The 144,179-nt window shown below is 30.5% G+C and overlaps 7 protein-coding genes and 1 pseudogene across 9 annotated transcripts; 4 read left to right on the top strand and 4 right to left on the bottom strand.

Moving 5' to 3' along the window:
• Positions 1 to 20,761: 20,761 nt before the first annotated feature.
• On the bottom strand, positions 20,762 to 36,694 carry LOC126836191 (protein decapentaplegic-like). 2 transcript variants are annotated; one of them, XM_050569385.1, is made up of 3 exons: positions 35,986 to 36,694; positions 30,603 to 30,914; positions 20,762 to 22,439 (listed from the first exon to the last, which is right to left on the bottom strand). In XM_050569385.1, the coding sequence occupies exons 2-3, from the start codon at positions 30,898 to 30,900 to the stop codon at positions 21,577 to 21,579; spliced, it is 1,161 nt and encodes a 386-aa protein (XP_050425342.1). In that variant the 5' UTR covers positions 30,901 to 30,914; positions 35,986 to 36,694; the 3' UTR covers positions 20,762 to 21,576. The 2 variants fall into 2 exon arrangements, with proteins under 2 accessions (XP_050425342.1, XP_050425341.1); XM_050569384.1 differs by having other exon boundaries at positions 36,036 to 36,694.
• Positions 36,695 to 77,756: 41,062 nt separating this feature from the next.
• Positions 77,757 to 83,597, bottom strand: LOC126836189 (serine/threonine-protein phosphatase 2A 65 kDa regulatory subunit A alpha isoform). Its single transcript, XM_050569381.1, has 11 exons — positions 83,251 to 83,597; positions 82,154 to 82,345; positions 81,862 to 82,081; positions 81,555 to 81,715; positions 81,109 to 81,264; positions 80,722 to 81,044; positions 80,504 to 80,621; positions 79,283 to 79,448; positions 79,005 to 79,159; positions 78,793 to 78,935; positions 77,757 to 78,174 (listed from the first exon to the last, which is right to left on the bottom strand). Exons 1-11 carry the CDS (start codon positions 83,350 to 83,352, stop codon positions 78,063 to 78,065), a joined length of 1,848 nt encoding a protein of 615 aa, XP_050425338.1. The 5' UTR covers positions 83,353 to 83,597; the 3' UTR covers positions 77,757 to 78,062.
• Positions 83,598 to 85,643: 2,046 nt separating this feature from the next.
• Positions 85,644 to 99,851, bottom strand: LOC126836190 (cytochrome P450 4C1-like). The gene is made up of 11 exons (XM_050569382.1): positions 99,444 to 99,851; positions 91,111 to 91,217; positions 90,775 to 90,865; positions 90,491 to 90,679; positions 89,742 to 89,811; positions 89,554 to 89,680; positions 89,380 to 89,446; positions 88,751 to 88,932; positions 87,282 to 87,450; positions 86,007 to 86,186; positions 85,644 to 85,931 (listed from the first exon to the last, which is right to left on the bottom strand). The coding sequence occupies exons 1-11, from the start codon at positions 99,637 to 99,639 to the stop codon at positions 85,771 to 85,773; spliced, it is 1,539 nt and encodes a 512-aa protein (XP_050425339.1). The 5' UTR covers positions 99,640 to 99,851; the 3' UTR covers positions 85,644 to 85,770.
• Positions 99,852 to 104,927: 5,076 nt separating this feature from the next.
• LOC126836186 (rab3 GTPase-activating protein non-catalytic subunit) lies at positions 104,928 to 114,331 on the top strand. The gene is made up of 24 exons (XM_050569377.1): positions 104,928 to 105,246; positions 105,315 to 105,404; positions 105,487 to 105,565; positions 105,640 to 105,769; positions 105,842 to 106,046; positions 107,365 to 107,692; positions 107,766 to 107,840; positions 107,902 to 108,030; positions 108,102 to 108,281; positions 108,671 to 108,811; positions 109,104 to 109,342; positions 109,400 to 109,548; positions 109,800 to 110,004; positions 110,609 to 110,809; positions 110,881 to 111,006; positions 111,123 to 111,317; positions 111,379 to 111,765; positions 111,852 to 112,033; positions 112,101 to 112,334; positions 112,413 to 112,556; positions 113,441 to 113,593; positions 113,670 to 113,825; positions 113,897 to 114,053; positions 114,116 to 114,331. Coding segments are annotated over exons 1-24 (3,972 nt in total). The 5' UTR covers positions 104,928 to 105,161; the 3' UTR covers positions 114,118 to 114,331.
• A 3,692-nt stretch (positions 114,332 to 118,023) lies between these two features.
• Positions 118,024 to 130,287, top strand: LOC126835857 (mutS protein homolog 5-like). Its single transcript, XM_050568703.1, has 18 exons — positions 118,024 to 118,119; positions 118,696 to 118,767; positions 118,837 to 118,916; positions 119,962 to 120,116; positions 120,748 to 121,283; positions 122,187 to 122,258; positions 123,348 to 123,419; positions 123,499 to 123,628; positions 123,873 to 124,072; positions 124,179 to 124,240; positions 124,495 to 124,511; positions 124,680 to 124,821; positions 126,596 to 126,818; positions 129,234 to 129,383; positions 129,454 to 129,684; positions 129,766 to 129,921; positions 129,999 to 130,072; positions 130,188 to 130,287. The coding sequence occupies exons 1-18, from the start codon at positions 118,024 to 118,026 to the stop codon at positions 130,285 to 130,287; spliced, it is 2,568 nt and encodes an 855-aa protein (XP_050424660.1).
• A 488-nt stretch (positions 130,288 to 130,775) lies between these two features.
• LOC126835620 (tax1-binding protein 3 homolog) lies at positions 130,776 to 132,562 on the bottom strand. Its single transcript, XM_050568316.1, has 4 exons — positions 132,312 to 132,562; positions 131,467 to 131,595; positions 131,295 to 131,372; positions 130,776 to 131,192 (listed from the first exon to the last, which is right to left on the bottom strand). The coding sequence occupies exons 1-4, from the start codon at positions 132,366 to 132,368 to the stop codon at positions 131,082 to 131,084; spliced, it is 375 nt and encodes a 124-aa protein (XP_050424273.1). The 5' UTR covers positions 132,369 to 132,562; the 3' UTR covers positions 130,776 to 131,081.
• A 1,072-nt stretch (positions 132,563 to 133,634) lies between these two features.
• On the top strand, positions 133,635 to 134,428 carry LOC126835856 (uncharacterized; annotated as a pseudogene).
• A 3,765-nt stretch (positions 134,429 to 138,193) lies between these two features.
• Positions 138,194 to 143,613, top strand: LOC126835364 (E3 ubiquitin-protein ligase Topors). 2 transcript variants are annotated; one of them, XM_050567889.1, is made up of 10 exons: positions 138,194 to 138,389; positions 138,553 to 138,675; positions 139,007 to 139,276; positions 139,338 to 139,456; positions 139,526 to 139,564; positions 139,773 to 139,924; positions 140,057 to 140,156; positions 140,665 to 140,995; positions 141,054 to 141,331; positions 142,922 to 143,613. In XM_050567889.1, the coding sequence occupies exons 3-10, from the start codon at positions 139,028 to 139,030 to the stop codon at positions 143,301 to 143,303; spliced, it is 1,650 nt and encodes a 549-aa protein (XP_050423846.1). In that variant the 5' UTR covers positions 138,194 to 138,389; positions 138,553 to 138,675; positions 139,007 to 139,027; the 3' UTR covers positions 143,304 to 143,613. The 2 variants fall into 2 exon arrangements, with proteins under 2 accessions (XP_050423846.1, XP_050423847.1); XM_050567890.1 differs by having other exon boundaries at positions 138,194 to 138,481.
• Positions 143,614 to 144,179: the final 566 nt, after the last annotated feature.

Here is a 144,179-nt window from a genome sequence, read left to right as displayed (position 1 = left end):
ATTTTGTGATGAAATCCCAATTTATTCAATTTTATGGAAGCTAATAAAAAATCCACTAATTAATCGATACTTTTCTATTTTTTTTTACTTTTGTACTTAAATAATTATTTATACTACAAAGTTCGATTCGAGTCAGTAATTTTTAGATTTTTTGACAGAAATAAGTTGAATAATTAATGATATATTGAACTATTGAAGTCTCTCCACATATTGATGTCATTATTAGTTTAAATTGATTTTGGCCAGGTAGAAACAAATAACATTAATATATGTATAATCAATAGCGAGTAATGTTAATAAAATGTGGATGGTCGTTGCGTAGTCAATATTTATATATATATATATATATAAAATTATTTTGGAACAAAATGAAAAAAGTTATTCATAATTTAATAAACCGACGTATTAGAAGTCGAGTAAAATTACGAACAGCAATGTTTTGAGAACTAATTAATGAATTGAAAATATTAAGTAAGCTGAAAATTAAACTAATCTAATTTGTATTTTTAATCTATAATTCTCATTCTTTAGAAAATAAATTTAATCATGTAATATTAGTGCGTACAAATATATTTGTACCTATAAAACCGTCGCTTATACCCTTAGAAGGATATAAATATGAAACTTAAATATCCGCAGTAAAAAAAAACCGTCTGCTGTTGTTTTTTTTAACCGATTCAATTCCCTAACTCTACAATATAAGTACAATATATAAATCATAAAACTATTTTACCAGACTGAAAATCGCGTTATTGTTGTTTTATGCAGACAGAGAGACGTTATAATAATGTAATATTGTCTTTCCGAATGAATAAATAAAACGAGGCAGTCCCCATTATGGTGTATGATAAAATAAAATAAAATGTGTCGCATTTATACATAATATTTTACAATTTTACTTGAACAGTTTCTCTGGACAACTGATTGTTGGCATCAATTTCCTTGGCCGGCGATTTTAATGGACAATAGAATGTTAGCAAGCAAGTATAAACATTTATTATATTGTATTTTACATTAACCATTTTCTCCGTTTAGTTATGACAAGTCAATGAACGATTAAGGAAAGAAAAAATAATAATACGTCTCGTTGAATAGCGCCCAAATGGCTGGCTGGTTCTTTTAGTAATGTTGTTTTAATGCTCGGCTGGGCTCCAACTAGTCTCGTCAATATGAAAAACCGGTAGGTAGTTAATTTCGAAATTAAACATTTATCAATTGTCTATATACCTACCCATACCCCGTCGTTACATACTACTAGTCACATTAATATGAATATAATATATTATTTTGTTGTTCATTGCTGACATATTTGTGTAATTTATAATATTATGTTATTTATTTTAAAGAATTTGGAATACTAATATATACTATTCATAATTTGTTTGCTTGGGTAATCTGTAACGGTATCTTTCAAAGGTTTTTGTGAATTGGTCTCAGTATAGCAGCCAGCAGCTATTAATATACAGTTTGAATTACATCTGTAATTCCGTTTAAAATTCCTCCTTTTTGTATTTACTTACAACAAATAATAGTTAATAAAAACGATTACCAAACAGTTATTAAGTGTATAGTTATTATAGATAATCTAGTAAATTGTTTGATAAAAAAAAAGTTTTACTTGGATAATTTTAATTTTAGTACATCATCAAAAAATCAGCTGTAAAATGAAACTTTGAAAGCCCTATATATAATATAATAATAAATATATTATAGTTATTACCTACATATTATTTTATAACAATTGGTCGCTCTTTTAAAGAGGCCTATTAAATCCCCTTCAAAGGGTCTATTAGACTGTGAGCAACCAAATAAGGGTTAGTAAAAATATAGATAGTGACAGTTTTAACATGCTTAAATGAGTGTAATAAAATGACAATCTAGTATCATACTTCACAGTTGCGGACGTTTTATTTTTTAACAAAAAATATTATGTTTATATTAATTAAAATGCTGTCTTATATTTAAAATTTATCAATTACTACAAACTAATTAAAATAAAAATGAATAACTATAATATTTATTTCAGCACCGCTCCTATATTATTTGTTAATTACGCTGTGAACGAAAAAACGTACATATTATAATGAATTATAAAATACAATCAAGTTTATCGATTTCACATGTAGGAATTCTGAAATCCAGAACCCGTCGCTTTTTAGTAATACTCATTAGTCATCAGTATGATAATATATTATGCTGAGTATCACGATTCGAATGGATTGTTTTATAATCATTGGCAATTTTCGGCTCTAGTTTAACTAGGAGTTATGTATATACTATGACGTATCCAATTACAGAATTGTATGAATCTTATTTTATTAGTTATACCACAGAATAAATGAAATCAGAATGGAATCCCAATGTAAAATAAACTTTTAACAAACCAATATTATTTTCTAATAATTAAAATGATTTGACAATTATAAAATATATCGTTAAATGGGCGCATGCCTCATTTTTCTATGAATAACTTAGGGTTAACATTCCCTAAACATATGTTCACGTTTTAGCATACAAACATGATATTGCCACGAATAAAAATGTGAAGACCTAAACTATACCTAAGAGGTTTCATATTTTCATTTTTATTTTTTATTCAAGACTCAGTAAAAAAAACGACTTTCTAAGTATAAATATTGACTTAATTTAAAATTTTTTTTTTAATTTCTTCGAGAAGTTATAGGATAAAGTTTTTGTCTATCAAAGAGCTAAGAAACTATTTTCGAGAGAAGAGCTATTGTTTTTGACATTTTTATATTTTTACTTTGGCACACAGCTAGAAAAATCGACAGGGTTACCAAAAAACCTAACGAAAATGTATCCTTATATATCCTTTTATAACCTTATATCCTTATATCCTTATACATCCTTATATCCTTATATAACGATGAGGATGAGGATGAAATCAAGGGCAAAACGAGACATGAAAATGTCTCTCGTGGTTGCGGACTCGTACGCAAGCCGTTATCTCAAGCTCCATCTCCAACTTTATCTTAATCTTCAACTCCATCTTATATAAAACTTCTCAATAAGGCATAAGCAACTGTCAAAAACCATTACTTTAGTTTTGAAGAAATAAAAAAAATATACCTACATGATTAAGTATCCAAATTTCATATATTTGAAATGAAGTATACAAATTTTTTTTTTTTTTTGAAGGGGTTGCCTTAAACCAAATAACAAGTAGTCGATTTCGTATCTAATATACGAGTAACAACATATCAATTATACATTGAGATACAAATTCTAATTTTAATAATTTGTATTAGTTTTACATAGAAAATCAAAATACTGAACATTGTAATATTGTCTCGAAATTAAAATATAATAATAATTAGTTACATTATAGTATTATTATTTATAATATTATATCTTGACATTAAATATTATCATCCCGTATACACTGTCTATACCGCCACCGTCTCTTACTTTGTGTTTGTGTCTTAGTGTGCCCCCCATGAATGGTTAGTAGAAAAAAATCGAATGATAGTTTTGTCCGTCTTCGACTATACATATAAGAAATACGAGTATAGTTATAATTATGAGAAGACATTAAAAAGGCTATATATGTATATATTTTTTGAAATTCAATTTCCTAAAAAAATGTCATTAGCGGTCGACAGAAGTAATAATAATGAAAATCCATCTGTGGCTGAGGTTCGAACGATTTGCTCGTTGACGATTGTAATTTGTACCTATATGTATGTTTAGGAGTATAGTGCTGTAATATAGTGGTTAATATATGAGACGGTACGAATGCGATAATTTTCGACATCCGGCCGTACGGAAGAAGCGTATAACTATAATAATAATAATATATTATTATTATTATTATCATCATTGTTATATACGACTAGGAAAGCGGCGCAAGCCAGAAGTGCCGGTGGCAGCAACAGTAATTCAGTGGGACGATTACAAAAGAAGGCTGTCCAATTAGTGTCTGTACATATTGCTGTTGCCGCGTTCCGGATAAGAGGATGCGACGACTGCCGATAATATCACCGTGGTCGAGGGTCGACAGTTTCAGCTGCGGCATTCCTTAAACATTAATATCTCCCCAGACTTGACGTTTCAATATTATACTAATTACCGTTGAGCTAATAATAATAATAATAATTATATTGGTAATATATAAGGGGAAAAAAAGAAAAAATATGGTAACATCAAATCGGTACGCGCCGAGTTGTAGAGAGAGAAAGAGAGATACCAATAACGCGATGATGTCATCCGCCCACGAGACACACTTTCGACAATAACGGACAGACGGCTAGGCGCTTCGAATTTTGTTACAGATTAAAAATGTTAAACTCTAATAAAAACTAATATTATAACTGTACCACAGAGCTGGCGTGTAACCAAATACTTATGTTATTAGTAAAGCTTAGCGCCACGTTACTAAAAGTAACGCCACTTTTTGTTTGTAAAGAACATTTTATTAAAAAAAATAAATTGTATTAAAATAACATTTTAGTAAGTTAACAATTTTCTGAGAAATTCTTAAATAATTTATAGTTTGATCATAATTTCAAAAGAAACATCAGAAGCAATAATATACATTTTCAGTAAGTTGTAGTTTGTAATGGTCACAAAAATATAAATGCTACACGGAAAACATTGAATCACAAATAATAATATGTTTTTAGTATTGTGAGTCCGCATAACGAGTCCGTGATTCCTTGTTTGTCTTACCGCAGCAGTGGTAAACATTGTGATATCAGCTGTATTCGTTAAGAATAAACCGTCGATCGATGTAGCCCGACTAGGCGTTCCATAAACTAGTTTTTCCGTCACTACGATCGTATGTATGTATTGGTACACGTTGATAAATAATTTGTGAACAAATTATTCGAATAATTATGTTTGAAAACTATTCGAATAACTAATAAGTTGGGAAAATGTTATTCAAATAAATGATAAAAAAGTCTTTCCAAAAAAAATTTTGTTTCCAGGGCATTGAACCCGAATGGAATCTAACCCATATATAACTAAAATTAACCCATGTAAACTCCAAAATCGGATACTGCTATAACCGCAACACAATGTTTCATTCAAATTTCTCCTTTGAAATCCTTAGCACGGCCACAGTCAATACGCCTTAACGTAATAATTTTTTACTCATGGCGTTAGTTAGCGAATATAGGAGCAATATCATTTTTAATTTATAGACTAATTTACACTTAACTTTTGTCTTTTACAACTTTATATTGTGGTTTAAGAATGCCGATATATTTTAAACTTAGGTATATATTTATACAATAGAGGAAGCCCATTTTGGCGCTGGGTCTTTTGGCTTACACAACTTTTAAGCCAAGTGCCAACCATGACTTAATGTGTGCCTATATAAATATTGTAGTGAACATTTTGTTAAACAATTTTTAAGCATACATTTGTCATATTTGTTTTGTAAGTATATCATGACGTACTACGAACATTGGTTATTACATTACATTTTATTTTACCCTCTGGCTGTTCTCGCGGACACTGGTGTTTACATTACACGTCGTATCTTTAATTGTAAAACGATGAGGTGCAATCTCTTTCCATTGATTAAATAACGAGTCTGCTAACAAGCAAAAAATTATAACTAGGAATTTGTAAACACTATACCTACTACATAGATCTTTAGAACTATATAGGTTTCGAAATTGCATTTGATAATCTGCTCTAGCTGACCTTTGTTAATGCATATAACTGCATAGATTTACTCATACAGTTTTAGTCTAATGTAATAGAAAATATATTAACTCCGTATTATATGTGTGTATAATACAAATTATTATGTTTTTATAAATATTTATTAAATTTATATAATTCCTTAACGTTCAATAGCATAGGCCGAGATTTGGGAGGGGGGCTGCCCACTCTTCAAAATTATTAAAAGCCCCCCCCCCCAATTATTTGATCACTCATCAAAGTAATTTGTTTTAATGTATTTACTTAAAAAATAGTATTAAAATATTGTATTAAAATTATTATGATTTTTATTTATACATTTGTAATATTAATTAATATTAGATATTAAGAATTTGGGGGTGTAAAGCCCTTGTGGGTCATGTTAGGTAGAAAAATGCTAGCCCCCCAAAAAATTAATCAAATATCCGCCTATGTTCAACTATAGGAACTATAGTCAAGTAAATTTGGTTGATATCTGATTAATTGTTAATAGTTTTTAAAATTGATTTAAGAGGCGATGTGACTATTCTATATATTTTTTAATCGAGTTTAATCTTAAAAAGAGTTGCTCTTGCATAATAATTGCCTTAACGTATACTTAATCTAAAAATGCACATAGAACCAACGTACAAAAATTAAGTTCATTGAAGAGGTTAAGGTCATAATGACGTACGAATGAAAACGCGTACAATTCGATTGTTTATTTTAGGAAATCTATATAGATAGCTAAAATATGTATAAGCCCATTAAGGAAGGTTATAATATTATAATATTAAAAAAACAATAATCGCTAAATGCTCGTATGTGTAATTAATTGAATTTATATCCAAGCGTAAGTACCATTAACCTTATTAATAATTTAAAAAATATCACTCTGGTCGTTTTTACTACGAGGTTTTTATTTAAATATATTTGTTTCATTATACGCTCATATACGCAAATGTAGTCTAATGAATGTAAACACAATTGGCTTATTTTTTTTTTTTTGCGAGGTTGTACCCAGTATTGTCTTATCCGCTTAGGATTATATTTCAAAAGTCTTTATAATATGAAGGAGTTTTGCCTGGCCACCATATTATAAGTTTTATAATACCAGTCTATAAATCCGGTAACGTATTGAATATTATGTTTAATAATAGACCAATTTCTATTATATAAACCTAATTGTCAAATTATTCGAATTCATTGTGTTACGCCATATTTAACTTTCCCCATGCTAAAGCACTCGTCTACTACTACATCATTACATTCAACGACTTTTTCTCATATTGTGTTCGTTGATTATTTTTGAAATATTTTTGGTTAGCCAGTCTGATTTTTTTGCGTAAGTTAATATGAAGTCAAATTATTACGCCTGGCTAACTAAGTAAAATGCATGTTGCGATTCGAATTTATACCTATATTTTTAGTGTTCCTTTTTATGCAGTTGACTACGTGAGCAATAATCTTACTAGGGTGATGCAGTTGACTAATGAAGATTCCGCATTTTCGTTTTAGCGTTTTTTTTTATTATAGTTATTTCTACGTATAGTATCTTCATTTTTTTAACTGTACGTATCTCAATCCTACGATCTATTCTATTAACCGCTAAAACGATTTTTTTATTTACTTAAACTTTAGGCCAGAAACCGTAACTGAAAGGTACTTTATAAGGTCGACAATTTTAAAAGTTCATCCCTTCCAAAACCTTAAATATAGTATTTCCTATACTTGCTACCGATATACAGTAAAAATCTGAGATATTATCATTAACCCTTTCCTCCAGAATGGATAGAAGCGTACTTTCTTTAATTTCGCTTTTGAATGTGTGATTTTTGGACTCAAAATTTGAAAATTAGACTAAAATTAAACCTATAGTACTATATGAATGCGTTAAAACTTTCGTGGATTGATATATCAACTGAGTGAGTTTCGGATATATCCACGTCAATGTTTTGTGCCAACGTTTCGGACTCTTTGCAGAGTCCATCTTCAGGGCAATAGTGGTCTCGACTGTTCAAATGCCGTGACCATACGTATGGTCATTATCAGAGCGCTATCAAATTTTGAAACTTAAATGGTAATGTATATATTATAATAAACTTTTCAAAAAATGAACAATTTACTGAACACTGACTGGTTGATAATCAGTTTTGTATAATTATTACTTTTAAAGTTATTAAAGTTTAACATGTAGGAAGGGAGGTAAAGGGCGGTTGGTTAATACATGCAAATTTATATAATAATTCACTTTACAGTTCCTCCAGTAAGATGATGTTGTGGGTTCAAACAAAAAAATAGAACAAAATAAAAACATATCATTGTAATTGATTTTGGCCCCTCCATAATTTATAAGTGTATAATATATTATGCATCGCATAATTCGACTATATTAGGGGATTTAAGCCGTAGGTAGATTCGGATCGTTTTTGGTTTATTAAGCGGAACTGTAATAATAGAGCTTAGTGTGTTGATTTTTCACGGTATAGAATCCTTATAAATCGATTCACGAAGTGCCACGTCGAGTTCTAACAATGTAAGTCGAGATTGAGATTCAGTTTCTTAAGGGTGGGTATCATATGCGGTATATTTTTTACATAAAGGGTTCGTGTGTTCCCATAGTTTACTGGTGGCATAACGCGTGAAACCAATGCAATGTCTATATTGTCAAGAAACAATACACCGGAATACAAACTAAATCAAAGTCAGCGGTAAATGATTACGGATAGACAACTGAGGGGGAAAATGACTCGATTCGCTCGCTGGACGCAAGTCCAGGTAAGCAGCCGAACCCTTAAGAAATCCACATAAACAACTTCGGTGAAACGCGACACGTTTGAACGCTACAAAAAAAAATGTTTAAAAGGCTCGGTATGGATTCTTATATTTTGCGTTTTTACTCCTTGTTTTATTCGTTGTTTTCGATATTATATTATTGTTTTATTATTTTATTATTGATTATTTTATTATCATTGCATCTCCGAAATTTGGTCTACACAATATGTACCGATATAGATAGGTACGATCTTTAGGACTTTTTTTAGGATACAATATAATTTAAATTGTTGTTCGAATAAACCCTGAAATTATGAAAAAGATTAACAAAATATTCTAGAAGAGTAATAATATAAATAATTACTTCTAGTAAAGTTTATTATTGGTATGTTCACATTTTTACTGATTAATAGCTAATGTTACGTGATTGTTAACAGGGTAAATGTGTATCGTCCAGACAAATTAGAAAAAATAGCGGAAAAAATCCTGGAAAGCTGAATTTTGCCAGTGAAAAAGGACCAATTTCCCCCTCCCAAAAATGTCAGTCTATCAAAGTAGTGAATCTACATCGTGGCCAAGTCTGCTATTTCATTAGTTCATAATCTCACTTCACTCCTACTTTCATGAGCAACACTGATCTCTTATTTGTATTGCTTAACACTTGGCCAGTTTCTGAATGAAGCATAAAACATCATTATCAAATGTACTCACTTAGGAGTTACGTGGGTGATAGCCGTGATAGGAAAGAGATAACTCAGAAGAAAAGAAAAAATGTTCAGATCTCTTCCCAAAAATCAGCCAATCAATGTAGTGGTATCTACATTGCAGCCAAGTCTGTTTTATGTCTCATTCAGAAAGGTCATGTTTTATTCAGAAACTGGCCAAGTGTTAAGCAATACAAATAAAAGATCAGTGTTGTCATGAAAGTAGGAGTAAAGTGAGGTTATGAACTAAAGAAATAGCAGGCTTGGCTACAATGTAGATGTCACTACTTTGTAGGCTGACATTTATGGGAGCGGTCTGGAACTTGGTCTTTTTTCACTATTAGGTTTTTGTTGGAGATAAATACTACCCGGAATAAGAAGTACGATAATGACTAATGCATTATATAGTATTGTAGTATAATACAGTATTATAAGGTATTAAATATTAATGGGATACATGATACATGTGTCTATATTGTATTAAAAATTGAATTTAAGAGTATTAACTTTTATACATCTCGATAGCAGAGGAAATAAAACGTGTTTTTGGTGTACTTAGTACTAGAAATGTATACAGAATAATTTATCCGGGGATATTTTTTCCAGAAACTTTTTTCGATTACCATATCAAACATGCAGCATAATAGATCATAGATGCCTAAGTACTATAGTTACTATGCCTAAGTGTACTGTGTAAACTACATTGATATTGTGTTGTTCAATGTTCATGTGAAGAAATAAATCCTTTTTGTTTTCAAACTGACGAACGATATTAAATCAAGAACTAAAACTGAAGCAGTTGTATTTGTAGGGTCGAGTTCTTCTGCATCGCTTTGCCATCGTACAAACGGATTGTTGTTTTTTTTTTCAGCTAGAGAACACAAATATTAAAACAATATTATGATGGTGAACTGACGAGGGCGCAAACCGTTCCTCGGGGACCTCTTCAGCACACAACGCATAATACAATCCATTCACATGTATAATATAATAATAAACGCGATGAAGACATAAAAACTACACGGGATTAATTGCCCGTAATAAATTGTGTCAACGCGTCATCCCCCTTCGCCCAGTCGCCTTGGATTTTATTTGCTGTGCTCGCAGTTTTGCAGAGCAGTTACACATGGAAGTGAGTGTGGTGAAGTCCGAGGAGGGGACGTAGGCGCAAGGAATCTGGGCAATCACATTAAGAGCTCTCTCGCTTAAAATTCAAAATTGTCTTTATTCGATTTACGCGGACCGTAAATATTGTTACGATGATAAATCGCCCAAACGATCATAATACAGCGAAAACGTTTGTCGAGGGGACGGATGGTGTATATGGACCATCGTGGACGTGTCGGCGCACTGCCGGGTCGGCGTAAACGACGTTGTAAAAATTATCAAACGACCGGCACACACAGTGCGATGGGTATTAGGCCGTGTACGACTGGAAACGCGGCGGAGAGAAAGAAATCCGGATAAAAGCATTTTACCATAATGAAATATTATTACAACACAAACCCACTACAGTTATATTGTTTATTACATACACAGCAACGCGTACAATCCGCTACGTAAGAGTAATAAGCACATTTTGGACGAGAGATGAAAAATAACGATTTACATCCGCCGTTCGATTGATACGGTTTCTTTAAATTATTATTATTATTTTTTTTTTATTGTTACACAAAAATAATAACTACCGCACCTCACGCTCAAAACCACCCCCGTTAGTGTTATTTTTATTATCATAACCTTATAACACAACCTATAAATATATATTTATATAATACCTTATATATTGATGGTAAATGGCCGGGGTGCACAACATTTTTGACGACTATGTGATTTCTCTCAACGCGCCCTGTCATTAGGTTTTTTTTTTTTTAAAACCCGCCGCCGGCAGCAGGGTGTGCCGCACCTGTACGCCCGCCTGCTTCAGGTCGAGCATTGTGTGCGTCGGAGATTATGAGGATATATACTATAAGAAATCAAAAAGAATATAATAATAATAACAATAATGAAATGAAAGAGAATATCATATATATGAGAGTAATGCAGTGCATGCTCGTTTACACGAATCTAGTCAAAGGGACCCGAGGGTTAAATATACAGGGCAGTAACAAAAAAAACCAAATCATTGAATGGGAGTGAGTATATAATTTGTACGTGTGTGTGTATGTGTGTGATCGAAAGATATTGGTCTTCCCGGATATCTCTCATACGTGTGCGACGTACAATCGTTGTTATATTGTACATTATGTATATGTTTAAGGGCTATTGGAATGGGGTGGAAACTACGTTTGGAACTCGGGAACCACGCTCGAAGGGTCGCGGAAAATAAAGGGGGTTACGATATGTATAAAATAACCTTCTAATGACGGTTTCGATGTTAGTGAGTGCCATCCCCATTCGACACATACATATATACAGACACAATATAGGATAACTAGATTAAAAACGATGCGCGCTTTGTCCAAATGTTTTCGAGTGCGGTTGATTAATGTGTATAGATGTTCACACAAATCCTCATAGAACGACAAAATATAATGTAATAGTATTGTGTATACACAATTTCAAGTAGAGGGTGACACGTGTTAACTTTCATTTTTGAGTCAGTATCTAAACGACTTAACCGAGAGGCGATTGCCGTCAAAAAGCTTTGAAGTTTCATTAGTTATTATTCCGTTGCTGTCGTGTGTTCATATATTTTTTAAAACATTTTGCTATTTTGATATATTTAATGTATTATAATAATATTTTTTTTTACCCAATTTTAATTTGTTTTTCATATTAAAATAGTTAATTTAATATAGAACATATTAATTTGGCTAACAAGTCATACGACTGCTGACCGATTATTGGAAAATAAACCAAATTAAACAAAAACTTCAAATAACGTTGTGTTTAATATTATTTTCTATATTGTTATATGATACAGACAGCTTTATTAAATGTACGTAGCAGTAAACTAATCTATAGTTTTATAAAATTAAATTTGTATTACATTCGCGAACAGTAATCTGTTCTTTATGGTCCACCGTTTAATACAAAATGTCCATAACACACCGGTACCGTCACCCCTATATGAACACATTGTATTTGTATTGTATATTATTCATAGTAGATAATATAAAACATTAGAGTAGTTAAGTAGTAGAGCTACGGTAATGTTTACATTAACATTATCGTTTGGGTTGTGTCTGGAAGGTTCGTGGAAAAATGTCTGAGGTTATTCCCTAACTCGTCAACGTCTGCACAATAGAACCATTACACGGGTTAGATTACACGCATCAATTTTTTTAATTTTATTTGATGTTTCGACGAATCTTTTTGTGTTGCCTTTCTACTCCTTATTAGTGAGTTCTGGTTAAACGAAAAAACCTTCAAGAAATTTAGTGTTATAAATGATTTTCCTCAAAAACATGTACATTCGATGTCGATACCACGAAACCATCAGCCATAGTCTACTACACAAATCTTATGTTAATCTTTCCTATTATTATACTATAACATGCAACCAAGCTTCGTTCCAATTCTATATCACTACTTATTCTATCTAATATATTTTAATTTAAATATGTTTTACCTGCTATACATCATAAATTGTATAGAAGTTATAATGATTAATAGCCGGTTAAAAAAATGACTTTTTGTTGTTGACGTGAACAATGATAATAATTTGCATAGCTAATAGTATTTTCCGATTTCATCCCCTAAATAAATCCCCCCCGCTAAGACTTAGCTTGATTTTCCTCGCTCGAACCCGTATAATTAACACATTTCGAGAATATTCTAAAAATCCATTTTGAAAATTAATGTCAATATTAGATTATTCACAATTACTTTATTAATGTAGAAGGAAGGATAGATGCTAGTGTACAATTATTTTTACAATAAATTTAAAAATGAATTTAAAAACCTTAAGTCTATAATTATTGATTTATGTTTTAATGTTTAATGTGTTTTAATTAATATTATTTAATATTAATTTTATTGTCAGACGTCAGTTAACAATAATTTAATTATTGTTGGACCATTTTTCACTATAACTGTTAGACCCACCGTCGTTTAATAGTGATTCTTGGCTGTGTTTTATAAGACCTATCTTATAAAACTTATACTATCAATAACACAGTTACTCGGAGTAAACAATTTTCTGCGTATTTACCACATTGTTATTAAGATACTATGATGTAGTGTAAAATGTTTGTAGTTTTTTTTTTAATTTTTACCTCGAATTCCTTTCATTCATGAGGAACGTTGCACACTTCATGACCTAAATTGTAGGAAACGAGTGTATAAAGGGTGGTATAGACGTACCTGTTGCATCGGTCGAGGGTGTGTTTGCACGCGCGTATCCACGAGTAAAAAGGGTGCAAAAGTGGCGGCGGTCATAACAAACGGCCATCCCTTACATAAAAGTATAATAATAATAAAGTGAGTGCTCCTGGTTTCGTATATATATATATATATAACAATATAATATTGGTCGAGACAATCGTTGTAGGACTTATCTATTTTCGTATTTTTTTTTTAATCTCCTTTTTTATTTTTCTAATTTACTTTTAAAAAGGACATACCGCCGCGTTCCCACGGCACCTGCACCTCTTTGTTCATCGCTGACACAATGGAATCATTAATATCGAACAAATTCATACGTATACACACGATTTGTGTGTGTGTGTGTGTATGTGTAAGAAAGAGAGACAGAGAAGTAATATTATCCTGTGTAATAATAACAATAATAAAATAACGTGAGCGAGTGCGCGCAAACACATACGTATATATGTATACTATGTGCGATAGATGTGATCCGATTATTATTGGTATTATTATTATATTATATTTGAGTGTGTGTGTACGGTGGTGGACACACTGTGAATGGCGTTTTAATTATTGATACATGAATAATAGAAATAATAATGAAAAATAAATGGGAGCTCACCGCACCGTGGCCAGACGAAATGAGACGAAAAAAAAGAAGAGGAAACGCGTACGTGAAAATAAGTAGTGACCGGGAATATTGCACGCCCCGGGCTTACTTGCACACCACCGGCTCGATGAAAAGTGCCGACAAATGAAATCGTCTCTATTTATCATAATATTGTTGTTGTTATTATTATTATCATCATTATTATTATTATTGTATTATCCCGTATGCACTGTGTTCTTCTTGTGTGATCGGATTAGCCACGGCCGGGCGCGGGTTGTTGGACAATCGGAAAAATAAAAATTGAAATTCCACACTCGACCCCATTGATGGCTATCCAACATGTTACAACATAGTCGCGAGTACACGTCATTGTCAACATCATCATCATCATCCTCATCATCATGATAATAATTTGACCGATGACGTTGACGTATACAAAAGTGAAGCACGGTTGCTAGGTAGGTATACGACGGCTTTTACGTTTAATCCTGTACAACTTGTTCCATTAGAATGAGCTCATATTATGTTAAGGTTGTTAACGATAAATTACCATCATGAAAATAATGATAGAAAAAATACGTCGGTCGTTCGTTGTATATACCCAAAACATTACAAGTACAAGGTGATCAATAAGGATAAGACACTCATTTTCTTATATACATATTTTAACTGTTAATAGAAACTTTCATAGGTTAATTATATAGTTCTAGCGAATGATACGTAGAGTAAATATAATTATTATGAAAAAATATAGTAAAATTTTAAAACATCACCGCTTCCTAAATTTCTACCACAGTTATTACTAGTTATCATTTAAGACTTTTAAACCTTGAAATGTGAGCTAATATTGCAATTCTTCTCTTCCGAAACTACAGTTGTTTATTGTATTAAATTAGAAAATCCACAAATTATTTAAAAAAAAAAAATAACTAAAATAAGTTTAACTTATAGCGTGGTAGCGCTACCAAGTTCCGCAAGTTGGCCGCGCCTCTTGTAGAAGCATGAGTGACCATACGGACGCGTGACCAGAAAAGTGGCGCCGCCATGGTGGCCCCGTGTGAAAGAAACCTTAGGGGATTGCATGTGGTCTATTTCTTTGTCGTTTAAGACCAAAAAGCTAGACAAAATTTCGAATATTTAGGATGGCCCGATTTCAATTCTGTAAAGACATATGAGTTCTTTGGCCACTTTACTAGGTTATATGGTAAATAGATTTGTGATTTTTTATGTAAAACTTGGGTTTAATATTGAAAAAAATACAAATTAAATTTATTTAATAACAAGAAACTAACATGTTTAAATGAAAATAAGCTTCCAAGATTACATAGTAAAGTAGCCAACGAACTCGAATCTCTTTACAGACTTGAAATTTGACTATTCTATGTATTCGAAATTTTGTCTGGCTTTTTGGTCTAAAATAAACCAAAATGGCTTTTACTCATAGAAAAAATGATTTAAATTAGAAAAAAGAAGTTTTAATAAATATAGACCCTGTCAATTAATTTCCCGGTTTATTTTTATCAGCTTCAAGGTATTATTTTTAATTTATATCATTTTTTCTATAATATGTTAAAACCCATTTTTTTACACAAAAAGAAAAAAAAAATCAAAATTCGTTTCTTACATAACCCAGTAAAGTTTTCAAATAATTTGTTCATCTTTACTGAACTGAAATAGGACCATCCTAAGTAGTCGAAATTTTGTCTGGCTTTTTAGTCTAAAACGCCAAAAAAACAGACCGCATACAATCTCCTTAAGAGGTTGTCAGCTGCTACTCCAGCCATATTTTTCGATTCATAAGACTTCGGCAAAACTTCCTCGGCCCGCAATTAGCGATCAGCGCTACTATAGTCGGTCCGTGGTCGTAGGTGATCTGCTTTGATCAACAGTTCATATTGCCATTCGACATTCATTCTAATTAGTTGATCAACTTCACTGTATACTTAGAAGAGGTAATATTTTTTTTAGCCAAAATTGCTTCCTAAAGATGTTTTGTGCTCAATATTAAAAGAAAATGAAATTTGAGGAAGAAATAAAGGAGGCGGAGTGGTTTGACCACACGGCACACCATACTTCATAAATAGATGTAAGATGATAGAGCCATAAACGTCGGTACGTGTCGGTTGCACTGACGTGAAGTAATTACCGTCCATTTTATATTTATGAACGTGATCTGTTAGCAGGTCGAGTCTAAGAAAATATTATGTACGCTTTTTTCGTAGTTATAATGCAACGTGTGTAAACAAGATGAGATATCAATCCTTTTCCCTTTTTATATACTAATTAAATATATAAATTAAGTCAATTACATTGTTATGAATCTCATTTTGTTTTAGTGATTAATTTACTTTTATTGTACAATAATACTGTTCCGACCCGGCGTTTCCCGGGGTAAAATAATTATAAATAAGATAAGAAAAGTCAGTACTCTAGGCTTTAAAGCTTTAGCATACTCCGTCTCAGTTTTTTTACATTACACATTATATTGATTATGTCCCCCTCTTACTCAAGGGTCCCAGTCCCGGTCCCAGTCTCAGTCCCAGATCCAGTTCCAATCGTGAAAAGCGTCCCCAGAATCGTGGTACATAGAATCGGCCTGTTCCTTTAATCATCACCTACCATTCGCTCGAGTACCGTGGTTACCATGGTTACTAACCAAGTGTTTATTTTGGGTTAGCAACGGAAAAAATTTCGTATTTGAAGTACAAAGTTCGTGTTTGAGGCCATTCTTAGGGGTAGAATTTTCGAAAAGTACTATGCCAGTTAGGTTCGCGGGAGTGTACTCGACAACTTCCCAAAGTTTCATGGCGATCGGATGAACGGTGTACTAATGCATAAAGGACAGACAAACAGACAGACATTCATTTATACATATATATAGATAATATTTGAATAATACTATTTCTAAACATTATAGCCCCAAAATCAGACCTATTGACATATATAAAAATAAAATAATAAATTATTTGTGATGATTCATCTTTTTTACATCTCTATTGCCTCCCTAATATTAAGTTCTTTGGAACTATTTACAGTTTTAAGTAATTTTATTGATTTTGTGCTCTGATTGGGGTCCATTAAAATATGTTCTACGTTCGGAGATTTATGAAATGTTAAGAACTAAGAATAATTTGTTAATTCCATTCCAAAATGTTTTATAATAATTTGTAAAAACATGTGGTGAAGATGAGTCATCACTTCCGGTATGGCGTAGTAGATGAGCGCTGCTGTATAAGTAATAGGTATAGAGACGGAGGCTGTTTGCCCGCAATAATTGTTCTTACAATTAGTGTCGTGAGCGCTGATGATGACAACATCACTACCGAAATACACGTATAATTTTTTGGGGTGTGTTTAAATATTTTATTATCTTATTACTTGTTATATATGTATAAACACAAGTGTTACTCAGGTTTTGTCTACACCGAAATTGTCAGAAAATTAAACTTGGGATGTACTTATATTGATTAAGAATGTAATAAATAACCCTTCGCAAAAACTGTTTGCTACCATTAATTTATGATTAACATAGATAAGTTTTCAATGCAAGCGATCATATTAATTTCTGAATAATTTCTAGATATAGCTACTAGTACTAAATCTCAAGCTTATTATTTTTTCACCTCGCCAGTTTTCATTCGGTCGAATGGATTAAATAATGAATATTGCGACTTCCATCGATAAGAGAAAAATTAATTAATTGTAAGCTGGAACTCAATTATACGGTTTACCGTGCCCACCCAATTAGGTATTGTGTAATATGACTAATTACAAAATAATAGAATTGTTCTTAAACGTTAGTATTAAAAATAAAACTGAATATAATCTAGTAATAATCGATGCATGCAAAGTTAAATGCCACACGGAGGTTAATAATGCAAAACCTGTTATACCAGTAGTTACAGTATACGTGTATAATCACATGCATAGCTATTTTGTACCTTATAAATATTATGACGTCTCTGTTTGACTGTAGACTTTTCGTGATGCGTTAAAATACAAATAAAAAAATAACATATGTTAAACGAATTTGTCTGACAAGTATTCCTCGTTAATTTTTCAGACATAATATAATAATATTATCATTATCCAATAGTTATATTACATTATGATGACTCATTTGATTTTTTTTTATGATAGCTGTTCACCGGAGCCCTAAACGACAATATTGTAGGCTAAGTTCAAAAAACCCGCGTCGTTATAGTCATCGCATTTGATTATTCACGTATATAGTTCCGATATTTCCTATTCTTAGTGCGGTAATGTCATATTGAACATACTCTTATTTCTCTAGTGAAATTAATCTCTCATCCCAGAGTCTTAGCTTTGGCAATTTTTCACTGACGAATTCATTCTTAATAAAGATAACATTTATGAGCCATCGTGAAGTAGAGACTGTTAGTAATTCTCGTGAGTCCAACACTCACTGTTCTAGACAATACAGACCATACCATATAATATTGGCTATTGTGTGGTATGTTAACATAAGGGAAGCTTCAGACTCTCTAAAAAAATTTAGACTATTTGCACATAATATGCTATGGAGAACGATGTTGTTTTGACTTTTAGATAAACCATTTATTTAATGGACTACATATATATGGTAGGATGACACAAGTAGCTTATGTGTCAATTTTTCCGACGTTAGGGAAAATACAATTTCACCTTTTAATTAATACTAAAATTCTAAAATTGCTTTGTTATTTCCATATATATATTCCTTATGAATCTTGAACCTACGTGACAACAAATCGGGGGTTCAAACTGATAATTTTTAGTAATTGTTAATTTGAAAATTTGTTCAGATAATCTCTTATAAAAATCTCTGTCAAAAAATAACTATTTATTCTTCGGAAACTTCTGAATTTTCAAATATGTCTGATGTCCCACAATAAGTCAAATTCTAATGCAACAAAGTACAAACAAATATCAAAAAAGTCGTCTGTCTGTGATATAATAACATAATGTATTATAATTAGTATTTTAGTATAAATTGTAAAACTACTAATAATGGATGTATCCATTATTTTTCAGTATTGTTTTTAAGACATACCTACATTATTTTTGTGTTGTACATAAAATTGTTCGCACGTTTTCGACATTTATCTATCAGTTGTTTTATGTAATTGAACACAGGTAGTATGCGATTAAGGTAATTATTATTTAACTAATTCGTTCACTCTAGTCTTATAAAACTGCCGGTCAGGACGTGCCGTAGACTTCGAACGACTTAATTTCATTCAGTACTGTTGAAATATAAAAAAATAATTGATAAACGGCGATAATTCATATTTTCGTTAAAAAAATGTTAAAAACAACGTGTAATTCATGTAGAATTCATAACCATTAAGAGATAATATTTACATTTTAGGATAAGACTTCCAAAACAAATAGTATAAATAATAATTATAGTAGGCATAGGTTAACAGGTATAAATCACAACAAATATGATATCCGCTATATCATATATTACATTACGTAGGCATTAGGCAAGTATACCTTTGCTACAACAACATTATTCATTAGCGAGTAAAGTAAAAACATATTAGCCACTAAATAAAAGTACTGCTCGTGATTGTCTTCAAATAACATCAAAATTTACACAGCGTGCTATAATAATATTTATTATAACCAGTCGTATACCAATTCCCAGAGTTCAGCACAAAAGTCCAAATGTCTAATATATTTTTTAATTTTTTTTTAATATTTTATAATTATTTTGTTAGCCAAAAGTTCTTGCCTACAAAATATTCTTTGGGTGTAATAAAAAACCTTAAAATATAATAATAATAAAGTTTTGAAAAGTTTATAATTTCGTGTCGTCGGGGTAATAATGAGTTAAATTATCAGATATAAGGCAAACTTCTTTTCAGGAACTTCATCGACTAATTCCAATTGTAATTTTTTTTTTTTAGACGGCTTTCCGTCTATTCTAATTTGATCTAATTTAAACAATATACAATTTAAATAAGAGAAAATAATAATGTGAAATAAACCGAAGAATATTGTTTTGATCTTTTTCAATTTGATCACTGACCGATATTGTATGTTATTCATACAATTGAAGCATATTGCCGGGGACGACTAATAGAGGCGTAAAAACATTTTAATGTAAAACTTTTGGATCGTTTAAACGATAACACAAGTAGTGTCAGTAGTCACAATTATTTAGCAATTATCCTATACAAATAGACTATCGATTTTTTGACAGAACGATTTTACTGTATTTATTATCCCATGACATAGATGATTGATATAGATTAAAGATGAATAAATAAATTTTATTATAAAATCATGGAAAGCCAAGTGGAAGTACAGAAATGGTATTCGGTTGTTTTATTTTTACCGATTCACAGGCGACGTATTCATGTTAAAAAGTTGCGGATGTACATATCTTGATACCTAACGTGTTTTTCTTTTGAAATTTAATCCAGTGCGCAATAGATATTTGATTTTTAACGCAAACCGATAAGAAAAAACTTATAAGGACTTTGCATGTACCTAGTATAAAACGATTCGAGATGCCATTAACGTAGTCCATATTCTTGCACAGTAAAACCAAAAAAATATTATCAAAAGAAATAATAAAATAGCTAGAACGGAATTTAGTATAATAAACATTTAGTATAATTTAACACAATTTTATTATTATTTACAAAAATATATGTACAATATATATAATAATATAAATATAATAAGTGTTCTACACAGAAAAAAATAGTAGTAGGATACATTTTTTTGAAGTATGCATAGACATCATTTTGAAATCTCTCTTTTATTATCAATAATTTGATTTTCTATTTTTACTCAAAGCTCGTGGAATAAAAACACGGGTCTAACTCTACACGAATAATAATATTATGGTAACATATATCAAGGCAAGTCAAAAATTTAATAAAAATAAATAAACAAACAAAATTCAAGTATAATATAACAAAACTGTATAAGGTATTTTGGTCGGTTTTTGATTAATAAAAAAGAGGAGGGATTTATGAATATTATTATCATTATTATAAATATAAAAGACTAGTTTATGACCATGATTTACAAAACAATATAATAATGTTCACTGGTCGGTGTACAAAAAGCTAAAATAATATACAGGTATAACACAAAAAGAGGAGTATTTTATGATTAATTTAATTGGAGGACACAGTTTATATGTGGGGGCGAGGGGAGGAAAGGGGAGGGAGGTGACTTAAAAGAGGAATCCGAGTTTCTTCACTTAACATAAAGATCATTGAGTCCACGCCCGTTTCAGCGGTTTCGAGAGCATTCGATTTTATTTGTCAAATGTATATAATAATAATTATAATAATGATCACAATAAATCATTTTTGTAAAAACCTTCGAATGAAAATGAACAAAAAAAATATATATAAAGAAACCCCATCTCGTATCAAGAGGCGTATAAAAATAATAGTAAAAAAAAAATTAATAATAATATAATATCTTTGGGCGACGCTGTGTGTGTGTGTGTTTGTGTGTTTGGTGTACGACGGTGGTGACAGCCGCGGCGGCGGACTACCTGCACCCGCAACCCAGTACTTGCATGTCCTGATAGTTCTTGAGCACTACCTTGTTATCCTCGTCCAGGTATAACATGGATATGGACGCCAACTGGGTGGGCACGCAACACGCTTTGGGCACTGCGGTCGGGTTCATCGAGTTGACCAGCGTTTGCACGATGGCGTGGTTGGTGGTGTTAAGGTGTTCGGCGACCGGGAACGGGCAGTCGCCTTGACAATAGTATGCGTCGTAACCGGGCGGCGCGACGATCCAGTCATCCCAGCCGACGTCCGTGAAGTCCACGTACAGCGGATGCCTCTGGCATATATTGCGGCCTGCGCCGCCGTCTTTTCGCCGCTTGTTGCCGCTCCGCTGCTGCTGAGACGCCGACCGCTTCCGCCGAGGCGGTCCCACCGGCCTGCTATTTTTGCCGTCGTCCGAGTACACCAGCAGGGCAGGCCTGTTTCCTGCCCGCAGCTCGAACGTGCCGGGTATGGGCGCTCGGCCGCCGCCGCCCGTCAGCGTCTCCACCAACAGGCCGTGGTTGACGTCCGCCCATCGGGCCTTGTCGTGTTGATGTTGCTGCGACCACCTTTCAAGGGCGGGCGTTACGTCCAGCGTAACGGCTTGGTCACCGTTCTCCTCGAGGTCTACGTACTGCGAGTCCAAAAGCCGCAGCACAGGTTTGGATACGCCCCGAACGCCAGGCTGGACGATGTCGTGGACGAGCACTTGCACGCGGGTCGGATGGCCTTGCGGCCGGCGGGTTAGTGGCATTAGCCTCAGTTCAGCCGCTGTCAGCCATTCCCCTTCCGGTAACGGGTCTACAGCAAACTGCAAACGATATTTTCGGCACTTAGGATTTTTTGGTTCCGATTCTGGAATAAAAAAAATAAACCATTATTAAAACAATCGGATTGCAGAAAATGAGCTAGCAATTAGCAATTAGTAGCATGACGGAGGAAGTCGTAGTACGACTTAATATATTGTAACGAGGGAATGGTTAAATCAGACAGACGACACATGAATACCATGGGAAATCAATCAAAGAAACTGTTACGTTAAATTAAGTTTTTAGGCAAGGATTCAAAACGTAACCAGATTGAAATTACGAACGAAACACGATTTTTATTTTGTTCCTCTGTAATTTTGGTAAGTTTTCAGTCCTTGTCTTGAGGTGGTAGATTAGCGGGCGAGCTACGAGGCCTCAGACTCTTGAGTAGCCTTTGAGTATAAGGGTCGAAGTGGCCGACTAAAAATTGCCGTGAGTAACGGTAGCCGCCGGCCATCGAGATAGAGGTAGAAGATAAGTACACCGTGACGGTTAAAAAGTAATTGGGTATTTTTGTTTTTGTAATGAAAACACATTTCATAGCACAAAATTCGATTACGAAACGATTTGGCACGACGCACACTGAAAGGTGAATGAAACCGGCTCAAGTTCACGTCGGTTATCTTGGGCAAAAAGTAAATGCAGAAAGAGCGCAGCGCCGTTTTAAAATTAATTACAATTATAAACGCAAATATTGATTTCGAAGTTCATTCGCCGCTCGAGCAATAGTAATAATATCATAATTACAACTATTGAGCGATACACGCTTAAACTCTGTCCTGCTGTTGATTAGCAGATAAAATATTAAATCAAACGCAGAATACTGGTACAACTATAAAAAAAAAGCGTATTAAAATTTTTGGTGCACATAATATCAGATAAGTAGTCAACATAATAAATGTATAGTATCAATACATTGTAAATGTACTTTTTATTAAAAGATACACAATATGCTGTATATCCCCAAATGACTATACCTGTGAATGATGACAATTTTTAATTATTAAATAATTTAAAAAAACTGTGAAAATGTGGTTATTTTTAACCATTCCTTGCAACAAGCCTTTCAATCTTGCAAAGCTCTATTATATACAAAGTGAATCAATTATTTTGTTCTTTACCAATTTAATTGATTACATCGGTTAAATAAAAATTACATAAATAACTAAAACATAGTCGTTCTGAGACATACTGTATACAATACACGCGCCGTGTATGTATTGTATCTTTTAAGCATTGGCCTTGATCTTACAACGGAAAACAAGTTTAAAATTAAATCGGAATAATTTGTTTACCTAAATTTAAAAGTATGTTTGTGATTAACTTATTGTCTTCGATTATGGTATTTTAATTTATGAAAACAGCCTAACCCCTGTACAAAAATAACGCTTACATAGTATTTATTAAAATATTATTATTAATATTATCATCTAAAAAATAAGTTAGGTATCTCTTAATCAAAACATTAACAAAAACGAAACAGTATCATTTTTCCCCATTATTTTGTTTGTTATATTAATATTTTATGGAGTACATATTAGTTCATAATACCTGTGTGCGTTTATCTCTTTTAAAAACGACTATTTTTATTTAATCGTTATTTGTAAGTCGATTGGACCTCAATGCATTAAGTCAATATAACATAAGAGTTATTTTATAAGGAGATGAAAGCACATATTATTAGGCCAAACAATTTAGAATGTCCTTTCAATTACTCAAAAACCAGAATAGCCAAATTCATGAGAAAAAAAAATACTTAAGAAATAATGATTTATAAAAGAAAAATATCGTAGGTGTGTCATGTTCTTATCATATAACATACGAATAAAAGTAATAAAGAAAGTTGTCAATTTATTACACAAATATATACACACACACACACAGTGTTTATAAACGATATAAATTATTATTAACTGATTAATTATTATTTAACATAACTCATAAATAAATAAACAAATATTTATCTATTTAAAATTGTTTATTTAAAGTATTAATTTTATTTACAATAGATCTCTAAGATGTTTATTTTTTTCATTAACTATGTAAATTTGTAATGTAGACAAAACAGTGCAATGCACGATGAACAATGGGTGACTTGCTTGGTAACACGTTACACGAATGATAAAAATTAGAAACATCAGTCAGAAGATTGAAGATCAGCAAGAACATGCACCGTTGTAAAATTTCTTATAAATAAATTATGGTTTTAAATTAATATAGACAATATTGTGTTACTTAACTTGCATAACCTAACTATACATGCGATATAGAAATTCTATGAGTTCAAACCTTAAAAATAAAATGAACTTTCGATCACCTCATGATAACTCCGTCAATTGAGCATAACATAATACATAGATAAAGGGTTCGACCAATAGTCTATAATATTGTATTTACTATTAGGGTGAAATATTCGAATTATTAGTAGCACGCAAGCATTTCTAAGTATCATTAGTTAATACGTTTAAGACAAATCCTATACCTACTATAAAATTACTCTCTCTCTTTCTTTCAATCTTTCTATATTACAATTATAAACCATATGCACAAAGAAAAGATACAACTTTACCGACCTGTAAACACTGTAACCCGAAACGACAAGAACAATGGCTGTTTACGACCCAAAACTAACGGCCTTAAAATATTTACTCGCTTTTATCCGTTGGTCGTCGTCATATTTTTCTTAATGTTGACATTTCCGATAAATTGCAATGGGAAACCGAATACAGTCACTACCTAGCAAAAACATCTACCAGTTTACTTAGACTAAATGAAATTAAGTTTATAATTCGAATGACATGGGGTAGACATATTAGTATGTTAATTTTAGCAAAATTTGTGCGACATTTCAGTCAAGAGACGAATCATTTCTGGACATACACGAACAGTGCAGTGCTAGAACTGTATACTCTGACAACTATACTGTCCCTTCCCTTCATTACTCCTTAGCACAGCCTTGAGCACAAATCATGAAAATCTGCACGGTAAGCAAGCGTTAATTATTTAATTTATATTTATAAAAACACCCATCTACTTTAATAATTGTCATCATTTTTATTAGGTTTAATTAATAATTTCACCCACACGTGTACAACATTTAATTAATCGAACGCCAATGATACAAACTAATAACATTGATAATGTATAGGAAATATTATTATCAACAAATCTAGGTTATTGAGAAATACTTAATTGCATGCGGTCTGTTTTTCTACGTTATAGACCAAAAACCCAGACAAAATTTCGACTACTTAGTAATGGTCCGATTTTAATTTTGTAAAGATATAAGAGTTCTTTGAAAATTTTACTAGGTTATGTAAGAAACAGATTTTTTATTTTTGTATATAACAAAATTGGGTTTAAATATTGAAAAAATTGCAAATTAAATTTATTCAACTATAAGAAACTGAATTTTTTTAAATTTGTTTCCTACACAATACAGTAAAGTAGCAAAAGAACTCAAATCTTCTTACAGAATTGAAATCGGACCATCTTATGTAGTCGAAATTTTGTCTGGCTTTTTGGTCTAGAATAAACCAAAATAGCTTTTACTCATAGAAAAAACTATTTGAATTAAACTTGTTGCCTTAAAACTTATTTAAATTAATTGTAAATTAATTGACATGATCGAAATTGATTAAAATCTCCTATTTCTTAAATATTGCCTACACAAAACTCCTTAAACACAGGCCGCATGCAATCTCCTTAAAGAAATTATTTGAAAGAAAACTAAGCGCCGCATTAGTGTGTTATAAAACATTCAAATTAATTTGAAGAACTCTCAACACTGTTTTAAGGCTTTATTCTCAATTTCTAGAACGTTGCGTCGACAAACAGCAGGTAAACATTTAAGCAAAAAAAAAATGCCGAAGAGCCGTTAGTGACTTGTGTACTCTAGAGTACAATAGAGATTAGTTAAGATTTTTTTATACTTCGAACCAACAAAAGAAAGACGTCAGCCGAACCGCAGACTAATTATTATATATTATTTCAAGGATCAATTTTTTTATTTTTTACTCATTTACACAAGACGACGACTAGTAAAAAGGAAATTGTACTGTCATACGCGGCTAAAGTGATAAACTCGCTCTTTGTCTAATATGAATAACGATGCGGTTGTTTGCTGCAAGAGTCTTGTTTAGTATTTTCTTATTGGTCTATTATTAAGCGTCACACTTATCACGACAATGGTAAATTATAAAAATTATACATTGGAGGTTTTTTAGTACTTTTTAAAAAATGCGGTTTTTAACGCACTTACGTTTATACAGGTTTCTTTTAACCATAGACTGCATGTTTTTCTTTTGAAAAAAAAAATACAACATATAGTATTAAACGAGGATTCTAGTAAAAATAGTATAAAAAAAATGAATATATTTTTCGTAGTAAATTTTTTTTTAATTGTTTGGCTTATTCTAGGCTATTTAGGACCATTGCCGCTTCCACGACATATTTCCACGTCTATCTATGAAAGGCAGCTCTTCTCCATTTAACACCCCAAGATTTTTAGATCTCTTTAACTTGATCCTTCCACCGTTGTTTAGGCCTTCCCCTTGGTCGTATTTTATTTGGTTGACTCTCTGCCTTCCATACGTGCCCGACCGGCGGCCCATCTTGATCTCTGGCTCTTGGCTATGCCCACTACAATGGGATCGTTAAATAAAGTATTCAGTTATCTGTTTGTTCTTTTTTCGTAGATGCTTTCTTCATTTTTCTTTGGTCCAAATATTCTTCGAAAAGTTTTTCTCACGAATATCATTAGTTTGTAATCGTTAGACTTGGTGGATGCCCATGATTTAAATAGTTGGATCAATGAAAAATTGCATTTGTTAATCCAGCTGTGATTCTTCTATGTAAATCTTTGTGACTAGTGACTATCGAGTTTATATCTACCGACAGCCTCTAAGTATTTAAAGTTAAGGATGCTTTTAAATGACCGGCGTTAATCTTTATCGCATTTTGCGGATGTTCAAACGTCGATACAACAATCATACATTTGGATTTGTTATCATTAATGATAAGACCAATCTTTCGCTGCACCAATTAGGTTTCGGTTGTTCTTTTGAGACTATCTTCTGTCACTGCTATCTACACCTATATCATATGCATAGAAATTTCTAAATACAAACAGAAAGAACTTAAAAGAAACTGAACGTAATAGAAGCAGGTTTACTTATAAATTGCTTCATAATGTGCATTCAAACAACATAAACAAGAATTGGTCAAGCTGTATTTTGTCTTAGTAGAAAAAAATAGGAAGTGTTCTCGAACACAAGGTTCTCGATATTTGTAAATGAAATCCTATAAAGTGTCCCGATTAATGCGGTCCCCGTGACCGAGAGAGTGTATTGTAAATGTTACTGAGTGTATCTTTGCATTCTTGGCATTGTAAAATATTTTATAGCAAGATCATTTGGGTGAAATTAGAACGTACGCGGCAATAAAGTTATTTTTTCGAAAGTTTTTTTTTTTTCACTAATTTATAAGAAGTCACTTTACGGTGTCGTGATGTTTTATAGAAAAAAAAAATCATAATAATAAAGACAAATAGTATACAAACGTTCGTGCTTCGTTAATTTAACTAGAAACCGGTTGGGACGCTCTTCGATTTAGCGATCATTAGATCTATACGACGGTTACAAATAATATAATCGCTTATCTGATACAAACGAATACAACATGAAGGTAATAGAAAAGTTCTTTTCTTTAGTCAATAAAATCTAATGTATAATTTATTATCTACTAAAAAAACCACAGTAAATAAAAAATAATTACTGTATTTGGTACAAAAATAACTAGCAACTTGGGTCAAAATAGGTGAAAATTGTAATTTTTGGTAAATGAGCTTAAGTTTTTTAAATCCTTACGGGTTTTTTTTTTACAAAATTTCTCAAAATTGTTTACGGTTTGTCCAATAAGCTCTATTGTTTTACATAGCATGAAAGGTGTTTTAATTTAAATTTTGAGTAGTCTTGACTTCTAAAGTCAAAACTTGATATTGGCCATTGATATCACGTGTCAACTTGATCAATGATCTATTATTACTTGAAACATTCGTACATTAAACTTATGATATTTATTGAGTCTCGGAAACTACCTCTGCACCATATCTTTGCACTATAGACATACTTTTTTAATAGCAGGTATACTAATTAAATATCCAAACTCAGAATGGGTATTTTAAGAAACAACAGAGTCAATAACATAATTAATAGTCAATAATTATTAGTCGCACGCCGAAATGTACAAGGTACACCATTTGGTCAATTGGTTTAGTCATATCATAAGTGTTATAGTATAATATACTACAAAACTGCTGTAAGGCCATGACTGCGGGTGGCTATATTATAAAAACCCGTTAAGTCGTTAAAAAAACAAATTTCACCGTTATTAAACGTTAAATGAGGATAAGCGAACGTGACAATTGTCATATCCCACAAAAGTTGTTCAGTATTTTTTTTATTTTCATAATAAAACGTTGAATCAAGAGATGTATACGATAAAAATCTATATAGTTTAACGGCTGTCGGATGCGGTCAAAAGCAATTCATGCCAAGGGCTCCACTAGGCTGAGCATATTGAGATTCTTAAATTTGAATTTAAATAGCACTAACTACCCTAATGTAATATATAAAATCCATAGTTCTGTATAATAACATAATGTTTTTATGTAATAATGTTTTTTCATTACATCCATTACATTGGCTTTCGCGTGTCTCGTGCATATTTTGTGTTTCCATCACACGTATCACGTGGTTACTTGGTACTTAAAATTTTCCTTGCATGTTAATGAAAAATCGATGATGATTACAGTTGGCGCAGTCTTTTCGCATCGTTTTGAAAATTAACCCCATTCCAAATCACCTATTATATTACCTATGTTTTTTGTTTCTCACAAAACCATAATGTTAATGTTTTGTTAGTACTACCTTAATTTTTTTTCTCTTTTATTATTTTTATTACACAATCCATACAATTTTTATGTACAATTACAGTACTACCTTATAAACATTTTTTTTTATTGTTAAAAACCGTTTTATATCATATAGGAACATGTTTTAAACAGCTGTATTAAACATATCGACCACATGTTTAATAGTGATAATTATCGCAAACAAATATCTGTAAAATGTTTGGAGTGGCACTGTAGGCTGGAGCATTGAGAGAACATGCGTCCCATTTCTAAAGTTTAGAAATGTAAACTTTTGGTACATTTTTATAATAAAAGCCGTTTCAGGAAATTGTTGACCAGATCTGCCCCACCAAAGAAAAATATTAACGTTAATATCCAGCGCCATTAATAATAACAATTTATAAACTAAGTCAATTGATTTCTAGTATACATAAAGTCAGACGCACGCTGACGTGCACAATAAAATATAAATTCATCGCTTTATATTAATTGTCAACTATACATTTTTGACGCTGGTCGCAATCAAGTAATATTATGTTTTGCACCGATCTATCTGTAATATAGCATACGTCATAACCGGGTTTTTTGGCTTTAACTCAATATTACTTTTTATTTTATTTATTAAGTTTTAACGTCAAATCCTAGTAGCAAATTGTAAACACGTTTGTGCGTTAAGAATTTTTTTTTCTTTTACCCATAACGACCATAATAATGTATGGATTTCATTTGCGAATGGATCGATTGTATAAAAAAAGCATCGTAAAGATCGAAGTTCTGTCAGGAAAAAAAACATGATTTTAAAAATTATTACCGCCAGTTGATAATGGACAGTAATAACAATTTTACAAATAAATAAATTTTTTATTGTAATTATTTGTATTTTTGCATTGCTAACTAGTAATTACAACATATCTGATGGCAAAGATAACTACTCAGTTATCACATCGAAACTAAAGCCATTATATATTGTACAGACGGCAAAAAAATGTATGTTCAATCGCTTGTTATGTGTCTGGCCTACCTTAAGTGTAGACTTCTTGTGAATTAATACAAGAATGTGATAACTAGTTATTGATGTATTTTCCGAGAATACTACTCAGTTGTGGTGTTGCTAACGGCATCGTCGTTAAATCTAAAATATTTTTTAGGCAAACGTGTTCGTCGGCTTTTAAACGATGTCGAGGGAGAAAGGTCTTGTAACAGTTTTTTAATAGGCAAGTCGCGATTATAGTAGGACACGCGTTTGTTTTTTTCGCGTCGGTTAAGACTTAATAAAAAAAAAATTAAGACACTCACCTCGGTGAAGATACGTCCTGGCGGTGTTCGCCGACTTGACGTGACGTCCAGGCAAAGGTAATCCGGTGGTGTCGAACTCGTTGGACGCCTGCATGTTGTACAGCTCCAACATGGCGGCCGGTATCTCCACCTTAGACTTATCCACCACAGGTCGGCGCTTCATGCCCAGCGCGGCCAGCAAATGTCTCTCCGCTTTGTCAACGTCTTTGAACGCTGCTCGAGCGCCCGACGGTCTCGGCGTATCGCCGCACACTATGCCTGATATTACAGCCACCATCAACAAAACACCGCTTATCATTGTCGATCAAGCACCTAAACGGGACACACAAAAAACAACGGATGATGTAAACATTTTTGCGGACAACCAGGCAATCGCCACACAAATGTGGTCAGTACGTATCGCCTCTAAATAATTATTATATTATTGATCTAACGACAGGGCGCGTTAGGGTTGAAGCATTACAAAAGCAAGTGTCCCATTCTGATTTGGTGTAGTCTAGTCAAAAAGTTACCAAACGTGTAGACGAGTTAACTTGTTGTTGTGGACCAGATATTGTAAAAACTATCATGAGCGTTCTCGCGAATTTTGCTTAAAAATTAAGAATACCTATGTATGATAAAATGATACGCTAAATTAAACTTCTGGTGAGAGCGACCATTACACAGAGTAAGGAAAAAAAATCATAGGTGACTAACAAATATGTATCCGCTATCTCACGCGACCAAAAATCAATAATCATTAACCGATGGTTACTACAATAATTATAATTATTTTAATTAATAGAACCCTGATGTGTAAGCTAACCAATACAATTGTTGATAGTCTAAAACCATTTATTCTTGGCAACCAACATAAACTAATAAATATGGTTTTAACCAATAGATATCGATAACAGATATTAATATTATTCATTTAAGTCTAAAGCAAAAATACCAGTAGGCATAAAAAACGTTTTCCCGAGTAGATATAATAAATTTTAATCATTTACACTGAAAATTAAATACATTTAGGTAATTTAATCGAGTAATCGCGGTACAGCACGAGAAAGTACAATAACAGGTTACAAGATGTTGCTAAATCTTGTACAAATGCCCATATTGCAGTGTCGCCGCTTATCACCCATTAAATAGTTCGTTTCATAATAGAGGTAAATAATTTTTATGCGTATAGGATTTAACTCGAACCTTTGCGTGATATAATATTATAACAAATGTTGTATTCCCTGTAGGTACATTCAATTATGTTATGGCATGCTTAATATAGAAATAAACAAACGGCACGTTATAGGTACTAACAATTATTTGTACTTTATTTCTCATCGAACGTTCAGGGTACAAAATATAAACAGTCAAAGAATTTCCGAAGGTAATCGAATTAAAAAAAAAAAAAGCTACACAGATAAATCACATTGAGAAAGGTTACGTTTATCATCATTTACTAACTGTAACAATATTGTTCTATGATTACATACGAACCGTTAGGATGGACTAGAATAATAATTTAATGTAGTAAAACAATGTTTTATGATAGAGCACAAAAAACCAAAAACAAAACAACAATACCTGATGGGTGTTTTTCGTTTCGATCCAGAAAAAGACTGACACTTAACCTACACTATTAATTTTATGTAAGTCTAAAAAAACCTAATTAAGTATTTAAGTTTAAAAAAAAATCCGGCTTCTTTATAGCTCGATTGTCTATGTAGTAAAGTAGCATACATACAGAGTTTTGTTGTGTTAAAGCCCGACAGCAATTTATCTATAACATTAAAATTTAAAACCTAATCGCGTTTCGCACATCGCATGGAAGAGGAAAATCGTTTACTCCATATTAAGCAATTCTTTTGGTTAAGTTGTTTTTTTAATTCGGTGAACGCGTCCCGGGATCCGTTAACGGGATAGAACTGGCTAGAGGGTATATATGTATATAAGTATATAACACAACACTGTCATGAGTATAGACTATAGAGGTATAGGGTTTTTTTGAACGAATTCGTTATGTTACTCGACCGCACACGTGCCCGATGCCGGTGAAAATGAAACCTGCTCCGTTACCGTAGACGGATTATGTACATATAATATACTTATGCACTTATTATATTATTTTATTAGAGTAAATGATTTACAAACATTTGCACGATTGAAGAGACGATTTAAAAAAAAAAATATGACAGCACGTGACCGCCATCGCGATTTTATATATACGCTTCATTGATGATAATTTTTATTTTGTGTTATTCATCTTACACTGTACACATTTGCAAGTACAGGTATAATAAAGAAAAACGCTCCTGATTAGTATTCTATACAAAACTACATAATAATAATCCCGTCCCTTTTTTCTTTCGAACATTTTTTCTGATTTATTCCACACACAAGAGCGCGTATAATATGTGTAATTATATATTATTGTTATTTATATAATTCATACAATAATAATAGTATCAATACCATACATTAAGACGCATGTTCATAATGTATAATATTTACATTCATTAGAATCGGTGGTTTCAGGAAAACGCAACGCTCAAATTACTCAAAGACGGTCATTTTTTAACCCTGGAATTAGAGTAAAATATTTAATTGAATCTCCAACGTAGGTTTCTTAGAAATCTTTAGCCCCCACCATCAGAGCCAGAGAGAATTCAGTACAATCGTCACTGACGAATAATCTAATTAACTAATGGCCGAATGTTATTAAATAGGTAAATTTACAGCGCAATAATATCTCCTACTAAAAATATTGATCGGTACTCAACCGCAGACCAATCATTGTGATTAAATATTTTTGTTCTGCGCTTCTAACCATTAATACAGTTTTCGATAAGGATAAGAATTGTTACGATATTTAATTTAAAAGTTTATTAACTTAACTGGTATCTTGTGTTTTTTTTTCGAGTAAATACATAGAACTGTTATAAAGTCAAAGATAAATACGGAGTTTGGCGTTAAACTGAAAACATATCAAACCAATATCGAAATATATATTTTAATTTTCTAATTGTAATAGTAATATTTATAACATTTTTTACCCAAACTTCATCTTTTTATAGCTAGTCCAAGTACTTTTGATAATAATATACCGAAACCCCAAAGGTCTAAAAACGTTAATTGTTCCACCACACGGGAAACAGGACAAAATAAAATTAAGTAGAAAAACAATTTTATCTAGAAAGTTCTACAGCACAATTATTTTTTAAACTTCTTAAAAAACGCGTTTGGCCGTTTGACGATATAAATGGCGCTTTAAACATAAAATCACTGTTATTGTAAACGTTTAAAACGTCCGTTTTATCTGATATGCCAACCTTGTTTTGTGCAGTGCCACCACGTGGCCGGCTACTTTATGGACCGCCTAAACTTTATTATTTACCTGAAGCATACAAGAGTATAAGACCAGGGTAAATTCGAAAGACGCTACTCGTTGCGAGACTAAATAATTCACAACAGTTATATTTTTTATATTTTATTTTTATTATTTTTTTAACTTTATTGCCGCTTACAACTGTGGTCCCGATTTAGACAAAAGTAATACAATTCAAAGTTCAATTTAATCTTTTTTTTTGGTTTCATCTTATAATAAATATATTTTAATAATAATAAATTAATAAACCGGTTTATAACGCTATAATTGTACCTATGCATAAATAATTATTATACAACAGATCAAAACTATGTTTTTTGATTCACAATGATTGCACTATATCATTTACTTAACATGCTTCTATCCATAAATCGCCTGAAACTCAAATTTTGACCACCTAACTTTTGAGGGGGAGGGGGTTGAAAGCATATTGTTTTATTTTTCCTTTTTCGGCGTCATTATAGGATTTAAGAGTTAAAAATTAGACTGGATGTAAATCTAATCTCTAATTATAACATTAAAAATCAAAAGACAAAAATGTTTTTTTCATTATTAAAAAACCCTAAAACTATTAAAACACTAATATATATATATATATATATATATATATATAATAATATAATCGTTTTATATATTTGTTTTTTTTTTTCATTTAATATAATATAACAAATACCTAATGATTTTTTTCTATCTATAAATGTCTTTAAACCGTATGTTTTCAACAAAAAAATATGTGCGTGTGCCGTCGGTCGTTAGATTTATCGCGAACGGGCGTGGGAGAAAGAAACGCGTTGATAGCGCGATTGCCGGCGTTATACCGCTGGATCTCATTTAATATACTTTCAAGGTGGACGGATGACCTTTCGGACGTGACAATGGGTGGTACGACCATAGGAATCGCACGCACATAGGTTAACACATACGGTGTAGTTTAGTTGTGTTATTTTACCGCTTAGGCAAAGAGAAAGGTCGCGCACGTTGGCCGTACCCATAGTCATCAACAAACGGGTTCACATAAACGGCTTTTCGGGGAGAACAGTAACAATTGATATCATCAGATTCGGCCAGCATCAATATACCGACATTATACAACACATAATATATTATTTTGTTTATTCATATAATATATGCGGATAACCCTCGTCACCGTTTACAGTGGCCCAATACGGATTGATAATGTTTAAAGTAATACACGAGTTTTAATAATTATTATTGTAAAAAAATATTCGGCCACCTCTGTAAACGCGACCGATTCCTACACGACCAAAGGATGATACCTATACTTTAAAGCCAATCGTGTGCGGTTGGCGACATGACAATACTAACAACGACAACAACAACAGGTTTATGTGAATGTTTATCGTGAGACGCGCGCGCGCACGTGAAACTTTTGGGGTCCAAGTTCAGCGCTGTCGGTCGGCGGCCGTTGCGGCCACATTATCGGTATACACGCCTTGTGCCGCTAGCCGTTTACAAGGTGTTTGGTTGTAAAACGGACCGGTGGGAAAATATATAAAATACAAAGAAGAAAAAATAACGAGCCGGCGCATACGCACGCACGCACACGTATATATTATAATAGTTCAATGTAATTCAATGCGTCGAAAGAACGATAAAATATTTGTATTATATATATATATATATATATATGTAAATAATATTATATTATTTTGAAGTAACTAAAATCGCTCGGTTTTCTTCTATATTATATTATATACATGAGAGATAGAGAGATAACGGCGCAATTATTTTACTTATTAGTATTTAAATAATATAACTATATTGTGTTGTTTTCTCGATTAACGAGCGGCGGCGGCGGCGAAAACCTACCTACATCGAACATATAATACCTATCTACATCAAATTATATCGATAATATAATATTACTTTTTAGATGTAGGTTTATTTCCATATGCGTTGATAACGAGTAAACCTCCCGGCGGCGGGCCCCTCCAGACACCGCGGAGCCAGGCGATTAATACGTTTAAAAAAAAAATGAATAAATAAAAAAAAACCAACTTAGGGCACGCGGTCGTCACGCCGATTTTGATAAAACTGCTTGGACGTACCTGTGAGACGGTCTTTGTCGGTTTTCATGCCGACAAATCTGGCGCCGGCGTATATTGTTTAGTTGTGGTGTCGACGAAAAAAATAATCATAAGTATAGGCGGCGGATCGCTGAGTCGTGCCGTTGTCGTCAAGTCGGTTTTTTGTACGTCAGTCGACACCACGGCAACGTGTATTGTGTATGCGTTTTTGCGAGCAGTTGTGATCGGCGCACGAAATACGGACTTGCCGGTAATAGACGCATACGCCGGTAATCCGGCGTGTTGAGCCGACGGGCAACTGATAACGACCACGGCCGGTTGGAACGCGGCGTGCACTCGGGTCTGTTTAAAAAACATACATGTCCGTCAACGATATACCGATGCGATGAAAACAAATTAAACCGTTATGATAGTACATATTATTCGTATTTATATTTTTTTAGTAACTTTTTTTATTTTTCTATAGTACAGTTATTCAGTTAAAAAAAATAATAATTTATACATTTATTTTAATATAATATCCAAAAACCCGTCTAGCTCTCGTTGCGCGAAAGAATCGATAAAAAAATATAATAATAATAATAATAATGATAATTATAAATAAGAATAATCGTAATCCGTCGAAACGTGTTCGTTTGGCGTAAACGCGTAGAGCGTGCGGTTCGAGAGTGGCCCGTGAACTGATGACGAACACTGGTGTAGTTGCCGGGCCGGCTGGTCGTCGGGTTGGTAAACGCTCCCACCAGGCCACACCACGTACACGGGCGGGTGGGTGGCAACCGGCGGCGGGGATAGCGTGACCACCTATGTGGAACCCCCCACCTTGCACCCCCTAAAAAAACTGCACCGCCGACTTGGGGACGGCCGCGGTTTTGAGGGATTCCTCGCCACTCGACGCGCACACACAACAATACATGTATTATAAAGGCGCCGCCGAGTCATTGTTGTTGTTGGTTTTTTTTTCTTCTTCAATATTATGTATTTCTCGTGGGTAATGGCCATTTTAAGTTCTTTGACTTGGCATTCTTTATTTTTTTTTTCATTGTTTATTTTATGTACATATAAAATAAACATAGTGTAATCAAAGGGTTCTCGACGTCCACAAATATCTGAATCTTATGTCCGGTCGTAGTTTCCTAACCTAACCTAACCGAGGAAAAACGCCATTAACCGGCGTAATTTGTTGAATTAAGAGAAATCTAACACTCTACTCGCAGGGTTGTTGCTCGTCCAAATTACTGGAAGGGTTTCATTCTCTTTCTAAACCTCCCAAATACAGCCTCGTCTTTTCCGCAGAAAACCTCCCCCATACAATTCCCCTGTCTCCTGAATATATCATTAAAATCATAAATGCATTTTGGCAAAGTATAGTAAATCTGTAAACGGGTGACGGTATATGCGAATTTCATGCTTTTTAAAAGAAGACTTGGACACTTGTCTTCTGACTCATCAAGAAGACGTGCTCGGTAATCACGACGTTTATTTTTTGTTAGAAACATAATTTTTCGGTTATCACTAAAAGTACTCACTCTTCAAATACAATAAGTGTGACGGACGTTTTATGGCACGTTCGTAAGAATGTGCCAAGGTATAACAAAAGGTTTTAACAAATGTTTTTTTTCATATATTACAACAACAGTACTCAGTAACAAGCGTTTACTTTTGAACTCGAATTTTAAAATTTAAACCAGACGACGAAGTAGCTTTTATCAAGCTGGTAAAAATTTTAATGAAATGGTGGTGTAATATGATAATTTTTTTCATCTTGTCGTAGGCAGTAGGTCCCTTAAAATGTCTGAATCGGGTTATGTATTTCGAGTATAGTAAATAACACACATTATGGTGAAACGAAGCGATGATTCAAAATAAAGGCGGTATGGGCGAGTATAGACAACAAATGAAACAAATATTGGCTCTCTCCCTTCGAATAAAGTATTTAATAAAACTTATCTCATGTCTCCCCAACTTCATTGGCTAATCTGCCTCTGACGCTGTATTTCTAAGTATTGTACTGTTTTATTTTAGTAGATTTATTTTGGGATCAAATTGTATTCTGGCAATTTCTATTTGTTATAGTGTTCTTACAACTCGTTGCCATACAGATTACATTGTCGAAAATAATTTGTTTTAGGGTGGTCGGTACCATAACCAGCACAACTAATTTGGGGACTAGTTATTCTTGTGACAACGGCTCTGTATATTTTATTTTATATATTTTTACATTAAACAAATAGTAGTATCTCAAATATAATTTGACACTTTAATATTTGCTTTAATACATAAGTGTGGTCAATAATATAAGACGTTGAAGATACTAAATAAAAAGTGAAAACTGAAATGTACAAGTTCTGACTTCTGGCGGTGTTATAATATTGTCAACCGGTTGCGCGTCGATATCATGTTCAAAAATCATCACCACTTATTATAACAGCGAATTTGTAAAACAAACACTTGGTATTTTATGACTATAAATTATTATGTAAAAATTAAATTAATAAATTATATTTTTTTTTTAACGAAATAACGGTGTAACTACAATTTTTTTTGTTTAGTATCAAATAAATAAATATGTTTTAAAAGAAAATCGTTTTCCCTACATTACAGGAAGTAAGTAAAACTGTACTATTGGATAATATTATAAGTGTAAGCGTGTTCAAAGTACACACATTAGTGTCAATAGGTTAAAATCAACTTGTTTACTACTTTTATCTTTATTTTAGGTGTACTGAAAACTGAAAAACAAGTTTGAGAGAGGAGAAAAATTGCACGTTTCGAAAATGTTAAGTCCAACCATATAGAAATGTTATTATATAGATTACGCTTAGGCTGTCATATTGACGTAATGCTTCGGGAGACGGATGACAGAAATATTATTGTCAAAGTGTACAAACGACGCCAATAAATTAAATACAGGTTGTAGTTGCCTACTCTAGACACGAGGTCTCGAGTCTCGTACTACGTCCGCCGCGCCGCACACAGATAATAATTGTATTATGTTTGCATTCAATATTGGATATTAATTAGTGTTATAATGATGTATAATTAATTACGCAATATATGTTTTGTTCGATCGTCGGCGTCGTGTCATCCGAACGGTTGTGGACGACCACCGATGTCAGTGCCGTGGCGGCGGTGGCGGCAGACACGCGGACGCCTCCACCGAACACCACAAGAGACCGGTCTCCATTTGATTGGCAGCGGGGGTGTGGTTTCATGGCAACTGGTCCGTGTGTTTGTGCGCCTCGGCAGAGCACCGACGAAGATACCGAACGCGGCAGCGCCAGTATAATATGTACATCATTGTCATCATTATAATAATATTATTATATGTTATATACTTTATTAATGGCAGGTACTATATATTCCCGTCTCCGTCCGTTTTTTATTCGCCGAAATATTTAACACGGCAAATATTTCTAATTTAGATATATATATATATATATATATATATATATACATATATATATTTTTTACAAATTGTATTTAACATGATTATTGATAAGTCTTTTATACGGCCAGGGATAGGCAAAATACTCAAAATCGGCTATTTGAAATAATAAATAAAAACTACCTTAAAAAAGTATTTAAACATGAAATTTACAATACTACACCGGTCGTCGACCCCATTAGCTCTAAGAATGTTGTCTAAAAACTTTTTTAACAACTATATAAATCTCATAGAGGAACATAAAAATCCGTATTCTATACAAAAAAATACTAAAACGCTAATTCACTTTCCGCAATGTATCTACCAAACCGTTTTTGTAAAATAATTTGTTGTTATAAAAGTTATAACCTTTTTAAAATAAAAGGTTTTTGAAATTTTATCGTAAATATTCATATTTTTACTTTTTTTTAGTTCTTCTAATAAATATAAGTAATTTTTTTTAAAAATATATCAAATATATGAAGCATTTTAACTCCCATAAATAAATTAATAATCTTTCTGTAAACAAAAAATTTTAGTCCGTCTAATAGGTAACTTTTAAATTGTAAATCTAGAAAATGTTAATATTTATCTTTAAATTTGTTGGCATATTTAAAATTCATCGTAGTTAAACATTTGTAAAATTTTGCCTATTCTTTGCCTATAATAAAAAGCCCTTTTCTCTTGTTCCTCTTAACATTATTTTAGTTACCGATTAAGATGTATATTATTACTGCCTTCTATAATAGTTAAATATAAACGTACGTATATGAAATTATAAAAGTTATACGAGTAAACAAGTTTTTTTAAAATATTTTTCTTCTTCAGTTAATTGTAAAATAGGTATGAGTACATTTTAAGTCGACCAAAATCAGTGAAACGCGCCGAGGATATTATTTCAACGTGTTTATGCAACAAAATATAATTTATTACCGGCCATAGACAGCGTTTACGGGAAAGGATGTTGTTCATATATATTATTCTTAACGTTTATAGCAAAATTAATGATACAAACCGATTTTATAGAAATTTAATGATCTTTGAATAGTCTGAACATCTAAATGGTAAACTTTTTATTGCTTATACGACTATGTTTTTATAGGTTATAAATTTTGTATTAGTCTCAGTTCAAAAGTGACATATAGTTAAATTTCGGCGATAATAAAACGCGTCCGCCGTCCATTGTGAAATAAAAGTTGATGGCCCCTTGTCGTAATGTTTTATAAATAAAATTACAATTATTATTCTATCGAAACAAACAATCGTTTATTGAGTATTCCTCTCGACTATGATTTTTTTAATATAAAACAACTTTCTCAGCCGTTCACTGAACATTAAACAATATCATTGATTATAAACAGAATAATACAATATAAAAATACAATACAAAAGGTAATATAATCAGACAATATCTGGTTTGAACTTTTAAATTTTAATAACACTTATTTACAGAAATCGTGTATAAATTTAGATATAGACTATAAACCAGCCACTAGAAAACACTCCTTATTCTATTTAGCACCTAGTAATCGTAATTTTGTTATACATAGCCCCGTCAGAAGGATTTTGAGTTTTTGTAATGAATTCTTATCAGATTTCGATTTCTTTTTTGATAATAGACTTAAGCTCAAAAGGTTGTTAAATGTTTTTAACAAATTTTAGTGTATTTATTGTCTATTATTATTTCTATATTTTTATTCTATTACTCATGTATTATTATGTTTACTATTATATTTATTTATATGTTATGATATTATCTGTACTCTCTGCCCTCACGGGCGTTAAAAATCTATTAAATACAAATAAATTAATTAATTACATTGACATTGGCATGTTGATCAATTTTACAAATTCCACACTCATACATTGGCGCAACTATAGAGGTGGATTTGAAAGAACTTTAAGTACTCACTTAAATGAACAGAAATGGAAAACAAAAATTTGAGTAAAGCATGAATTCAGAACCACAGCACATCAAAAAATAAGGACGAAGTGGGTGGATTTAAAACAATGATCAAGATCATAAAATAAGTCTTATAAATCATACCGAAAATCAATTTGTTTAAATCTTTTACAGAAGAAATTAATTTCTTTAAACAAGAGTCTCGCTGTTGTGTTTTGTAACATAAACATGTTAGATCCCTAATTATAACCTCCAGCAACGTTATCCTAGTGGCGTACATGTATACGAATTGTATGCATGTTATACATAGCTTAATAAATAGGACACATAATATCGTGTATACTATGCGTACAGTTATATTATTATTATAGCTGAAAATAATAGAAACTAACGGCTGTTATTGGCCTAGGTCCTAAAATATTGTACTTCTCGAGACAAGCATGATAAAAACAATGATTTTAAGCTCATTGCAGAAATTCAAATGGTCGGTCGCTGCTAAGATACCAATAATGAAAAAAATCTCGTCAAACATCGTTTAAACTAAAATATGATAATTTTTACAAAAACCTAACTGATGCATGATAATATAGGTCATATGATATGCATATTTACATATATACTATATTATGTACTATTATAGTATACTGCTCTTAAAAAAACATTTTTTATAAATGTACTTTTTCACTAAAAGAGCTATTCCTCAGAAAAATGAACCGCCTGAGACATGCTTTTGTGCAAAATAGCGAAACAACAGAAATTGCGTTGTAAGATTTAAAGGAAAAAAAATTAAATACAAATTTATTTTTCATTTGTGCCTAAATAATTTACGACTAAGAACATATTTAGCTTTTTATCAAACCTTAATTTTTATCCTAAAATTGCCTATACTTTACTCCTCAATAAATAGGTGGTGTCGCATTAGCTTAATTTATTTGGACTATTACAAATAGTTTAATATTATATTGTAACGTTTATTTGTCAAAAAAACAAATCTTGTTCTATTTCTACCTGTACCTTTCACTTGTGTGGGTTGTATATTTTTCAAAATTACTTCTACAGTCTTGAGATATAAAATAAGCTAATAAGTTTATCGGTTGTCTACTTGTACTATTATTTAGCGAGTAAAGTACGTTATGTATGCTATCATTATTATTGTTATCATCGTATGGCTTTATATTTATAGGATGTGGGCTCAAAGGCCCAAGTTAAGTCATCTCAGTGAAGAATGGAAGTTTCTCTCTCTTTAGACATTCGCCTGGCCACTGCCCAGTGAGAGAGGGACTGCTCTGGATTGAGTGTCGAACTGGTGATAGTGAGCGTAAACGCACTATCGCCACTCATCTTCCTCATTGTGTATGTATAATATGTTTAATTTTATTACCTATAGTATTTTATACTTAAATTATGAGTAAGTGCCTAATGATTCTGGGGGTAATATGCCCTATTTTCAAAAAAGAAAATATGAAAAGGTATAATATGGTAATGTCTAGGAATGCAACAGTGAAAAGGAATCTCCCGTAGGATATTCCGTCGAACAGATTAAGGTACTTTGGAGCTAACGTTAACGAAACGAACAATATACATCATTTAATTAAGCTAAAACTGAATGCTGCCTACAAAGTTCTTTTACAATGAATGAAATATTATCCTTAAAAATTGCTAGCCAAACATAAAAAAAAACATCTATGTACACTATATCATATGTACACACCTATGATATATATTAATGTATGCGTGTGAGGCATGGTCTAGCACACAGAGAAAAGAACAAAGACAATAGGTTTAAAAGAAAAATGTATTGGGCGGAGTATAATACAGACTTAAAAAGATCCTAAATAAGACTAATGACGGCCTGCAAGTCAAGTTTCCAAAATTTCGTAGTCAGTAAAAAGATAGAGTTGGCAAATTGTGTCTGGCGAGCAGATGACTTTCTTATAAAAAAGGTAATGGAAAACAAAATAACTAGAAAAAGAACAAGAGCTAAATCTCATTAAAGATACTCAAAGAAAGTCAATGCATCTCTAGTTATTAGGCAGCACTTGCTGCCGAAATAGCTCACAAAACCGTGGAGGTATCGCCAGCTCTGCCACAGCTTGCTGTTCTAGCCAACTTAGTTTCTACGGTACTATAGACAGTGCCGTTCTTTTGTCATTAAAAAACTCACCAAGCAAGTAAATGAGCTTTATTAAAGCCGTCAAAACTGTTTCAAGGGAGCAGTCGCCTCCGTACTACTTCTATGAATCTCAATGACACGGAGCCGTCTAACCCAAAAGGTTTGTACTTGTACTACGCTTAGTTTCGAGAATAGACTTAGGAGTACACAGTTCCCTGCAATTATCGGGGTTACTACCAAATAATAACGACGGTGATAGACTGCGTGTCTCCAGGAAGCCACCTTTTCGTCACAGATTAGGTAACGAAACACCTGTTTCTGATTTCTGACCTGTCTTGCTACACACGTCGCCTACTATGCGATCGTTGCTTCATAACCGATTATGACTTCAGTGCAGCCAACAACATCACCATAAACACATACGGCTTTCTTCAATTCAAATTAAATCTGGGACTAGGACGTAGTTTCTCATGGAGATTCATCATAGCCAACGTTACCATACCTATCATAGGCTCGGATTTTGTGGCATAATACCACCACTACCAGAATACCATACAAAGTGCCTCGTCACCGGCCTCTCCGTGAGTGGTAAGCTATCCAAAGTAAACCAGTGCAGGGTCAAGTCCAACACTAAGTCTTCTTAATAGTCCTTTATCTTCAACGAGTACTCAGACGTCACACGCCTAGCTGGCTTACCCAGAAACTAGACTCTTTAGACTAGACACTCGCCCAACACTAGAACACGTGAGCTTGTTACGGGAGTTCCCACTATCGAAATTGATGCGAAGACTACGCTGGTTTTTGAAAATGATAAACTACAACCACCGGTTTCTACCACCTATCTTTAACGTTCACCAAAGGATCTCAATGTACTCCATAGCTGGAAAAAACTTTCGATAACTGCAAAGACAGTGTCGTATCTACCACACTTGTGGTTCACCCTTGTTCCACGACAGCTAGTAAATGACAGATGGCAACCACTTAAATTTTTCTCGAAAAAAAAAATTGAGTTCGAAGCAATATTTGTGGTCTGCATGATCACTAAAAATTGTTCGTCATTTACAAGTTCATAAAAACTTCAAACACATTCTTACGGTACATCTGTGTACTATTTTTAGGGGCCACAAACCACTCACTTATCCTTTCATCCAGTGTCGTGACAAACTGCCTCCAACTAAACAATTAATTTATTTTCTAGTTCACTATGGATATCCAACACGTTTGTGGTGACTAAAATATAGTTGCCGACATCATGTTGAGCATAGAGGTGTTATCACTAATGTTTGATTATCAGGCTCTCACCGCATGAAAAAACAACGACGACAAACTCAAAAGCTTCCTCGATAACGACTCAGCATTATCCTTCAATATTTGCCAGTCCCCGGACTAACAGTCTCTATTTAATGCGACACGTCAGCACATCCCCGGCCATTTTTTGAGGTACCATGTCGTGCATTTTAGTAGTGCACAACTTCAGCCACCCTGGTGTGCGTGTAACAACCCTCCTCGTGTCAGAGCGTTTTGTATGACTTGGGATAAAAAAGGATTGCAGCACATGGACACGCCTAGCCTCTTTTCCACTAGATGATTTCGAGCATTACCCGAAAGAGCACGAAAAACAAGCCGAAAGAACACACATTTGATTTTCGTATAAACAAAAGAACATGAAAATATAGCTTAAAAACACATATAGAATACAATGGACCATGTATATAATCATATATTTTACTTATCAAACTATTTGCTTTTAGGATTTCCGTGTTCAATTATTTGTTATGATACAACGTATTATACAGATATCATGTTTGTTATCTTCGTAATTCGGTACTTACCAGATTTTTTAACCAAGTATAAACAAAATTGAATTGATGAATAAGTGAAAATGGTTTTTAAAATTATTCTATCGAATAACGAAAATTTGCTGATGTCCAAGGAATGTGCTCTTCTAGACCATAACAATATTCAAATAATGTGTGCTCTTATAGTTTACGGAATTTCAGGTCTTCGGACTATATAAACCGAATGCATAGCTCCAACTTAAAACATAGAACACTCATCAAGCCGTCTATCTTGGGTTCAGTTCGATAAATCGCTTAACACAGTGAACGTTTATACTTGATTGTAAATAACACAAATATTATTTGTTTATTTGTAATTAAATACTTTATATTAAGTTAAAGAGTTTTTTCTTCTACGTAATTCCTGCATAATATCCATATAACACTATATTATATACATATACGCGTTCTACATGTATACAACCAATTCGTCGATTCGCTAATTCAGCGGCTTCAAATTTTTATTGTACGTAGCACCGCATGCGATATTTTTTCACATCTCTGGGTTCCAGCCATAAATTATTGCTGTTATATTTGGTGTGCTTCTCACACTTAACAGCGTATGCGTAAATAAACGCGGTTTTTTTTTGGTAATTCTTAAATATTATTATCTGGGTTTTCATCAAATGTGCGTACGTGTTAAAAATCAAAATCAAAATTCAATTGTAAACTCATTAGTCAATAAGAAATCTCAATACATACGCGCGGGACCACCAACGATCTGCACATATTTGAAATCGTTTTGAGATGTCGTTAACCGAGTTCGTTAAAAAAAAAAAGTATAATATAATATTAATCACTAAAATGTTTCATAAACTATCAAAAATATTGTTACAGATAAATAAACTACTTGTGGCATACGTTAATTGGTAGCGGACTGACATCACTCTTGTGATTTTTTTGAAAACGCATTATATAAAAACAATTATTACTCTTTAAGTGCATCAAGAGACGAGAACACGATCAAACGTTTTTAAACATATCGCAGATTTGGATATGGAAATGTATATTCAATTTCATAGTTCTAATGACCAGACGCAAAATAAATCCTATAAGACGATTTCGAAGTATGACGTATGAAACAATTTTTTTACGGGTAATTTCACATTGAATTTTGCGATGAAAAGGCGAAGTTCCTGTGATCAGCTTTTTTTGGTAATGTTATAAATTGTAAAATGTTATGTAACACAATAGGGAATTAAAAAAAACCGTAATTTAAATTCTTTGCGTTTTCATACTTGCCAAATTTCAAATAGATTTAGTATTGCCTGTTAACTTTTATAACTAGAGAAACAGTTAAGATTGTTTAACACTAAGCTAATAGTGTAAAAGTAAAAGCATACGGGATGCATTCACAACACATTGTCGGGTATGAAAACGTGTTTTTTTATTTCAGGTTTAAGGGTTCTCGGAGTAATGGCCAAAAAAAGACTACATCATATTTATTTAGTTTTGCAATTTAGATAATTATCGTTTCTATTGAAAAACTTGTTTTTATTACTTCCATAGATCTGTATAATATTTCATCTTTATTATTTTTTAACAAACTAGCAACGAGGTGTTCTCTTAACATATTTTAATTCCCTATATTTGTGAGAGTTTGCGGGCACTTTTGTTTTTAACTATTGAACGTAATCGTTTTGTTGTAGATTCAATCACACAGGAAAAAGTACATGTATTATTGTTATTAATATTATTATGATGAATCAACGGTTCATTGATCTTGCATAAATCGACTATACATTTTTTCGTTTCTGATTGTTTTTGTGGGATTAACAAATAAACGAAGACGGACTATAAACGGTCAACATCAGCTATATATACTACCGCAGCTATCACTATTATTGCAAAATGTTAAACGTTAGCGGTTAGACACACAAACAGTTTATACGAATGTGTGGGTATGCACCGTAACTAATACCTATAGCCGACTGAGGGTTATGCTGTACGATATTGTACGCTAATCGTAATAAGTATTATTATTAATATTAATATAATTACAATTTATTGTTATTATTTTTTTTTTTTTTGCATTCTCTTGCGTTTTGATCAGCGTCATAGCCGTATCGCCTTACAGTATATATTAATTATTATTATTGCGGAAACCGTCACAGGTATTGTTTTTATTTTGGATGGCCAGATCAGCAGACAGCGTGATGTTATTTGGTAAGTATACACTCTACACTCTACACACACACACACACACACAAATACATACATATAAAAAATAAACGAACGTCACACACGCGGGAATGAATTTTTATTTTGTTTGCTTGCAATTTTAAAATGTTTTATATTACACTAAATAATTGAAAAGGTCTCTAGTTAAGACATCAGTGTTTAGTTATGACCATGATTACATATTTTACCGATTGCGATTCTACTTTTGATGGTCTAGTTAAACAAATAGCTGTTCTATATGTGCTCTATAATGCACTTGTATATTTATATCACATAATATACAACAGATTAAATAGCTTTATTTTAAAAAAATATATAGAAAAAGTTGTCCGTTAACACATCTTACAATAATTCAGACCTCCGTACAGTATGTACTGTAGTAGTACTAACGACTATGTAGGTAAACGAATCAAAATTTAAATAATAAAAGAGGTGTTTTCGTGGCAACCGTTATGGTAATAGACCGGTATAATATTAAGACAAAATGAAAAAGAAAGTCAACATTTCGATCCTCATCAAACGTTATTATGTGAATGAACTATAAAGCGCGGAGTTATAAAATACAAGTGATAATTTTTATCACTTGTATTGTATGAACGAATTTTTCGTACATACAATGTTTAAAAATTATAATATTTTATAGTTATGATAATGCGCTCACTCTATTTCTAATTGGAAACTTATCAGAGTCGTTAAAAACTTTATTTTTTTACAATATAACGTAAACGTCATGCTTTAAAAGCTTTCAAGATCTAGAAAATCACAATATGCGACTGGAATTGGAGAACACTGGGACAACCACACACGTCATAGCGAAAAACCACCAAACAATAAATTATTTCAATAATGTCATTGGCCGAGACTTTATAAAATGACAAATATTATTTTCTTTTGACCAATTATTTGCTATAGCAATTATTTAATTATTTGTAATAGCAGGTCAAATATTTACTAACATAATAATTTTCAATTTATACATTTTGATAGTAAGTATTTTATCAGTTTTATAAATATTGTCGTTTTTATTGATCAAAATATGTTCATTATTAATTGTACACAACAATAATTTCTTTTTCATAATAATACAGCTGATATAACTGATGATTTTATCAAATAAATGGAATTTTTTTATTTAATGGATTATGGCTTTTTATTGCGTTCCTGTCAAAAATATCGTGAATTGTGAAAGATTATAATCGCTAACCCCTGGACTGCAATCTGCATTCATCTGGTTATGTCATTGTTCAAAATTCGAATTACATATTACTTATAAATCATAATAAAAGTGTAAGCACCTTACCTTATAAGTACGAGTGATCCATCACGTGAGTGATAAAACGTATTATTTTGTTAATAATTACAATTTTGTAGCTTTTCTTTTAAAAACTTTTTTATTTATGTTTTTGTTAAATATTATTTAAAAAAGAACAAATATTTACCTTGTTTAGTATTTTACACAGCGCTATCCACTTTTAGATTACCTACATAGAACAAAAGAGGAAAAACAATTTTTCTTGTAGTTACTTAATTACGAAAAATTATAATATTAGATACTGGATCCGGTTCATTCCTATGACACATCAAGAAAATATTACAGCTATCAGCTGATATATATCACATTGTCTGCATTATAATGTTGTTATCAAAACCGTAAACAACAGCAGTAAACAACTGCATTACACAATATTATGATCATAATTCATACATGTACAAACCGAGGTTTAATTATCAGTATGTTATTTATCAATCTGGCTCATATATTCTATAATAATAAAAAAGTTAATTTTTTTTCGATCATTATAGCACATAAATAATCTAATTATAACAGTTTTCTATTTTTAAACATTGAATAATAAAAATGGACACAATTTATAGTTTATGTAGTTTACATGTAGTTTGAATGTTGCCAGACTACATGCAAGAGAGGTAACAGATTAAAAACAAGGTTAAAGACATATTTATTATACGTTAGAGCGAATATTAAAATAATAAGGAATTCTAGCGTTAAATGTATTTAATACTTCTTAAGTTTTAATTTTCGTGGGTCGAATATTTAATGTACACAAACAATAAATAAAAATATTATGATATTCAATTTTATCAATAGCACAACAACTGCACAACAGAAATATCGTAGCGCACGATTAAGATTATACAAGGTAAATTTTAAAATATATTATAAATATAAATACAAAATAAATATCGAATAAATACTATTATTCGATATGTGGTTAATAAAATAAAAACAGTTATTGTATTAACGCTCTCTAACATTTATAAATATACTTGATAATTAGTTCATAATTACCACAGAAAGCACTATTGGGTATTAATTAGTCTTTGTTAACACATTACATACGTCTGTTAAATTATATTTACTCAGAAACATCACGTCATTAAACTTACAAACCTATTAACCCTGTACACGTAACTCGTCTAATACGCAGCAATTATACCTATTCTCAACAACCAATAATCGATTATGAACACAAATTGCTATTGTTGCATAAACTATTATCATCAATCGCATTGATCATTATTATCTTGTCTATTAAATGCTGTATCGTGTCGTTTATCAAATATAATTCCAAGTCGGTAATTGTAAACGAGTGGGTGTTCACTATTCAATATTCTAGACAAATCGACAAATCAACCACGATTCAAACCAATTTAAACAAACAACCCTCTATGTTGTGTGCGCTGTCACCACGACGTTAAATTCAACAAACTTAATATTTATATTTATATTATTATTATTATTTTCATATATTAGTTTGTGCTAAAAAGAATTATCATAAATGAAAATAAAGCATAAGGTCAAGTGCGGTGTAACAAACGTCAGTCATATTTGTGGGAAAGGCGAATCTTCTAGTGCAGTCTGAGTTGGCCGGCTGGTCCATGTCATGCTCTACCGTCTACGTACGCCTACTCAACAGGAGTAAGTATAGATATTAGTATACGCGGTTGTATCTATAAGTATTAATGAACACTCGACACTCGTACATAATATTATAAAGCACACAATCATGCGGTTATAATAACGACGGGGGATAAGTATTGCTGCGGTAACCGAACAAAAATAACTTATGTATTACTCATGTCGAGCACCAAGCAGTCTGCTCCGGTACGTGTGTTTTGACCGAAGGTCTCTCTCTCTCTCTCTCTCTCTCCCTCTCTTTTCCATTTTATCTCACTCACCGTCTCCGTCACTCACTAACAAATACAAACACTTAATATAGTACAAATGAATAGACTGTATTATATTATGCACGTTGCATATTATCTTATAGCATTATGAGAATAATAATATTGTATTTCATACGTAATAGTATGCAGCTGGTTCTGTGACGTCACATAGGCTAGTGCATAGTGTTAGAGATAAAAGTTCAGTTTTTAGATTTTTTTTTTTATTGGGTTCCTAGTCTAGGGACGTTTGTGAAAACAATTACACCGCGTTTTGACACCGTCATAACAGTTGGCAATGTATACAGTATTTACTTACTTAGCAACGTTGCTAAAAAAAATACGTTTATGGCAATAAAATATTATTATAATATACATATATACAAAAATATGGACTATGTGTGAGATATACCGAAATCATTGCTCGGTCACTATTAGTCGGGACTCAGAATATATAGGTTTCTAGATTTTGATTGTACAAACTACAGAGGTATGAACGGGTCGGGCTGCACAATAACTACAGTAGCTACCCTCTACAGTGGCCTAACTTAGATAAAATGACCGGGGGCAGACTTAATACTTATTATTAAAATATATATTCTTATAGTGGCTAACAAGTAAGGAGACTTCATATCTGCAACATAATACATGCACATAAAACGCACTATAATGCGGGTGACACACAGGGGAAATTTGTTACGTTAGTTAAAAACGCGTGTATTTAAATGGAGCAACACATACTGGTGTTTCCGAAACGTTATCTCAAATTTATTTTGTAAACATATTTCATTAAATAAAACATGTTTTGTTTGGCGTAAAATTATTTCATCATTACTCTTGCTCTTGCTCTCCATACATTTATAATTAGTTACTCAGCTGCAAATAAGCAAACCCGTTAAAAACTGTAATAATAGTAAAACTTTTTAACATAACATGATATTCATAAGAAGAATAAGCCAATTATGATTTGATAAATAATGATTAAATTGACTAATTATTATTGTTTTATTGCGAAACAATAAAGTAAGAACATTTTTTCGGAATAATATAGAAAGGTTAACGATACAACAAATGTATAGGCTAATACATTATTTTAGTAACGATATTATGATTATTGTTACAAAACGATTGAATTAAAAATGTTATTTTGCGGGACAAAATAGAAACTATGTGACGATATACGTTATTTTTTATTGTATTAAAACTATTAAAAGGCCTCGACTACTGAGGTTGACCAATAGGTTTTTACATTTTGGTTATATTGTATTGTTTACAATAAAATAGAATGAACTTTAAAAAAAACGTTATATCTGTACCCAAAGATGTGCACCATTCGAATAAAACGTTATCTAAATAATCATCTACCTACATAACACATTATTCAAGTAAAAGTTATTCGAATAATTTAAAAATCATTAATCAAATAATTTTTAATTTGAATCATTTTCAAAGTGATTATTCGAATAAATTATGGGAAAATAAATAATTTTCCCACAATTTTTTCGAATAAGAATTTCAACAACTCTGTCTGTACCTCAGAACAAAACAAACGTTAAGTCCTTATGTGGAATTACACTTTTATAACCCTCGTAAAAATATATAATAAGACAATTTTCTAAGGAATTTCGGCCGCTTAACGTTTAATAAATAATAACGCTAAATTTTAATAAATTTCTGCATGTTGTTCCTATCCAAAACTCAACAAATAAACGTTTCGGAACGGTATAACCAGTAACTTATTCAATCACAGTTATTATTTATTAGTAATACAATACAAATTATTTAATATATTATATTTTCATTTATTAGTCGCTCATTCTATTCAGTAAGAGTCTTGGGATTTTTTGGGGTGGAAATTCTGTTAACGAAAAATGTGAAACATTTTTGAAGGTTCAACGTTTACTTTGATTTCTTTAAAATAAAAATCGTATTTGCCCTTTTTTGCTTATTTCAGATTTCATCTGTTTATAACTAATTGTATGATAATAAATGGGTAGCAAATAAAAAAAAAAATCAACTCGATTCATTTACAATAAAAATTTCTATTCTCGAGGAGTAGGTGACCGTGCAAGCGAGTTTTTGGTTTTTTTTTTTATTATTACTGTTTTGTTTTAAGAAGCAGGCACTAGTTAAAAAACAAAATGAAATGTACAGAATCGCAATAGAGTTCCGGGAACAAACGACTCGACGACACACGTTGTTCATTCCCAGAACGTCTGGTGCCATCCCGCTCGGCTTACAAAAAACCACTGTAAGAACAATGATTTTTGTCTTGCTTACGCATTGTACGCCCACAATTGCATTGATAGTCGACCACTCGTTCAACAGCTGAGGCACGACGCGGCTGCACTGCTGAAAATTCTGCTAACCATATTAATAGCAAGCAGATTATATATATACAGAATAAAATTGAAAATTCGATATACCATATACCGAGTTATTGCAACATTCCTTTCTAATTAAAATTTAATTTTTATTCATAAAAAAAAGTACAAAATAATTAATGATTATCAATTTTAGACCCTAAGAGATTGTCTGTCACTCAGCCATTAAGTCGTAATAGTGATAAGAAGATAAATGTTTTAGCATACATAATAGTAACGCAATAGTCCTTACTTTTCTGTCTTACTATTATATTGTATCATAAAAATGTTAAAACCAATATCGTATATTATGCAGTCAGTGGTCTATGATACAATATCTTATATCCTACATTCTGCGAAGGTCAACATTCAGAAAAGTGATTGATGAATTTTTTAGCTTCAATAGCTTCTCAGATTTATTTTTAATTATACTGTAGAAAATTTCTGTAAAAAACGTTTTTAGCTACAATCTAACCATAATAATTAAGAATAAAATTAACTGGATTTTAACTTCCGTCCTCCTCAGATGCGATCGAACTTAGGCCTTTTAAGTTTACTCACGGTCAAAAAAAGCCATACGATAATAGGTACTAATAATAATACTAATTTTATACTGTTATAATGTTATTGATTATTATTTAGATCATTGTTATTACATACACAATATCATGTATACTTCTTTAAACTTTACATTGTATTAAAACATCTAATTTGAGTTTAAAACTATCATTTGTCATATCAAAATGCGCATGGATCAATTGTTTATTCTAATCAAGGTCATGGCATAATGGTTCGTTTTAGGATTTAAAGGTTTTTTATGGCTCCTTCATCATTTAAATTTATTTTCGAAATTTTCTTTTTGTAGTTATATTATTTTACGAGGGTATGCAAAGAGACAAAGGTATTAAGTAGAAAATTAGTTTTTATGTATTATAAATGAAATTATTAATTACTCGTTGTATAATTGTCTTCAGAACTACGTTTATGCTAACTATATTCTCGGTGAGATTTAGTTCTATGAAAACTTACATAATCTATTTTTAAATAATTTTAGTTCAGCTCTGTTAGAACTAATTAAATATCGTGCAAATTAAGAATTAAACCGAACGCCATGTTGTAGTTTCGATAACGTATCTTTTCTTGAAGTATCGACAAACCTATATTATAATAGTTTTACAGTTTATAACTTACAAGAGTCAACACGAGCTAAGTGCTTATACCTGGCCGTATGCAACAAACTTGAAACTATGTTCGTAAAAACTATATTTTTATAATTACACTTAATAAAAGTATTCAGTACACGTCGTACAGCTCTAATTATGTGTGTTCGGGGTACCTACCTACATATATATATATATATATATAGTTTGTATTTCATTTGCCATCATTTATATTTGTCAACCGAGAAAGAGAGGTCAAGCTGGTCATTAATGACGTATAACCCTACCGTATACGAAGTAAATTATTGATGCCGCATAATCAACAGGAACTGGTTTTGTGCATTTTTACAACTGAAGTATGTGTACATTATATTATATATGAGGTATTAGGTATATGTATATGTGTTAGTATGTATATATGTGTACAATAATACTACGTATACATGATCAGGGTGTCCCAAAAATAACACCTTTAGAACGCGTTCATATGAGTTGTCACTGCACACATCTCTCCTTACCATGTAACATATATTATTTACTAATTTCATGCCGTGTAATTTTTACACAATCCTTTTCCGCTAAAATTTCACTATAGAAAACTCTGTGCGCACGCTCTGGGCCCCAACCATTGTTCGGCTCGCGTATAACAGTAGACAAAAAACTTTAGGTCATCTCCGTCTCATGCGTGCGTTTGACGAGCCCGGGTCTTTCGGTAAGAGCAATGTGGGAAGCCCCGCTGGGAAGTGGCCGAATTTTATTTAAGGCGAAAACATAAACAACACACCCCCCGAGTGTGTATACATACCGGTAATTAAAACCGGATTACCGTTCTCTATTTGCAGCGGCTACCGCCGTTCCCCTTCATTGAACTTACATTTCAATTTCAATTTGTTTTTTTCCCACTCGGTGTTAACGTTGTTTTTGTTTCCATGCAAAGATAAACTATACGCACACTGTCCCGTTACATTTTTGTCAATGATAATATAAACTTCGCAACCGTTACCGAACACCTCTTATACACGAGATTAAACTCTACACGTATGTCGAATCTAATGCTCGCAAATAACTAACATTCAAACGGGTTTAGATTTTTATTAATTAATATTATATTCACATACAGTTGTGGTGGCGCTCGACCGTGTTATCATTTGGCATTTACTCTTAAAAATAATACAATACATAATTCAGTACATTGGGTGCCTAAAGAAGAATCTATGTCGATTTTGTCTAAAATAACTTACACCCGAACGCTATTGTTGAAAATTAAAACTTTAACGGTAGTTACTTGGTAGTACAGACCATTATTACACAGAATGATTAAATAAACATGTGGAAATCACACAAATTACAATTATGTGCACATAATATATTTTCTATGGCCATTTCTTCTAAAATCGTAATCTTATGAATATTAATTTCCGATGTAGTAGAATATACAATGTATATTCAAAGATGAATGACATAATTTATATTTTCCACCGAGAAAGAGAGGTCAAATTATTGTTGATTCTATGTTATCGTCTGACCTGTTTTTGTTTTTCCCGAAAATTGAATGGTTCATCCAAACCAACCAAACTTAGTTGCTCAACTGCTATCAAAATGTACAATTATAATTCTTAACTATAAAACCAGAACATCGTATACAGTGTTTATCATTAAAATAAATAATGAAACTAAAACTTAGTAATAGAATAAAATTATGGTTTCTATACATCAATATAGATTGTTTTTGTTATGAACTAGTAAAATCCATAGAATGTGCATTCAGGTTACTATATTAATGTATTACTTGTAAAAAGAAGTATCAGAACAAATTATGTAGTATTGTTATAGTTAACAGGGAGCAGAATGTACCAGTGTCACGTCGTGTCATCAATGTTATTAGTTCAATACTTTATATTATATATGTTGAAATCGAAGTTTTTTACAACAAACACACACATTATAATATTCTTGACCTGAAATTATTTTGTTTGCCTGAAATTATGTTTAAACAACAACACAATTATTTGGCCATGGCTAAAACGTTAACTATATAAAGCCAATCAAACGCAGAAACACATGTGTACACACATACTTGAATACGATGAAAACAGATAAAATATGACCTAACATTAAGATGCATTATTATTGAAATATTGTTATAGTTTATAAAGCTTGATTTTTTTTTAATCACCACTACTCACTTGTTAAGGTTTTGCCGCCTGGTCGAATAATTTGATTGTATTAAAACTATTTTCACTTATGGCCTACTTTTAAACAATTAACGAGTGCACTATAATGATTATGACGTAAAACCGGGATAACTTATCAATTACATTCTTTTGATTTATTAATTCGTGTTGTACAACTAATCATAAGAAATAGCGTAGAATAATTTACATTTCATCAATAGAAAATACCATATTGAATTATTATTTCCTCTCGGAGCTATCGCTATAATCATTGATATGGTCAGTTATAGAACTTAAGGACATCTGGATTTAGTGGCATGAAACACACATTATGTAATATGTACATTCTTGGTGATAAATAATATGTTATATTATTATGACAATAGTGAGAGTAAATATGTCTAATCTGAATTTGAAAATAGTAGGATCTATGGAATTATACCAGCAAATATTTGTACACAAATTTTAAGATCAGGATAAATTGAGATTAGCGAAGACTGTGTGATGATTTTGATTTATAATCCACAGTGGAAGCGATTTACAAAAATGTGACTAATACATAATATTAAACCATAGTAGTATTATTAACTATCAATTCTACAACAAAATAAACAGAATGACCTAAATTAAAATGTGAAATAACTATATCGTCATAGCTTCCACAAATTCCTAGTCTAATAACTCTTGCTAGAAGTTCATCTATAGCTGTACACCTTCACTATAATACCACCTGTATTATAATAAATAATATATATTTGATAACTGCAACTAATAGCTATGTTATTGTTATAATAAATATTGTGTATTATCAATAATTGTTCTAACGAAATTAACGAACTAATGAATTTAACTCACCCAAAAAACGACTAATAATTTAATAAACCAATTAAAAAAAAAAAACTTCTTTGTGTGTTTTATATAGTGTTGTTGTTTATATAATGTATGTTTTTATAGTGCCAAATTTGTTTAAAGTTCTTGTAATATTTTAACTAGTTAAGAAGTAATTGTAATTCAGTCGATTTGTTTCAATTATATTATACCGACATAACTTATGCCTCAAAAGTCAAACGCCGTTAAAAAACATCCTATATTAATACAAAATATAGCATTCCATTTACAAGTATTATTTACGTAAAATGGCATCTATGAGATGATGACCGATTTCATTAAAAAAAATTTGAAACCTCTCTCTGAAGAGAGAGTGGACATACTTTTCGCAAAGTATGACCTTTAAATCTTCCAGTTTCCTTAGTTTCTCAGTTTTCTTGATACACATGGTCCAAAACGAATTTACCCATCGCATAAGGGGTTTTGAAGGGGAATAGTCCGCGACGCCCAATATTAATACTTAGTCGACATTTACGCAGTGTGTTCACTGTTAACAACCGACTCACCAGTTTGTTTGTCCATATCATAGTCAATGAATATGTCGATTAGTCATAAACGTGGTCTTTCAATGACCACAAATCCATGATGACTACTAATTACTAAAATGGCATTTCGCGAAAAGTAAAATAGCGTCACCACCAACTTTTTACCAACTCTACAAGCTAAACACTATACAGGACAAACCCTATCTATTACTCCATACTCTAGATTTATGTCCTATTTAAATATATATATATATATATCCAAAATCGTAAAAATCATTACCATTTTAAGCATTATACATTAAAATAATAAATTATGTAAGTATTCTAAAACGTAAAAATAAATTACACATTTCAATAAGTGGGCATTCTACTAATAAATAATAGATGTTTTACTGTCATTATAGTGTATTATATTATTTCACTTTTTTCATCAAACATAAGAAGTTGTAGAACAAATTAGGACTTATCTGTGTACACTTTAGTTTTAAAAAAAATGTTTACCGTGCAGCTAACAGACACATTAAAACAATTCAATAAGCCAATTTTATTTGGACATTAGTAAATTAAAACATATTCGACAGAAGAAGAAAAACAACAAACAGGCTTTAAGCTTATAACGCCGAGCTGTTTATGTATCCTATGCACAAAACCTAAATTCATACATTTAATTCACCTAGCAAAATACAAATAAAGTACTAATTTTGTTTTCCACTTCACTCTAATGATTCTTTTGTATTAATTAAAAAACTTTTGTCTTATTATTTACCAATACGTACAAGATATATAATAACAGTTAATACTATATACATTTTGAAAAGTACACTTTAAATTATAATCATACCATAATTTATTTAAAGAAAACGTTACGGTTACATTGTGTTTCAAATGTCTATGTTCTAAAAACAATTGCGGTCGTCTTAGAAACTCTCAGTGAAAAACGGAAGTAAGTACTTGTGTTATTTTTGGGCTATTATTGACTATGATCTAGTATAGACACGAGACACTTTCGTTTCGATTGTGTCGCATATAGTGGAATATTTTAGAAATTGCACGTACGGATTGCTATAGGCGACCTTAACCCTCAGGGGGAAAAAATTGAATTTTCTTGAATGCCACAGTGAAAGTACTTTTTATGAGAACGCCAACTACCACCTTTGAGCCATGTTAATGTTTTATAACGCGTCTATTTGGGTTAAATGAAAGCAAAGTGATTGAACCCCGGTTTATTCGTGAGATAATAAGGACCTGTCAATACGTTTCTTTGATCTATACACATTATAGTTGTTCTCTTATAATAAGTATAATAACCTACCGAGAGCTACAGTCATTGTGCCGAAACATGAAAAAAAATACAATCAAGTATTGTTCTAACGGTTGTATTGTCTTTGTTGATATGTTTTATCTTGTGTTTTATTATCTTTAAGTGGAGTCCGTGGAGTTGACTGTAAGTATTCCGATGGGAAAAATAAATATAAGATAATTGAATATAATTTATAAATAATAGATTTTTTTCTCTGTCAAATAACTGAAATGGTGTAGTGTTGTTACTTTTGTGTGGCCTCAGTGGCGCCCACGCAATATGAAATGAGGGTGGTAAGTTAAATTAAAAATAGTCACCAGAGTAGAAGCTGTACTCGCTTATGGGTGTCACTGTTTCGATTACAAAGAATTGTTTAGAACTATAATTGTGATTTATTTTTAGGTATTATACTTATAGGGATTACACTTTTTTTTTTTATACCGTTTACAAACTTTTCCTTGTACTAATAACACACAATTCACAAATTTCCCGAGTGTATTTATCTATGACTTAAAATAAATATTAATTAAAATGAAGACATAAAAAGTTGTATATATATATATACTTTGTTTTGTACATTACTATTGCGTAATACAAAAAAACCTAGTGATACTTCCATCAGGAAACATACAAGCTATATTGTGTATGTTAATTAGTAAGTTAAATACAAATCAATTACTAACTTTGTATTTACATTAAAACTATGTTAAAATTATTTGTTTTACAATTATTCATTCAAATATGTATTCTATAAATAATAAAGTAGCAAAAAAAGAAAAATTGTTTACCTTTTTTCGAGAAATATGTCAATGATATTTTATTGATTTTTGACAGTATATCGGTAGTTATTTCTAAACTATATAGAATACTTAAAAGTTAAAACAAATTTGAAATTATTTTGAACAAATTTTACTTAATTAAATAAATGTAAAAAAACATCATTGTAAAAGCAATACCATAGTATAGCTATTAAGCTAAAAAATGTTAAATATAATAAACAATTACCGTGTTTGTTATGGTATTGTCAGTATTAGTACTACAGCAAAAATACCACACAAAAACACAATTGACGATTTATCTAAATAATTAGTGTATTAATAATACCCGTATCATTCTTTTGACCGGAAGATATTATGCTGCTTTGAAGACCTAGTTTGGAGGTTTCTGAGGAGGATGGTAGTTTATTTCTTTAGGCAATAATTACTTGTTCAGTGAATCGCCGCGACAAGGTGTCAACCCGATCAGCGACAGTAAACGCTAATGCATTTATTTAGTCGTATTTGTGTATTATAAATGTAAAAATATAAAAAATGATTATCAATCGCTCGAGTGTCGCGCTAGATTTATTGCATTATATTTTCCTTACGGGGGTTCAGCGATTAGCGACACTATAGGGATGAAACGCCCATATAAGTCTGTTTACCCAACATAACGTGATTAGCTTGTACTTCCTCGATAATTCGACTTGGCTCAGATTCAAGATCTGTTAAGTTAGAGGCAGCTTACGGAACACCTGTCCCGCGCCGCCGTGAGTATTATATGCGTGTGCGACTCCTCTCGTTGTAAAATACCAGAGGTCATCGCGCTATCTTCTTGTTTGTGTGTATGTGGAATATCCACATTCTTTGGCGAACCATTTAAACAATTTCAATTCGTACAAACAATTTTTACCCCTTCTAGACCACAGTTGTTTTTTCAGTTATACTTAATAATAATACATTTTTATTTTTATTTTGGAGCATTATCAAAGTTTCCGGCAAGTTATAGAGTTATGACCAATGTCGAATCTAGAATATATAGCGTCCAGAATCAAAAACACTACTTATCCGTTACAACTCGCTCTTAAAAATACAAAAGTCTTACCCTAACTTGGAATTCATCGTTGGCTCTCAAATATTTTTGTATATTTTAAATTAAAATAATGCTTCTCTTTTTTTTTTATAGATTTTCAAGTTTCAACAATCATTTAAAATTTAAAAAAAATAGCTTGAAATAAAAAAGTTTTATTATGATTTATGTTCTTCTTTTATTTTACAAACAACAATTTTGTAAAAAAAAATATTAATGAGATCGTTTTATAAATGATTAGTACCAAAAGTGATAAAATGGCTTCAGAAAAAATTGTAAGTTTTTCTATAGAAATGACTGTGGACTGTGGTAGTCTGATTAAAAAAATAACAATCAATATGAATCCTCATTACTGTATTAAGAAATATACACAATAGTTTAGGCTCTAATTTAAGATTTTATGAAAAAATTCTTATACTTTACTTCTTAATAAATAGTTGGGTAAAGCTAAGCTTATAAAAAAAATCATAATTAAATTAAAATTTGTATTATACTGGATGTCTTGGATTTACTCATAAATATTATTATTAATATTATTTAATAAAAATTAAACTTAGTTCCATTAACGTACGCATGTTACAACACATAACAATATGATATAGCAGAAGTATTTACCTTGGATATTTCGGCTGGTTAACTTTTGGGTTGTTAATTGTTATGTTTTATGGTAGAACGACAGCAGTGTCTTGTCCTGTTGCCACGAGAAATCCTTTATAGTACATGACCGCCCTGCCTGATAATAACACGATGTACAACTGTTGTTGTAATTGTGTCGCATTAATCGTTAAATTTGGGTGTCTAGTAAAGTATCATACAAATGATTATTATTTCCTTAGTGAATAATGACAATAATAATGTTAGTAATACTGTTTAAAAAATTTTTTTTCATTAAAAATTCTATAATTTAAGTAATAAATTAGTAAACTTCGTCCTTATCAGTCAGGTTGGCAGAAAATGTCCCAATTGTTTGCTCACTTAACGATCCGGCTTTAAGTTGATAAACCCAACATATAGGTGACGATTATGTCAGAGGCACGACAGCGGCAGTAGACGGTTCGGCGACAATTCTTGCACTGTTCGGCGTTACATACCGTTGGTTTAACTGGATAAATAATGAAAACTGTTTTATAGTATACCCAATAGGACAAAAAATAAAACAAATAATGTTTACTGTAACGGGTATTTACTGTTTTGTCTATTTTGGTTTTTAAAATAATTAATCCAACAGCCAACTGAAATTATATATAGGTACCTACAGAATATCTGGCGCGAAAATATAATTACTCACCAGTGATCCGCAATATTATATTAAGTAAGGAGAACACGGGTTTATAATCAGTCTTGGAGGTATTTTAATAAGCTTTTAAACGTCGTTGGTCAGAACTGTGCGTCATAAAAATGTACGTAGTTATGAGTAATTTAAAAAAAAGTATACCTTGTGTGTTATTGAAATGAAAAATTAAGAATACCTTTGCGAGTTGCGACTAACCAAACAATTTTTTTCTTTTTACCAGACCTTTTTTTGACCGAGATTTACCCATTTTTCGTTGTGGAGGCGAAAAAAAATAGAATTAATCATAACGATGAATCTGGGCTACGGTGGACGCGCGACCATTTACATATTATAGACACACACAAACCTTTAGTTTTTGACACAATGCTTGTCTTAATTATTTAAAAAAAAAAACATTTTTACTTTTCTACAACTCCCGTTACCGTACACACGCGACTAGTCCAGGAATACGTTGTGTAGTGAAATAATTATAAACCTGTTCGGAACACGCGGCTTCAGCAACACATATAAATACTGAATTGTCTTAAATATTTATGAACTAAAATACCTCAACACCTAATGAACGCCTTTTTATATTTTGTATAATATATAGCAATGTGAATGTGTTGCATAATGTTCACAACACGTAGATTATTAGTTAACGCAAACAGATAAGGTACTAGAGTGTGTACATTGACTAACTATTTAATCCTGTGCTCGTGTATAGGGTCCAATTTAATGCAATTTGGCCGCGGCTCTAAACTTCCATAGTTCCTTCTAAGGCCCTAGATATCGTATACCTGGACATCTTGTAGAGGCACAATTTTATCTCTTAAAATTTGGTTTTTAGATCCACGGTAATTATAGCCGAGTCAGTGTACTCAAAACTACAACATCGTATTTTTATGATGGTGATAGGTTATATTTCTGCAATTATTATTTAGCTCCCCTCGAAGATTAATTAATAGGCAACATAATACACATTTAAGTAACGTTGTTCAAATAGTATTTAATGTTAATACAGAAACTTATAACATAACTATTCCGTTTACATTCATATTCATAACAACTCTCACTGTCTCTGCCTCATCTCTTCTTATACCATATGCTCAATAATAAATAAATCTCCTCTTATAACATGACCGAACCATACCAACCTATTCTCTCTCATTTACTCCATAAATGATGCAGCTCCTAGACTCCCCCTAAAGTTCTTTATCTAGCCACCCTAGTCACTCAACTTATCCATCTTAGCATTCTCTTCTTCGCTACACTCATCCTCTGTTCAGTAGTATTATAGTATTATACAATGATTAATTTAATATATCATGTAATCATACTTTTTCTAATTATCTTTATTTATATTTTATTACATTTATATGTACAATTCTGTACCTAATCAATTTAATTTACCATTAACCTTTTAATGTTGAATACTTATAGAATTATACTAAAAACATGGCAGTAGTTTAAAACAGAGGAAACCTGCTGGGGGGGGGGGGGTGCTGTGGGGCCGCGCTGATACCCACTCCCTGGATCATTTCTAATACTTGCATATAGAGTCGCTGGCCAGATCTATTATAAACATTGTTTTTTAAATTAAGTTATCTAAAATTTAAGAAATTAAAGTAAGTACAAAATAAATCCTTAGATGTGAAAGTTTGTATAAACTGTTTTTATATCCACTATCCAGAGCATTAATTAACTAAATACAGACTACAGTAATAGACTCTTAAGATTACAATATAATATAATAACGCTATAAACTATAATATAGACAACTCGAAGTTCTATAACTCACTAGCTATCTCTATAAAATATAGAATATTACAACTTCACAGACGATTTCATCTTTATAATGACTGCCATAAAGAACATTTCGAGTTGGATTTATTACGCTTTTGGCTATTATAAATCTTGCTTGAAGATTATTGTATGAGTAATAGTAAGAAATAAATTAATACTAATATTATTATGAACATCAAATGGGAAATGCAGAAGATATTTCTTCGTTTCAAAAAAACATTTGTCTTAGTGTATACAACCAAAGTACGTACTTTTAATATTTTAAATTGTTTAATGGATCCCTACATCCTTACAATTTCAATAATATACAATTGTTTTAATATTTGCTCTTGAAAGTTTTGTTGTTTAAACAAATTAAATTATCGTTCTGGCTTCTGTATACAATGCGTTTTATTAAAAAAAAAAACTAAATTGTATTACACACAATCAACCGTGTGTGTGTTAAGAGTACTCTAACATCACTCGGTTATATTCAAATTGAAAGATTGCTAAACAAGTGTTTTAATCCGCTAGATTGAGTAGTAGTGCAAAGTGCAATCAGTGTGATAATCTATACTATGTGTAATGTTTGCGCTTAACCCTAAAAGCAAGGCAGGACATGATATTCGGCATCATAAATACTTTTTTATTTACGTGACTTTTTCTAAATTAAAACGTATTTTAACAAAGCTTAAAAAGAATTAATTAAAGTGGCCAACCTTCGGTTTTTTTTTAACCAGAGTCAAATAAATAAATGTCTTACATGCAATAAAAGCAATTTTCAAGTAAGCGCTACAATGATATTGTAATGCTATAAATGCTATTTTGGGTTAATGCTACACTAGTAATTACTTAGGTAACTGGTTTTATTTTGCATTGGGTTAAACCGTTTATGAGACTTCATATCTACAAATCGCACTGCAACGTTAGTCAGTGATCACATTCAGATTAAATCAATGCAGATTTGACATTGATTGGTACTTTGGTTTATACTGTGATTTCCAAAATACTTCGGGTACAATATTTGAGATAATTTAATATTGGTGATTTCTCGATGTACCTCCGAATGAAAATGGCGTAGTTCCTTTAATAATAAAATCTTCCGTACACGACTGGACCTAGGAGGGCTACGTACACCTTCTTCCCCCTCCTTCTATTATATAATATATTATATTATCCCCTCTGTATAACCAAACAAAAAAGGCTCGGATTTGTGCTACTACAATTTGTGGTTTTAGGGCTTGAACGAGCTAAACTTAGAACGATTTTAAAGAATTTAAAACCCTTTCAAACCATCTTATTAGCGCGCCATCAGGTATTAGGTGCTCACTGCAACACATGGTATAGCTGTTGTACACTTCAAAATAATATCGTAGTTCAACCATTTATCTGTGTGAATATAAAATATATAATAACTAACATACCTAATTTGTTATTTTAGAGGTAAGCAAAAAACCGGTGTTGTATACCATAACGGACATTCCAACGGGCGAAATATTCAGCACCAGGCAGAATTATTGACTTGTTTTGTATATTACGAGGTCCTACACGGACTGGAGAGGGGTGATTATTGCGGGATAATTGAAAAACCTTGTCCTGAGCCGACATTTTTATAGCTTGAACACAACGGTGTTATCTGTTCGCGGCTATCGTGGAATTAATGATGTTTTTTCGGACAAGACTCGTATTATAAAAAAATTAAAAAGCATAGAGTAGACAAATTAGTGGACACATTCGGTTATTTATGTATGCTCGTGTATTTTAAGTACCATTGAGTATTAGTTTGAGCTCAAACATTTTTATGATAACGCACTTCGAGTGAATCCGACCCAAATTTGAACGACAGAAACCGAAAAAAAAAATATGATTCTAAAAACCTTGTCGAACATGAAAGACGCGAGTATATTTTTTAATAAAATTTTCCTAATTGAGTTAATTTTCTTAATAACATTAACACCCGATTTGATTTGAGGTAAGTCGTTTTAAGGATACAACAAACATTTTAATGAAACTCATACAATTTACACAATAATCAGCAACGTTGAAATTGCAGTACCTCGTGCAGCATTATTATTTGTGCTCAATCTTTTAGTTTCAAACGTTGAGTGCCGGGTGAAAAATTTCTAAGCAATTAAATACATGCATCTTTGTAAAAATTGCGTAATTATTGATGTAAACAAATTTGAGTTTCTTAACACCCTACTCGAAACAAGTTTTATGCTCTGAAAAATGTTGTATGACATTTTTTTGTATACATGTAAAACATTATACTTGAAAATTCTTGTGTTCGAAATGATTAGACTTATCTACTTTTCAAATGAAAATATTTCACTGTGAATAATAATAAAATGTGTACTAATTTAGTGTTACGGCATTGGGTATAGTGTTTTTAATGTATACTTACAAGGTTGGAGATTTTATAGGCAAGTGGACACTGGAAATAACTAGTTTTTTTAAAGTAATAAATTGCGTTCCGTAATTAGCGTTACAAAGGGAAAAAATCAGTTTCGACTATGGTTGGTTGTGACTTGGACCAGTGACACAGCGTTATGACTAAACTAATGGTACCCAATGTGAACTTTTTTTTGTTTTTTGTAATCCTCTCGTCTAAAGGTAATATTTAGTCTACTGTCGCTAATAACACTCCGACCAGTCTGGAACCATGGGAAATCTACCTGCTGTGTATTCACATATAATTATTTTATGAGTTTACAACGATTTCTTTAAGTATACACAATAAAAAAATAATAATGTTAAAAACAATAAAAACCTTGCCGTTGTATAGTTTCCGTAGATAAGACGGTGTCATTTTGTCTACCCCTTCGGCTAAAGAATGTCTACATACTTTTACCACTTTACCTTTTTCTGTGATATTCTTAAATTCCATTTTCCATTATTATTTCAGTTTTATAAGGTTATGACCGATTAACAGTTGTTCACATATTATGAAAATATATTTTATAACATTATAGTATCATCTCATGGAATAGAAAAATCATAATTTATTTGTGTAAGCCAGTTAATAAATAAATAATTTATTACACTGTACAAAAGTTTGTACAAAGTTCTTTCTATATGTTTGTCTCATAAAACCATCCATACTTTTAAGTTCTACTTAAGAAAACAATTTTACACGATTTTTTTTTTATTAGCATACATTACATAATAGCAATGCTACAGGCATTTCCTTTACTAATCACGATGATGATCGTGATTCGAGTCTATTTACCATTTAAAGTAAACAATTTGGTCTATGCACAGACTCCTCTGGTGTCATGGTCCCACCGACCAACCACGAGTCTCACTTACCAGGGCTGTATTTAGGATCTATAGACTCCTAGGTTGTGCCTGTGTTTTTAAATTCATTTTTTTTCGAACACATATGCTGCAGCGTGAGTAGCCTACTTGTAAAAACGTAAAATATAAATGATGGCGAGTATTAATGGCCTACGAGTAGAGCATTTAGTTAAGACTATATTTTTAGTTATATCGTCTTATTAAAATAATAGCACCACCTTCTGCGCTCTCTGGTTTTAAAAAGAGCCATTATTGGTCGCCGATTATAAGTACTTATGCTATACTATAATATGGTAATACAACTCATTATAGTTTCGAGGATGTCCGAAAGAGATCATGTGCAGACATTAAGATTGCATTCCGAAATGGTCGGAAATCTGTGTTCAACATAGGTCTGTGTGTGTGTGTGTGATGCATTCAAGTCGATATCATTGTGTTATGATTTATATAGGCGGGTAGTAGCGGCGCTTTATACATCGGAAAAGTATTCTTCGGAACCCAACGGCTATTAATCCTTTGTCGGGGATGCGCTGGCGCCACGTCAATGGTTCCCTTCGCCCTCTCGCCCCTCCCACCCGCGTCCCCTCTCCGCCGACCGATATAAACCCCGGGACCGTACAGTTACACGCACGCTGCGAAGGGATATTCGCATTCCACGTGGGCGACATACCAAAAACTTCATTCATAAAACATCCCTTTCAGACGACCGTTGGCGCCACGTCTTGCAGCTTCGATTTTTGTATAACACTGTCCGTTTTCTCTCTCTCTCTCCTTTTACACACTCGCACAAATACACACACAGGCGCGCGCGCTTTTGCTTTTATACAAATATGCTCAAAGGCCGTGACGTTGTTATTCTGTTTTCTCGGTGTGTAATGTTATTTTTTCTTCTTACCGTTTGGTTTTTAGATGATATTTTAGGTGCTCTATTCAGACCGGTTGATCGTACAGATATAATATATCATATCATACAGTCAATAAAAGACCGGGAGATTTCCATGAAATTTCATTTAAAAATACATCTTCGGCGGACAGCGTTCTTCGAATAACGACGAATCACCCGTACATTCTTTATAAGTGTACTGTGTACAAAACAATAATATCGTGATCAAGTACATATAGCGACGTTTGATGAATAAAGATGATTAAATTATTGCTAGATTATAAGTATCGAGTTGAATGCGTTCATTGAAGGTATACAAGTTATTTAAACAATATTCGATTTACCATGTCTGTTGTAACTGTTTAGCTAATGTTTAAAAAAAAATCAATAAATAATTGAATAGGGATTGCCCATTGGACCAATTTGATTTAAATAAAAACTATATTTTGTGAAATTCTTAATAATCTGTTTTATATAAACACAACTACACTAGGATTAAAAATATTAGGAACATAAACATTTTTCATAGTTTAATTTTAATTATATTAATATAAGCATTAGATAACCTTTATCCTTAGGTTCTTCCGAATATCCTTAAGCCTAATTCGATAATTTTTTTTATCACGTGGTCCATCAGTTTATGAATAACTTTCTTCAATTTTCACGCTTTCATGACTTTGTGTTAGTCTCATTGGAAAGCTGATACGTTTAGCTGGAAATAATACATTGGGGTAAAATGGTCCTCTCTTAATTTTTTCACCGTGGTCCGTGGTTGTGAAAAATAGATCCCTCCTAAACAAAAACTATCTATAACTATCTTAAATTTTTAGAGGGCCCACTTTGCCCCACCCTCTTTACATGTATAATATAATAATTTTTGATAGCTCGGTATCGTTTTATTTAGCATCCGTTACTTACAATTAATAAAAGAGCCTTTTTTTTATTTAGGGAGGTATATATTTCTACAAAACTATCGGTAAATTAAAAAATACTTCGAATCACCCTTTCTCTGTTAGCATATTTTTAAGGCGTTCTGCGTCTAGGCTATAATTTACAGACGAAAAGCGTAAAAAAAAACATGTTCTTTATCTGTTGTAAAATAATAAAATATTGTAGGCTACAAAGTAATATTTTCCTGTTTATGGTCAGATGTGTATTATTTGTGCTGTCTTCCACGGGATTCATCATAAAAACCGCGGTACGGCCATAACGATACCGGGAAAAATAATAACAGTTTGCCCATACTTGGGCAATGCCACCTACAGGATAACGCGAGCAATACGAGAGTATCTTGTGTTCTAGTCACATACGCGGCTGCTAACCGACCATTATTACGTATCAAAAAACAGTATTCACGACTAGTTTGTCCGACTGAAATTATTATCCATGTGGTTTGTGATCTTCGGCCGAGATAAAGACGTCAAACTGGTAACGCAACGCTTCGCCAGCCATTTTAACAAGCTTGACATGACTTAGCGTGAATAACTTAGCGGTTTGTCTGCACTCCAGAGTCTCCAGATCATCGGGACGCGTGCGAGAAAGATCGATGCAAATGACAATTAAAGATGTTTTATTTTTTTTTATCAAAACACAAGAATGTAACCAACTGCTGAATACTTTGATGAAGCGAGTAGATGAACTGTGTGTTTACCCCGCATAATAAAATAATTTCCGTCTCATGATGGAAAGCGTTGAGCTACATGATAATAAAATATTATTTGTCTGTAGCAGAACGTGAAATTTGGCACAATGATAGGTATATTGGTAGGTATAGTGTAAATAAAGGAAAAATGTTAAAGTTGCGATTATCTCAAATTTAGTGCCGCTTTAGGGAGGACAGTTCTAATAAATCTTATTTTATCGGTCATCGAATACAAAATAATTTAATAATCGTAATAATATCATTTGACTCTAACCAGCGTTATTTTTCATCGGTAAGATATAAATAAATCTAGCGCCATTATCGTGGCACGAGCTAGGTATAAAAAAAGTAGCGAGTATCGCGATGCTAAAGGCAGTAATAAAGAAATGATATGCCCAACAAAAACCTAATCGTGAAAAAAAGGACAAGTTTCATACCCAAAAAAATTAGCATATCAAAGTAGTGATATCTACTTTGTTGCCAAGTCTGCTATTTCTTTAGTCCATAGCCTCGCTTCACTCCTACTTTAATGAGCTACGCAAATTTTGTTTTTTATTGCTTAACCCTTGGCTAGTTTCTAAATGAGGCATACAACAGACTTGGCCACAATGTAGATATCACTACTTTGTTAGGCTGATATTTTTGGGTATGGAAGTTGGCCCTTTTTTCACGGTTAGGTTTTGTTGGGTTTATATTTACGTACGAGGAAATTTAAATTTAAGCTTTTTGGACATTTTTACAAATTTGTTAAAAAAACATTTTTATTATATATAAATTAAATTAGTACATATTTTATTAACTTTTTAAATTGAGAATAATGTAGTAAAAATGTTGACTGGTCGATAACCAGTTTCGGATAATTATTTTTGAAGTTATTGAAGTTTTAAGTTTAGAGCAGGAGGAAAGGTGGAGTGTAGTACTATTTTTATCTGCGCGCTTTTCCCAACTGCACTTCCCTTCCCATCCTAACTTTTAAACTCTCAAAAATAGTTGTCTAAAACTAGTTATCAACCAGTCAAAATGTTTAGTACATTATTCTAAATTCAAAAAGTTAATGAAATATATACGTTACCATTTAAGTTTGAAAAGTTGCTATCAAAAAAACTATGTGGGGAGGGGGATAAAATTAAAAAAATTGCGAAAAATTCAAATCGCCTTGTATAAAAACAATATAAAAAAAATTGAATTTCTTATTAAACCCTATTAGATATTGAATGGCCCATGATAAAAAAAAATCACCCTGTATTGTTATTTATTTCAATGACCGTATTTCGATTAGCCGTTACTAATTTATTGTAAAATTATTTTTCTTTTTTCCATTTCTTCTTCTATAAAAAATAATATGTACATAAAATCCAATTAAACATATTATCTATATTTAATATTTATTAAGATAGAATCGTTATTCCTTTAAAGACTTCTTGCGTGTTTACATATATTCAGGATCAACAACGGCGTTCACCACCATAGGACACCATACGGCTATTAAAACCATATACTTAGATCTATATGTATATTGTATAGGTATTTTATTCTACCGTTGGCGATTCTCGGCGTCTGCTCGTGCTCAGTCTGTGTATTTTACCAGTCATTCAAGTCTATTGTGTGGTCTGAATACGAGATCTCTAAAATAATGTATAGCACGCGACAGCCACTCGCTGTTGATTGTCGTTAACTGTTAAGGAAACTTGCTTAAGCGCCATAATGGAATGCCGAATAGTCTAGCACGTGGAATAACAATTTTTCATTCATGCACTGTACATCAGGGAAATAACATAGTATTTTATTCTTTAAAATTCCATATTCGTTGTTCAGCCTTTTTACATACAATTTTATATATTTTATTCGCGATACCTCTCTGAAGTTTTTATCTCAACACGCTTCTTATAATTTATACTAACAATCCTCCGTACCCATTAGCATAACTATAGCTTTATTATTAGCTCAACTTGGCTTACAGCCCTTCCGAAAACTTGGTAAGACAATAAATTTATTATATTCTACCCATAGGTACGTTGCGTTTAATTTTGTTTGAAAATGATATCAAGGATTTTTTTTCCGAAACTCTTCTGATTTTCATAACATCCCTTGGAGCCTAGAGGCCATAGTGACGTGATATACATTGTAAACCCCTGTGACAAAGTATAATAAAAGTATTTATTATACTTAAGTATTTATTATACTAATAATTGTGTTTGCTTATAATTGTGTACCCCTAAACCTTAGTTTCGATAACTAGCCTAACCCTAACCTATACTTTATTTTTAATTATTTTTTATTGTTTTGTGCTAAATTTTTAATATAGTTTCCCGTTATATATTTTTATTTAGAAAGTTTTAGTTTTGCATTGTAATACGTCAATTTTTCTCGACAGTGCTCAAGTGTTAATATTAAATACAATCGAAAACAGTTTTGAATATCACTTTTTAATTACCCTCAGGTGTCCGCTGTTAACGATTTCACTGCAGAATGTACTTTTAGTAAAACTCTTGCATTTTTATTGCAACAACGATAATAGCTTTGTTGCAAAACGTGTGTGGGGTTACATTTTTAATGAGCTGGTCCCCCTAATAATACTTTTGGTCTATGGTCTCAAATCAATTCGTAAGAATGTGATTTGATTATAGGTTTTAAACAATTAAGAGTTAAAATTGACTGATGTTAACAGAAATTTGTACTGTTCAGTAGTTGGCTTGAAACTGAGTCGATACTTGAAATGGATTTCCAGAATTTTCTCATGTTTCCGGGAAAACTTAGTGATTTTCGTTAGTAACTGAGTATAGACAGAACATTTAAGTACAGACTCGTAAGCTTCGGCGATGGTTTAATGGCAGCGTCGCATGACTCATAATTGAATAATCCAAAACTGTCGGACCATTCTATTCGTTTGATCTGCACCTGGGTTGTCTGTGACATCGCTGATGACGTTTCTAACATCGTTCAGTTGATGGTTTTTTTTTTTAGTAACTGACCGGCAATTTCAACGGCCGTCATCAGGCTACAACAAACATTGGCGGCACGGACAGGGGCCTAAGCAAATCAAATTTAGATCATTGGCGTGGATACGCCGCAAATGCGTTAGTTCTTTCGCTTCTCGAAAACATTTTACCGGGTGATCGGCACCAGTGGGGGGGGGAGGTGTGTCTAAATTTCATTGTGTCGGCACTTCTAACGGACAACGGCTCTTATCGGCCGGATCGGATCGAATTTGTACGGCCTTTGTCTCAGTCGAATTAAATACACACACACACATACTCAAATGTACACCGGCAACGGCCACAGAGGGTCGTCAACGTGGCCAGTATGGGCGGCACGCCGCTCGTAGAGGGAAAATGTTTGGAATGTCCAACGGTTGGGTTTTTCGGAATGCTACTCATACTGCGGGTGGTATGTATATACGTTTCAGTGTGTGTGTGTACGCCCCATAATATATATATATATATATATGTGTACATACGTAATATGTATCTTCGGAAACCGATACACCGTCACTAATTGACAACCGCGCTTTGCGGGGAGCTCCATAGTATCTTTATTGTTATATATATGTATGTGTGTAGTGTGTACACGGGATACGAAACGTCTTAATGGAACGTTCGGAGCGACGGGAGTGGAGTGGATAATTCTCCTTTAAAAACAAACAACACACACACAGACACGCACAGGTCATCGCCGCTTATTTTCTACCTCTCTATTTGTGTATTATTAATAATGTATATATATATATTACAGATTGCTTCTGCTGGTGCTGCTCTTCGCCGGTGTTGCTCTTATCTAAGTCTCGATCTTCCGTATGATAAATCACTGCACAAAAAACTACGGCGGTTGCCGTACCGGGTGTGGTTCGGACCACGTCATCGCTATTCCAAACGTAATTGATCGTCTTTAGAGATAGAAAGAGACAGAAGGAATAAAACCAGGGAGGTCCTCGGTGTAATTACACGTCCGTTTACCTAGAAATCGCGTTTGGTTACGCGAACCGCCGTCTTTACACTACACAAACAGTGTAATACCCGTGCTGGTGGTGAGGATTGTCTGGACTCTGCTAGACAACCGAGACATACAGTATATTGTACAATATACATAATGTTATACCCGATCAAATAGACGGGAAAAAAGTTCTATTGCGATTTGAAATATAATTATTAAAAAAGGGGAGAACAGGAGCAAACAGAGGTATAGTTTCCTGAAAAAAAAAGTAAAGCTGATCGACAATATTATGAAGTCCCTAATCCCATACAGCTTGAGGTATGAAACGAAGACAATTTTGAGATACTAATTTTGAAATTAGAAATGCTGAACCCTCTCAAGCTCCTGCCTTTAATGCATCTATGGACAAACGTGCATTTTGGTTTTACATCTGTACTTACTAGATTGCGTCTTCTGAAACTATTTGACACTCGTAGTCAGTGTCTCAACCAATGAACGGGATTGGGAGAGGGACAAGGGATAATAACTTTACTCCTTCCGAAACTAGCATCGTGTCACTAGTCACTACCATAAGTTCGTACCGGGTTCCAACTAAAATTTACAAAATTTTTTTAAATAAAAAAAACATTATTCATACACCGTAAAAATAATATGTGTGTCTAATACTCTAATGATTAAACCTCTTTCCTATAAAACAAAATCTAAAATACAATTTTTTACCAAGTTACCTTGGTAGATCCTGTTAGTAGGTAGTTAGTCCGAAATGTTCAGAGTTAAAAAATTCCGGATAGGATAGCTCGGTAAGAAATGTTTTTTATTAAAATAAAGACAATACTTACAATCTGTGTACAAAATAATACAATAGGTAAATGAGCTGAATATAGAAACTAGACAAGACGACGTGTAGGAAGGGAGCGTCCATTAACACTACTTCCAAATAGGAATTTAAATTTTCAGTTTAAGAGATTAGTACTTTTTATATTTATTTTTTTATTTTTGTTAAGTGTTGAGTAGATCACGTGGCCAGTTTCGTTTTAGTCGGCGAGGAGGATTGTCGGGAATTGTGAGAGAAGCTAGCTTAGATATAAGAGGATTTGAGTGGTTGAGAGCGTTCGTATGGAATTTTTTATAGTGGTTGGAAGCAAGGGTTGATAGCATTGGTATGTTGAGGTCATTGTGTAGGGTTCGATTACTAACATACCAGGGAGCAAAAAATGTTTTACATGGGAAAATAGGGTAAACCATTTAAACAAACATAATATTTTACTAGTATGAATAATGTTTTTTAGTTAGTTAATTATAAAGGTTTTCTTATATGAACAAACATATTAATACTAGCTGAACACCTGGTGTTGTCTAGGTGTTTACCTATTTATTCCAAAAACTATGAATTTGACACTAATGTAGATTATTTTTACACGTCACCCCCTCCCCCTTTACACCCTCATTCACAGGTGTGCCACGACCGATGTTTTGATAATGTTGTGAAGAATTCAAATGGTTTTTAAAAACTTAAATCGATGTATTCTTAAGGACAGTGCGTTTGAAGTGTAAACATGTATTTTTGTACAAAAATAGATCCTATATGCGTTATAAAAGTTGAAAAAAAAATAGATACTCCTTTCCTATGGTAATATGTAGGTATGTTTAAAAAATTTAGCTTAATGTTAAGTTTAAGCGAAAAATTGCCTATACAATGCGCCTTAATAAATGCTAGTGTAAAGTTCCTTAATATATATATATATATATATTATATTTATATATAAGTACAAACAAAAAAAAGATGAAAGACTACACTTTTTGTAAAAAATGTCCAGGTTGCTATGTGAGAGTGAATCAACCGGTATCAACAAAATAGTTTCATTATATTATTAATTATAATATATGGATAACATGCGGCAATAAATTGTTATAGGTAGACGATCAACCCTAATCATATCTACCCTAATACTAGAAATCTATTTTTAAACACATTGTTGCAATTAGGTACATTGATTTTATTGATATTTATATTTCTTATATTACAAGTATCTTTAGGGTTTATTATACGAAATACATGTTGATGAGTTTGATAATGCATTTTGTCTAAGAACATTATATTGTGCCTTGGTTAGACCGGTTTTAGAGTATAGTAGCTTCCTTAAGAGTTAGGGTCCTTCTCATGTGGGTTTAATTAAATCACTACGACGAAAGTTCTCACGCAATTTTATTCTTCTAAATACCATCAGAAAATCCATACAAGTCACTATGACTATAATCTTGATCTTTAGGTGAAAAGACATCGCTTTTTTATGTAAAAATTGTTAAACAGCCGCATTTCTTGTCCAGAGATATTAAGAAATACAAATTATATTCTATAATAGCAATCGAAACAATTTTTCACTGTCAAACGAAGAGTTATGACGTCGGCATTGAAATATTCACTACAGACAAACTAAGCATGATTGAAATTTGAAGTATCCACAGGACTAAAGCAATTCTTATACCAAATTAATATTCAATGAACAATCCATGTTGTATACGAGTGAGGTTCAAACATCCATCAGATGACGATGGTTCCAACTAGCTCATCGAGTTCAGTTAGACATTATTGTTATTTGTACCGCAGATGCACATAAACCATTATTTGTTTTTTTTTATTTTAGTATCTAAGTAGTATAATACATTTTTAAATAAATACAATTATAATATTGAATTTTACAACATTATATTAATGTTTAAATATCAGTATGTCTAAATGAAACGAATCCTCCTTAAAAATATGATACAGCCTCTCAACATACACCATTAATAATCATGTATAGGTACACGTATAGTCAAAGTTGGTGTCTCGGAGTAAAGTCTTAAGTCTAAATAACCAGGCATGATTATTAGATTACGAAATATTCCGAAATAACAGCATTTTTACCAAGACAATTTCCCATTGTACACTTTTTCCCAACGACCAGTTTCTTATCAAGTCCTTTTAACTTTTCAAAAAAACTACTTAAACTTAATTTTAAACCTGTAACCTCCTCTTAGACTGTAGCCTGCAAACCGAGGATATTTTTAGTTTAGCGGAGCGAAGCGACACACAGTGGCCTGAGAATGAAATTTAGATGGCAAAAATAGACCATTAAAAATGTTCAAAAAAATCTTTTTTTTTTTTTAGGATTACTAGTGTAAATATAAAATTTCAACTTAATAACATTTTTTGAACTGGAGTTATAGCCAAGTGAACTAAACACTTATGGTTTTTTCTGTTATTTTTAAAATTAAAATGCCGATAATTCATTAATTTTTTTTGGCTATTGAAATATGTAAAATAAAAAAAATAAAATGCTTGATTTTTAAGTAACAATGTATTTAAATAATGCCCAGATCTGTATAAATTACACAATATTATTTAAGTAAAAATAATACTTCATTAAAGCACAAATAAATATCATTTTTCACTCAAGCCTTGTACTTTTTTTTTTGGATATAACTTCAAAGCCATAGCCGAAAGACAAAAAATGCAACAAACGTTCATTAAGTAACATTAACTAAAAATATTCAGGCATACTATGATGAAAAACAAAATAAACTATTAAAAAAAACATATATTTCTTATCGGTCGAGTCCAGGGACGTACATAGAAAAAAGTTTTTGGGGGTGTTTTATGTACCTGTCTATTAAAGTATAATATAACATTAAAATTGAATAAGTAAATAACCATATATAAAACCAAACATTTTGGGGGGGTGTTTGAACACCAAAACACCCCCCTTAGTACGTGCCTGGTCGAGTCCAATGAGAAACCGACTAAATATATTATTTTCCATATCAATGCAGTTCACTCTTGCACTAAATGAAGGCAGAATAACTATTGGCTTAATTGACAGATTATAAAATAGAGCTTATTAATTGGCTTTATTCATATATATTAAGGAAATAGTAAAACATGTACAACTATGAAATCAGTAGTATTTTTTAAATAATTTTCTATTCGATATATTATTCGATATAAATACAGAGATAAAAGTGATAAGTTTTACACTATTAAATATGTCGAAAATGTAAAATCAACAAGAATACTAGAATTCGAGCCTATTGTATAAAATATTTTCATTATTAATTTAAAACATTATAATATCAATTACATTTCATTTTCTACTTTATCCATACTATTATCGATTATTCAATTAAAAATTATTTATTAAATATCATACTGTTTGTTTTTAAATGAATAATCTACAAAAATTATAATAATAATATTTTTGTATTACTTTTATATATATATAAAAATCATGTGTGTAAAGTGAGGGGGGAAATGCACAAGCTGTAGTAACAATGTAATAATAATTAATTTGGGCGCCGGATAGGGTGATACATATAAAACAATAATAAAATAATATTAGTTGCACGCTATTATTGACATGGCTTCAGCTGCAAAATATTTCACATCGACGTCTGTATCTGTATTCAGCTTGTCTAGAACTGGTTTTATTTGTGATTTTACAGCAGCACTAAACATATCAAATTGTTTAACATTAATATATAATATACAAGCCCAGTTTACTGAGATTTGCTCAGGATAAATATTATGATACATTTTATCCAATAGTATCAAGAGGTATAAAGGTTCTCCTATACCGCTTAACATCTTATATAATATATGTTATGTATATGTATTTATAAACAAATTATTCAAATATTTAAAAAGTTGCATACAATATCATGACCAAATAAACAAGCATGATTGCTAGATAATACTGTGCAGGAAAATTACCCCAAGCTTGGAAAAAGAAGTGTTTTACTGTGTTAATTTCTGATTACAAATTATACAGTCTTCCATGACTGAGGAAAATGTGAAAAGATAAGAAAATTTCGTAATCTAGTAATCATGACTGTTTATTTAGTCATGTAGAATCTTAAAAGATATTAGAGGAGTCAACTAATCATCAGTGCTTTAATTTAAAAAAAAACATGCTTGCTCCGTTTTAATAAAAAAAAAAACGATGGAGATGACATAAATATTTAAAAAATTATCAAAATTACTAGTCACTTGGCATGGAGTTATGAAAAATGAAAAATATGTCTTTTTCAAAATGTTTTTAAATATTTCTTAATTGTTAAATACTTACGATTGTGCTACAATTGGCCCAATCTTTTGAAGAGTTTTGGCAACATTAAAACGTACATTAGCAACGCTATCACTTGCCATTGACAATACAGTTGGTAACATTGTCTTAGCTGTTATTTCTGGACCACATACTTCAGCGAGTTCCTAAAATAAACAAAAATATAAAAAAAATACACATTAACAACATATATGTAAATTTAAAACTAAACTCACGTTAATGCAGAATAAGAATGTCATTCTATGCAAATAATTAGGATCTCTAGCCATTACTATGACTTTTGGTATAACCGATGTCTGAGCCCATTCAGCTCCAAATTTTTCAACCAATTTCTTTAGGTTTAATGTAGCAGCTTCTCTTATAGCGTAAACTAAAAATAAAAATCACATAAACCCAAGTAAATCAAGCAATTAAAGACCAATAATAAAATAGTGTACAAAATATTATACGTGTTGCAATCGCACTTGCAAAAAATATAATAAAACTAAATTACCGTGATCAATAAGCCACGTCATACACAGACTGTTAAGCTTGTCGTCAAAGAACTGAACACCTAGTTGGCTTGCTAACAGAGGCATATATTCGATAATAGCTAAACGTACTCTCCATTTGGGATCCTCAGCAAGTTCTACAATTGCTGGCAATAATGTTTCGGATAGCTGTAAAAATAAAATACATTTACAGTGTTGTGAATGTATGTAGTTTCCTTCAGGGTAAACACATAGTATTATAGGTATGATGAGTCCAGGGTCTTTGAGCTACCCTCTTCATGGGTTTTATGGAGCTGGCAATAGTTAACAACCCATCCTTAAAAAAATTATTTTTAGGACTTAAACATATTGCCTCGAAACTGTGGATCAATAGGTTTTAGACTGAAAATTGGAAATGTGCTTTACATTTTAGGACATAAAATGTAAGCACTTTATTTAAACTCTTTGTAATTACAAGATGGCAAACTTAGGTTCAATGCAACTGAGTAACACAACGATATTTATTGGCATGCAATGGAAAAAGACAGGCTTGCTGGGGTTTTGCTACAAGTTAAAAGAATTCAGAAGTAATCAACTCAAGAACAACAATTTTAACTTAAGATGCAAAATGTGTCAAAATAGCCTTTGTGAATTTGCCCACAAGAATAAAGATGAAGATGAAAAAGTATATTTTTAGTTTTTATTGAATAGTACACATAGAGGTTCACCAAAAAGTTCTGTACAAGTTATTTTTAGAGATTATAATGCAAAAATTAGACGTGAAGATTGTTTTAAGCCTATAATAAGATATCATAGTCTTAAACCAGTTATCTACTAGGTATATAAGATGATTTTTTTGTCATGGGCCACTCAATATCTCATAAGGTTTAATAAGAAATTTAATTTGTTTTTTTCATGTTGTTTTTATACAATGTGATTTTTTTTGTTTTTACCCACCTCAACTTAGTTTTTTTGATAGCAACTTTTGAAACTTAAATGGTAACGTATATATTTCATTAAATTTTTGAATTTAGAATAATGTACTAAACATTTTGACTGGTTCTAGTTTTGAGAGTTTAAAAGTTAGGATGGGAGGGGAAGTGAAGTTGGGAAAAACGCGCAGATAAAAATAGTACTACACTCCACCTTTCCTCCTGCTCTAAACTAAATATGTTTCGACAGTTAGGTCTTAATACTAGAGAAGAACGTAGTTATGAAAAAATTATAAATTTATATATATTTACTCTTTGAATTCCAATAACTTCGTTAACACAGTCCAAATTAGATATAATATTCAAACGCACTTCAGGGCATTCATCTTTCAATTGAGTCAAAAATAGTGGTAAGAGATGGTCTAATGTTCTGTAAAAATAAATTATACAATACATTTTTCTGAATATTTGTGGCTTTTTTTAATTAGGTAAAAAATAAAAAAAAAACCTTTAATGATTTAAGTATTTACCTTTGTTTGCCGAGAATGGGAGACAATCCCATAATAACTGAGGCTAAAGCCGATTTAACATGTTGGTTAGTATCAGCCACTAGGCCTTTAACAACAGGTAAAATAGACGTCATTATAATGGAATCGACCGCATTAGATGTTTGGGCAGCATTTGGATCGTTTTGCAATGCAGCAGTTGCAATCGAAGGACATAAATTACGACAAAAATCGCACACTTTATTGGCAGCAGCTGCTCTGACTTCAGCCTCGGTATCACGTAGTAATGATTGGAAAGTTGGTACCAAATCAATGCGTGTGATTTCAGGACCCACGGCCTTTTGCAACTAAATAAATTACACCACGACATGAATATTAATTAACAGGTGTTAATGTTTATGTTAACAGTACCTCTGTGAATTTATCAGCAACCATATAACGAACTCTCCAAGAACTATCTGAAGTACACAACCGTAAAGTAGGCATAACTAAGTCGTTAACATCTTCGTGTGTAAGTAAAGAGGCTATACTGACACAAGCTTCAATCGCTAAAAGTCGAACTGAATCCTAAAAAAAAGTGATATAATTAGTAAAACTTTACTAGGTTTCAGAAAACATAAATAAATAACTATTAAATTAATTATAGTTTGCTTATGGTTTTATTAAATGTTAAAATTTTACAATAATTGTTTAATTAGACTAAATTAAAATTAAAATGTTTTAAGACTTATTCCCTTTTGCACAAAAAAAAAACCATGGATTTAATATAAAACTTGAATATGGCCAAAAATTACTTATACTCTATCTCACCAATACAGTCTAGTTGGACGATTTTATTTAAAAACAAACAAACAAACCTGTTCATCTTGAGCAAGAGATGAAAACATAGGAATAAGATCATTTTTTAAAGAATCCAATTCCACAACCTTTGCAAATTCTCCTAATTTTCCTGCAGCCGCTCTCCTCACCATAGGAGTATCATCTTGACACAAATTGCGGAAGTAATTACGTAGTTCAGCTATTCAATATAAAAACGAATTAATTATTGATATACTAAAAATAATACATTATACCATTATTAAATAAAAACAAATTTAACATAGTTTTCATTTTTAAATATGACTTAATCAATTTATCATATATATTTATCTTTATAATACTTACATTTGATCATAGGATTTACTCGCGCATAGCACACCGAAAATAAGCCACATGCTGATGTACGTGAAGTAAACCAGTCACCGGAAGCTAAACGAATAACAAGACCGACAAAATGGTTTTCTAAGTCTGCTGGTGTATGCAAGACAGCTATCTGACGCAACGATTCTACCGCTTTATCTCGAACAACTGTTTCCTCGACTGTAGCTAAAGATTCTAATGGTGGCTGCAAATAAATAGGAGTTTTAATACACATATATTCTGATGGTATTGTAACCCATTTTTTATAAAGAATTACCAATAGAGTATAAGCAAAATCTGGTCCTCCTACATATATTGTAAAATTGCCTAACTGTTCAGCCAAAGCCAACAAAACTTCATCTTCGTCATATATGGTTTCAGTCAAAAACGGAATCAGCTCCACTCGAGTACGTTCTACACCCAGTGCTAATGCAATAGTAGATAGTTTCTTAATAGAGTTGAGACGCAACTGGAAACATAAACATATTTTTAACTTGAGTAGGTTATTTTTTCAATAGTAATGTAATTATAATGTTATATCATTTTTAAATGTTTTAACTTAAGCTGTAAAAATATCTGATAAAATGTATATTTCTAAGTTTAAATTTTCAGTTTATATTTCTAATTTTAAATTATGTGATAAAATATATTAAACATATTAATATGGATTATGATATCCAAGTATCATTCAAATTTTAATTATTTTTTATAGTTAAAATAAAGTATCTATGATTAAATTTTTTTCAGCAATTTATAATACTATATATTAATATAAAAATAAAATGATGAGTAGGTATAAATTGTTATGCTTAACTGTAGGCGCAATAAAGTAATTTTCACATAAAATGATCTTTATTATTAATTATAACCAAATAACCTATCTTTAAAAATATTTTAACAGTAAATCATGTGCTCTCTGAAACCAATTATTATAGGTCCATTTTGGTATACTTATTACAAGTTTAGCTAACAAATACTTAGAAATGTTGTACAATATATCTAACCTTGGGTAGGTTACCTTGTAACACAATACATTAATATTTGTACAAAATGCATTACAGGAATTAAGAATGGAAATCAAAACCCAAATGGGAATTAATCTGAAGCAAATTTTATACAATAATATTATGTGTATCAAAATAAAAATTCTAGAAGATATTGTGCTTCTCTGGAACATTTTTTTTGCATTATATAATAACGAAATTTCTATTACATTTTGCGAATTAAAATAGACCGGTTTCCAACTTATTATTATTATACAATGGGTTAAACCAAAACAAATTATAAACTAGCGATATCAAATAACATTTATAAATGTTTCGTCGTTTCGACTACAGGTAAATAACGAATAATAACCAATTGTTTAAAACATACCTGCACATCTTCATTTTTCAATTCATCAATTAGCACGGCGATCGGATAGAGTGATGTGTCCTCGGGTACGGGTTCACCGGAAGGCAAAGTAGTCGTAGCCATTTGTTACAAGTAGTTGCGGGGAAAGTCGTTTTAGGTTTTATATCTTGTGCATACGCGCAGTGTAGTTACTAGAATATCATTGAGATCACGGCACACAAATGTAAATGTAATTGATGTTCACGTGGATTAGGAAGTTAACAGCGTATCGATCGTAAGAATTAAATCAAATCACAGCGGATAAAAACACGGATAGTCGAGAAAATAAAAACAAACAGGGCGCACCGCGCAGGGGCCAAGGAGTAGTGAGGACGTCCATTTTGATTACATTAATTTTCATGGAGTGAAAGAATACTCGTGTTCATGGAAGACAAAATATTGGTCGCGCGCGCAGACTACTCTTATCAAATTATGCAAACAAGCTCGTTTTGAACAACCACACGATAATATGGTTGATGGTTCTAAGTATATTTTACCGCACAATGCTTAGAAAAACAGTTTTTTTTTCTTAAAAATAACATGTATAAATTATAACAGTCGTATAAAAATATTTGTATTGAAATACGTTAACGTGTCACACTCAATTGTAACTCGAATTGTCACTCTACCTACTAATTATATAGTCAGAGTTGGGCATTTTTTTTCGAATAACGAATGATAACTAATTTTTTCGAAAATATCTAAGATGATTTGTTGGAATAAATATTTTATCCAAATAATTATTTGTTCAAACATTTTTTATACGAATATTTTTTTAAATTATGATAACAATAAACTAATAACCCAATAAAAATAAAATTATATAAGATTAAGGGGAGCGGAAAGCGCTATTTATTAAGGTGCAAAGGATAGGCAATATTTGTCAAAAATTGATCATATAGCCATTTTTCATATGTCTACTAATTTCAAGGTGAACGCATATTACAATTTTCTAATTATAATACTTTTAAAGTTATTTTTCTCCGAGTTATGATGAATGTTTGATAAAAAATTACTTTCGTAGAAGTCATTTTCTGGCGTATCTATTGGACAGATTTCAAGTTTTTCTTATTTTATGCGAAGCTTATTATTTTTTCTATAGGGGCTAAAAGGCCGATTTTTGATTTAGCGACTAAAAAAGTAGTTAGATGTATTATAAAAAAAAAAGTAAAAATAAAAATGCTTATAAACATTTTTTGCAAACAAAATTAAAAAATCGGCGTTTTAGCTCCCATGTTAAACTTCATAACAAAAAAAAATATTGAAATCGGTTCGGTAGACACTTCAAAAAGTGACTCCGCGTTTTAGTCTTTATTTGTAAAAAGTGACTCTTTCCGTTCCCCTTAAGTGGGATAGATTATCATTTATCACCATTTACCATAACTATAATACATAACTACAAGTGTTGCTTAAGTTTTTCTAAATAAAAAAAATCTAGAAAAAACTTAAGTAACACTTGTAGTTATACCTATATTATAAAAAAAATTAAAGTAGTTCGGTCTGTTGTATGCGCTGATGATGGTAACGTTACTGCCGAAATACGTACACCATAAAGAGAATTATTATTGTGGTTAAGGGTTAATTTAAATATTTTAAAATTTTATTTATTATAAAATTAAAATTTCAAATCTTCACTGCCGTAATTGGTTAAATAAAATGACTCGCATGATTACCAAAAATACGAAGTCACTCTTATATTATAGATTCCAATATAGGGATTACAAAAAGTGAATACATAAAAAACAAATATGTTAGAAAGCGCCAAAAAGGATAACGATAACGGGTGGTCAGTGGAAAGTAAGCTCCAACGCGCTCAATAGGTGGAAAATGTCAAATAATTTTTTTTTGGGGGGGGGGGTTGAAAAAACATTAGCAGCCGGGCGCCAAATTTCTGAATACGACTCTGGTATTTTTTTATAGCGTACCGATATTAAGCAAATTTTGTTTTATGCATTATACCGTTAAATATAATTAAACATATTTTTTTTTTTTAATATTACACTGATATAAGCTGTACTGTACTGTTTGTATGTACAGCAACTTGTTTTTGTATTAAACTGAAAATGATAGATGTTTGTGAAACAAAATTTTTAAATAGCACTAAGAATGTATTATTTTAATAAACTTATATCTATTGTAATAATAACATACATTTTAGTAAAAAATCAATTGTCGACGAAAATTGTCTATACGAAACCAATTAATAAATTTCGTGATCATCCCTTGATATTTTTTTTCTTTAAATCTATATAGTAGTATATTTAGTTACAATTTAGACATCGAAAACTTCTGCTTTCATTTTACAACTTTTCGCCTACAATTCCTTTTAAAATACTTAAAACCATTTCAAAGGGATCATATTTTAATCAAGTCGATTTTACATAAATAGACCTCTGTCAGTATTCATTTTAATATTTATATAAATATATAAATATATTTTTTTTTTATTAAAATTACAAAGAAAAATATATAAATAATACAACCGACTATATAAAAAAAATATTATTTGAGTCTTGTAATTTTTATATCTGGAAGTGATTCTGGTCTTAATATTAACTGTGCTCCAATTATAATATCATTTTGTGTACCCAACGTTTCGATTTTCAATTGTCTTATAACGGTTGATATAACAGTTTTCATTTGATGCATCACATATTTTTGTCCTAAAATGTTTAACATGTTAATATAAATTATCTCCGTCTAAGAAAATATGATATTTAATTATTATTTGGTCTTACCAATACAATTTCTCGGACCAGCACTAAAAGGTAAATACGAATATGGATGTCTGGTACTGTTAACTTCAGGTAGAAATCTATCCGGATCAAAAATTAATGGATTCGGGAATAATTTTTCATCGCGATGCAACAAATATGGAATAACACCAATGACTGTTTGAGGTGGAATTTTGTATTCACCTGAAAATTATCATAAATTCACGTGTACATTTTTTTAGGTGTATAGAGTGTAAACATATTCTATGTTTTTTTTTTTGACAAAAACATTTTCCAGAAATATTAAAATTTGTATTTAAAAACGATTTTTACAATCAAGTTTCTTTTTTTAATTTATTGAGATTTTGTTAAATAAAACTTTGTACCTTGACAATTACAATATTAGAACAATTATTTTACTAATAAAATATTAAATATTAACAAATGAAAAATATAATACATTTTGTTTTATATGGTAATAATAAGTAATAATAAAATAACGCTACAGTTTAGTATTTATTTACATAATAATATAATTTAATGAGAATGAAGAAAAAAAAGAAACTCTTAGATATCGAGTGATTTAATCAAGTTTTAAATCATCACGAGGCAAAGTGACTGTTGGTTTGATACTTGATGAATGTTATTCGTTTGAAAGTGATCAAATTTGATTTTCATCAGTTAAATAAGAATTTGTAGGTAGTGAAAAATATTGATCTATTTAATGGATGATTTGTTTAATTAAAATGTAATAAAATAATATTAAAAACCCTCGACCATAAAAATTATGTACCTCCGCGTATACGACGTACTTCGGCAACAATGTTGTCGTCTTCAGCGCTAAGTCAGTCTGTAAAAGTCAGTCTGTCTTACAGTCTGTCGTTAGCGCTGAAGATGACAACTTTAACCAAGCTACATTTTTATTTAATAATAAAGTAAATTGAAGTTAAAACTTGTATCCAATCTATTCGTTTAAATTATTTACAGGGTTTTTGATTACTCCTATATTTACAAAGCATGCAACACAGCCCTAAAGATGGAAGATGAAATACCTCCGAAGCGTTTCGCAAAACCAATATATAAATAAATATAGGTGTAACCGAAAAGCCTGTGAATAATCCGCGATATCCCCACAATTAGCCCTGCTAGCACGATTAATCCGCGTCCCACATTTTTGTATAATTATTATTTTTATTTTATTGTACTAAAATCGTTTCGAAAAGGTATAATTTAAAAAAAAAGGTACAATTAATGTAATAAAACATAGTTATTTATACATTTTTGTTATGTATGGCTTACCAACGTCGAGATTTTGTCGAAGCCTTCTTGTAAATCCGGGAACACTAGGATATAGTCTAATGGTTTCTTTAATAACCCTTTCTAAGTATGACATTGATTTTAAATCTTCTAAAGTCGCTTCTCTGTCGCTGTCACCGAATATTAAATAAAGTTCTTCTCTAACTAAGTCCTTAAATAATGTGATGCTTAGTATATTATGACAGTTAAACATTTGATAAATATTTCACAAATTGTATATTATTATTAATACTATAACACACAGTCATCATGTTATAGTACAATATACGAAAAATAAAAAGTGTTGACATTTTAAGAGTAAAGCAGTAGAAGTACTAGGAATCCAAAAAATAAGAGACAAGAAAACCGTGGAATACGGAAAAAATTATAAAACAATAATTGAAAAATAATTCAAAATATTATAGAAAGCTATCAAAAACTATTTCTTTAGTTATTTCAACTATGTATTTTTTCCGTGTAGCTTTTGTGATCGTGAAAAAGCTATTTTTCGAAAGAAGACGGAACTGAAATACTAGTACTTTAAGCAGTGAAGCTAATAAGACATTAGAAGCTGAATAAAAGGTAAAAAGATGAAAGAATACCTAAAAGGTTTGTCTGCAGAATACATCAATAAAAAATATACTTGAAGATGAGAAAGATATAGAATATGACAAGGCAGACTATAATATCATCCAGAGAAATTTATTTTGCAATAGAAAATCTAAACAAAAATTCAAATTATTGGAGTAAATGGCACGCTTTTTCGATTATTTTATAATCCATAGACCATAGTACTTTTAATGCTGATTGCGAATCTGCAAGAATTTTGTACCGGACGAACTTATAGTTTGGGAGTTATATCGACATTTGAACATCGCCGATACCGACATAAGCGGGCGCCCGCCAGTGCACATCTACAATTTATTTATTTTTCGATTTTATATAATCGTTATCAGACAAACGTATTACAGCAAAAAAAAAAAGGACGACGACGGGCCGGGGAAGTAGACCCGTCGGCAGCGCAGGTAGACGTACACCGCCGGGCGCCCGCGTATGTCGATATCGGCGATCTTCAAATGTCTATAACTCCCAAACAACATAACTCAGCATTAAAAGTACTATCATTATAAAAAAAAAAAATCGAAAAAAAGCCTCGGTGCTCGGTTAGGTTGTTTTCGCTATTTGATAAAATGTTATTCTGATTGACTGGTCTATTATAATTGCTCGTATATTTAGACATGACAGTTTATTAAAAAAAAATAATTGAGGGAGATGTCGAAGGACACGTTGGAAGAGGAATAATAATGATGGAGTATAAGCTCAAACTATAAAGGACAGTGAAAAATAAAAGGACCTAAAATAATTATTAAGCAACAACAGGGAAACATAGAGAGCTGCAACACACTAATCCGAGGATTAAAAACTGAGTAAAAACACTACTATAATAATTGTGTGTGTTAACTAAAATTTACTTGTATATTTTTATGTATTCCCAGCATAATTAAAACTAAGGTCATGGCAGTTGACGATGTGTCATGTCCTTCAAAAAGAAAGGTGTCCACCTCTTCTCTGATATCCAAATCTGTCATAACTTCAGGATTATTTTTTGACATTCCAACCAGAAGATCAAGAAAAGATTCTACTCGCTTCTTACCTAAAAATATACGTATTACGTTTTTACTTGAGGCCATAATGTTTAAAAACACAATTTATTAGGGGAGAGTTTAGGTGTAAATGAGCTAGCTAAAAATACAGCTGGTGCATAAACACCGCCAATTTCATTAGTGAAATTTTGCTTCTGGGAAATGTTCTATTTGATTTTATAACTTTGTAAATTAAATTATTATGTGTATTATTATTTTTTATGAAGATGAGCCCAAATGAACACGTTTGTGTCAAGGTCAAGTATATGTTAGTGTGTTATAATATCTATCAATAGTGTCAATTACTTTAATTTAAAAACATTGTGTTTTAAACATGACATCAGTTGTACAATAAAAGTTAAATTTTTTTATTTAGTTATTTCCCTATAATTTGCACTATGTGAGCGGTCATTATTATAATTCGTGACATTGATAACAGAATACGTGCAATGACTTACCAAAACAAATCTCTTCGTTTGGAATAGCATTGACTGATTCAAGCCTTTCTCGTTTTTCTTTAATCACCTGCATTAAAAAGTTAAATATTTGAGCTTGAGACTCACAAGAATTGACATTGAATTATATGTATAAAACATGTCTAGCATTGTATTCTTAGCAAATTATCTATCTACGTTTTCTGTAAAATGGTGCAATATTTTTAGAGACTTTTTGAAATCTCTTCCATCTTTACTGATTTTGAAAATAAAATTATTCCACAACCAAAATTTGAATATCCGTTTAACCATAACATCAGTTACACTAAAACAACAGGATCTTATTTTGTTATTTAATTACGAAATCCGTTCTAATGTAGACATACGTATATATAGCTTTAACGTATTCTATTGATTCACCTTCCTGTGATCGCAGTTCTGTGCCCATTATTGTCTCTAAAAAAAAAAAAAAGGTTTTAATGTACAATACCTGTTGAGTAATAAGCCATAAGTTCTAGGTAGAGCGCGTAAGCACTTCGTCAGAAACTTGAATAGAAAACATTTTTTTTTTTGATTCTGTATAGTGTACATTTTGAAATGATTTTTTATTTTTGTGTGCACTATGTATATAATGATAAATGTAGGACCGTATTTAGGAATTTGTCACCCTGGGGCAACAAAAAAAAACGACCTATTATAATAGATTACAAATTAAATGCAATATAAAAAAAATTAGCCGCCCGGGACAACAGCCCCCTGTTGCCCCCCCCCCTAAATACGGCCCTGGATAAATGCTAATGAATGAGGACAAGTGGCCGGGTGGGTAAAGCACCAGTGTGTTTGGCGCTTACTTCGCTGGTTCGATCCTCGGGCACGGCGTTCCGATTGTCGGGTGAAAAATACCTGGTAAAAACTAATCTCCATCCCCCCTGTTCCCTCTCAAGTCTATTAAAAGATATTTTTTATAATTAAAAAAAAACATAATTTATGTAGTAGTAATATAGTATGCACATACTTAACAGGCAGTAAACCAATAATTCTGACTAATTTATAAAATGTACATGATAAATAGTCAATGACCATGCACACAAAAGTTGCGGCATTAGTACAAGAGCATTTTTTTTATTTTACTAACCACAAACAATATCTAAAGCACACAAAGTCATAAAAGAGTAAATAGACACACGTTGATCTTTAACGGTCATTTTTCCAAGTTCATTAGTTAAAAGCCGTGCATGTCTATTGAATGTAGGAATGTAAGTTTCCAAAATTTTGAAATGAAAAGTGTACGTCAACATTTTTCTTCGTGAATGCCATTTTGGATCTAAAAATATGTTTTACATCATTTCATTTAAAAATATTTTTTTTTAAATAGCTTTTGTTTTAATTTTGTGTATACAAAACTATTGTAATACTTACTTGAACTAGTTAGCAGTCCTTTGTTTAACCAAGGTTTAAGCATGCCATACTCTGGTCCTTTATTAATATGTTGTGAGCTGGACAATAAAGCCTAAAAAAATATAACCATTTAATTATATGTTTACTAGAAAATGAGTACTACATTATAAAATGTTAGGTAACGTAGCTAGTTAACACATATTATACAATATATTAATATATATATATATTGTATATATATATATATATATATATATTTTATATTATATATATATGTGTATATAGATGTATGGTATTATATTATTATTAATTACTTATATTGAAAGGAAAAGATTATCATGTAATTGAAAAACTTACTTTTATATATTCTGGATCATTCAATAACACGTATGATTTACCTAATACATTCATATGCACTAAAGGACCGTACTGCTTAAATAAGTTTCCAAAATATGGTAAGACATCTGAAAAAAAAAATGTAATTAACTATTTTTACAATACTGTATTAATACTAACACTTAATATTTAATTATTTGTATTTAGAAGCACACAGATTAAATTTAACGGACATTATAAGTATTAAAAAGTACGGCCAAAATAGGTACTACAGAATAAAAAAAACTAAAATGAATGGAAAGGAATGTATATATATATATATATATATATATACTCACAGGATAATTCATAACCAGGATAATTGTTAATGTAATAAAGTTTTAAACTGTTAAAATTGGAGAATAACAATATAAATAATTACATTTTATATTTATATATAAAATGAATTATCCTGTGATTCATATTTTTATTAAATTAATATGTGACTTCAAAAGTTGAGTATAACATTTACTCAATAACGTAAATTTTATTATTGGGGAAAAAGCAGAATGAGTAAAACAATTATCAGGGTGCATATTATAACAATTTAATAACACGTAGCGTCACTGAGTACATAAAACCATATCAATTATTTACAGGAAGTAAATCGTGAATGTATGTGACTAAAATGTTTTTATATGTTAGCTTGATATAAAAATTAGTTACTTTAAATTACACAAGGTCGATGTGACATTATTATTCCTATGGTCACTTGGTAGTCATTGAATATTGTCTATCAAGATGATATGGATGCTATAAAAATGCTACAAGTACCTACGCTTATAGCATTCTTATTTATTGATTAATTTTTCGCTAATGCAAAATAGATTATATAGAACAATCTTTCCATGAACATTCAGCTTGGAAAATATTAAACATTTTAAAGAAAAAGTCGAAATAAACAAATTATGCTTATTTTTTTCATAGTCAATGATGTAAATACATTTGGCATGCAAGAGGTTATCAAACGAAATATTTAACAATAGTCAGTACTCATTTCGTGGGTGGTATATCAAATAAATCAGTTTGATGGAAATATAATTCAATAATAATCAATTTAATAAAAAACCAAAATAATATTAGATATTATAATATTTAATATTGATATATTTATTGTTACAAACATTGCAAAAATAGTATACTTTATTCCATTTTGTACTATAATTATTCTAGCGTAACCCTGATTATGCAGAATTTGTTTTACTAGGCCTATAATGATTTTAGAACAAAATCACCTAAAATTAAAATGGAAGAAAACAATATTTTGGGAGAAAACATCATAATTAGGATATTATCCTTTATTTAAAAATACTTCTTTAATAAAAAATTACCACTTTTTTAACACAGTTAAAAATACCTTTCTTTACAAGAAGTATTATCCTAAATTCTGTAAAACGCTTTGTTGAGATGAAAAATATTTATCATCGCTGCCAACGATGCTGTTGCCTGTTATAGTCAGGAAAAAAATTAACATAAAAGATTTTTAATTAATAAAATAATTACAGTTTAAGCATTAAATTATGATTTTGTAAAATTTAGTATTACAAAACTTCTTAATAAATAGAAGTAGGTATTAACGTCCTCCTAAACAAAAATTAATTGAATTACATAATACTTGTAAATTTCAAAGAGACTTTGATAGTAACAAATTTAGAACCATGTTCCCTATCATCAGTCCTATATACACATCATACTATGTATTATTTAAAAATATAGTAAATAAACAAAACGAATTGCGTAATTTTCTAAATTAGTGTGGTCTAACAAGATTTATACGGTATACCTCCTGCTACGGGAAATAAAATAGATATCGTTCATAGCATAGGCTCACCTATGTCTAAAATATTCGGGGAGGGGGGCTGTAGCCCTACAAATAAATATAGCTGAAATGTGCGTCGTGGGGCCTAGATCGCAAAACCCCATATTATAACTACATAATTACAGTTTGTAATTCAAGATCAATTTCTAGCTTTATTATTAGCTCAAAAGTTCGATTTTTAAAAAAAGACTGTGTCACATTTTTTTATGGCAATTTGTGAACATGTCTTTTATGTTCATTATCCAAGTATCTTTACCGGTAAGAAAATATTTCGTTTTTTAATTTTATAATGTTAACCCATTAGAAGTTAAAAATAAAAATCTATTACGGTAGGATCAGAACGGATAAGAAGGCGTGAATTTGACACAGTATTTTTAATTTTTTTCAATATTTTCAGGTAAGATTACTAAGCTATAGACTTGTTACGTAGGTAAGTATCGTAAGTCCAGATACAAAAAATAAAAACCTATCATTATAGGAAAATACCTTCTCATCTGCGCATCAATAATATAAATAATTCAATTAATTTACATAAATGCATAGTTATGTAAATTGGGAAGTGGAAACACAATAACAATGTTAGTTTTTTTATAAAACATGAAGCACATGTTTATATTTTTACAAAAAACTACATATTATATTAGCTAACATTTTAGGTTTATGATTTCCCCTAGTGTATTATTGTATTTGTTAGGTGTTAAGCTATTTAAATTTTATAACCGAAATTCTATTGGTAGCAAGTAACACACTTGGCCCATAATTCTGAGTAAGGGAGTTATTTAAATATATTTCTAAACGTAAATAAATAAAACACCCTGGTAAGAGCGTAAAACTATGAAAACATCACTATGAAATTCAATTTATATAAAAGTTATATGAGTTTATTATGCACAATATGGAAACCAGACAAAAAACGACCGAGAGGACGACCAAGACAGCGGTGGATTGACCGAGTTAGGGAATACCTCAAGCTCCTGGGAATAAGAGATGGAGAACAACTGGCTAAGGACGGAGAGGTATGGAGAGGTGTAGTGGAAGCGGCGATGGACCTACATGACCCGGAATAAGCCAAAAAAAAAAATGAGTTTATTATTTGTTGGTTAAAATACTCTAAGAAAATATATCCAAGTACATATTTTCTTTTGGACATATTTTTTTATAGGTATAGACATTTTTACCGAGACTTGGAGCAATATTTATAAATGACTGTATTTGTGGTAAACATTTTTTTTTAAATTAAATAATTATAAATGTCAATTATAACTTTCTAATTAAGTGTTATAAACTTATAATAATAATAATAATAATAAACTATGGTGTTGAGAATATTTATTGTTTACGTGTAAAGGAATGTTAAGCCGGTCCCACTCCCACACGACTCGTGTACTTGACAATCATCGTCATCGTGCCTCGTGGATGCTCATTGCTCGCCGAAATCCGAATTATGTATCTTCTGTGCGTAGCGATTATAGACAATCATAGTCGTTGAACTCCGAGTCATGTGGGAATCCCATCAAAAGTTTTTACGAATATTTGTTATCCCTTTGACACGTGCCACATTTACCGACAACCTTCGGGAAACGCCGAGTGAAAATAATCGTCATACTTTACGATTAATTTATATCTCCTAGTTCCTACACGACTAGTAGGGCATAGCGATTCACCAAACAAGCGAGCTTCTAAAAAGTTCTTTTCGATACAATAAAATACTAAAACTTAATGCATATGACGTATGTATTTCTTTTTAGTCAATAGTTTTCTAATGTCATGGTCATTGCAACTGACTACATATGTTTAAATAAAATACATTTTATTTACTATCAACAAATATTTCGAGGCCAACTAATAATATCCAGCAATAATCGAAATAAACAATAATTATAACAAACTCGATGAATAAACAGTTTTGGAGTTGAAATAATATTTACAAAACATACTATTATATTTAACAATTTTAAACTCATAATTATTATAATACAAGTCTTGTCGTAAAATTTGTTTATAACTTGAATGAAAACATCATTTAATAATTAATATATTGTTTTACTAATAACTTATTTTCGTTACTTATACTTACAAGGACCAAGATATTATTTATAGTAACAATTAAAATTGTCTAAGAACTATCCTATAATCATATTTCATGCTATTATAACTATATTTGTTTTGTATAGCCGCAAATTTAATTTAATTTTAAGTATATTTTAATTATTTTACTTTCGTAATTTCATACAATAAGACTTGTTAATTTTTAATACTTTTTATTGCCATTTTACTTTAGTACGACTCATTTGACTTAATTTACGATGCCCCACTGTACTTGTCTCACTACAATACTAGTGAGCTGTAAATCTTTTTCAAAAAAGCTTGAGTCTGAAGTACCTGGAAACCAATTAACGATTTAATATTTTTAATTTGTATGTAGGTTTCCTGTATACAATATTATAATGAAACTGAATTGTATTAATTTACTTTATTGTAGCCAGAGTGAATTAAGTATTAAGTAGAGTTTTTATGAAACTAAGAAAAAATAGATTTATAACTTTTTTAGTTAGATGAACATTTTTTGTGGAATTAAGATTACGTATATATATATATATATATATATATATATAAAGAGGTACAGGGAAGAGTGGGTGCAGCAAACAGATGCTTTGGAATGCTGATACCACTCTTCAAGTCAAAAGTCCTATCAATAAAATAAAAAATAACAGTGTACAAAGTTCTTGTTAGACAAATTGCATTATGCCTGTGAGACGTGGCCGTCAACGAAAACCGATGAGAAAAAGTTAGCGATATTTGAGAGGAAAATATTAAGACAAATTTTTGGCCCCAAAAAGAATATGGAAACTAACGAATACGCAAAACCAATGACGATCTAAATAGGTTATACAATCAGCCAGATATAATAGCAATAATGAAGAGCAAAAGAATTGGATGTGCAGAACAAGTCTGGCGAGTAGAAGGGAGAATGTTACATAAAATAACTTCATGGATACTAGATAGAAAGAGACCCTTGGGACGACCGAGACAGCGATGGTGTGACCGTGTACATCAGGACCTGCATTTGATAGGAGTAGAGAATCCAAAAGAGATGGCAAGAGACAGAAAAAGATGGGAAGATGTGGTAGTTGCGGCTAAGGGCCTACATGACCTATATTAAGCCTTTAAAAAAATATATGTGTATGTATGGTTGTGTTTAATATAATTAAGTTATAATCTTATTAACATTTATTTAATTTGCAATTTAAATAAATGTAAAGATCAATAAATTATAATTTGTCCTATTCAATAAATATTAACTTTGTTACCTACTGGTAAAGATTTAAAAATGGATAATCTCTACAGTTAAGTCCAAATTAAATCTTGTTTAAAAATTAAAATCAGGGCCAGACCATGAGATGGCAAAAGCTGACCCCTGCTAGAGGCATCGTATTAATGAACAAGCGGGAAGCGCGCAAAATTTGACATAATAATTATACTTCATTTAAAATTTATATTTCTCAAGGAGAGCAACTGATGTTTGGCTCAGCCCTGCTTGAAACTTCAAATAAATTCGAACCTTGGTTGTTTTAATTAGTTTTATAGATTAATAATTATAAATATATATGGATATATGTGTGTAAAAACTTGAACTACACTGGCCTAATCTTATTTTCTTGCTTTTTATTGTGATATTTCCACATTTATTATGTGTATATATTATAATATAACAAAACTAAAAGTACAATACTATTTAGTACGTATGACAATGTAAACTCTAAATTCATGATTAAGTATTTATTAAATATTTTCTTTTTTTATATTGTCGTTTAACCAGAAATGAAGCAATGAAACACTTGAGATACACCACATAAGTACAGGTCAGTACAACAAATAAAAATAATCATAGAAACATAACGATGTTATTTGTTAAACAACAATAATTTTTAATAACTAAAGTTAACAATAATATTAAAAGTTATTAATAGTCTAGTCTTTTAATTATATTTAAAGTTCCCACTTCCCAGGAAAAAGTTTCTAGCAACACTCATATTTTACAATAAAAAAACAAATTTTTTTGATATAATAATTTTGTTTTAGAACTTTATCAAAACAAATAGATTTTATTAGTTTATTAACTTTTTTTTTATAAGTTTGTAAACGATTGTTCAATTTAGAAAAAAAAATGTATACAATTTATTTATTTAGTTTGAGTAAAATATTAATTTTGCCCGAAACTTTCTCTGGAGTCGGAACCCCTGTTTTGTAAGTAATATTTTTGAGGAAGTTTAATATTACTTAGAAAAGATTTTAGAGCGCGTATTTCATCTAAATGACATGCCATCAAATTTGTGGATTATTAGATTATACGAGATAGAAGACAAACGCCTCTTGAAGTTGTGCAGAACCGAAATTGATAGAAACCGGATGACACAGCTATATTTCTAACAAATATTCGTACCTCTCAATCCCTAATTAAATGCAAAATTTAATTGAGCGGTTCAATATGAGTACACGTTAACTTCACGAAAAGTACAGCAAAATCCAAATTAATCCATCTTGACAGTGCATTTAGACTATCTTTTATATTGAAATGTACAGTGCACACATAAAACTGAAAATAAAGTAAATTAAACTAAAAATAAGTAGTATGTAGTGACTAATTGGACGCATGTCAGAGTTGTTACTTGTTAGTATTGAACAAAGTACATAACGTCTCACGTCTGTTATAAGTATTTATTCTAAAGCCAATCTGGACCAACGCAACGGTATCCAACTGTGGGGTTATGCTGGTAAGGTTACCTGGATCGACAAAATACATGCTGCACCACTCAACTCGTACATCTTATACTGTTGTAGGATAAGCACGTCATTGATAATATATTATTATACTTAAAAGAAAATAAATACGGGCAGCACTTCCGGCGACTCGAGGCTGAACAATTAAATTCTTACAAAACCAGCTAACGATTAATTGCTAAAATTATACTAATATTAAGAGACACAAAATTGTAATATTTTTCGTCAATCGACCTCATTATACCGCATTAGTCAAGAGTTTTCGGTTGTCACTGTTCGTTTCCAATGTTCAAGAGTTCGTCATTCAACAACTTGTGCTTCTCCTTATCGAGTACTCGTGTCTTGTGTTTCGTTCGCACCTTGTACCTATCATACATTCATTATCTCTCTATTTAGCTTTACATTTTTTTTTAATGACGGCTAATCGACATCCGCGAAAAAACCGGACAGCTAACCGCGACACCGTCGGCAACCCTATCAATAGTTTTGCAACTATCCAGTGCGAGGTTCCTTCTTCTTTTATCTTACGACAATACCTTTAAACCATAATAACTGTAGAGTAATTCTTGTTTGCTTATACTGTACTTATTATTTTTGCTTATGGTATTTTATTGATTGTCGTATTATGGTTATTTATTGTTGTTTGTACATTGTGTAAACTATTGCCTTAAGTCTTAAGGGCGTCAAACAAAATACATTATTTTTATTCAATAAACGTTTTCGACTAGGCATATATTTCCTTTAAATAATTCTAACCTAATTTGAAAAAGTAGTAAAATAGGGTTATATTTGAAAATTCTAAATTGATAGTAAATAGTTGAGGTTAATAGGAGAGGTGACAACATTTTTAAAAGTTTGTGAATTTAGGCGTTTTAGATTACAAAAAGTTTTTATAAAATAAATTGTAGCTCTAACCCTTAAATCTTCTATGATTTAAGTATCTAAAGGCTAGTTCATCTTATGTAAATCGTCCACGTGTGATAAATATTGGTACTTGTACATTTTGATCATATTCTTAAAAAAAAATTTTATTGTCAAAAATGTATGGAATTATAACTGATTATTACCTATAAAATGATTTAGAAAAAAGTATTATAGAGATTTATATACAATCAAAATATTTAATTATTAATAGGAATGGAACCACAAAAATCCAGACTAAAGTGATATAAAAATCCATTATAAATATAATTTTTAGTTATGCATTTAAACTTCAAATATTTGCTGAAAACGATTATACAAGTCAAAATTGATTTTGCTTAATCAATAAAATTAAAAAACTTAGAATTTCATACATTTTTTAAACAATTTTAATTTGGTCAATTTTATTAATTTTGTTTAATATTGTTTTTAAACGAATATTTCTATTCGGACATCTATTTATGAATGTTGCATTTATTCATTATTTAAAAATATTAGCATCTATCGTTTCTTTGTACCACAGATTTTGAAAGTTTCGTCCTAACTGTTGTATTGTTTAATTACACGGTTTCCACCTATTATATACTTCCGAAACACGTTAGTATTAATTTAATTAACCCTTCCCTTCCCTGATATTGGATTTGGAAAAAATATATTTCTATTAATACGATTACAATGGACTTTCGAGCGATAAATTAGTGTAATTTCTATATTTTTTACTTAATAAATTATTTAGATGTGCTAAGGGTTGCGCGATCTCTATGTTATAGAATACTGAATATACTATACGAACCTGTAGATTTGAGGGTTGCGTGATGTAATGATAGTTTGAGCTCGGCCAAGTACCCACGGGGTAGTGACGGCAGTTTAGAAGACATTCGACGATATTCCGCAGGTCTCTGGGCACGGAAACACATGGAAAACGCCAAAAGTAATACGACTACCGAGAAAAACACCCACGCCAACATGCAAACGCCGAATCCAATCATATTTAAAACGCTCGATAATGAATTAGGTAAACAAGTTAGCAGCCAACACTGTGAAAACAATTCATCGGCGATGATGATTGACTATTTTGATAGTAGCCGGCTTATATAAGATATCCAACGCCACAGTGGTATTGTGAGTCTTGGCGAACAAGACTAGGTTCGACGGACGTCCTTATAAGTATACAAAAACACCTATATTATATGCGAGTCACTTCATAAGCGGCATACGCACCAAAGAAGAGGGGTCAGAGGTAGCCAGAACCTCCTTCTTTCGTCTACGCGTTCTAAAATAAATACACATTAACATTATAATTTAATCATTACTAAAATTATGTTATACTATTCTGTACCCATAAGAATTTCAATATTGGTACCCTTTACATCCAATCACATATACTGGACACCTGTGTGTACGCCACTACATCGCACGAGTGGGCCAGAAATCAATAATAGTTGGCTAAAACTATAAAATAAAATTATCGATATTTGTTATTATTAATGACTGATTGGTCTGTGTACCTGTTTAAGATAAGGAAAATGACACGTAGAATGGTAATATTATTTTTATAACCCTAGTATCGATACGTTGCATTGATAAAGTCTTATATTTTCTAAGCGGACGTTCTTATATGGCATTGCACTATTGTTGTTGGTTAACATTTAACTTAGTTTTTTCGTTCGATTTTATTGTTTTTACATATAGGTATGTTTTTATGCATTTAATAATTGTACGATTTTTTTTTAAAGTTTTATTTAGTTCATTGCATAATTTTTTGATTTTTTAGTCAATATTATTTCTTTGATAGAGTCCAAATCATTTTTCCGGCGAGCTCTTGCCCCGAGAAATTTATTAAATAACAAAACACATCATTCCGATCATAAAACAAAATATTGTTGTTATTTAGTTGACGTGTATGCCACGGAAAAAACACATAGTTGGTCCAACTAATATTATGGTTAATATAGGGACACAATCATTTTTTAGTTAGAATAACTAGATTGATGTAGGCCTAACTAATTTTTTAGTTAAAGCAACTACATTTAGTTCAGTTAACTAAATGTTTAGTTGGGCTAACTATTAATTTGGTTATTCAATCTAGAAATTTATTTTTATTTTTAACCGGGCCTGTTGGGTACATTAAACGTTAAACTGAAATACAAATTAACAAAATTAAATTATATATTTTGAAAAGCTATACTCCTTACCAAGGGCATATGTGCTTCGAAAAACGGAAAATCATAAAAAATGTAAAACTTGGCTTCTAATCGTCTCGTTTATAGTTGCAATTTGTATACATGGTCGTTGTTTTATGTTTAATAAATATGAATTTGTATAAAATATGTTAAAACAAATTTCATGTCGCAAAAAAATATATAGCGAATCACGTGTTAGATTCCAAAAAAACAAATAATAACTTATTCACTGGTTATAAGGAAATGTTTAGTTGATGAATTATTATGTTTAAACAAGAATAATAATACATTTATGCGACAATGGGCGTCAGGCTCGTGAAGCGTCATAAGATCGAACCGTTGTATATTTTACAAAAGAATATTAATATTAATAATTATTATTCTGAGCATGAAAGAACTATCGGATTTTTTTAACACATGTTGTCTTTAAAATAATACCAAAAGCAAAAAACAATAACACATTTTTGTAACGTCAATAATATATTGTAGACAGTAGACTTCTTAGGAAGGGGAAATAGTACGGCTATTGTGCTCTACCGTAACAACACCAAGATCATTTCTCAGCATTGACGATCATATCAAAAGAAGCCAAATCTATTGCGTTAATAATATTATACTTACAGGTGATTATAAAGGACTAATTGCCTACTAATGTAATTTGATCAAATTAAGAAAACAAATCCGCCTATTATGACTAATGAGTTTTAAGCTTGTGTTACCATAAATAACATTCAATAGCAGTGACGACAACGATTTTTCAATAAGAATACAACATGATTATCACATCAATATGAACTATAGACTGATTTCACAATAATATGGATATTTTCAATTGTAGCAAAGCTTAGCTTATTAAGGAGAAAGGAACTTGACATAGAATGAAAAGGATCAATTTTACTGCCCCCTCCTTATTAAATTTTAATTTTTGATTACGCCAATAGTTTATGCACAACTACTCCACGAGTTATTCAAAAAAACAAACTGAGAGAAAGGAGTAAATAAACGGTATACTTCCATTTTAGAACTTACAGATTTTTCTCAATGCAATAATTTGTGCAGTATTATATATCATAACTTTTAAAAGTTACCTACTTTAAAGATACATATTAATTCAAATTAGGTTTTAAAAAATATATATTTCAGGAGAAATAATGTACTTTTTATTACGTAGAATACTTACTTTGAGAGTGTTTAACTATATAGTTATACTATAGTTAGGTTTTAAAACATGTTTTGCACATGAACATATCTTTTGGCTAATTGTTTTATGTGAAAAGGTTTTTATATATAATCCATAGAAACGTATATATATATATATATATATAATGTATGGTTTATGGTAAGAAATAGGTCTAAGACTAATCTTTTATGTTAGTCTAAAATCTAAATAATTATTGTGGTGTATTGTTATTTCTAAACATAATATAATGTATTCCATGCAGCAAAAAAAAAAAATATTTAAAATTTGAAAAAACAAGTGAATATTATGAAAATTATCATATACTACCTATATAGGAAACATAAGCTACATCTACATTTTAGTCGGTCGTTGTAGTACATTTATCTTACCTACTTAAAATTATGTCAAAATGATGTCCCCTGTTTGTGATACGTTAGTGTGGTTTTGTGTCCGATATTTGTGAAGCGTTGCTCTGGTCTCTTCCGCTTCTTCTTTATCATCGCATTTCACTCCCAACTACATGGAGTCGGCCACCCTAGTCCTACATCTCGTTCAATCACCCCAGCTATCCTCATATCACTCTCTATTCCATCTATCCATATTTTCTTCGGTCTTCCTCTTCCTCTCTTTTTCTCTACATTCACCTTCATAACACCTCTCAGCCTTCTGTACACAAATTACCTGACGCTGCTCTCCACTTCATCCATCCACAATTTATCCTATTTTTTACGTCCTCGTCATAAGTCATACCCGCCATTTTTTTGTACTACCTATCCTAAGTACTTAAACCTATCAACCTCACACACTTCATCATCACCCATCTGCTTTACCTATCTTGCCCTATAATTTTCTCCAAAATCAAACACAGCAAAAATAATAGATAAAGTAACAGAATATATACTATATAGAGTATGAGTTTGGAGGAAGAGGACTAGAGTTTGATGAGACAAGACGAGTCATGACATAGGATTAATTACAGTTGGATCAAGTGGAAAAAAGCGTCAGATTTTTTTGCATAATAAAAAAGACTTAAATACAAGTTCTGCAAAATGTGGTGAGACGGCACTGAGACCGAATATATTGTAAGGTTCGGAGGTTCGGTACGACGGTAGATAGGACAACAGAACAGAGAATGAGTGTAATGGAGATGGGAATGCTTAGATGGAAGAGTGGATTGATGAGAAAAGATAGGATAAGAAACAAATACGGGATAAGATAGCATAAGCGTGGTTTTGATATCGGACAAAATGAGAGAAAATAGACTGAGATGGTTTAAGGATGTTATGAGGAGAGAGCAATCGGAAGCAGTAGGAACGGTAAAGATATTATACGTAGGAGGTAAGAGGGGAAGAGGATAACCGAAAAAATGGTAGTTGGATGCGATTGAGGACTGCTTGTGTATGCGAAGATGATGTGTGAGATCATGTCGTGAGGAGCTTTAGGACAGGGGTGGCAAACCTTTTGAGATAGTTGAGATAAAGGCAAAGGAGAATAGGACTTTTAAAGTTACTAAAATTTAAAATTTAGGTGAAGTGCGGTAACGAAATACGGTCAGGTAAAAATAATACTGTACTCCACCCTTAAATTATAAACGTTAATAACTTTAAAAGTAATTATCCAAAATGGTTATCGTCCAGTCAACATTTTCAAAAAATGTATTTAATTTAAAAAGTAATTAAATATATACGTTACCATTAAAGCTTCAAAAGTTGATATAGGCATATAGCTCTGTAAAATACTAAAAAGGTAAATATTTGGTAATTTTATACGTTGTAAAATAACATGAACAAAATTGTTTTCAAAAAGAAAAACTCCATATTTACAATTACTTATTTTTTAAAAAAATGAGTGTCATATAAAATGAACCATATATGATATTTATACTCTACCGATTACTATAATAACAAAATGGATATACAATTAATAACTAAATCGTATTATTCAATTTGTTGATAATAAACTTAATTTAATTTATAAATTTTGTACCCCAGGACAAAACGAACGTGCCTAAGTCTACAAATGGTAATTTTGCAGTTATTAAAAATCTAATTTTGCATCAAGTGGTACGATCAAAATTCCGTTAAATATTCCCATTATATTATATTATACAAGGATATATAATAATGTACCAAAGAAACTGTAGATTAACATATTTTTCGTAATGCTTTTACATAGCATAGGCCATAGACCTTATAAGTTATACTACTGACTACTAGACGGAACATTCGAGTAAGATGCGGGCGGGTGGTGCGAACACGACTATTGTCGTAACAGTGACACCACTGCGAGTAGTACCTACAAATTGTTGTTTAATAAATTATTGTACAACATAATTTTGTTTTGTCTCATTTATATATTTATATTTTAGGAATATGAAGACGTCTCAATAAATATTTGTGTAAAGATATGTATAACATTCAATACATTTATAAAAAGACTTCATAAAAAAAGTACTGGCGAGTGGAATTTTCTACCAATGTTACAATTAAATACTGCATTACAAACCAAACACTTTCTTGTACCCATTTAAAAAAATTATACGTATACAATAGTAAAATAACAAGTTAAATTTTTAATGACCGAATTATAGCTGTCGACTTAAAATTTAATTTTAGCGGCATATAAAATTTGATTATCAGTCACGAGCCGCGACATATTATCATACAATACTTTTTAAACTGTGCAGTGTGCACTATATTTCTTAAACTGGGTACTCAAATGCGCATGACCACATGACCTAAGTACGTCGTCTAGTCTCGCCGACAGTGCAGTCACGTTAGCTCGCTGGAACTACATGCATGTTTCGGCCTCCGTCTAGTAATATGAGTTCTGGTGATAACACGAATTAATGAATTTATATTTAATCTGTAGTGATAATAGCTGAATGATAACATTTATTAGAAATAAGGATAAACAAAAAACCTTTGTGTAATAATATAACAAAAGAATAAGCTAAAGTAAATCTTCGAATTAGCTACGATTTATATGTTTAATATAAATTATAATATAGTATGCAATGTACATTAATACCTAGAACAAACGATTTTCGTCAAAATAATAAATACATTAAACAATTTTTAATATGAAGTTGAAGTTAACTTTTTTACTACAAGTACACAGATAATTATTAGCACTTAACAAATTGAATATGTCTATCGAGTTGAAACCTTTTGCTAAAGGCATCGATCACTATAAAATAAAAACTTATTTATTTGGTTCCGATGATAATAATGGTAAATTAATATGATAAATTTTAAATATTTAAATCATTAACAAACTAACTCAATTTTATTTGCTTTAGTTGATTTGTTTAATGATACGATCAATTGTATTTCTCCCGGAGGTGAAATAATATCATTTGCCCACTGTGATAAAATAATAACTTGTACAAGTATTTCAACCATTTTATCATTAAATTTTAAAAAATTTAGAATTTGTTCTTGAGCTAATTTTATATTGTGTTTGTGTTCTAGTAAAATGGATGTCAAATTCCACCGACGGCATAAGCCAGCAATTTCAAGTTATGTGGAATGATACTTTATGCAACTTTAAGTTAGTACATTAATTATAAAATTTAGATCCTTAAGAAAATTAACTAGAAATAATAATTAATTTAATTTTTATAGTGAAAAAATTACTTCAGTTATATGCTTACCTATATCTGCAGTTAATGTTAAACTTTCTTCTCACTCTATTCCCGAGTGGTTTTGTATAGTGGTCGGATTTTCAAGTGGTAATGTTAAATTTTATAATGAGGTAACATAGAAAAAAATTAAATTTTGTGTTATGTGTCAAGAAAAAATGTTTGTATTTTCTTATTATTTGTAGGATGGTGAAATATTATTCTCGCAAACATTTTATAATGGAAGTGTTTTGAAAATAAGATGCCAAAGTCATCAGCCTGCCAAAAATAACCCACCTACAATTGAACAACCTGAAGAGCTATCAATCTTGTATTGTGATGTAATTTGTACTATTGATGGTACACTGCTGGTTAACTGTTTAAGATCATGTAAAAATCAAATGGCAAAAAGTATGATATAAAAATAAAATTTTTATTATCATAATACCTATTTGCTTTAAGGATAACCGATATTAATAAGTTTCAAAAATTGTGCGCGTATCATATATGTAGAAATGTGAAATATTTCATTATTGAGTAATGTATTTTTATATGACGCTTATAAAAATGTGCTTACAATACGTGCAGGTATGAAGCAAGCCTTATATATCAAAAATCGTTGCATATTTTACTTGAAAGGCAATGGCACTAAGTCTTATACATTTTAGTGAAGCGAAGTCTAAATATTAAACACCCACGAACCACCTGAAAAAATCATTAATCGCAGTTTTGTGGAGGGCTAATTGCTAGGTTATGTTCTTATAAAGGTTTAGAGCTCTATGAGAAATGTTATGTCTCCCATATTATGCTTATATGCTTATGCTATTATGCTCATATTATGCTTATCAAATAAATGTGTGTATAAATACATTTTTATTTAAAACCATAAATAACAAATTATTCAGTGATCCAAACAAAAATGTGTTTCAAATAATTATTTATTTGTTATTTAAAAAAATATGCCTAAATTTTCTAACAACAAAGGGAGTCTTAAAAATATAAGATTTGTCAAAAAATGTATTATAGTTTAAAAACGCGCTTTTCAAATAATTTTTAAATAAATATAGTCGTGTACAAATAATGTTTTTAATGTATTCATAGAAAATTATGGTTGTCGTCTTTAATTTGGTGATAATTAATTATTGTTCTAGAACGATTATAGCCCGAATTCTATTAGAAATCTGGGCATGTTTGTGTTATGCTTGAAGTGCACAATAGAGACAGAACATTAATTACCATAGTGAGACCATAATAATAGTCTAATGGTATTATTTTCTTTACATGGAAACAGATTTTCTTCTATAATAATTGATACATCTGTGTAAATTTAGTTTTATATTTTTAAATTTGTTTAAACAGTTATTAACATGTCAAAATATGTAGTTATTTCTTATCGTATCCACTATTATTTAACACTATCTTTCACTATTAACATAATTATACAAATTATGTTACAAATAGGTAATTTACATGAACTTAATCAGAATCGCTTTAAAGAAGAAAACAAACTATTCGAGTTTTAATAAAAATATTAGGTAACTTGTAAACTTTCGACATTTAGAAGATTTTTTCCGCAGCTGTACAATATAATTCCTCTTTCTACTTTTTTTTAAAAATTTTTTTATAATATAGGTATTCTTATTAAGTAGCAGTGGAGTAATTAGTTCTAATATTGTATTATTTATTACTAGCACTGCTGTAATATACTTAAATTGTAAAACAATTTTAGTTCAAGGGAATTGTGCCAATTCCATAATTTGTCCTTCATTGGCTTACAAGAAATGGGCATTTGATTCTCAGAGTAAAATTAATGATGCTGCTGTTGGCGGAAGATATGATATAACAAGTTTTCAACATATAGTAGCAGCAAATATTTGTAAAAGTTTTAGTGGAGATAAACAAAATACTTTACCTAAAATAACTCAGATTATAGCCGCTGGCAAAGAACCATACTTGGCGTTTCATTTTAATATTGATGGACAACCTCAGCTGACATTTGGAAATATAACTAAAGCTATAGCGAGTAAAATAAAATCTTCAATTAGTCAATCTCTGCCGTTAGTATATTTTCTTAACTAACTTTTTTAATAGTACTCCTACTGTAATTGTAAAATTTTTGAAATTTTATAGAACTTGGTTAACACATAATCTGTCTCTAAATGAATCGTTGTATTCGCAAGAACTCCCTGAACAACTTGGATGCCGGTAACCTACCACAACAGTAGTAATATTCTAGTACTTTAATTGATTCGTGTTATTGTTTTAGTTTTAAACTAAATGATGAAAATCGTGAAGCATTCAAAATAGAGTTGAGCCCACAATTATCTGTTGGTGTTATTTCTGATAACTTAGATAAAGTAACATTGTTTGAAGTCAATGCTGGGGGAATTATTCGGTTAGGTTAATTTTATGAAAGTAACTAAAAAAAACCTTAATAAAGATCTTAGTATATTTATATATTTATAGAACATGGGATGACTGTAAAGATGTACAATTTGGATGGATTGTAGTCAGTGAAAACAAAAGTTCTAGTTCTAAACAAGCATTATTTTTAGTAATGTATTTACCAAACCAAGAATCTCTGGAAGTATGGGCTATGCAAAACTATGAAAAGGTATCAGCGTTAAAAGTTTCAAAAAATGGCAGGTAAATTCAAAAAAATATGAAAACTTTAAGATCATTTTTATAATATGGCCAAACCTTGGAATTTTTCATTTAAATAACAAATAAATATTTAAAGAAAATATTTTATTTTATTATGTACTTTTATTTACATTTTTTTTATTTCAATAAAACATTTTTTTAAAGTTAAAATTAAAATTGTATCTCTATCATTTTTAATTTGTTATTTAAATAACATTTTATTTATTATTTGAGTTTTTATTTAACTACATTTTAATTAATGTATTTTAATTATTAAGTTGTTTTAACTAATTTTTTGATATTGTATTTAAGTAATGGTTTGAGTTTTATATTATATAAAAACATATTTAAATAATGTCAAATTTTTAATGTATCATTAATACATTATTCAGGTTGTTCTACACAAATTTTGGTTTACTCGGGACTTTAAGTACATCAAGAGCTAATATTTATAACGCTAACTACCGTTGTTACTTCATTGATGAAACAGAAATAATACAAGAAATAAGTATACCATTTCATTGTATTGATGGGTAAGAAAAATAAATGAGGGAGTTAAAGCCATAGTGGTGTAAGTCACATTTTTGTAAAAATTGAGTTAAGTTTTGTAAGCATATCTTAAGAAATCAATTTATTGAAAGGCAAAGTAAATAAGTTGTACCCATAACCCTGTGCACCAAATAGCAGCACAATACAAACATTTTTATTAAACCTTGTATTTCTCTGATTAAGAATAATGTATATATATCACCATGGTTTTAACCCCCTCAAATGTCTTAAAAATTAGTTAACACTTATCATTTATAATGTATTTTTACTGTATAGTAACTTAAACAGTGAGCTGACACGAGATATGCACTTATTGAGAACCTTCAAATCATTGTGTAAAAACGAAAATATAAATGATGAAAAACTATGTGAAGAGGTCATTGTTTTAGCAAATAAATTGAGTACTGATAAAGTGAGGCAACAAGCTTTTGAGTATATTAAGACCAGTAAACATATGACACAAAATGCATTTGTTCATTATTTAAAAAGATTCAAGGAAATAATCGAGAAAGAAGGTACACTCTATATTAAATTAATGGCTGTTAAAAAAATCTAAAAGATATTAATTTCAGATTCTAGCGAACCTCTAAAAAGAGAAACTTGGTTGAAGACAATTGATTGTAATTTAAAACTTGTAATATACCTATCATTTTTATTTAATTTTCAAGAAAAACATTGTTGTTTACCAATAAATACTTCTTCAGCTGATGATAAAACACAAGTAAAACTCATAATTCTGTTAAATTAAAAGGCGCGGATGACAATGATAAGCATATCTGAGTTAGATTGAGCATTGGTCGGGCAATTGCCCAGTAAGTAAGACACTTAGGGTCTATTCCAGGTCTGGCAACAAATTGTTTTCTATGTTTTCCGCGTCTTAAACAATCTATATAGCCTCTGTTTAATGAATTCTATATTTGTTTAACAAAATTGTTCTGTTGCTCATAAATAAGTTATAGTATTTACTTACAGGAATTGTGTAAAACGCTACGTATAAGCGACCAAGACTTGGATAAAATAATTTCGTTACTTCCTATAGAACCACAAAGAAAAATTGTGGTCATGTTTCAAGATGAAATGAAACTTAGTTATACCAAATTAACTGAATTAATTACTTGTTTTGATGTGTCTGGAGAACATATAATCTTAAAAAGAGATATGAATGTGGATGATTTATGTAAATATTTCAATAAATAAATGTTTTTAACCTTTTGTTGTAAAGAGCTCGATCGCAGCTGTTTATTTGTTCGTTCAAAATTAAGCCTCTCATGGCTCTTAAAGTCTTTCAAATGTGATCAATTTTTTTGGTTTTTTGAATGAGGAGACAAATTTTTACAGTTTGCATCAGTCTCCGATTCTTAAAATTTGAATTTTATTTTATAACCGTTTAAATATTAGGTTTCTTTTTTTATATTAAAATTTTGTGATATTTTGACAATTAAATAAAAAATCAAGATTAATGCAAATTGTAAAAAGAATTCCTCTTTCAAAAAAAGAAGTGTTCAAAACTTGGTCACTCTACGATTCTACATCATTTTCCCAGTAAAATCATTCTCTACCACCAAAATGGATATTACTTTTATAAAAGAATTGCTTACATAAAAAAAAGATGCCAAAGCTTATACAAATTAACTTAAAAATAAATTGATCAAAATTTGTTAGATCAAATTTTTTCTCAAATATTTCCTATATATTTTGACCCCTAATAAAATCCACAACGGACTTTAAAGATTTCATTTTTAACTATTATACTTGAGTTATACTATTTTAATTTATAACAGGTAAAAGGATGTTTGAAACAATAATGCACGCCGATGGAGATATTAGGGAATGGAACTTAGCATGGGTAACTAGTGGTATAAAATTATCTGACATGATTTATTTGGCTGTCCAGTACTGGTTGGCTAAACCTCTTACCCTAACAGTTGTTACGGAAATGATCAATTTCTATCGTGTAATTGACACAATTTGTAATACAAGTGGTAAATATTATTATTACGGAATGTACTATTATACATATAAAATGTTATATATAATTTTTTTTTTTTAATAGATGGAATTATAGAAAAAAAGTTTGATTGGAAAACTACACAAGATCAATTTTCACATAGTTCTAACACTTTTGCTTGTTTAACTGGAGCAATTATTTGTAAAAACATTGCCTCTATTAAAAAAACAGGTGCCATTTCAAATTATTATAAAATAGTTGATAGTATTCTTAACTGTGTATTATCATTGTATAAATGGTCACTGTAATGATAGTTGTTAATAATAATTATTATTATTCGCTTCTAGTTAAAGTAGATGCTGAATGGGAATGTATTTCCAGTGAAGATTATCAATGGAATTTATTAATAGAAAGACTTGAGCAAGTTTGTCATTTAAATACAACATTAAAATATCAGTCTGTGGAATCTGCTGCTACTCTTTTTTGTATAACATACAATTACTTGCCAATAACATTGGTGGATCTATTAAAAAAAGGACGAGGTAAATATTTGTAATACGCAAGGTTGATGAGGTGATCTTGTATGTGTGGTTTATTTTGTAGGTGGTGTGTCTACTTTAGTCGCCAAGTGGTTGGCCAGTATTGGTATTAATCCGAGCTTAATAAATGACGATTATTTAATGGATATAAATAACAAAATGTGTGATCCTCCAAAAGAAAATAAAGTTATAATGGGTGTCCAAGAAGGTATAGCTATAAATACCGAAACTGCATTGGAAGCTAATGTTTTGAGCACAGTAGAAAAAGAAACATTGGATGCGTTAAAAAGGTTAAGATCATGTTTTCCATACAGTTTAGACAGTAACACGTTGTTGAGTAACATAAATTGGGAATATTCATCAGTTTGGCAAAACTGTGTTGCCGATCTAAGGCCATTAAAAGCAGCTCTGAAAGTTGCTGAAAATATATCTTGTTCTCATATAAAACAAAGTAATTTGAATTTTAATGTTATAAGTGTCAATCTTAGAACTATTGTTTGTTAATACATTAATAACATTAATACATTTTAATAACAGGTATCACTAGTTTAGTTTGGTCGACATATTTATCAAATGTTTTTCAATCGGCCGTGAGACTTATTCACCGATTGGGAAAAGTTCCAAAAGAGAAGTTATGTATACAAGATGTAGGCATGCCAGATCGGTGTATAGCACAATTTTTTGAAATATGTGAATGTTTTATTGAAATTATTATTAAGGTAGTAGGAAATATGTTTATTCAAACTTCTATCATTTGATTTTTCTAATATTATATTTAATGGTTAGGCGTCACTTTTAGTTGAAGAAGACGAATTGGCTGAAATAAAACACGACTTGTTTTGGGAAAATTGGAAAACTAATAATCAGCATGAACTCACTCTTGTTCAAAAAGCTCTGCACCAGCCTAATCCCGATCAAGATATGCTTTTTTTCTTGCATCAGTGTGCTAGAACATTTCATATATTATCTAAATTTTCACTACACATTAATAAACCATTTAACAATCTATTTGATTGTAATGTAAGTTTTAATTTTTGTATTAAAAATTATAAATAAGGTTTATACATTTTTTGTAATCAAGCTTATATTTAAATTTAGATCAATGAAATTGATTTTTGTTCTTTAAATCACCAAAATTTCAAAAATGAAGAACAACCGAGATTTAAAATTAAAAAAGGAAGGATTGATTTTCTTACTACTTCAATAAGTTCCGCGATAGGACTTATACAAAAAGATTGTGAGGTATGATGATTTGTTTTTAATATTGCATTTTTTTCTTTAAATTATAGTAATTGTTTTTATATTTTTTTTAATAAAAAATTGCTTATTCAATTAAGCTATATGACGTGATAACATTTTTTTAGTAAGATCACTCATCAGTTTTAATAGGCTGTAACTTGATAAAAACAATTATCATAAGAGTGATTTCTAAGTGTCAATTGTGAATTGGCATATTTCACCTTTGTGAATCTTTTTTAAATTTAAAAATGTTTGGTAGTTTTCAAGTTATAAATTTGTATGGCAAAATTAAAATTGTTAGGCCTATTTAAAAATAATCTATATATGTAAAAATGAATGTATGTGTGTGTCCTTTATGCATTAGTACACCATTCATCCCATCGCCATGGAACTTTGGAAAGTTGTTGAGTATACTCCCACAAAGTTAACTAACATATAGTACTTTTTGAAAATTCCACCCCTAAGGATGGCCTCAAAAACGAAAATTTCTACTTTAAATATGAAATATTTTTCGTGGCTAACCCAAAATAAACACTCGAGCGAATAGTAGGTGATGATTAAAAACAGGCTGATTCTGGAAACGCTATTAAATATTGGAACTGGATCTGGGTCTGGGACCCTTGAGTAAGAGGGGGACATAATCAATATAATGTAATATATATATGTAGATTAAAAAAAAAACCGAAATGGGGTATACTAAAGCTCTACAATATACAACCCGGAGTACTGAGTTTTTTTAATCTTATTTGTAATTATTTTACTCAGCCCTGGCAAACTAAATCCCGGCAACGCCGGGTCCGGACAGCTGTATATTATCAAACTGTTATCAAATTAATACTGATTTTAGTATAAATATTTCATAAATAACTTGACATTTTTGTTTTAAGGATGGCCACTGTGAATTTGAAAGTAAAGAATATTTATTTTGGATAAGTAAAATATTTCAATTAGCTATAGACTGGCAATTACCTCTCGACGAACTTCGAATACATCAAGTGGTATCCCTTTATGCAAAAGGCCATGATCGATTAGCAGAAGAAGTATAAAAATATATGATAAGCCTTAATTTATAAACTATAAAATGTTAACATAATATAAAACGTTGCATTTATATAGGTAGTTCCTACTATTAACAATAAAGACAATTTGGTCAAATTTTTGTTAAATATTATTAAACATAGATTGAAGTACGAGTTGACGGTTAATGATTTAGACTTCCATGATAAAATTGTTCACTTCAGTCCAGAAATAATTTTATGGTTAAACACATCAGTAAGACTTAAAAACAACACATTATATTGTAGTATTTGTTACATTAAAAAAATATGAAATTATTGTTTTAGGTTACTATAGAAGTGGAGAAATCATTATTAAAGGAAATTCTGGAATTAGTTCAAACTGTTATTACTTTGTTGCCAGAAAACAGTGACCAATATGAGTTTGTCACTAATTTAATGGACAGTTTAAATTCACTAATAAATATAAATAGACAAGAAAAATGTAAGTTCTTCATTTTTATTATTATATCATAACGCTAATCGCTAATTAATAAAATATTTTAGGATTAACTGAACATCTTGTTAATGTTGATAACAAGTAAACTACAAAGCAAGTGTATACAATTTGAGTATAGTTTACTACACTGCATTAATTACTGAACATAAAATATGAGACTTGGAATAGTCAAAGACCTCCAATATTTTTATGTTTTAGTTAGTGTGGATTTTCAAAAAATATCAATGTTATATACTTCAATACTGTATGGAAAAAATATTGAAATATAAGTGATTTAATAATTTTATATAACATTTTCATCAAATACATTTGTTATTTTAGATCTTTAAAACATATCTATAAATTGTATTTATAACATATTTTAAATATCTTAAGTAATGTTTTAATTTTGTGCTTTCCATCTGTAGCTTCAGTAGTAAAAAAGAAATTACAACAAACGAAATGTGATATATTAATAATTTGTATTAAATATTAATTTGTTACATAGTATAATATATATTTTTTACTTTTTGTTTTTAACCGTCCCATAGTTTTGAATTATATTTAAAGATTTATTTTTTTTAATGTTTTGTGTTTTTTTATTTTTTGAGGTTCTTATCATCGTCTTGGGTATTTTAAAAAGTTTTTCTTGATTTTTCTTAGTTTCAAATTCTTGTTTTAATTTTTCTTTAAGCTGTTTGTAGTTTAAAAAATTATTTTTTCTTGGTTTTGCTCCCAGTTTAATAGCTAGCTCTTCTTTTAGTTTAGAATTGTGAGAATCAAATCGATTTGTAAATTTAATTACTTCATTTTGCAATTTTTTTATATTAGTTTGTTCGTTTACTTGCTGAGACAAATCTGATGTGTCACTATGACATTCTTTCATTTTTTTTGGCATGGCCTTTTTGGTTTTATGTTGAATTATTTCAACTTGTGGTCGCTGACGCTTTAGCCTTGATGATAATGTTTCTACTAATTGAGTAGATGCCATGTTATACAACTAATTGTACTCTTCCTGCCTCCTGTAAAAATTATAATTATTGTATTACAGTTTAGGATTTAAAATGTATTAATTATAGTGGAAATATAAAATTATAATTTTATTTTGTTGTGAATTTAATTATAACTAGACAAACAACTTGAGCATTAAGGGGACAAGCTACATAACATAAACTCATCATATAGCACGTATTATACAAACATATTTCAAATGCTTATCTTAATACAATATTAAATAATTATTTTTATTTAGATATTTATTTTTAATAAAATGTTCAATGTACTGTGTTATGATTATAATAACCTATTAGGAATAAAAAAGTATTAATATCAATATAAATACAGATATTTCTAGCATACTAATAATAATTACTATAGTTCACTGTAAATACTTGGTAGAAAATTTTAAGCCCCACATATTGCGTCTGAATGGCAAGTATTTGTAAAGAAAACTAACACATAATATGTAGTTTAGCAAATTTCTTAAATTTTTACCGACAAGAAAAGAAAATGTTCAGCAAATGCTGAAAATCTATTCAAATACAAACTGCTGAATACTCAAATTTTGAATTTTAACCTATTTATGCTAACATAATAATATGTACAGGAGATATTAAAAATAAAAACATGTGTTTTAATTGTAGAAAAAACATTTTGAAAAAAGTTTTAAATTTTTGTATGCAGAACTAAGTAGTTTCTATCTCACAATTATTCCATATAATACAAATGCTTACCAAAAACTAAAATTATATAGCTAAAATATTTAACATACAGAGAAACAGAAAATACAAATTCAAATATGTAAGACGTTGCGTATTTTATCTAGTACACACAGAACACTTCTTTTAAAATCAAAACATTTATATTTAATGTTAAAAAAATACAATATTTCCTTCAAATTATAAGCAATTCTCAAATTCTATAAAATATAATAATGATAACTTAATCGGTTATCGGCTATTCAGTTTTTTAATGATAGTATTGTTATCATGAGGTATTTCCTGATACAATGTTTGCCAAAGACATTATATTTTAATTAACATATGACTTCTGAACACTTTTTTCCATGAATACTTTAAAAATATTTTCGCATTCTCATTTTTAGCTTTGCTTAAGTTAGTGCATAACTAAATACCAGCTACTTAATTTGATAAATACAAGTTTACTGTAAGTATACTAATTTTCTATTTATATATAAAATATTTATTTAAGTATCTTGTATTCCATTTTCAGTACTTTATTCAATTAACAATTATTACCCATGGTTTAATATTTAAATTAGTTGGATGTTTTTACTTGACTAAAGAGTCTATAGGTGCTAAATATACATATTCATCGTGTAAGCCTTACATGATAAATAGGTATATTTAGCAATAAATACAATCAGTTTTTGTAGCATTACTTTCATTCAACACGATAAAATCAATTTTGAAAAATTACTGTAATTATAAAACTACGACCAGCTTTTAAATACCTAATCAATATTACTTTCAGCTAATATTGTACCTTCCGGCTCACAATGTCCAATATTTTTACCTCTCCTGGCATCCTTTTTTTTAATTATAATGAAATTTTGTATTTACAATTTATTTTTAGTCATCCTTATTATACTTGTATACAGTCAATTCATTAGTATGTTGGTACATTAATAAATATTACTGCCAGTATTAAAATGTAGCCAATAATAATGATTACAAAGGCGTTTTTTGGGAAATTTTCGAAAAATGGTACAAGATATATTTATTATAAGAAGCCTGACTAAATTTATTCCTCACCCTAATTTTCTATGTTGTTATAGAAAATTACAAGTAAGCGAGTAGAGCTATTTTTATTTGTACGCATTACTCTACCGCACTCCACCTCCCATCCTACCCATTAAGCCTTAGTAACTTAAAAAGTAATTATCCAAATCTGGTTATCGACCAGTCAAAATGTTAGGCAAATTATTCTTAACAAAATGACTATCTTGAATTTTTTTTTTAAAAAAGTAAAACAAGTAAGTGCAATGAAAACCGTGGTGCTTATAGCGCAAATGAGTATAAATTATTTTTATAAAAAAATCTTTAAAATATTCACTAGAACAAAAGTTATATCATTTGTCAAATCATTGTGGGCCACCCTGTATATATAGGGTGATTTTTTTATCATGAGCCACTCAATATCTCATAAGGTTTAATAAGAAATTACAATTTTGTTTTTATACAATGTGATCTAAATTATTCACATTTTTTTTTTGTTTTTACCCCCCTCCCAACTTGGTTTTTTTGTTAGCAACTTTTGAGTTTTAAATGGTAACGTATATATTTTATTAACTTTTTAAATTGAGAATAATGTACCAACAATTTTGACTGCTCGATAACCAGTTTCGGATAACTATTTTAATAGTTATAAGAGGTTTAAAGTTAGGATGGGAGGGGAAGTGCGGTTGGGAAATGCGCGCAGATAAAAACAATACTACACTACACCTTTCCTCCTGCCTAAAATTGAAACTTCAATAACTTCAAAAATAGTTATCCGAAACTGATTATCGACCAGTCAAAATTGTTAGTACATTATTCTCAAATTAAAAAGTTAATAAAATATATACGTACCATATAAGTTTCAAAAGTTGCTATCAAAAAAAACTAAGTTAGAAGGGGGTTAAAAACTGAAAAAATTGTGAAAAATTGAGATCACATTGTATAAAAACAATATGAAAAACAAAATTGTAATTTCTTATTAAACCCTATGAGATATTGAGTGGCTCATGATAAAAAAATCACCCTGTATATATAATTCACAGAAAAATTGAGGTAGCTAAAGCTGCGAAGCGCCCTAGGCTAACTGGGTACGCTAAGACGTCCACTGTGTAGTTTAAAGTTCTACCGCTTATACATTTTTAACCTTACCATTATGGAGTCATTACATTTTAGTGTAGGTATGAAAGAATGGACTTTAAAAGATAAGTACATATTACATTTCCAGGGATAAGATCAATATGAGTGCTTCATATTCTCATGGTGAACCTTCAAGAAACTACGATTCTATATCAAATACGTGGGATGAACACGCTCCACCAAATTTAGAAGATAAAGTAAAATAATTTTACTCTTTGTTGATATCAGGACCTAAAAATAATTTTTGTATTTCTGTTTTAAACCCTGTTTAACATAATGTACTGGCTTTACAAATTATCCTAACGGGTTGATTTATCAAAATTAAAAACCCGTAATTCGTAAATACCTACAGCATTTGTATCGCACCAATGCCTAACAATATAGGCTATAGCAAGGAATTAGGCAAAGATAATGGTCAACGTACTCATTATCATAATTAATGTCAATTTTGTACAGCTATGGTTCATACGAGACAGCTATCCTATCCATTATAAATCAACAAACCATGTAATATCAAAAACTATTTTATCAATTTAAAAACATTTTTTTTTTCTCCAAAATTCCACCTATTTCACATATTATACTATAGCTGTCGTGTACAAAATTATGTACTAGATATAGGATAATTACATATCGATAAGCAAAATGTTATTAATTAGTAGGTATTTAGTATACAATAATATGTTATACTAATATTGTACTGCATCTTTATGCTTAAACCTTAATATTTATATCGTCAAGTAAAATTAGTGAATTATATATTTTCTTCACAGGGTAGTATACTTTCAGTTTATTGGAAAAATGGCATGTTAGGGGCTGCATCATATGATAACAATACAGCAGAAGTAATTAAAATTATTACACATTTTTTTAATATATACATTTATTAATTTTTGTATTTTTACGGCGTTTAGATACAAATTTTACATGACATTATGGAAAGTAGTTTAGATTTTAAAATTTTAAACGCACTCCTCTTGCACATCGAGCCATGGTAAGCATAATATATTAATCATATGACATCATATGTAGGTATAATAAATAATAATCAGTGCCGTATCTAGACTTTTTTCGAGAAGATCCAAAATAAAGAATACAAGCATGACATTTTTTATTTTTAAAAACTACAGGTAATGAACAAATTTCGGAGGGAGGGCCCGACCCAATTCCCCCCCCCCCAAAAAAAAAATAATAAAAAGGCCTTGTTAATAATCGAATTATTTAATGATACTATCTAGACCAGGCGTGTCAAATTTGTGTGAACTTGCAAGTTGCGTGCCAAAATTTAACTGATTTTTTTTTAATTCTCTACAAGCCATAAAATTATGAAAAATATTTCAAGTAAAAATTTAATCATTTAAATAATTTTATTTATACTGTAAACAAATAAAATATTTTATAAAACAAAAAAGTATTACATAAGAATTAAGTACTTAATTAATTGCTTGATGCGATTTTTTCTGTTGTACGCTTCATGCCAGTTAATTTATCATTCTATTAATTTAGTGATAGATATCTATCATGTATATTTTTAAATGTACAACGCAATTATTTTCACAATATGTTATGTGAAATATACGAGACAGCAAAAAAAATTAATATTTTTAAAATTTCAAAAAGTTGTTGGTGTTTTAAAATTAATATAAAACATTGTTTTAATATGAGAATCAATGTTTCAAAAATAAATTTGGGTTAGAAGTCGAACTTAATATATAAATTAATAGAAAAATCATAGGCTAAAAATAATTAAAATATTTGTAGAGGTATTTTGAATTAAAAATATATCTTTATTCATTAGTGTCTATGGCTTCATCTGAATTTTTAAATAAGATAACATGCTTATGATAGCTAAAATATAAGCGCACTTTTGTGCTCACATAAGTATACTTTTGTCAGTATAAAATAAAATAAAATAATATTGGTAAACAACTCGCGTATTTCATTTGAAATATTTTGCTCGATCTCCACCCCTGCATATTATTACAAGTAAAAATATACCGCAAACATTTTTTTTTTTTAATGTACCTGTATAATATTAGCTGCGTCGTTGTTTGTAATGTACAAGAAGAAGTATTTTTGAAGGCGGTTAAACAATTACTACACAATGGTAAAATGAATTTGTATTCCAATGACATTACTAGTGAAGATTCTTTATTGAATAACAAATTGCATGTTTTATCTGATAAGTATTTTAGTAAGTACCTATAACTATTATTATAATTGTAATCTATAAATAGTTGTTTACATTTTTATATTTTAGTACCATAATTATTTTTGGGTATGGGACCAAATTTAAACCATGTATAACAGATATGATTATACTTACAAATTGAACCTAAGTCCTAACATACAATTGAACGATGTTTTTATTAACGAACAACGGATTTGTTTATCATACACGTTTTTTATATTAAATTAAATGGGATGGGGGCTTTATAATATTTTCGGTGTTTCAGCTTTCCCCACAAGCGAAATTGCGCCCCTGGACATTTTGACTATCGAACGACCGTTTATTTTAATAGACCCTTTAGGCTCTAAATAGTTTTAATCAAGTTTCTCCTCTTTTTATGGTCCAGGACATCTTTTATTCCTACTGTTTCATTAATTGCTCTAAATTGCTATTTTACTTTGAATTTAATGAACGCTGCTGTGCCCGCAAGAATTTCTCAGATGCAACATATTTTAAATCAATCTTCTGTGGACCACAACCTTCCCAACCATTTGGTGCGCGTGTGACGTGTCACTTCGGATATGACAAGTTTATCGGCGCGCCTTCCTTTTAAGTATCTACGTTTAGACTAAATTTTTACTTTTTTTTTTTTTAGAATTAAAAAACTGTGAGCAGTTAGTTTTGGGAATGTCACTAGCATCTCTACCTAAATCCATTGTAGCGGGAAATCGATACATACGTGGTTTAGTCGATTTTACTAAAGAACTAACCGTAAGTGCTCTAGGCGCATTATTGTACTTCATTGACGTTCCGTCGGTAAAAATGACCATGCAGATAACCAATAATGTCATAACGTCATTGAGAATACTTCATTTAAACGATTTGGTGTGGATGAGTACGGGTACTTACGAGTCACTGCAAATATTCACGGCTTCCGAACACCCTTCGACGCATAAATGGACACCCATGGTGGCATCGAACAAAGAAGACCGGAGTGTATTGAGCGTTCTAAACAGATGCTGTAACCAAGCTTTAAGCTATAAGCGATTAAAAATGATTTTAGCCCATCCTACCAACAATCTCGACACACTTTTCAACAGACATGAAGTGATTGAATTTTGTTTGACGCCTCAAAACGAAAGCATTATCATGTCAATCACTACTAACATAAAACGTTGTTACTCTATATCGGTAAGAAGCATTTTTTTACAGTTCTAGATTTAATATATTTATTTGTAAGATGATACGAAAAATTACGAAATACCTCATGTTACGAGATAAACTCTTTATTTTAAACCAAAGTGTCAAAAAAAAATTCCGTGGTATGTCAAATGAAGTCAATCCAAGTGTTAGTTTTTATTGTACGTATTGTAAAAATGAATCTGAACCGTTTTATCCAATGACCTGGACGTAGTAGAAATAATTATAATTTTAAAACAAATGAATACTGCAATATTCAAAAATTATTGCTAATAATTAATATTATACAAGGCGATTCTTTTATCATGGGCCACTCAATATCTCACTGGGTTTAATTAATAGTTGCATTTTTAGTCTCGATGCAGTGCAGCGAAGGTATTGATTTTATTCTGATGTGGGCTTTTTTTGTGTCTGTATACACTGTAACTATTTTAATACTGGACCAATTCCTTCGAGTAGCAACTCTATAAATCACAAATTGTATCTATCTATAGTTAGTACTTTGGGAGGTAAAAGTTTAAAAAGTTTATTTCTTCACAGTAAAAATTTGAAAAAACAAAAAAAAACCTACGAGTTTTTAAGATGGAACTTTTACTGGCTATAATTTCGAGAAAAAGTGTCGGTTCGAATTAAAATTTATAAGGAATATTGATTTGGTATTTGAAAAATTGAGATCACATTTTATAAAAACACTATGAAAAAAAAAAATTCAATCATTAATTAAACTTAGTGAGATATCGAGTGACCCATAATAAAATAATCACCCTGTATTATTTTTATCATCTTAGAAATCAATAAAGAAAATAAGTGGTTGCAATGGTTCGGTTTACCAATGGAAACAGCTGTTTCAGGTAAGAAAGCGTAGTTTATAAGAAAAACTTTTTTTTGTTCCAGAGTAAATGTAATCATTGTGTTTTTTCGTTTTGCGTTTCGCAAGGCTTTATTCATTGCAATCAAGGTATATCCGTTTTCGCATAACGTTTGTCTGAGGTTCCGCTTTCTTCTTCTATATGTTCATCATTATCAATACGATCAGATCACGTGGCCAACGTGTTCAACTGCTAAGGGATCCTACTTTTTGTTTAGGACAGTGGTGTGTGACTAAGTCAGACCTCCTCAGTCAACAGCTTATAGTATAATTCAACTTGTTTTGCCGATATTATATAACTCTATGAGAATAATAATTGAAGGCATTTTTAGAATTAAAGAAAATGCAATCGTGTTATGTGATAAATTTAATAGTAGAAAGCAATTTAATCAACCTTAGAAAAAAATACTTTTTTTTATAAAACAAGCACTGGAGATAGATGATAAGTAGAGTTAGTGAGCGATTAAGGGCCAATACATATTTTGTATTTTTACATGCATTAAATAATGCTTTGATATATCGCTTTGAGGGTTTTTTAGTATTGTAAAAAAATTAAATATGTTCGATCCAAAAAAATAGTTTGATGAACGCTTCAGCAATGAAACATTGTTCCGAAGCAATCACAACTCTAGAACAATAATTAGTCCTCTAAAGGTTGCCGCACACTAGGTTAGATCGGATCGGAATCGAATTTTGCCCGCACATCGAATCGGAAAATTCGCTGTCGTACACTGAGCACTGGCTCCATTTTACTCTTGTTATCTGTAGCTGATGGTCGTGTACGTTTAACTATAGTTAAAGCGCATTTTTGATTTATAAATATTATATAATACAAGTAGTGATGAAGACACGGTAATGACACTAGCTCTCTTAGCAGATGTCGAAGAAGAAAAAGACAATTTTAAGGAGAAAAGACAATGGGTTCATAGTATAAATATGGAACCAACATATTCATTTGTTCTGGAACAGATATCGGATAAAAACAAATAAGTTTATTTGTTCCGGAATAAATATCAGATAGGACCTTTTATGAACAATATCAGGGCCCTTGCTTTATAAAATATATTATAGTCATGACCTATACTTTATAAGTTATAACAATATGTTAAGTAATATGTTATGTCATTTTTCATTTTATATCGGTAATTGTAATTATTTTAGTATTTTAACCTTTTCTAACATTACAGACAGTTGTAAGCGCTGTAAAAATTGGAGAAATTTGCGCAAAATACTCAAACCACGTTAATTTGTTTAAAAATGTAAAGAACATTATAGTAATTTTAACGATAAACGAGATTTATTTTGGTTATTATAATATTTGTCGTATAATTTATACAGCTAGAAGAAGCTTTAACAGATAAACTATACATAATGGCTAATTCAATGTCAAATTTAATTAATTTTCAACAGTCCACTAAACAAGGAAGACTCGTGATTAACCTTGGATGGATAGACGATCTTGATGCAAGTATGAAGAACAAACATTTTTACACCGTAGAGCCCGTAGAAGTTTTGGACAAATAAATATGAATTGTATTGATTTAATAAAAATAAATTTCATTTTATTAAATCATTTAAACATATAAATTAAAAATAAAGAAACTTTATTCTTTTTACTGATTAGTTGTGTAAATGCACTTATGAATTACTTAATGTTAATACATGTGTTTATTGAATATTGAGTAACAGGTATTTTGTTGTGCTTGCTTTAGAAAAGTCGCACATGCAGAACATTTTGTTAGTTTTGGATGAAGTTAATTTACAAGAGCTAGAAGATTTACCTCCATATATTGAACAATGTTCTATGATTAAAATACCAGAAATTGGATTCCTTTTAGCAATACCATTTTGGAAACCAATCAATGAAATGACGGAAGAAGATTTTACTCAGATTCCTGGCATAGATTATCAGGTATATACATGTATACTACAATCAATATTATTTTGTACAGTGTACAGTATAACTCAAAATACTTAAAAAATATTAAACAATTTTATTATTTTTATAATTTCAATAGTTTTTGGATGCACAGCACATAGCATATTATAAAACTCCACGTTGCTTAGGTATGTATCAGTTGTTTGTTTATCAAATTATAATAATTATTGGGGAAAATAGCACATTAAAAAATATAAAACAAGTATCTAAACTCTAAAGAAGTAAACCTTCTGGCTCATTTGCTTACAATGTAAACTATAATACATTGTTGTCACTTCCCGGAGTTGATTTTAGTTTCCCTAAATTATAAAAATTTCGTACATTTAATTATTTACTATTATGGTACATGAAATTAATATCAAATTATTATTTTGACTTATGAGGTATTTGAACAGAATCACTTCTACGGGAGGTTAACGAGATTATATTTTATAGTATTGTGTCCTATTCTTTTAAAAGTCTCCCAATCAACTAAATAAAATCAGATCACACAATTTAACAAATGATTGTCAATTAATAAGATATAATTTTACCGATGTAAAAAATGTAAAGATGTATTTATTTAAAAAAAACATTTTAGAATTAGACGAAGCGTTTAATACAATTGAATCGAGTATTATTCAAGATGAGGTTGATATCATGATAAAACTAGTTGAATTTATAATGCAAAGTTGGATGAGTGATCTGATGGATATATTAATATTAATTTCCGAATTAGATTGGTAAATATATTTAAAATAATTCCGTAGTTAGACCATAATTATTTTACTGTTCGTACTTATTATTTATTGTTATTCACTTTGCTGCACTGGTCGAATACTGTCCTTGAATTCATTTCGACTTTCTACTCATATATTTTTTCATTGTCCTACTGTTAAAACAACGCAATTAAATTATCTAACCCTAAACCCAATTGTTCGTGTTATTACACCGTTTAGATGTTCTGATATTTTTGAACTTTTAATATCGATATGTATTATGACTGGAGCCTGGAGATTATTCAAAATTTGCGTGGAAATTTTCGAGTCATCGTCACAAAGTATGTTACGTATGATTGGTAGCCTAGTAACGTTACGGAGTAACTGGATACGGAAATCTGAAAATTAAGGGAAGAGGTGGGGGAAGAAGGAATAGGAAAGGAGAAGAGAAAGGAAGGGAAGGGGCATTTATTAAATCTAAAAACAAATCCATGCTCCACAAATATCCGTGATTCAATGTTTTTCTATGCAGTGAAATAAAATGTGTGATTTTGTTTAATCCTACCCTATTCATATCCTATAATTAGTTCGTTTTCTATTTGCTGATTTAAAGTACTTATACTTCGTCCCAAAAGATAAGACACCGATTCTGCGCATACTGACTAACGGGTGACGGGCCGTCACTGACGGCTGCGAAAGCGCGAAACCCCATTTGCCCCTATTGGCCGTACACCGAACAATTATTAAAGCTCAATTAAAATTCGCGGTCTCGGTTCGGTCCGATCACGGCTAGGTCACTTTCGGTAGTGTGTAATCAAATGGAACGGTTCACACTGATGGGCGCAGCCAAATCATGGGACCTGTCAGGTCAGATCTCGATCGGTCGCGCACGATCCAGGCCGTGGTTTTACGAGCTTTTTGAGTCATCAATTTTTCACAATGATTGTGATACGTCATAAGTCATAACCCTTGACCGTGACCGAACCGAGACCGCGAATGTGAATTGAGCTTTAAGTGGAGACTGCCAGACGAAAACTGGTCGCCTCCCGGTGTCGTATCTTTGGAAATTTGTAACATAGTATATATTATATGGGTCAAAATGCCAAATACGAACGAACGTTTGGAGCGACCCCCTCGGATTTTTTTGAAAATTACACTGCAAGTCAGTTACAATGAAAAAAAATTTCTCAATTTTTTTTCGTTTAGCCGGTAGTAAAAGTATTTTTTGTTTATTTTCTAAACACTTCTTTTTAATCAATTTTTTATAGTATCTTCGGCCTTAAAAAAATTGATTTAAATCAGTTTCTTATGCGAAATAATCTTAGCTTTTTGGAAATAAAAATATTGTTTTATTTTTTCGAGTAACAGAAAGTCATTAAAATTGAGTTTATAATCTAAAAAAGTTGGGTTTTTCGTGTTGCCCAAAATTTTTCTAATTTTTTTTCAGAAAGCTAAAATAATTTTACATAAAATGGGTAACTTTCAAATTGGGTTCTCCGTAAATACGCTCAGAAAAACAAAAAAAAGCGGCAAAATTGTAAAAAAAAAGTCGAAAAACATAAAGTTATCTTATTTTTACACATAATTATTTCAACTATTTTGATTACTGTGGTCATTTTTTTTATGAAATTTCACCTCTCTTTTTGTTTTTCTGAGCGTATTTATGGAGAGGGAGTTAGTTCCAAATGTTCGTTTGTATCTGGCGTTTTAATCCATATATACCTATAACTTTTAACTCGTGTACCTAAGTAAACTATACCAAACAAACTAAATAACAAATATTATGTACATATTATAGTTTAATAGGATTTGCAGCAGCTGCTCGTGCTTTAAAATTAACAAAACCTAATATACTTCCCAAGGACCGATGTTGTATTGACATACTCAATGGAAGGCATATTTTACAACAAACGTTTGTAGATCATATTGTGCCGAATAGCTACAATTCGTCTGAAACAAACTGCTTCATACAAATTATTAACGGGTTTAACGCTAGCGGTAAAAGCGTTTATTTAAAACAGGTTAGTTGTGCGCAATCAGATTTAACTATATTATAACACATATATATTTACTAAACACATCCCAATTTTCCATAACCCATACGGAAAATAGTTATAATAACTCGAAGTTCAAGAACAATTGTTTTTATTTACATATTATAGTTTTAAATTAAAAACGAGTTTAAAGATATCAAAACTAATTCCACTTACCAAGAGCTAAAAAATACGATTATTTATCAATAATTAGTTAAATAATTGAAGCTTATTCGAAAGCTTTTATTATTTAACTAATCGACTTATGTAAAAAAAAAAGCAAGTACGTTTAACAAATTGTGTTTAATATTAATGGCTCACTTATAATATGACAACTAGTGGACTTTTTGGTTAATTTTAAAAATATCCTAAAATAAGACCTCTAATTTTTAAAAAAATGTCCAACAATGTTTAATGTTACCGCTATATTAAATATTTTGAAACTGAGTGGAAAATAAAGGTGGATATTTTTAATTTTTATAACTTGTTTTATAGAATTAGACACTCAAAACATATATTTTCAATTTAAAAACAAGACGAGTACAATTATTAGTATTTGCTATAAAATGTTTTTTTTTTTTTAAAAACAGTATCTTGCTACCACCCAATGGAGAATCGTTATTATAGTTTTACTCCTAAAACAAAAAATCAAATCAAATTTTACCAAGACAAAATTACTTTTTCTTTTTTTAAACAACAAGGAACCATTACTATCAATTACTATGACATTTTTTTTTTTAATAAAACAAATATTTAAAATATACTATTGTACTCGTCTCATTTTTTAACAACTATAGTCTAAGATCAATGATATTTGAAAACATTTGAGTGTCCAATTCTAAAAAAATTATGTGTTATATACTTTTTTTTAATCCTTCTCTCGACATTCGGAAAAACTCGATGATTTAGACTTCAGTTTTTTACAAGAGAATGAAGTAAAAGATGGAATTATCTATTTATTTTTTTTTTTTTTTTATTAAAAATATATTTTCTTTATTTACAATCTATACAAAATATGTATAATCAGCAAGTCTGATGACAACGATACAATGACATAATGTGTGAATAGGAAGGCTCTCAGCAGTGCCACCTGACCAGAAAAAAATTATCTATTTACGTTCTATTATTCGAACAATTTTTTTATAATTATCATCACGAAATAAATGTAAATGGAAGTTCGTAGAATTTTCTTTTTTCCGCTTACTATTTAGACACAAAAACAATAACATTGTTTCGCTAATTTCTGCTTCAAAATAAAATAATTTGATGACAATTTTTTAGCACGGAACATGCTTTAGTTTTGGCCTCCTAGCTCGAAAACGACACAAAAAAACGCCAAATAGTTTATCCCACATATTCAGTGGACCACGCCTGGTCCCTCTGTCCTTTCTAGAATATCGGCCTTATCTTGCACTTGACCTCGCTCTCCCTCATTCTAAGCTCTGGGTTTTTCCTAGCTATCATAGTCGGAATATCATTGGGCAGCATGGCCGCGTCTACTCCTTTAATAATGGCGGCGTGGCTACCTGTTAAGATTGATTTGAATGGACTGGATCATTTTGATGTAGTCGGTCACTGTGCTTTCTTGCCTCAGCACCTCCACTCATATTATGCTGCACGACTGAAATGGCCGTAACGGTTCCCATTACGACTCTGCTGAGGCACTCATATTATACATTGTGTAACATATAACATATAAGATGCCATCGAAATAATAACGAGTCGTCGTTGTCATGCAAACGTTTTGGCCAGAACATATAATTAAGACTATACCATTGTCATAAATCGCAAGGAAATTATAGATCAGAAATAGTCACTATTCAGGCGCCAGCAGGCTAAAGCATGTTCCATGTTTTATAATTTTAGCCGTTAGGCTTTAAGTAGACTGTAACTTTATTATTTTTTTATTTATTTGATAATTTATTGTAAATATTAAATTAAGTGAGTAATAAACAGTTATTATTATCACTTTTATATTTTCTCAGAGGCTTGAAAATAATATATGGGGTCTAAGCCCCTATTTGCGCTACTGCTTTAAGTACATTATGTAGATACCGTGCAAAGGGCACTCGGCGCTCCAGTGAACAACAACGAAAGTTTTTCTTCATAATATAAAAAAACATTCAAAAATGTAAAATTTATTTTTTTATCATTTTAAAATTGTTAGTAATATAATTTTTTGAACTAATCAAGATGTTTAATAAACAAAAAATAGATAAACTCATTACTTTACAACTGTAGCGGTTTTCAGAAGAAATTCCCATATTACATCACAAAATGTTATAATAAGAGAACTTATAGAGTTGTCCACTAAAGGTCAAGCTGTTTAGTTTTCATCGTTTGCTCGATATCTATAGTGTGGTACACCAACCGGCAACCAATAACATTTAAAATTGTACACAGGTCGCACTAATAGCATATTTAAGTCACATTGGCAGTTATGTACCAGCTAAAATGGTTAAAATAAGTGCATTAGATCATATTCATACTAGAATTCAATCAAATGAATCTATAAGTACTTTGATGTCCGCTTTTATGATTGATCTTAGACAGGTTGGTATTGTCTTTAATTTTGTTTTCGAAATAAGATACATTAAATTATTTAATGAATGAATGAACACAGATGTCAGTAGCACTCAATGAATCAACGTGCAGATCACTTATTGTATTAGATGAATTTGGTAAAGGAACATCTGACACAAATGGGCAAGCATTATTATTAGCGAGTATTGTTTATTTTGCACGGAGACAATCTGATATGTTACCTCACGTTATAATTTCTACACATTTTCATTCCCTACCATCTTTGCTGCAACTATTACTGCGGGAAACTAATTTTCATAATAGAATTAAAGTAAGTTGCACACATTAATTTCTACCAGAAAAAAATATGTAGATAAAACAGCTGTGCACTGTTCTTTTACTTTTAATTTAGTACTTCACCATGAGCCATAAAATAGAAAACAACCAAATTGAATATTTATACAAGGTAGTAGAAAGAAGAGATGGTGAATATGAAAACACAAGTATGGCCCATTATGTAGCTGCTTCAAATGGATTACCTATTAGTATTGTTCAACGTGCCACTCAAGTAGGAATCCAAAACCCTAATTATAATATATTCTATCAAACATTATTATACATTTAATATTAAACATATTGTATTAGGTACTCGAAAATATTAATAGTAACATCTGTATAACACATATGAAAGAAAATCTAAGATGCAAATTATTTTTCAGGTAAACACTAAACAAATTTTGGTGTTTTATTTTGTTAATAAAATAAAAAGCAGTAAGACTGATTCCACTAACTATTAATCTTAATATTCTGATGTAAAATTATTCATTTTTTTAGAAGGAAAGAATTTGTTGAACAGTTACTGTCGACCGATGGTAACATAAATGATACCTATGATAAATTATTAAAAGATTTAGAAGATATAAGATACCCATAAAAAACAAAATACACAATTGAGTTAAATTTTTAAAAAATGTATAACATTATATTATAAAAATTAAAAACAAAAGGTAATATTAACACTTTAGATTATGTGCTATCTTTAAAATAAAACACTAGCTAATCTTATAATAAATTATAAACATAAAAATTACATTTAAAGCTTTGGGCGGCACATTTTAAGTGTAAATTTTTTGTGTAATAAAATACTTTTAGTCTTTTACTTTTTTATATGTGTATTTTTATTAGTATTAAGTATTAACATTTAAAATATATCTTAAAACTATATTTATTTGTTGTTTATATATAAAAGGCTTTCACTTATTTAATTTTATAAGTGTGTAATATTAAGGAAATCATTAATAACATGATAGTTATGATGTTAAACTTAAATTTATTGATCACTCAAATATTAAAAAAGATACTTATTTTTATATTTAATAATAGTATAATATGTTATACATTAACATAAATGTATAAACAAATGGCTAATATAAATGTTGTATTGTTGTAATGTTGCTCTTTTTAAACAAAAAATAATGTAACAAGAAGAAAACATTGAATTGAAGCTAAACAAAATTTAATATTGCCTGGGTTTACTAAAAAACTATAACTGGTCTTAAAATTAAGTCATTATTATATTTGTCTTTCGCGTACATCTATTCTTAACAATAAAACACATTTTTAGTAATATAGGATAAGTAACAAAATTAATCAATAACCTTTGGTTGTGTGTAATAATATAAAAAAAATAATGCAAACAACTTACAATACATTTTAAGGTATTTTGTATTATGTAGATGTAACTCCTCTTCTGGCAACTAATAAATTTAATATTTTATGCTTCTTGATATAGTCCACAGCTTTTTTATGGGTGACCATGGTAAAATCATATCCATTACACTTGAGAAAAATTATACAATTAAATTAGCTTATAAATTAACATAATAATAATAATTAACTGAAACATTTATGAATTAAGAACTATAAAGATCTAACAAGTACCTGTAATATTTTGTCGTGTATTCGTAAACCAGATCTAGAAGCAGGACTCCCATCATGAACTTCAGTTACATAAATGCCCTTTAATACAAAATTTAATAATTATACTATCATTAAATAATTTGTAAATGCGATGTTTAATTCATTAATACTTTGAAATATTTAAATTACTTACGTTATCAGTATACCCTTGAGGGCTTTTTCTAAAATCTTGGTCAATTCCTCCGCCGATTTTAAACCCACATTTTAATAATTCTCGGCCATCATTATCAATAGCTGATTCTTTAGTTAATGTAATGGGTATCTAAAATGAAAATGTATTTAAATAAGAGGGTCAATAGTATGTTACTATTTACATGGATTAAAATATTATTTTTGAACAGTCAACGCATATCAAATTTGATTCTTAATTGAACACCAAGTTGGATTTTTATAACTGTTTTAGCACTATTTTCTAAATATAAAACAGCTCTGCCGTAATGATGTATAATGTGGGGTTTACACGAGTTGATTTCAGCTGATTGACTAGGCTGTTTGATCATGTAAATAGCAGATTAGTTGCACGGCGGAAATCCTCTTGTGTAAACCTCGCTTAAGTGTTACCTATTTATAATTAGTTGGTAATAAAATAATACTACTTCTGTTCCAAAAAAAAAAACTGAAAATGAGATATATACATCAGTATTCAATAGAAAAATGTACAGAATATATTATGCATGTCCAAAGGATGGCAGAATTTTATTGGGTACTTCAATCTTGATGAATACACAAGAAGTGGATACAATACACTTTCAAAAGAAAATGAATATTTCATATATTAATATTATATATGATGATATTTATTAGCAAAAAGACTGGTTGTGAGAACCTAGAAAACCTGATCTGACCAACACTAGTACAAACTATAAAGGTGTGGTAAATATATTGATTAGGTATTGACTTATTACACACTTCCGAAACATTTTTTTATGGTTTTTTATAAAGCTAATATAATATATCATTAGTCGTTAAAATACTCACACTAAGGCACTCCATGGCAGTGCCAGGTTGATGAGTGAATGCCATTTTAGCACACATTGCATACTATTTTTATTAAACTTTTTTCTGAAGATAAATTTAAAGAGATATTATCCCTAGTATTAATAAGAAATACTTTAAAAAAACAAGTAGATAATTATTCTTAATTATTAAATAGGTATTTTACAACAAAACTTCACACCATTTTACTAAAGACCGTATACTAATCACATTGCACACAGCCCAATGCCAATGTGATCTGAATTCTGATTTCTGATAAATTGACGATGACGTCATAATAGCTTATCATTTTTTATCAGTCATGGCCATTCTTGATTCTTCTATTGACTCATGAACGATGAACCGTGTTTTACGGTTACTGTTAGAAAATTCCACAGCGTAACCTCCCATAGCTCAAAAAGACATGCCCAATAGGTGAACAAATGTAGACCATTAAGTTATGATATTAGATTTTAGCGAATTGTGATACGTAGATCATTGACAGAAGAAATAGGACATAAATTGTATCTAATTAACTAAAAGGCGTATTTCAAAACTAGTAACAAGCCAACTACTTATGAACTTTTGTTTTTATATATATTAACTAAAAACTAATAAAAACATAATATTATAATAGGCATCCCAATAAAAATTTACCGGCCAATTTTTCCGTCAAAAACTACCCATTTAACTTCAATCGGTCCGATCATTGTATTGAAGTGATAAGACTTCTGAAAACAGATTTGAATTCGGCATGAAGTCTACTTGAGATCGGTCAGAGTATTTTTTTCAATTTTTAATTTTAACCCTTTCCAAATTTGATTTTAAAATTTAGAATTTTATATATTGTTCAAACGTGTTTTATACATAGTAGGAATAAGCTATCAAAAAAGTACTCCGACCGATCTCAAGTAGACTTCATGACGAATTCAAATCAGTTTTCAGAAGTCTTATCGCTTCAATACAATGATCGGACCGATTGAAGTTAATTGGGTAGTTTTGATTGAAAAATGAACTAAAATGGCTTTTACTCATAGGCAAAATTATTTAAATTAAAAATAATACCATGAAGCTTTTACAAATTACCCGGTAAATTAATTGAAATGGTCGAAATTTATTAAAATCACTTTTTTCTTAAATATTGCCTATACAAAACACCTTAAAAATTTGTCGGTACCAATAGCCTTAAAAGATCTAAAATAGTCAATTTACATTTTACATGGAGTATAAATTTAGAAATTGTTAATTGGTGCAGTTTAGCTGTCTACAGCGTGGTTTTGTGATAAGATTGTCTGATACACACCTTAGTAGATAGATGCTTGAATAATGCGAACAGCGAAGTGGTATAAACGTTACAACTATAAATTAGGTTTACATACAATTCAGTTTAGTTAACATGTTATTTTAAATAGATTTTCAATAAACAAAGAGCTAAACGATTTATAGTTAAAACTTAAAAGTTATAAAAGTTCAGTATGTTGTACAAAAAAAACATGTCGTGTCTGTAGTGATCATTTCACCTAAAATTATTTTAAAATCAATGTTAGAAGTAGAAATAATATTTTATTAATAAAGACAGCCGTTCCTACAATTTTAATTAAAAAAAAAAAAAAAAACCCGAAATTATTAATGTACAGCATGATAACAGAAATGGCTTCAATTGAAAATATTACAACATCCTTGTATGCTGTAAATACTGATGTACAGCTAGATGATTCAGAGATGTTATTGGAAGAAAATCCTACAGATGTACAGCTTGGCGACTCTTATATAGTGGAAAAGCTTATAGTAACACCTAAACAATTTAAAAGACAACTAATGTGTCTTAGATGATCCTGATAATAATATTAGCCCATCTTGGTCATCACTCATCATACACACCCTAAAAAGAGGAAGACCTATAACTCAAGTCTGGCTACACCTCGCAAAATAATAATGAAGAGCAAACTTAAAATCCTTCGACAAAAAGTTAAAAGACTGAAAACTAAAGTAAAAACTCTTAAAGATTTATTGGGAAAACTTAAAAATAAAAGGATTGATCTGAAATGACCCATGTGATTTACATTTAACTTAAAATTTTAAAAAATGAACTGGTTAATCAAAAAAGAAAACCTACTTAAATATACTTAAATATTACTTAACTAATAGTGAAATTAACACTATTTTGTGGGTCTACCAATCAAAGTCTCATTACATTACAAATTTGCAAAAATATTTTTATCTAAAGAAAACTTTTTGTTACAAAAATAATCTTTAAGTCTAAATTTTGAATATGTCTAATGTTTAAAAATTTTATACTTATACATAATTGTAATATTCCTGTTTTAATTGCCAATGTTTCTATTTTTTTTGTAAGTTGTTTCAATTTCAATTATTAATTGTTAAATAAATTGTATGTTTTCATTGGAATTTATATTTTATATTATTCAAAAGTCAAAACTTTGTTACCTATATAATATGCAAGAGCGAAACTTTTATGAGTTTTGTGAATTAAAAACCTATTTTTTTATTATAGTAAGCAATTTTACTGAAATTAAAAATTCTTAAAGTTAATTTTATGATAATTTTTTTATACATTCATCATAATGTAAAAATGAGCTCTGATAAGAAAAATCGGCCATTTATCCGGCTTCAACATTAATTCTTAGTCGGCTACCGGGCCATCTGCAATATAATATGTACATCTGTGGCTACTACTACTACTACTAATCACTTACGTATGATACTTTCTTACTGCGCTTGGTTTGGAATTTACTGGTTTGAACCTACTATCCACCGATTCGCATCGAAGCGTTTATTATAAGTGATTTTATTACTATCAGTTATAATAATTCCTGTAGACCTGTGACCTCCCCGTCCCCACTATACCAAGACGCCACTGTATTGGCTTTATTTTTAAATTAAAAAAAAACTAATTGTGAAAGTTTATACAGTCGGTATAGTCCTTATTATTCTTTAGTAATTATAATAATATTTATTTGATTTTATAAGTACCTATAATTTATTATTATCATTACTATGATCTTTTATCTATTGTTAATGTTATAATTTGTACGTATGCATCATATATAATTTATACCCCTTTAAAAATCTTATTTAAGCCACTGTATTGCTAATTTCTATACTTTCTCATTCAATTTCTGCTCACTTTATAAAAAAAAAGGACTTATCAGTTACCTATGGCCTAACACTTATAACTCTTATGCTATCGACATTTAGATTTAATATTAAAAAAAACAGAGAATAAGTGTAGCGAAAGTGAGAAAGCTTAGATGGATGATTGGCGTGACGAGGGAAGGTAAGATAAGGAACAAATACCCAAAAACGTCATAAGGTAGCATAGACGTGGTTGCGAAAGCAGCCAAAATGAGAGAAAATAGATGGTTTGGTCATGTTATGAGGAGAGGGAATCGTAAGTAGTAAGAATGGTAATGAAAATAAAAGTAGTAGTAAAGAAAGGAACATGAAGACCGAAAAAAGAGATTAGATGTGATTGGCAATGATATGAGGACTGCTAGTGTATGCGAAGATGATGTGGGAGATTGAGTCGAGTGGAGGTTTAGGATAAGGACGACCTGACTAAAATCGACCAATAATACCGAAAAACACAAATTGGTTGCTAGACATTTGATTATACCAAAGAAACCAAAGAGAATATGGACATGCATATGAATGGATAGGATACAGAACAATAGCTTTTCACTCTTGTAACGCCAAAATGTAGAGACATACGGCCAGCTACAAGGACGCTACCCAGGCCATTCCTAAGGAGTAAAGTATAGGCAATTTTTCGAAAAACCTTAATTTTGTGTTTGAACTGCAATAGTTTCTTATTAATACAGCATTGAGGAGACTTTATTGAACACCATTTTTTTTGTCAGACTATAACAGTCATTTCAATAGGATAAATTACAATTTTTTACCCATCAAAACTGTTTTGCGCGGGACAAATATGCGAGACCAGTATTAACATTATTTTTTTTTTATTATTAAATTGCTTTTGTGATTACACATTATAGCACACTATATGATCCAAAATAATAAAATACATTTTTAATATTTACATATATTTAAATAAAGATACCAGCGCTTAATATAAAGAAAATAATGAAAGAAACAACGATAGGGGAACGAGAATTGAGAAGAAGTTAGATATGTATTAACAGTAGATTTACCAAATTTTCACAATGTATAGATCAGAACTTTATCTACGGGGTAGTGTAGATAAAATTCTATAGCGTATTATTTTTTTATAAACAAATGAAAAAAGAATAAATGGATCTTCAAGAATGAATAATTTTGATTGTGCTAAGATATTAAAAAACGCTACCTCGTAGATAAAGTTCTTCTCTAATCATAAATGTGTATACGGTTAATGTAAAAACCTCCCTCGCATTCTTGTGTTCCGCAAAATCATTTTTCGTGGATAAATTACGGGTGGGTAGCGTCCTCTTAATAAAAAAGTTGAAAGAAAATAATCCTGACGACTACAAAAACGATTGATTTGATTTACCTACAGACGTGCTCGAATTGGAAAAAATAAAAGTAGGAGGACGTTTTAACTAAAAAAAAATAGCGTATCCAGAATTTATTTTACTCATAAAAAAAACACCACTTATAAAAATTAGTAGGGGTACGCTAAAAAATCTGAAATAATAGTTGGGATACTCAGTTCCCTCCCTAATTTGAGCACCACAGTCCACACACTGGCGCCTGGCGGGTTTGCTGCGGTCCGGCCCATAGACTTCATAATATAATATTATATAATGAACCGCGCATTTCGGCGTCAGGCAATGTAGGTAAATTTATAATAATGTATCATTAGAGACGGAGCTAATTTTTGGCAGAATGCCAAGATTAAAACACATGCCTAACTTCGCTGTGTCTGTCTCGCACATTTTACATTATTTACATAATTTTGTTTCAATACGCGGACCATTAAATAAAATATCTATCTTCTGGCCCCGGCATAACCCGTCCAAAATGACGGTACCTACTTAGCCAATGGCTCGTTTGGTGGCCCGGCGAACTTGGATTATTTTCACCACACACTTAACTTTTGGATCGCGTTCTGGTTCAACAATCCACTCGCTGTCCAAACCTGTTTGTGTATAGCCATTTTTAGCGAATTGACCGTTCTCTTATAACATAGGTTGGCCAGACCAAACTAAATTTTAACTTCCAAAAAACAAGTCTATATACATTATACTCATTAGTCATTACTAATTTAAACAAAACCATTTTACATTTATAGTCGATGATAATAATTACAAATATTAATCTCCGAGTTAAAAAAAAATATTTGAAAATAATAAATTAAATAATATTTTTACTTGATTTGTACTCGAAAATAAAAATGGCCATAGATAATATAATATATTATTAGGTATATGATAATAAAGTAACCAGCTGGAAAGTCGGAACTCTAGAGAGTGGCGATCATTTTTCGCTGTCGGTACCGTCCTTATTTACAAGACTTAAAATATACTTTATAAATTGTACATTATTTCTGAGTTGGGGCTTGGGCAAATACAAAATCGTGATAATTATTATTTATAATAATTTTGTTTGTAGGCTGTTGAGTCTGTAGACGACACCTTTATTTGTAGTCATCAATCTCTATAAGGTGTTACTCCATTGAATTAGTTTAGTTATAGGCTATAGCATAGACCACACATATATAATACTTAATAGTCCATAGACCTATTATCAATTGATTATTATTATTGTGTTATTAATAAATTGGTAATAGGTCTATGAGTTATAGTATGTGAGAATACCTATTTAAAAATTTAAATATTTTCTTATCATGTATATGGCCGCACTGAAACTGTTGGCAAACCAGTAGTGATTAGTGGATTATTTATTGATAATAGCCAAAAGAGGTGCTCAGTCAGGAAGACTGGAGTAGTGTTATGAATGTTCTCTATAGGAATTATTCGTATATTATTATATTGAATATTGATAAAACAGTTCAAATTGCAATCTTAATAATTACTTTTTACCTATTTATGATTTCGTAATTAACAAGTGATATTTTTTTCTACAATGTGACCCATGACAATTTGGACGTATTTTATTGTAAGTTGTATGTGTAACATTATTTTATGGAATTCATATTTGACAATGAGATCAATATTTTAGCTTGCAGTGATTTTTTTCATAAGTTTAATGTAAAATATTTTTGAATTATTTACATTAGCTGAAATGCGTAAGCATTGTAATACTTTCTACTCTCTTGTAGGGTTTAATCATTTTTTATTGGACGTTGATGTTGCCGTGTTTATTTGTTCAAATAATGATTAGGCGTGTTACTACCTATTGGAGTTTGAATAAAAAATAGTGAAACATCATAAACATAGTAAACGTAAGTACTTAACTAGATTTATTATGTTTTTTTTTATTGCTATGGAGTTTTGTTTGATAGTATCTAAATGTTAATTCAACAACTTAAATGTTTTAAAAATTGTCTTTATTTAAATCATTTTTTTGTTTAATAACTGCATTATATTATATTTGTTAGAACAACGCTAAACAATTATCCTATGAATCCGTGTACTTAATTTTTGCAGTATGTTTATTTTTTAAATCGCAAAATGTTTAATTGTTAAAATTTGTACAAAAACTGTAACTATATAGTTGTTAACATAGTTTTCATAGAAATGACTAATTATTATATTTATTGTATACATTATTAGGTATTATATATAAGACTCAACATGTCGCTGAACATAAAGACTGAACTCTTTAATGAGTCTTCGAGCGTTCCAGTGGTGAACTTATCTGATTCCTCTGATGATGAGATTCCGGCCACAAAGACAGAGAATATAAATATAAATGAGAAAGTTGAACGGCCAAGAACTCCAGAAACTCATTGTTCCATTTGCCTTGAAGAGTTAACCAATAGATGCTATTCAGATTCATGCTGGCATATGTTTTGTTTTGAATGTTTAAAACGATGGTCATCTGTAAGTTAAAAACTTGTTTGGATAAATACATGTGTATATTTTACTACATCTTTTCTTTAAGATTGAGTCCTCTTGTCCACTGTGTAAAAAAAGTTTTAAGATAATAAATCATACATTTAATGATGAAGGTCTTCATGAAACTTATGAAGTTCCTGTTCAACCCGACAGCCTATACAACCCGTAAGTAACGTATTGATTTGGATTTACTTTTTATTGAATTTATGTAAGTAATGAATTTTTTTTTCGTAGGCAAAGAATATTTTTACGTCCATTTCCTGAAGTGAATAGGTATGACTTGGTTAAAAACAAAATTAATTTTCTAGAGTAATGGAATATCATTAAAAATACTAACTAAGTCGTCTTTTGTTACATTAAGTAAAATTAGTATAATAATAATGTCAGTTTATTATAACTGATATTATTATTATGTTTTAAATTTTTCAGATATTTTATGCTATGTAATTACACCTAATTAAAACAAAGAATTTTATTTTAGATTTTTCAGAATGGATTTTTTCCTCAATTTTGTTAGAAGAAATGAAAGATATATAAGTGTGAGTGACAATTCTGATTATATGGTGCAAATCCCAATTCCTCAAGAACCTCTTTATGGTCCAGAAGGCCGTCGTATTCCTCATCAATCAATTGGTAAAATTATGTTATTATTAATTCATAAACACAAGTTCTGGGAGTTAAGTTATATAAATATACTCGTATAATGTAATTGTAAATGTTTGCTAAACATTTTAATTTACTATGTAAACTTGTATAATTGTCTAGCTCATCTTGCAAGAGTAAGAGTATATAGTGAAAATTTATGGGCTGAACCATTACCCGACTTAAGTGGCCGATTTAGAGATTGCAGTTCTGCTTTTTATAGGTAAATATTTCTTTTAAACTAATTAAGTGATTACAATTTTTTTAAGTATAAATGTGAACTATGACTTCTTTAAGAAGTGTATACAAGTTCTTTAATTGTTAAAAGTTTTTTTTTTTTTATGACCAACTGAAAAGCAATGACTGGAAAAAACAAATTCAATTTCTTTTTTGAGGAACTTTTTACTTCTCATGTAGTATATCTTTATAAATATTTTCCAAAATTGAGTTACTGTTATTTTTCGAAACTTGATTGATTTTTGAACAATTTGAGATTTGATACATCTTTGTAGCTGAAAATTTGACTAAGTTGCCTTAATTGCTCTTTGAAGTTTGTGAATGTTTTGGCGTTTTTCTCAAAATCAACTTTGCTTACAAGAGGTCCCTTAAATGTGCTAAAACTTTCATGGATTGAAATATCATGTGGATTATTTTCAGATGTTATCATAACATATAATTTATCCTTTCTTTTTTTTTATTAAAATAATTGTTGTATACTTTTTTTTTTACAGAAATAATCCTGCACAAATGCATAGATTGGCATCCTTTATATTAAGAGATATATCGGCTATCAGAGAAGTTGAGAGATCTGATAATCCGAGGTCTGATTCAACTAGCAATGACTTTTTAACTAATACAATAATGCAAACAATTTTAAACTATGAAATTCGTGATACATATATGACTGCCATGTTGAGACCATACCTTGGAGAACATTCTACTCATTTTTGCCACGAGTTACATAATTATGCTTCTAGTCCATATGATATGATTGGTTATGACCGTAATGTAAACTATAATAATCGACCACTTTTTACTTCACAACCACAAGCTGGTGTAAATGTAAGATTAACATATTACAAATCTTAGAACTTAATATTATAAAAAGGAATATTTTTAGGTCACTACCAACAATCCACTACCAATTATTTCTAATTTGCCTCCATGGATTCGACTACCTCAATTGAGTGATACAATTGTTGTGGATTCTGATAGCGACAGTGATTCAATTAGAATGCATACACAAGAGGTTATAGTAGTCAGTAGTACTTCGGATGATTCTGAAGTTGAAATGCTTAACCACCCTTTTAGACCAGTTGATACGTATGATTTGTCGACTAGGGATCAACCGTCTACATCTACTGGTATACGTGATTCTTTAGACCGACCGACTACCAGGTATTATTACATAACTTAAGTACATTTTTAATAGAGCATAAATCTGAGAAGGTATTGGTTGGGCAATGATAAAATATACATCTAAATTCCTATGTTGCGTGTGAGATAGACAGAGACGGGCATAATCGGTGTTCAATCCCCTTAACAAAAAATCAGAATTATGTTGAATTTTATGTCAAACTAAAAAATAAGCAAATGCTTAAAGCACCTAAGCCCAAGCTCTGCTTATCAGCCTTGGTTTTAGGGTTTTGAACTTGCTCGTTATCTTATTGTTTTATTCACTTGTCAATATCTAGATCATAATCTTCTTCAAGCTTATTCCTATCACCTATATTTATATTCTTCAGTGTTATGTTATCATTTAAGGCTGCGCAAACTGTGCCCCTTTTTTTACTAACATGTGTGTGCGTGGAAGGGGGGGGGGAACTAATAACAATTTCAGATATTTTCAGAAAATGTCAACATTTTGTATATCTCTAAAAGTCTAAATTTACGGCAACCACTTAACCCAGAAGTAATTTTCATCTCTGATTAACCACTAAAATAATTTTTTTATGTAGATCTATACTTTTTCACCCAAGAAACTTTATTTTGCCAGATGTTAAAAAAGTTCACTTCTTCAAAATTTAAGGGGCCTTTACACTACCATATAAGACACATTGTATAAATAATTTTTAATAAAACAACATTAAACTAAAATTTCTAAACTTATATATTAACACAGCAAAGAGGTATCTATTTTGATATTTCATATTATTTTGCAACTTGTTTAATGCATACCCTATGTCTGTACTGAAAAAAAATCTACTTACATACATCCCTATTCTTCCTTCCCCAAACCTCTCTAATTATAGAAAGAGGCCCTGCAAACATAGTAACACATAGCCTCATTATTTTACAAGTAAGCCATGCATGTTTTTTTCCATTGTTCAGCATTATCCTTTAAAATAAATATTCTGCAATTCCAATTACATTATTTTGAACATACTTTGAATATCATTCTACTAATAAATTCTTGTTCTATTTCTATTACTACATTTTATTTTTTAATTAACACTTTTGTTCATTATTTTTCCTGTATAAATATACATTCAAAATATATTTCTGTTATTATTAACATAATTATTTTGTACGGAGGTGTTTTGATAGTAAATAATGCATTTACATGCGGTCGTTTGTTAATGCATATTAGAATTTGATTTTAAATTCCCAAATCAAAATCCAATCAAATTTGGATCGCTGAGTAAGTTTAATATAATTGAGGGATTGTTTGTTTCGACAATTACATGTACATGTGACCATTAACTTTTCAGTTTACTTTTGGTTATTATATCTTATATAAAGCACACTTTTTTTTTTTTTTTTAAATAAAGCACACTCGGTGAATTATTTCTGAGCAATCAATGTACTATAAAGAATCGATCGATCTATAACAATTAGTGGGTTCAGACAAAAAAAATAAAATGTGGTATAAAACCACCAATACTTTTTTACCTCAGATTCAAAGCTAAAAATGTATTTAATGATAAAGTATAGTTAAATTGTAAAACATAACTTTGTGATTAAATAATCTTTTTTTGTTATATATAGGTATAATCTCAGAAGGCGAAGATTGTTTTCACCTGCATTAAGTGATTCGTCGGGTTGTCCTGTACATATGTCCCAGATAGGACGCTCATCCACTTCTAGGCGAGGCAGAATTATAATAGATTCTTCATCTTCAGATGATGAAGCATTACCTACTACTCATGATAATTCTCGTGCAATGCGCATGAAAGCGGAAATTGTGTATGGAGAAAGAAAACGAAAATTGAAAAAAAATAAACAGAAAAAAAGAAAAAGAAATGTTGATAATCACCGCACGCCTAGAATCTGTTACGGTAGTAGAAGGGCTCGACCGTTTTCAAGTGCATCTTCGCTTTCATCTTCAAGTGATTCTGACGAGAGAGGTGACAATTTTGTGGGTAGCTAATTAACTGTTGCCTTGAAAAAAGAATTACAGAAGTAAACACATACCATTTATGATAATATATTTATTGCCAAATTAATTGAATATAATATTAACAAAACATTCAGTTAAGAAAAAAAACATAAGAAATACTTATGCAAGTTAAAATTGTATTTTAATATTATACTTATAGAGAATAATTATAAATGGAAAATTATCTATTATGTAAATATAACTATGACTATGTAGTTAAAATAATTATTGTTACTTTCAATGTGTATATTTGTAAATTTGTATTTTGAGCCAATTAATAAATCTTTTTTTTCTTAAATAATATTATTATATTTTTCCTAAAAATATACTAATATTACCTAAAATACCAAGTATTGGTATTTTTATTAATATTGAGTTGATTTATATTATACTACATTGCCATTTTTGTGTGTTTATATAATAACTAATTTGAAGATAACACTCAAATTTTTATGTCCACCACACATGTAAAGTGGATATGTCAAAATCTAAATAAATAGATATTTTCTCATCGCTGTCCATCAATACAAATTTTTGTCGGAATTAATTTAACATTTGATTGATAATATATAAACCATATCAGATGTTTCTTTTTGAAATATAATTTTTTTAAGCAGACAAATCCAACAAAATTTAGTTTTATTTTGACACACGTATGTTTTCACGTCATTTAGGGGATACAGTTTTATGTGTACTAGTATGGTTCAATTATACTTAGATTTCAACCATGGATACGGTAAAAAAACAAATATTCGTTACTACTGTTTCATTTAAACATTTTGTTTAAGCTAATGTGAAGTATTAATTTTACAATGACCTTTTGTTTGTTTCATCTGCTAGCACAATTACTTTAAAACCACTGGTCCG

This window comes from Adelges cooleyi, unplaced genomic scaffold (assembly GCF_023614345.1).
Source record: "Adelges cooleyi isolate 19-005CV unplaced genomic scaffold, UGA_ACOO_1.1 ACOO_flye_CR_arks_rails_tigmint_CR_PRNA_23, whole genome shotgun sequence".
Lineage (NCBI taxonomy): Eukaryota > Metazoa > Arthropoda > Insecta > Hemiptera > Adelgidae > Adelges > Adelges cooleyi.
The sequence above is the reverse complement of the archived record's forward strand: the minus strand, read 5'-3'. Positions and strand labels throughout refer to the sequence as shown.

Bases quoted from the DNA above. Each gene is read 5' to 3' on its own strand.
- LOC126836191 (XM_050569385.1), bottom strand. From the start codon at position 30,900: ATGATAAGCGGTGTTTTGTTGATGGTGGCTGTAATATCAGGCATAGTG. The intron at 22,440-30,602 runs GTGAGTGTCTTA...TTTTTATTCCAG, and splicing joins CAGGACGTATCTTCACCGAG to AATCGGAACCAAAAAATCCT.
- LOC126836189 (XM_050569381.1), bottom strand. From the start codon at position 83,352: ATGGCTACGACTACTTTGCCTTCCGGTGAACCCGTACCCGAGGACACA. The intron at 82,346-83,250 runs GTATGTTTTAAA...TTATGTTTCCAG, and splicing joins TGAAAAATGAAGATGTGCAG to TTGCGTCTCAACTCTATTAA. The intron at 82,082-82,153 runs GTAATTCTTTAT...ATTTATTTGCAG, and splicing joins ATTTTGCTTATACTCTATTG to CCACCATTAGAATCTTTAGC.
- LOC126836190 (XM_050569382.1), bottom strand. From the start codon at position 99,639: ATGATTGGATTCGGCGTTTGCATGTTGGCGTGGGTGTTTTTCTCGGTA. The intron at 91,218-99,443 runs GTTCGTATAGTA...TTTTTTTTTCAG, and splicing joins CGCAACCCTCAAATCTACAG to ATGTCTTACCATATTTTGGA. The intron at 89,681-89,741 runs GTATGTCTACAT...CTGTTGTTTTAG, and splicing joins TACGTTAAAGCTATATATAC to TGTAACTGATGTTATGGTTA.
- LOC126836186 (XM_050569377.1), top strand. From the start codon at position 105,162: ATGTCTATCGAGTTGAAACCTTTTGCTAAAGGCATCGATCACTATAAA. The intron at 106,047-107,364 runs GTATGATATAAA...AAACAATTTTAG, and splicing joins TAAAAATCAAATGGCAAAAA to TTCAAGGGAATTGTGCCAAT. The intron at 108,031-108,101 runs GTTAGGTTAATT...ATATATTTATAG, and splicing joins AATGCTGGGGGAATTATTCG to AACATGGGATGACTGTAAAG.
- LOC126835857 (XM_050568703.1), top strand. From the start codon at position 118,024: ATGAGTGCTTCATATTCTCATGGTGAACCTTCAAGAAACTACGATTCT. The intron at 120,117-120,747 runs GTAAGTACCTAT...TTTTTTTTTTAG, and splicing joins TTTATCTGATAAGTATTTTA to AATTAAAAAACTGTGAGCAG. The intron at 130,073-130,187 runs GTAAACACTAAA...TCATTTTTTTAG, and splicing joins AGATGCAAATTATTTTTCAG to AAGGAAAGAATTTGTTGAAC.
- LOC126835620 (XM_050568316.1), bottom strand. From the start codon at position 132,368: ATGTGTGCTAAAATGGCATTCACTCATCAACCTGGCACTGCCATGGAG. The intron at 131,596-132,311 runs GTGAGTATTTTA...TTTTCATTTTAG, and splicing joins CTGCCATGGAGTGCCTTAGT to ATACCCATTACATTAACTAA. The intron at 131,193-131,294 runs GTACTTGTTAGA...ATTTTTCTCAAG, and splicing joins TACACGACAAAATATTACAG to TGTAATGGATATGATTTTAC.
- LOC126835364 (XM_050567889.1), top strand. From the start codon at position 139,028: ATGTCGCTGAACATAAAGACTGAACTCTTTAATGAGTCTTCGAGCGTT. The intron at 139,457-139,525 runs GTAAGTAACGTA...TTTTTTTCGTAG, and splicing joins CCCGACAGCCTATACAACCC to GCAAAGAATATTTTTACGTC. The intron at 139,565-139,772 runs GTATGACTTGGT...ATTTTATTTTAG, and splicing joins CCATTTCCTGAAGTGAATAG to ATTTTTCAGAATGGATTTTT.